Source organism: Pelobates fuscus, chromosome 6 (genome assembly GCF_036172605.1).
Source record: "Pelobates fuscus isolate aPelFus1 chromosome 6, aPelFus1.pri, whole genome shotgun sequence".
Classification (NCBI taxonomy): domain Eukaryota; kingdom Metazoa; phylum Chordata; class Amphibia; order Anura; family Pelobatidae; genus Pelobates; species Pelobates fuscus.
In genome coordinates this window covers 103,940,109-104,080,487 of record NC_086322.1, presented here as the reverse complement: position 1 = coordinate 104,080,487, position 140,379 = coordinate 103,940,109, and the positions used below count along the sequence as shown (strand labels likewise).

The window sequence follows — 140,379 nt, the reverse complement described above, 5'->3', positions numbered from 1 at the left end:
AATTAAACAACAAAAAATGCAACAATTGATTGGATGCATTATTAGATAGAACCACTTAGGGTTGCAATAACAACTATGACTGTTTTGGGGTATTTTTCTACCAAGTGTGCCCCATTGTTCTGGGCCAGATTGTGTACGCTCTGCCAGGTTGGGTGAGTACACTTGATGAACAACAATGCTCTATCGGACTGTGGTATGGGCTTTGACTGGGCTTTCTAAGATGTTTAAGATCTTGTTTTTTAAACCAAAGTCATTTATTCTGCTACACGGTGAACCTCCACTGCAGTATCATGTATCTTGCAGACTGAAGCTCTTTTATCTTTAGAATTGTTCTATATTAGGTTTATCTATATTGCCCTCAATTCTAACCAATTTCCCAATTCATGTTAATATAAAGGATGTTTTTTATGTTTAGCACTAAGAACAAAAAGTTTGATTTTGGGCTAAACGGACCAGAGGAGCTTTTTCTACATTTGTTATTCTGGTACACAATCAAGGCTGGGAAGATATTCTCTGCTGCAGTAAGTCAGCTTTATTTGAAAAAAAAAATCCAGTTTTAAAAGTCCATAAATCTGACCCATTTAGTCCAACATATTATGGAACCACCCTTAAATGCATTAAACCACTTAAATCACTTGTAAACGCATTATAAATTCCTCTGTAACCTCCTTAAACTGGGAGGGAAATACAAATGAAGAGAATACAATAAACTGTTTATCTAATAATCTATTTAAAATAAACCAGGATTTATTTAGGCTTTTTATAGAAACAGGGGTTAATATAACAAACATGATTGTTTTTTTTTTGTTTTGTTTTTTTTTGTTTTTCTTTCGTAATTATCTGTTATGTCACAATAATAAACATTTTAATTTGTAGGTGCTGTTTAGAGCAAATGGTAAAAATTCCAACAAAACTCCCTTTAATTACAAATGAAAACACTACAAAATGTGGAAGAGTTTTGCCTAAGGCTTCCAGTACCCCCTGACCACAATTTCAAAGAACTCACCTTCAAATGTGTCTTGATTTGAGTGTTAGTCTCACCCCTTATCTTCTGGTATGGTTTATTCCAGTGGCAGTCTTCTAGCTGGACACATTGATTAAATTAGATTGAACAAAGAATGTTTCCGTTAAAAAACAAGATATAGGTATTGAAAGTTGGAAAAAAAAATTTCGTCAATAAATAGTTTTATTTATTATTTTTGTCCTGACACATGTACAACTTGCATGTCTGCACACCTCTATGTACAAATTAAGTACTAATACGCCAATTGTTAATTGGGAATATTTTCTCTGGAGATCTGGAAATTTTACAGTACAGTGTGACCTCGGTTTACGAATTTAATGCGTTCTCAGGGAAGTTTCTTATTGCAAAATATTTCTAAACCGAAACGCGGTTTCCCATAGGAATGCATTGAAAACCAATTAGTCCGTTCTGGAGGTCAGAAAAAAGACAAAATAAGCTGGGATGGAAACCAACCCACAATGCAGAACACACAATAAAAGGCATGCAAACGACGAAGCTCAGCTCCCTAGCTTTCCACAGCTTGAGAAATGCACCAAAAAGTCCCAAAACAACTGCAAACAATTTCCAGAATAGCTCCAAAACTCAATGCAAAAGCCGCTCCAACACCTCCAACACCACCACACTCAACGTGGCGAGGCTCCAGCATGCAGGGGGCAGTGCTATAAACCTCCCAAGTACAATGCATCCGGGGGAAATTTGCTTTGTATTATGAAAACAAATTGTAAACCGAGGCATTATTTTCAATGTTAACCGAGTCGTTTGTAAACCGAGGTTCCACTGTATTGTATAACAATCACACAGGCAAATTATAATATTGTAAGGCATATAGTTTTATCCATATCAAGATATATAGTATAAATAAGTGTGTAATATGGATGAAAAATTAATAAAAGTATATTTTTATTTTGAAAGAGAGCAAATACATTGAAATGCTATTCACTTACACAAAATTAAAGGACCACTATAGGCACCCAGACCACTTCAGCTTAATGAAGTGGTCTGGGTGCCAGGTCCAGCTAGGATTAACCCTTTTTTTCAGAGAAACTGATATGTTTATATTTGGGTTAATCCAGCCTCTAGTGGCTGTCTCATTGACAGCCGCTAGAGGCGCTTGCGTGCTTCTCACTGTAATTTTCACAGTGAGAAGACGCCAGCGTCCATAGGAAAGCATTGAGAATGCTTTCCTATGAGACTGGCTGAATGCGCGCGCGGCTCTTGCCACGCATGCGCATTCAGCCAAGGAGGAGGAGAGGAGGAGGGGTTGAGGAGAGGAGGAGGAGTGTTCCCCGCCCGGCGCTGGAGAAAGAGGTAAGTTTAACCCCTTCCACCCCCTAGAGCCCGGCGGGAGGGGGACCCTGAGGGTGGGGGCACCCTCAGGGCACTATAGTGCCAGGAAAACGAGTATGTTTTCCTGGCACTATAGTGGTCCTGTAACGCTTTACATTCCCTAAGTAGATCTGCTTTGGAAAAAATATTGTGTCCTGACCTGCTTTTCATCTTTCACATCCAAAGAACAGATACTAGTTACAGGGTTAGAAAACTGTCTCGTGCCCCAACTTTGTATTGGTGTGATTAAATGTTTGTGTCACTCAGTACCATACATTACCCTTCTCTTTATTAAAAGTGATATTTCATATGGTCCTGTGTGTTTGTCCTGTGGCGTCTCTGGAACAAAACTCTAATATGGAAGCTGAATATGAGCTTATATTGACCAGAGTCAGGCAAAGCTACCATATCCAAAAATTATGTTAATGGCTTCTGCTGGCATTGGGCATCAAACTGTTTTTTACCACCCTTTTTTTAATTTCTACCATCTCCTTTTTTCATGTTAAATAAAACCTGTATCATCCATAGCTCAAATAATGTACATATATATACTAAGAGTAAATTAATAACCCTGTGCACTAGAGGGCCATTTTTGTTAAATAAATCTGTATAAAAAAATCCCATGTTCATACCCGCGTGTAGATACTCACACTAACGTCTCGTAGACTGGTATGCTTGTGAAGTAACCTCTGAGCATCAGATATCTGCATGGAGAAAAACATGTCCTGGAGAGATCGGGTACTTGCTTGACCACCCCAACTTCTCCTCTACAAGGCAAAAAAGTCTTTGTAAGTATACTGTGCCTAGTACAAGTAGCACAATCGTGATAACACCAGTGGATAAAGGCATTGTCACCAAATATACATAAATTATTCATACAAAAAAAAAACTGCTGTATGGCACTGTGTAATAAAGTATTTTTATAGATGTGGCATGTAACTAGCAGAGTTACTTACTAAAGTGAGAATTCATATTGTGCATGGTCTTGAAGCATATGTGATAGTTCTGACCAAACACTGAGCCAGGAGATGCTCGAAAAATGTATAGTAAGTTAAATGTTTGCATTAAAAGTTATACGCAAATGGGCTATAATACATACAATCTTTTATAGTAATTCATTACAAAATTTAAGAATGTTTTGCTTGAAGTCCACTCAGACTCTTGCCATGCCAGTCACGGCGCATCCAATAAATGTTAATGTTTGAGGGGTTCAATAAGGTAATAGTTCTTGAGGAGGTGGTTTTGATCTATCCCCTAACATTTTGACTACTAAATATGCATTAACATATAAGATTATTTTTTTTTACCATTTAAGACTGAGTGACTATTATTTTGAGTATTTGCAGTAGTTTTGCAGTGTTCCAAGGTTATTTATGAAAGTGTGAATTGTATTAAATGAAAAGTGATCCATAGCTAATTTAATATTTCAGGCTAAAGTAGTTGAACTGCAAAAAAAATCTCTAAATCATTTATGCATCCAGTTCCACTATTTTGGCCTTAAATTTGAAATGCACTTTAATGGAAAAACTGTCATCGTTTTTATCAAATGTGAATTATATGTAATTAACATGCCTCTAAATTTCAGTACACAATAAATTGTCATTTAGTGACTCACAGTATAAGTTAGGCTTAATTAACTTTAAAAATATTTTTCTTATTTAGCACTTTTTCATGCTGAATTTGAAATGTATTGGGAATTAGTTCATTTTAATTTTAAAAAAAGCAAAACAAAAATTTAAAAAAAAATTAGCTGAAATGGAAAGCCTACGTTTTTAAATTTGGTTGACAATTTACCACATTTCAGCGCCTTACATTGGGAGAATTTACAAGCAATGTTACCAAAAAACAAAAGACTAACTGGACTACTCACTTGTAAAAACATTACTGTGTGTTCATTCATCCCAGCTACATTCTGCGGTGTCGGCTAAAATGAAATCAAATAGTGGCCTGCCTCAGGCTTAGTTTGCTTATATCATTAGGAAAAGAATATGAAATTTCTATGCTAAACAAATAAATGCCACAAGACACTATCAGGATGATGCTGTAAAATATGAATTGTCGGGAATTGAAAGTGAATTCAACATGAATTTCAGAATTTCGACCGAAATTGCCAGTCTATAAAAATTCTCCAAGTCTGTTAACTAATTTGACCGAAAATATTAAATTTGAGATCCTGACAATTTGCATTTTACATGGTTATTCACTAGCGTGAGAATTTTCGAGAACTCGAGCAAATTTCAAATTTGAGGCCCAAAAGCTGAAAGCATAGTTTAATTTTTCCAGTTAGGCAATATTGGCTTTAAATTTGGAATACACTTTGAATTCCAACAACTCTTACTTTAATGAATATACCTGTTAGTAAATGAAATTGTAGATGACATTTTAGATGAATTAAGCCCAACTTATTTTACATGATTTTTCTTAACCCCTTAACCCATTAAGGACACATGACATGTGTGACATGTCATGATTCCCTTTTATTCCAGAAGTTTGGTCCTTAAGGGGTCAGTGCTAATGACTTGCTATTCATACTAAAGGTTGATGAGGCACACATTTAGATATAGTTAGTAATATTAGGGAGACAAGACCACAATTCGGAACTCACCTGATTGTACAATACAGACAGGTCTATAGGGGCAGGTGGAGCAGCACCATCCCTCCCAATACACACACAGTTTTGGGGCAACAAAAAATGTGTTGGCATAGTATGGACTAATGATTAGTGTGTGATAGAAAAAAAAATGTCGTGTTTGTCTTGATTAGTTTTGTGCCTCCCCTCACCCATTCCCGCCCTCTCTCCCCCCTCCACATATTGACGGTTGGAGATTGTGTAAAGAGACTGAGCAAGCAATCATGTCAATATCTTTTTAAATGATTTGGTTTGATTTCCTGGGTATAGACCCCATCAGACATGTTTAGACTGTTTTAACAGGACTAATGACATTGAGTCGTCAAATCATAAATATCTGAAAGACAGGTTTGCGTAATATTTTATCTTTGAGGGCGGTCATTGGATAACAGAATCAGCGGGCAAAGTATGAAATGTTTCTTGTGTCCCAAATATGTGAGACTATGAAAGGAAAGTTCATGGTGTTGAACAGGGCATTACATTGGGTCACCTGGGGTTAAGTAGACAGAGCCCAGCCAATCAGGGGGAGTGTTGAGTGGCCCACCATCTTTAAATTTCACCAGTCACCAGTGTTTGGTAGCAAGAGTGAGAGCCCTTTAAATGAATTCCCATGCTCCACCCCACAGCTATTTTGTATCATCCCATGATTTTGCTGTTCATATCCATAACCATGCTCCATGTAGTTCTCTTATCCCCACTATACAAGCTTGTGTGAATTGGTAAGTAGAAGAACAAAAAATTGAAAGGCGTTGCTTACCCTTAGCGACTGTGATCCAGTGGGAGGCAATTTGCTTATCGGTGGAAAGGCAACACTTTCCTTTTTTTCCTGTTATAAGGAAATAGTTTTGTTACAATTTCAGGACAGTGTAGTGGTTAGAAACAACCAGCACAACAATTACATATGTCTAAGTAAAAGACAAGATAAAGGATGCTAACTTTTACACCAGAATAATTAGTGAAAAATATCCTAATCAACAGTAATGTATAAAAGTGCAGCAATAAACACGTGCGTGCTACAACCTTCCTAACACACAACATAATGCTAAAGCAAACTTTGCCTAGGTTGAGAAGTACCATTGCCAATTCACAGACTGATCTTCTGGGCTTTTGCAATTGGTTCAACCAGGCTTACTTACTTCATAATTTCAGTCACCAAGATATCTGTTCTGCTAGCGTAGACAGCATTCCATGTATAGAGAGTTATGTATAAATATTGTTATAATAAAGAACAAAATGGCATATGAATATTCAAAATATGATAGCATTACTATAAAACAAGCATGTCAAACTCAAAGGCTAGCACGGGCCAAATAAACAAGGTTTAAGTTTATGTGGGCCACAAAAAAAAAAAAAAAACTTCAATTTTCATGGAAACATAGTTTTTTTTTAAAGTACAGTATAAAAAAAAAACCAGCATCCCCCTCTACTAAACTACAGCACCCCCTTACTAAATCCCAGTCCCCCTCTCTACTAAATCCCAGTCCCCCCATATACTAAATCCCAGTCCTCCCCCTATACTAAATCCCAGCACCCCCCTCTAGCCAACAAGCAGACTCCACTCACATTGCCGCTGCCAGTATGAGACTCTGGAGTCCGGCCTCTGGTATACCCCAAATGGCGTCATCCACACTCTGTGCCAAAGCGGATCCTCCAACTACTTCTTGAAACCATGTGAAGGTGGAGCACGTCGACGTCACGTCGGAATGTGACATGGCGTTGCATGCCTCCATGCACCTCCAGGTACTCCACTGTCCAGCCGCGGCCATCGCAACACAGACACACACACTCACTGTCACACACACACACGTCATATTCCTGCACCTGGCATCACTACAGACGGCGTGCGTGAGAGACCAGTGAGGAGCAGAAAGACTGAGCTCCCTCGTTATCACCAGCGTCCTGCTGCCTCTCCGGTTGGGTACATTTTAGCAGAGTAGGCACCTGCAATGTAGAGAAAGCAGTTGCCTACTCTGCTTTATCACCAAGCATGTACTCGCGGCTTGCCGGGCCGCAAAGATGTTCATTGTGGGCTGTATGGAATGGTTGGGGCGAGGGAATAACACATTCTAAAATGTTGTGTTTAAATATAAAATATGTTATTGTAGTATTGTATAAAGATTTAGGAGCCTATATCAGGATTATTCATTAAAGTCAGAATTAAAAGTTAATTCAAAGAAAATATCAAAATTTAAGGCCAAAATAGTCTAATTGGAAAAACTCTGTAAGTTATGCTTCCAGTTCAGCTAAATTTCGAAATTCACTCTGTAAGTTCTCTTTGGTCAAAAGCACTACCTCTGAACACCAGAAAACACCCTAGAGTATATTTTTGAACTGCCGGCTCTTGAACATAATGCCAGGATTCATGAAGGTGCTCTAACTCTAAATTACCTGCATTTCCTTACATTGAATAAGTGGCGCTTCTCACTAAAGAGTATATCAAAGAAGGCTTAAAGAGATCTAATGGGTCACTTTAAGTTCCATAACCACTTAATTTTACTGATGTGGTTATGGTACAAAGGCCATGTCCTTGCAGCCTTTATTTTTAAAAAATGTTTCACAGAAATTGCTGTATTGTGTTAATTGGAGAAATAAATAAGAGAATTCCCCAGCATCAGCATTTAACCCCTTAAGGACACATGACATGTGTGACATGTCATGATTCCCTTTTATTCCAGAAGTTTGGTCCTTAAGGGGTTTTAAAGGGGCATTATAGTCTCCAAAACAACTTTAGTTCAATGAAGCAGTTTTTGTGTATAGATCACTCCTCTGAAGTTCACTGCTTGATGCTCTGCCATTTAGAAATTAAATCATTTTTGATTCTGCTTATGCAGCACGAGCCACATCGCTCCTGGCTGTGACTGAGACAGCATGCATGAAAATAAAATGGTCTCATTTTAAATCAGATGTAACTTACTTTAAAAGTTTTATCTCCTGCTCTGTAAATTGAACTTTAATCACACACCGGAGGCTCCTGCAAGGTTTAGCAAGGCAGCATGAACAAAGTGATTTAACTCCTAAATGGCAGAGAATTGAGCAGTGAGACTGCAGAGGCATGTTCTATACACCAAAACTGCATCATTAAGCAGTGTTATGGTGACTATAGTGTCCCTTTAAGCTTGGTGTGGGGTTAGGGATGATGCATGTATAGGGATTAGTTGAGTTAGTGTAAGGTTAGTATTAGTGTTGGTGCTAGTATTAGTGCAGGGTTAACGACTGAAATGGAGTCAGTATAGGGTCAAGATTATGGTTGGTGCCAGGGTTAGGGTTGATGTAGGGTTAGTTGGGATTGATGTTAGGGTTTGTCAGAAAAAGGGTTAGCTAGGGTTAGTGTTAGCTAGAGTTTGGTTTAGCTAAGGCTTGGATTTGCCAAGGTTAGACTGGGTTAAATAGTGTAAAAATGTAAAGATGGCCAATACGCTGACTCAGATAGTGTCAATTCACAATATAGTATTTCTGAAGTAAGAAAAGAGGCTTGTCGAAATTAGGGTATGTCTGATATTTGACCCTTCTTGTCCTGCACACAACTGGCAAAAGTATACTTTTGTGGGGTATTGCTGTAATTGGAAAATACTGCAGAAGTCTTTAAAGAAGTAGAACACACAAAACCTATGAAACTTACTATTAAAATACAATTTGTACAAGAAAAGAAAATACAGCTAATTTTGGTGAAACTTGAAAGGGCCATGTGAAAAGTCTCAAAATGTCCCAGACTGTCTTATTTTGGACATGGTATGTCATTATGGGGGTATAGTGCAGTTGAGAGATGCCATTTTAAATGTGACAGGGGCCCAGTAAATCAGTGAATGTTGGAAATTGAAAGACTATGAAGCCTTTACTGTATAGGGACACACATGGTCTATGAAATTTCCCCCTGAAATTTAAACGTGTGTGAAAAACACACAAAAAAATGAAATATAACCAGCATTTTGGTTATTGGTCTGCTGTGTGTAATGGAAGTAGGCAGTGATGGGGCACTAATCTCTGTGTTTGTCTTTTGTCTTCTACCCTGCACACCCTACTGGAATATGATGTCACTCATGACAGGATCCCAGCAGCCACACTAGACCTCAGGGACAGGATCCACACTGGACCCCGAGGGACGGAAACCCCACTGGACTCCTCAGGAAAGGGTCCACACTGGACTCCCAGGGACAGGATCTACACTGGACTCCCAGGGACAGGATCTACACTGGACCTCCAGGGACAGGATCCACACTGGACCCCCAGGGACAGGATCCCCAGGCAGTCCTCTTGCTCCCTATCACTGTAGTACCACCCCTTCCCCCCCCCCCTCCCCAATTGTTGGTGGAATATGGGATGCCCTGATGCCAGTATGCTGGAAGTTAAGCCAGCATATTAGTGTCAGCACAGGGGATTGCCATTTAGGAAGTGACCCCAAGAAGGGACAATCACTCCACACTCACACGCAGTCAAACCCCAATATTCTATTTTAAATAATAATAACATTATAACAGTTTTCCTTTAATTGGTAAATTGGTAAAGTAATTAATTTCACAGTGACATTTAATTTACTCTCCCAAATCTCAAAACTATGCCTTGAGCTATATTGTAGTGATCCTGATGGATTCCGGTTCCTCCCAAGTTAGCTTAACTTACTATTGTTCAACACTTTCTAAATATAATATAACAATAATAAACTGCACATTTATAACAAGAAGATATGTGTAATATTAATGTATCCTTGTCAATTAATGACCTATTTCAGTGAATAATGGAATTACAATGTATATTGGTTATAGGCACCGCTCCATAATACTGATGAAACAGAAATTGGTGAACATATTCCTTTTACTTGAATTCTAATTTTTTTTTTTAACTAAGCAATACAATTTAAAATGTAATACTTTCATTTGCTGGAGATTTTGCAGACCTGGACATACTTGCTTGCATATGCAGTGTGTATACCTGTCCCATCAGTCCTCAATCTCACCATATATCTTTAAAATTCATTTTTCAATTTTAAATACCCAAATGTAGAATATGACCGTCTAAAGCTAGTGCATTACTGAACCAGAGTTTACAGAAAATTATAAAGAAAAATGTATAATTGCAGCCTTACTTTTTGGACATGTTTCCTTGGAGCAATGTCTTTCATGTACAGGGTCCACATAGTCCTCCTGAGCTTGTCTACACTCTGGAAACTGAAGAACACTCTCTTTTTTTTCCACTCGATGTTATCTTGGGTGCTTTGGCTCAAGGTAGTGTGAACTGGAGTTTTCTGGACACATACACCATGTGACTATTACAAATCAGGATCTCACTGCTCACTGTGAGAAGTTCATAGAATACAATGAAATCCCAGTTGTTCAACTTGGCAGGTAAGTCATTTCTTCCACAGAGATGATCAGTTTGGTGGTGATCAGAGTCCTACTACAGCAATATTGTGCTTATATAATATGCAATCTGGAAGAAGTAATATTCTCAAAGAATTCAAGCATAGGATTCTATGAGCAGACTCCAGAATCTATCTAGTCTTATGACAAGTCAGCACTGTCTATTGCAAAGGCTTCAATCGTGCAGATTGACATTACTCCAAAACATAATGTTCTAAATCATCCCATAGTGGTAAAATACAATAAGCAGATCTACAAGCCAAGAAGCTTCTATGATTCGTGTCCAGGTTCTAGCAAGTAATTCCAATGATTAAAAATAGATTTAAAAAAAAGAATTAAAAAAAATACTGGCTATTTAAACCAGTATAAACAGTTAACTGCAAATACATGAGAAGAATGTGCTGTGAAGTCAGCCAACAGAATAGTAAATATATAACAATAAAAATAAAAGAACAAACTGATACCAGGTGGGTTTGTAAAGTACAGCCTGATGAAGCCTAGTAGAATTCTGCCTGTATCATTAGTGCCGGTCCCATCTGTGTGTATGAGGCTTGGTTTGTGCTATAGCCTCCTGACAGCAAGCAACAGAGACAGTATCAGTGTCACCTGCTCAGTTAGTTATTGGACACGTTCCAAAGGTAAAGCTGCGGTCAGATTCAAACTAAAATCCTCATGGCAACGCACACTCTACCTGTCAGCATTCTCCCCTGGAGGGATCACTCAACCCCTCCTCTCTTTGACACACAACACACCTGTATGACAACAGACTCTATAGACTGCATTCCCATACAGTTGACTGCAGCACACACAACTGTCACTATGAAGAAATACATATGCATTTCACAACAGTTTTTCTTTATTTTAATTATTTTATCAATGACCATAAAACAGAGAAACAGTAACACTTCTCTAACTGACATCATACTATATCTTTATAGTGATGATAGTGCATTGCCAAGACATTAGCAAAGACTTTATATACAAATCAATGCAGTTGCTTGTTTTGGAGCAGTTACTGAGCAGTGGTTGACATGAATCATTGTAGTAATATGAGGGAAACAGGCTGGGTAGAGGGATTTAATGTAAAGAGATATTTGATCTTAATAGCAAGTGACTAAAATAAGGAATGAATTCAAGTCAAACAGCATTTGTCAAGCAGTAAGGTATTTAAGGTGATCTATATCACTAGAAAGAAAATAAGATATTTTTTCCTACACACCACTGCCCAAATACAAAACAAATACAAATCACTGTTTAGTGTATATGCTTCTAATTTTTCATTTTTTTCATTGGGGGTATGTCTAAAACGAGCTAGCAAAACCTGCAGTTCTCTTGTCTGCAGCCTTTGCAAATCCTCCCCTTCTAACCCTGCCCAGACTTTTGTGGCTGTCCAATCAGACTTCACACTACAGCTCAATAAGATGTCTTTGCAAGGCAGGTGCTCAGGGCAATTGCTGCCTCTTGAGTTTAGTTCCACTGAGCTAACCAAATCAAAAAGCAACAGGACCTGTTGTCTAGTAAAATGAAGACAAGAGGGTGCACTCTTCACACATAAAGCTTTTTATCAAGCTAAAGTGCTTTAGGGGTCTGTCATTAAAGGAACACTATAGTCACCTAAATTACTTTAGCTAAATAAAGCAGTTTTAGTGTATAGATCATTCCCCTGCAATTTCACTACTCGATTCACTGTCATTTAGGAGTTAAATCACTTTGTTTCTGTTTATGCAGCCCTAGCCACACCTCCCCTGGCTATGATTGACAGAGCCTGCATGAAAAATAAACTGGTTTCACTTTCAAACAGATGTAATTTACCTTAAATAATTGTATCTCAATCTCTAAATTGAACTTTAATCACATACAGGAGGCTCTTGCAGGGTCTAGCAAGCTATTAACATAGCAGGGGATAAGAAAACCTTAATTAAACAGAACTTGCAATAAAGAAAGCCTAAATAGGGCTCTCTTTACAGGAAGTGTTTATGGAAGGCTGTGCAAGTCACATGCAGGGAGGTGTGACTAGGGTTCATAAACAAAGGGATTTAACTCCTAAATGGCAGAGGATTGAGCAGTGAGGCTGCAGGGGCATGTTCTATACACCAAAACTGCTTCATTAAGCTAGGTTGTTTAGGTGACTATAGTGTCCCTTTAAGTATCCCTTTAATGTTCAATTAAAATGCAATATAATCACTATTAATATTAGTGAACAAGAGGAGGAAAGAAAAACATAGGAATTAAGTTAAATGGGAAAATACTAGGGAATTACAAATTTTAGACTGAAATACCAAAATTGAAAACATTCTCCAACTTGGCATTTTTTTCAAGGTCAGATGTATATTTCCTACATCATTTCTCCAAATAACCAGTTTAGTGAACAACTGTGGTCATTTTTTTCCATATTGTATTTTATTGTCTTTTTTTTTTTTAGCAAGGTTTGGTTGCTACAGTGTGTTGGTTTGTTTGTTTTGGAATCCAATGTTGTTTCCCAGTAGATTATCAGTACGGAATAGATCAAACGAATCATCATATTGTAATTCTTCTGTGTTCAGCCACCGAGTCACCTAATTAGTTGAATACTTTTTTTATATTCAAATGCTGCCTTTATACATCTGGTCACCAATAGTGTTTACCTTCTTTTTGCAAATGTATCTTGTTTTTTTTTTTGTTTTGTTTTTTAATTCTTTCTTTTATTGAGGCATATGTGAAGGGGTACAAAAGAAAGAGAGGGAAATGCAATAACAGTTTACAGTTGGGGGTAGGTACATTCAGCTTTAAGAGATTACATTTTCCTGAGAAGTGATGCCTCTTTTTTTTTTTCATGTCATATAACAAAAACTTGACATAACCATATGCAATGCCTGTCTAGCTAAACTATGAAAAGAGAATCATTAGGCTATGCAATATTTTAGTCACGTATTAGGTAGATAAATTGTCAGGCTGTAGTTTCAAGGTGATGGCAAGCTAGGTAACTATCTGATTATACTTCAGTAGCAATAACACAGTTATGTGCAGTCAGTCGATTGTGTAGGTATTAGGTTAGACTGACTTGGAGTTGCAAAGGGTGTATAGGCTATAAGTAATAGTGAAGCATGAGTAGGTCAGGTACAATAGGCATATTATTAATACAATTGCTGAGTGTGAGTTAAATGTCGAGGGACATATTAGCCTGGACATAGCCGTGCTTAGTAATGTATTAATCTGTGTGACAGATGGTACTATGCCTGGCTTTGAGTCTCAGTCCTTTTGGGGGGTCAGCCGATGCCTTGTTGGGGCTGTGTATGTGCCTCATGTGGTGGTCGGTGCAGCTGGTGCGGTCTCCTCGATGTGAAGGCGCTGACATCCCCTGGGCCATGTGGAGTTGCTGAAGGCACTGAGTGTAGCTCCAGCCAAGCTGTGTGTCGGGTAAGGTTCGCCTGTCTTGGGCTGGGGTAGCATTGTATGTACCTTCCTGAGGCAGTCACCTCCCCTGATCCAGCTCCCCTCCGCTTCACTTGCCTTGTCTGGGGAGGTCTTGTGCTCGGCTTCGGTGTCCCCCTCCGTGTCACTGCTTTGCATGGGGGGTGAAAGTACTTGACCCTCCACCTCCGTCCAGCTTCTGATTTTTTGGGCCTTGTAACTCGACTCTGCCCCCTCAGATTCGGGTTAGTGTCACCCTTGTGAGAGATCTGTCGTTGGGTTGCGCTGCTGTTTGTCTCCGTCTGGCCTCCTGTGAGGTGCGCTGTGGTGAAGCCTGGGGTGGGTCTTCAGACTCTGAGGCTCTCATGCGGGCTTCCAGGGAGTCCCAGAAATTAGCGAAGATGCTGTTCAGCCTCATCTCCGTTTCCCGCCATGCGTCGGAGGTGTGAGAGGCATCCGCCATATTAAAGACCGCTGGGTCGGTTGGTTTCGGGCTCCACGGAGCCGGTACTGGCCCATCGCTTTGCCAGGGAGTCGGCTGGGGGTAGACAGGGATAACCCCCACCGGTCCAGAGGGTGGGGAACGAGGGCATGCAGACAGACTCCCGGCGTGGCATTGCAGCTGGGGAGCGGCCGTCTCCCCTGCGCCCGCCATGCTTGTAGGCCCAATTGTGAGTAGTGCTCGGTTCGTCGCTGGAGAGGTATCTTTCTCTTCCCCTCGGTGTCTGCTCTCGAGTGGTAGCATTAAATTCACGATTAAGTGCCTGTGGGTCTGTGAAATTAGCGTGAAGTGCAGAGTTTAGCAGGAGCTGCTGTGGTGAGCGTCCTCACAGCTCTGCGGTCAGGCCCCGCCCCACCCACCGTATCTTGTTTTTTAAATGTCACTTTGAGAGTATATTTGGTTACACCGTGTCCTCTTTCACAGTAGCATTTATTTCCTAAACTGGAAATTGTGTAAAACTGCCAAATAAACTTGGGAATTTTAGACCAAAATAGTTGAGGGTGAAGAAGAGCTAAATTTTCCATTTCGGCTGTTTTGGAGTGAGCTTGTCAGTAATTATATTTTATTATGAAACATAATTAAATGTATCCAAAATAACTAAGGCAATAATTTCTCCTACGAACAGTGCAGGTTGGCCAAATAACCATATCCATTTAACAGAGCTATAAGATACTTACTTAAGAGGAGCATTGTGGACTGTGGTCAAACTTTTGTGGGGAGGGCCCTGTTGCAAGACTTTTTATGGCCCCCTCTAAAGCAAGGGTGGCCAAAAGGTAGTTTCTCAATTGTTCTCCAATGCTTTTCCTGTTGAGGTGCTACTATTTGCCCATTCTTGCAGGGTTCTATTTGTGGGCGATGCCTGTGTTTTTGCATGTAAGCATGTTTTTGTATGTAGTATGTGTGTGACTGTAGGTGTGTATTTGTGTGTAGTGTTAGTGTTTGAATGCAGTTGTATTTTTATCCCATAGGAAAGTGTTGAGTCGATGCTTTCCTATAGGTAAGGCCTAACGTGCGTTCCATAACATTAACAATAACATTACTAACCATAACATTGGAGGAGGTGTAGATTGAGCCAGCGCTGAGGGACCTTGGCGCTGGAATAAGGTAAGTGAAAAAAATATATGTATCCCTTTCTTTGCTGCGGCAGTGGATAAGGGAGCAGAGGGACAGTCTAGTGTTAGGAATACAGGAAACAAATGTGTTAAATACCATCAGGGTTATTTTCTGTAGTGAGAATCCAAAATGAGTTTCAAATGTAAGGCCTGAGTAGCCAAAACAAAGCGTAGCAGACTGAAAGAAAGCATCACATTTGAATATATTGACCTTAAATTTGAAATTAATGTTAAATTCTCACTGTTCTTTTGGTGGCGATAGATTGGGCACAGCCTACTGGATAGAAGGGAAAAAAATCATACCGTAATCCCTAGAATGGCAGAAAATATTGCATTTGTGGCTTGAATAAGCTCGTTCTAAACCGAACCTGTAGCTTTGAAGATAGAGACTGGTGGCATGCATGATCTTTTTATTACAGTAAATAGTGATGTCAGAATGTAAATGTAAAAACTGCACCTGGAGTTTGCCCTGATCATTTTCCAAAGGTATATCCTTTATTTAAACATTTCCAAGGTTGCAACTAGAGTTGTGCCCATTATGGTAAATATATCGCTTGAACAGTACTGAAAACATTCATTAAAAATGTGTGTGATCAGAGAGGAACATAAAGGAGTACACTCTAACATTTACACTGAGTTGCTTCCATGGTACATTCAAGCCAATTATTTGTTTACAACTAACTCAAGCCCACAAGTACATATGAATAATGATAGCTCTTAAATTGCTTTGAGGAGAAAGGGCATCAATTTCACCTTAAATTGATGACTTGAAAATGAAGGGATCAGAAAGAAATGATAGATTGGAGAATGACAATAGGTTATATGTTTGAAGAAAAGGGAGGGAGTGTATAAGAATGAAAGAAAGTGTTAAAAAAAAGTGTGTATGAAAGGAAAATGTCTTCATATGAGAAATGAGATAAAGGTAAGGATATAATTAAAGATGGAGTGAACAATGGGCAATAAGAAGGAACAAAAATATATGTAAAATGGGTTGGGTTCTTATATATGATGGCAGGAGCTGTCATAAATGTGTTGATTTAGGAACCTACTTGGTTCTAACCAAGCTCTGTTTTTAATGTGTGCAAAAATAAAGGAGGACTCGAAGAATGACTAGAGAAACCACAATCATGTGTGTTATACACTGACCAGCCACAACATTAAAACCACTAAAAGGTGAAGTTAATAACATTGATGTAAGCTCATTTGAGCAGAGCCCTCAACACCATCTGTTCCTGTGTGTCCAACTCGTCTTGTCTGTTAGTCCAAACATTGTACAGCGCTGAAAAAATTATTGGTGCTTTATAAATAATAATAATTATATTGTTACAATGGGATCTATCAAGGGGTGGAATATATTAGGCAATATGTGAACAATATGTTCTTGAAGTTTATGTGTTGGAAGCTGGAGAACATGGGAAAGTGAAACGATCTGAGTGACTTTGACAAGGGCCAAATAGTGAAAACTAGAATACAGAGTAAGAGTAACTCCAAAAAAAACATGTTTTGTGTGGTTTGTCCGGTATGCATTTTGGTTTGGTTTGGTTGGTCAGTATCTACCAAAAGTGGTGCAAGGAAGGACAACCGGTGACCGGTATCATGGTCATGGGTAGCCAAAGCTCATTGACCATATGAGTATTTGCAGTTGGTTCACTGGTCATATTGAGGTTCCTGCAGAGTTTAATGCCCAAAGCTCAGGTGGCTCAATCTGCTTTGTGTCCTCACATTGGTACATGGTACAGTTTCATTAAGCACATCTATGAGATGGAAATCCAATGTACCTTTTATTATAACTACATCAATTCAGGGCCATAACCCATTTCTCTGGATTTAGATGTTTTGAGTCTGTACTCTGTCTTTTATCTGCTGTTCTTCTATGTATCTAATTGATGCCATAAGTTTCACTGGTGTGTCTCCAAAAATATCCAGTGCCACCAAATCTAGATTATGATCTATCTGTACCCTGGAAATATTTATGTCCTCTTATTATGTTCTTATGTTCCTATGTTCCTGTCAAGCCTCTACTGTTCCATGTAACAGGTTAATTGTTTACCTCCCTTTAGTTCATCCAAGATGTCAATATTCAACGAGGTCTAACGAGAGTGGAGAGCAGACCATTCCTAGGCCATGTGCTTTTGCTTGACTGCAGCTCAGACATCGAGAGAGCGCCACCAACAACCAGCCGGACAACCATAGCCATTTATTTTGATTATCTGCACTGACACCCGCTGTACAGCTGAGCACTGAATGGCTTCTCTTTGAATTGGGGAGCACATTACTTTTCAATATGGGGGAATGGTATGTAAAGGAGATCAGCAGCAACACAGCATGCCTGCATTCACATTATACACTACACATCCTCGTTTGTGGGCACTTACACAATAAATGCTTGAATTTATGTGAAACCGTTCCTCCAGTCACACACAACATGTCTGCATTTTCCTCAACTTGGTAACATTAAAAACCAGAACTGCCAAAATAAATTTAAGAAAAAAATCCTGAATCTCCGTACAATATTAACGTGAATATATATTTTACTGCGTGCGTGTATGTGTCTCTGCATGTGCCTATGTATGTCTGATAGTGTGTGGTTGTAGATATGTGTGATAGTGTGTTTTTCAGACTGCCTCTGCCCACTAGTGATTGTTTCCTCTACTGTGCATGGCATATGCTCACTCACTCACAAGGGATCAGCATTAATAATATGTCTTTCAATACCAGAGCAAAGTATCAAGCAGTCAAACCTGCTTATCACGTAGCAAGAAAGAACACATTTGTCAAGTGTACACAAATCTTGTATAAACTCCACAGACATATATAGTTGTGTTATGCTGCCCACTTCTGACTACAGTTAGTTAAGGTTACACTAACTTTTTAGTAATGTAGCCTGAAATTTGGATATTCGCTTCCCTTAAAGCTTTAATTATATTATTTTAGGTTTTACATTTAAAATTCAATTTAAATTTTGCTTAAGTGACCAGAATGCACACAACATCTCCACTTTATATAAAAGTTATAAAAGTTTTACAAGATGCACAGAACATTTACTAAGTCAGTAGGAAAATATGGGGATTCAAGAAAAATTACATGGTCAAATCATATTTATTTCACCACCATGCCAATTCAAATTTTCAGTTTATTCATGGTATAGCAATTTTCTAATAGGCAATAAATACACTGGACTGGAGTTAATTTACCTTTTTTCATCATCATTATCCAATTTTTATTCCACCTTGAAAAATAATAATGGGACACCTGAGTCCTTAAATTACCAACTATGCATTTTGCCACTAGTTAACAAAGCCTTATCATAAGAGTGCATATTCTACTTCCATTTTAATTGGAGTGCTTCAGAAATATAAAGCAGCTACATATCTTTAGAACACTGTATTAAAAACCCTACCACCATATATACAGTCATGGGAAAAATAACGTACACCCTCTTTGAATTCTATGGTTCTACATATCACGACATAAAAACAATCATCTGTTGCTTAGCAGGTCTTAAAATTAGTTAAAAACAACGCAATGACATTGCCCCGTGTCATGATTTATTTAACATAAATAAAGACAAAATGAAGAAGCCATGCGTGAAAAACTAAGTAAACCCTTACTGCTTCCATAAAAATTAAGAGGCGGAGTATCTGCTAATCAAATGCCCTTAATTAATTGATCATTAGCAAATGTGAGCATCTCTATAGAAGCCAACGTTTTAGCACTTTGCTGGTCTGAAGCATTTACGTGTGTGTTATAATGAAGCGTTAAAAGGCCATTTCCAAACAATTTAAAGTCCATCCTTCTACTGTGAGACAGTTGCCGATTTTCCCAGGAGTGGATGTCCCATAAAATTCACCCTAAGGTCACATTCATGACAGTACAATTAGAAAAAGATTGAACAAGTATGGTTTGTTTGGTAGGGTTGCCAGAAAGAAACTTATGGCTTATGTTCGCAAAGCTTCATCTGAACAAACAATAAGGCTTCTGGAACAATGTCCTTTTAACAGACGAGACCAAAGTGGAGATGTTTGGCCATAATTCAAAACGCCACATTTGGCAAAAGCCAAACACAGCATATCACCACAAATACCACGAACTGCCAAGCACTGTGGTGGAGGGGTGATGATTTGAGCTTGTTTCAAAGCCACAGAACGTTGGTACCTTGCAGTCATTGAGTCGACCTTGAACTTCTCTGTATACCAAAGTGTAAGGAAACCAAGTATATTTAAACCTCCTTCGGTAGTTTCCTCCCGAACCGCCAGAGCCTAGTATATATAGTTTTCCGTTCCGTAGTTACAATAGACGAAATCCATACGAAAATCCAATAGCTTTACAAGATAATTCCCTTAGTAAAACATACGAATTCCAAATAACAGCCGAAGTCAAGAAGAAAGGTACAAGATGAACTGGTTTTAATTAACACACACAGGCTTTTATGCAAGTCCCCATGCAAGGGGACATCCCTCAGGGAGGGACAAAATATAACCAATCCCGTACAGTAAAAACATAAAACACATCCGGCACAAACATATAATTCCCTCCCCTAGCCCTGGAGATAATCAAGTCTGATAAAGTAATAACTTGATTATCTCCAAGCAGAAAAATCACTATTTTTCCCAATATCTGGAACACCCCTTTATACATGGGGTATCCCCACAAATAATATATCCTCTGATAGCCCCGATCTGGGTGACCAACATATTCAAATTTCACCCAGATCGGTTATGGGGTTATCAAAAATCATGGAAGTCCTTTGTGACCGGTTCACCGTGGGTGGGCTGCCCAAAATAGTTCCACAAGTTTGGGTGGTCACTTTAGAAAAAGGAGATAAATGAATAAAAGTACCGAATGGATTCCCCTGGCTCCTAGCAGCGATTGTTCCCCTCATTCGTATGCACAATCGTACCGAATAGTGCTCTTCTAGCTAATCGGTACAGATAGATCCAGCGTTCGTGTGTTTGAGACCGGTGTTCAGGAAGTCGAGTGTCCGATTTTAGTTCCAGACACTCTTGACGACCACGTCCCGCTGCCTTTGTTCGTATGAAAAAAGATGGCCGCGGTTTTCTCAGCCACGTGGCGTTCCGTAGTACGAATACTGGCCGCACATGTAGAGGGTTTAATTGACGCCGGCTTTGAAGTTAAATGAGCCAAGGGGTGGTCTTTGTTCGGTAGTTCCATCTACCGAAGGGAAAAATGAAGAAATACCGAATAAAAAGGGTAATTTCTTCACACAAAGTATTCTACAGTCAAATGTGAGGCCATATGTCTGACAGCTAAAGCTTGACTGAAATTGGCTTATACAAAAGGAAGGGTGGGGCAAATGTTTAGTCATGCCCAGGGCAGCACAAAACCAAAATACACCACTGAATGTGACTCTCCATTCTGCATCATCTTTATCAAGGAAGAGTAAGAACGGGAAACTTCAAATACACTACATACTGGGTGGATAAAGAGGTAAGGGCATCTTATGGATCTCTCTGTATGTATACCCTTCAAACAATTCAACAATAGCAGTGGAGAAAGAGGGGTTCATTGTACCATTTTGCTTAGTTGTCGGTCTTGGTTACCCCTTAAAGTTTGCCTTTTGCCCTTCTCAGGCTAAAAGGTTTATTAGGGCCTACACAATTTTACTTAACTCTCTCTTGCAGCAGTGAGCAATAATGCAAACACGGGTACACATGTAATGTTCTAAAATACCAATCATATATGGGCTGACCGGACCCCATGAAGGAAAAATAAAACAGACACCGGGCTTATAAAACTCTCCTGCCCAAAAAGGAATTACGTAAAACTAGGAGAGATAACCTATATTCTCATTTAAATAAAAATCCCGGTCACACTGAATAGAGGCAGAAGGATTTGCTATTATGTAACAAGCTGTGACAATTGTCTAGAATGTTGGGATTTTATTTTCTTTCTCGTAGAGTAGTGTTAGTATTTTATGGAGGAGGGGGTTTCTGCAGGTGTTTAGCGTTGCAGTCTCTCAGAAGTAGAATAGTATGACTGAGTGACTCAACAGCCTTTAACTTTATTATTTGTATTCATTTTTCATCGCATGATGCTTTTTGAAGGATAACTGTCAGAATATTTTCCCTTCTCGTTTGTTATTTTTCAAAACTTATGCTACAATTGCTTTATGTGCTCTGTGTAAACTTGCAGCAGCAAGCACAAACAAGTTAGATTCAGCAGCAGTTGGTCGGATAATGGTAGAGTCTTGACCAACATGTCTGCTCAGCCACATGAAAAAATAAATAAAAATAAAGTACATAATTTAAAAGGACACTATAATCACCAAAACAATTCTAGCTTAATGAAGCAGTTTTGGTGTATAGATCATTACCCTTCAGTCTCATTGCTCAATTCTCTGCCATTTAGGAGTTAATTAACTTTGTATACCGCCCTGGTCACACCTCCCTGCATATGACTTACACAGCCTTCTTAAACACTAAAAGTCATCTAATGTTTACACTTCAATTGCTTGCTAAACCTTGCAGGAGGCTCTTGTATGTAATTAAAGTTCAATTTACAGTGCAGAAGGTTATAAAATGTCTAAAGTAAGTTAACATCTGATTGAAAAAAATAAAAAAAAAATAAAAAATAAAAAAATAAAAAATAAATTCTTGCAGGCTGTGTCAGTACCAGCCAGGGGAGGTGGGGCAGGAGCTGCATTGACATAAAGCCGGGACAATCATCTGGTGTTGCTCTGTAGCTTGCACAGAGGGAGTTGGTCAGCATTTTGAAACTAAACTATCCTTTTGTGGAAGGGATCAAAGAGATATAAAAATGGTTTAGGTTCTCTCAAGCTAGGTGAGCTATTGTTTGTTCTCAGTATTCTATTGAACTCTGGTTTGGTTCAATAAGAATAAAAACATTATAATTAATAGATCTGTATGTTCCAGTACGTAGTACATGTAATTACAGACATCCATTCTTCCAATAAATTAACTTTTTTTTGTACTTTTAATTGAATAAAGTCAAATAGTCCAATATTTTAATATTAGCACATTTTCTAACAAAGCTGCAGAACGTTCTGTATAAATATATACCTGCCTTTTTGATAATTTCTATGACAATTCTTTTTTAGATACACCACATACATAGTTTATGTAATTATACAAAACCATAACATTTACCCAGCATTCTTCAACCTGCTTTTTTTTCTTTAATTAAATCTATATAGTCCTTTAAGAATTAGATTTTGCAAATACAGAACTAATAGACATAAGAGAGTGATTAAATACCCATCTACCTGAAGAAGTAGTGCTGAAGAAGGGTAGCATCTCCTTATGCCAATTATAGTATTTTCTCTGAACAGTTTTAATTTTACTTCAATTTTCTTTCTGTTTGATGGATCAGCAGTGAAGCTCCTTTGAAGGAGGGCCATTTTACGTGTTTATCAGTAATTCTTGACTTCTTCATATACTTTTTGTAGCCCAAAAAGTTATGAATCTGTAAAAAAAATAATAAAAAAAAATAACAAATTAAATATCTATTTTTTCAATAGAAACAAAAATCAAAATGTATGCTGGAAGTAGAGACATCAATTGAAGATTATACTAGCTTTAGTGTTCTTATAATCGCAATTTTAATAATGACAGGAGGCGAGTATTTTGCATTAACTCTCGTTACTAACTCCACAGCAGCAAAGAAAAAGTATAACAAGAACCAATCAAAATGCAGTAGCAGGTATAGTATCCACAGTGAATAGGTTCCTCCTCCTCTTTAAGCTAGCGACATCACAGACAGGAAAGTCCCAACAGAATGAACAAACGATGGTCCTTGGCCTCACAGATGAAAAGAATAAACAAAACGAACAAAGATAATCATTTTGTAACGTAGTTTAAACTTTGTATGGCACCTCCAGAAGAAATCAGAATCTTGCCATGAATTAAACTGAAAAGAGAATGTGACAATAGGTTAGGCACTAGTCTCGACAAGGAATTTACCCCACTATAAAGTGATGAATAACTAAGTATAGTTAAATCAATAAGTACAATAATTTATCTAGAATTACAAACTGTATTAAGCACTAAATCCCCTACTATATCCAAATCCAGACATGCATGACCCTACACCTGGTCTGAATAGTGACATAAAGAATACATCAGAGACCGTATGATGAAGAAATACAAGTGGAGACAGGGGATAGGGTATAAAGTCGAAGAAGTAATACAAAAGCAAAGCATAGAGATAGGACAGGCGAACGCAGTTCCCTAAATGACCTGCTGAGCAATCCCTAAATTCGAAGAAGGGAGGGAAAGTGTGGGAAAATACTCGCCTCCTGTCATTATTAAAATTAAGATTATAAGTACACTAAAGCTAGCATAATCTTCTATTTTATAACATGACAGGAGGCTTCCTATTTTGCATTTTTTAATGCTAATGTAAGAGGGATAAAGCCGCACCTGGACTCAGTCTAAAGTAAAAGATCCAAAATGTGTATTCACAAGACCAGTCTGCCATACGAAGCATATCCAACAGCGATGCTCCGGCCGCGATAAAGCAGCCACACTGCACACCAAATGTAGCTTCCACACCCGCTAGGGAAAATATCCATCAAACCCATCTGGCGAGAGTAGTCACTGAGACTGGGTTATGTGGTCTAACGTAGGGCACCAGTAGTTGTCCAGAAGCAGAGGTTCAGAGTTGTACCTTCCACGTAACTTCGTAAAGTCGAGAACACACAGAGTTGAGGGTCCGTGACAAAAAAGGGATAAAATATCGAAGACAAATTTGATTTGGTGCAACAGGATACCCGGAAGGTGACCCCGTCCATAGAGACTGGAAACGCATCGACCTCAAACGACCGTATGTCGGAGACCCGCAGAAAAGAGACAAGGCAAAGCAAAATCGTAATCTTGGCTGCAAGTTGTCAAAGTGAAAGCCTGTCATTGGGAGGCCAGTCTCTTAAAAAACGGAGGACGACATCGACGTCCCAGAGGTGTGTGTATTTGGGGCCCGGTGGTCACTGTAGGGGAATGCCTCTCAATAATCGACATACCATAGTGTCCTTACCCACCGGAGTCCCTTGATTCGGGACATGCCTTGCCAAAATTGCCGACCGTACAATGTTGATTGACCTATAAGATCGTCCAGAAGAAAATAGTGATGATAAGAAGTTCTGAATGGCTGATAAAGGTTCTTTAAACTGATCAAAGTTCCATTCCATGCACCAAGTGGACCAGGAGACCCATGCAGAGAGGTAGCATTGTCTCGTCCCTGGTGCCCATGAGTCACATAGGAGGTCCCTAGCAGCCTGCAATAGTTCGCCGATCTGCCAGGCGGTCCGGCAAGAGTCCAAGCCACCAGGGGTAGACGAGCATCCAGTAACAGTGGGTGAGTGTTCCCTTTCGGATCTGTGAGAAGTGTTGGGTAAGATGGTAGTAGGAGTGGGTCTGCGTAGGACAATGCCAGCAGATCCGGGAACCAAGGTTGGCTCTGCCATAGGGTATAAATATTTGGTGGACCTTCAGGTAATGAAGAGTCCTCACTATCATAGCGAATGGGGGAAATGCATACATGCCGGTGATTGGCCATGTTTGTAGGAAGGCATCCACTGCTTTGCTCTCCGGGTCTGGGAGCCAGCTGAAGAAGTCTAGAGTCTGTCTGTTGTTGCGTGATGCGAACAGATCTAGATGAAACGGTCCTCTCAGGTACTACCATTTGTACATATGTATATTTTCTAATTGTTCTTTACTTTTATTTTTGTCTAACACTGTATATATTGTGTGATTAATCACTTATAATTTAGTCAGTCTCTTTATTTATTCTAGTGCGGTTATACTGCCACCTTCTGGCCATACTATGACCAATTTTATTTACTGCCATAAGAAAAGTAAAATTTTATCGAAATATTCGGGCTAGAAACTTTGTTTCTCTTCCCTTTCAAGTCTCAGGTGCAAGAGGGCTTCGAAGCCCTGGGGGTCCAGCATCCAATCACTGCCGTCTTGCCAATGATGGGAGAACCAGTCTGCCGTGAGATTCGTCTCTCCTGGCAGTAATTCTGCCTTGAGGGAGATGTTGCGGGGAAGGCAGAAGTCGAAAATCTCCTTCGTTAGTCTTGACAGGAGTCGTGAGCGGGCTCCACCGAGGCGGTTGTTGTAGTGGACTGCTGTAGCGGAGTAGGATGCAATAATTGGACCTGTCTTTTGCAAGACTGCGAATGGTGAAAGAGCCCGCCAGGAGTTCTAGGCAGTTGATATGTAAGGTGAGTTCCAGTGAAGTCCGGGTGCCTCCTTTTGATATGCCTTCACTCGTTGCTCCCCAGCCCCATAGGCTGGCGTCCGATTCCAGTATGAAGTCCAGCGTGTCTCCAAAAATGACCTAAACGTTCCACTCCTGCATGCTGTTTAGCCACCATCTTAGTTCTTCCCTGACTTATTCTGTCACTGGTACTGGTTGGTCGTAGGTAGGGTTTTGATGAAGGAATGAGGCCTTAAGGCGTTGCATCGCCCTGTAGTGAAGCGGTCCCTGGAAGATGGCCTTGATGGATGCGGACAGGAGATCCACTATCCGAGCGAGTCTGTGGAGTGGAACTGTTTGGCAGTGGATGACTCTGCGGAGTTCCTTCCATATAGCTGAAATCTTTGATGCCGGCAGGCGAAGTGTGCTGGATTTGGAGTCGATCTCGAAGCTAGGATGGGATGGGGTCGTAGCTGACTTCAGGTGGTTTAACACAAAACCCAATGATTCTAGAAGGTCCATGGTTAATTGTGTGTGTAGTGTTAGTTGGGACTTGTCGGAGTAGAATAGCAGCAGGTCGTCCAGGTATATAATGCAGCGAATTCCTCTTGTTCGAAGATGAGCAACCACCGGCTTCAGCAGCTTGTTGAAGCACCATGGGGCCGAGCTGAGGCTGAAAGGGAGGCATGTGAATTGCCATGGTTGGTCAATCCACATGAATCTAAGGAAAAGTCTGCAGGAGGAATAGACGGGTACCAAAAGGTAAGCGTCTTGAAGATCCAACCTCGTGAACCAATCGCCATCTTGAAGGAGGTCCCATAAGAGGTGAATGCCCTCAATCTTGAAGTGGCAATACACCACGTGGGCGTTGAGCTTCTGGAGGTTTATAACGGGTTGGAAGTCCCTGGTTTTCTTTTTCACCAGGAACATGTTGCTGAAAAATCCCCCGGGTTCCGGAGCGGGTTCGATCGTGCCTTTTGTGCGGAGCTCCTGCAGTTCGATTTCGATTAGTCTTGAGTCCTCCGTGGAGCAGTTGAGAGGTCGAGGTGGAGCCGACTGGAGAGGGGTGTCAACCAGGTCTGAATCCAAGTGTCTGACAGATGGTTGTCCAAGCCTGGAAGAATAGAGAAATACAGCCTGCAGCATGTAAAGGAACTGGAGTAGAATGGTAGCTTACCTGTCAGGAAACGTGTCCTGCCTCGTTTGTGTGCGCCACGACCTCTATCCAATCCTCTGAAATATTAGAATGGTTGTCTGTAATGGTTGTCTCTGAGTAGAAAGGTTGGGGTCTTGATGAACGGGGGCCTGAAGGTCAAAATCGACTGACAACACAGCCCCTATTGGCGGTCAGCACTTCCAAAAACCCATCTTGCAGGGTTGTTCCTGAAGACCTTCCTCATAGAGGTCTGTGCTTTGTTCCATGAGGTGAAGATGTTAACATGTTTAATTCCTTGAGGAAAGCTTCCCCAAACCGTTTGTCCTGTGTCAGAGGTCCAAGCTCTTTGGTGCCCAGTTCCACAAACTTTCCATCTATGTGGAGTAGTGCTGTTTTGCGCCTCTCGGATGACTGGGCAATGTCTGCGTTTCCCAGAAAGCAGAAACCCTTTTGAGCCCATTCGCGTATATCATGCGCTCATTCCCTGACTGTGTTGGGATCAAATTGGTCAGCCGTGTGGAAGGCGTCGTCCGCCAGGTACATAATTCGAGAGAGGATTCCAGTGGCATCCAATAATTTGTCCTCAGCCCCTCTGAATCCCCTCTCCACCCCTTTATGGGGGTCAAGACTACCTCGTCATGAAGATTGTCATGACCTGGTCGAATTCAGGTGTTTGGGCAACCTTGTCCGGCAGGGAAGGGCGCGAGCATTCCGACTTCAGTTGGTTACGAACCACCTTGTCTAGCGGCTTGCGTAGCCATAGGTGCATACATTTTGCCAAGTGCTCTGGGGGAGTTAAGTCCCTTGAGTGAGGGTGTCTGATGTTCCGTGGATCAAAAGGTTTCTGGCCTATCAGGTCCAGTATGGTATCACCCTCTTCCAGTGGGGGTTCTGCATCCGAAGTCGCCTGAGTGTCATCCATGAAGGAATCTAGACCCCCTTTGCGAAGTGGTCTAGTATCCGACCCCCACGCATCGCCTTCGGAATCTGACTCGACCGCCTGCCATTCATCCAGTATGGCCATAGAACGGCCCAGCTTACCCTCCTCCTCTGAGGAGTAGTCATGTGGAGGGGCAGGGGTGGCAGTGGGTACAGAGTTACGTCTCTTAGCGGGTGCCTTTCCCTTGTGTAGGTTGGGTTATACCTTCTCACACTTCCAATGGTGTTTGCCAGGTTGGAATTCTTCTTTAGTGTGGGAGTCCGGGGCCTCGGAGTCTGACTCGTAACGTGTGCTCTGAGGTTTGGAGGATTTGGTCTGATCGGCCTTCCTCGTCATCATGCGAGATAGGGCCTTCTCCATGGACATTGCCACAGCTGCATTTATCATGGCCTGGAAGTCCACCGCGGTATTCTCTGAATCTTCCATCGTGAGTAGGGGAGGGACCTTGGCACTGAGTTGGTACAGTGCTTACGTAGGCCAGGTATCAGACTTGTAGGGCAGGATCCTACAGTGGTGATAGTACCAGCAGTACTAGTGAACACAACCCCAGCAGGGTATGATAACTCCGAGTTATAGTACCGGCAGTACTATAAAGTAGGGCCCAGCAGGGTTAGATGAAAACTCAGAATAGAGGAAGTACCAGCAGCACTAAATATAAATATAAACCCCCAGCAGGGTGTAGTAGGTCTGATTGTGATTTTATCTGGGCCTCACACAGGTATACAGAGGTGTTGCGGAGCAGAGCTCTGATCAGCAGCACAGAACAAGGGGCCTCACCCCAGAATGCACAGGGTGTTGAGCCCTATATTGCATACCACAGCAGCAAGTTATGACTGACCTGTGGAGACTCCTGCCTGGTTGATCGAAGGATCCAGAGACAGTCGCAAAACTCCTAAAATGGCGACTGTGAATCCAAGATGGCTACCATCACTGATAGATCGTGACAAAACGATCCAGTCGTCGCCGGTCGCGTGGGTGCACGCAGCTGGAAGGCTGTGAGGGAACAGTTCAAGGTAGGAACAGTAACCCCTGGCGGTAAGAAACTACCGCTGTATTCGGGATGGCGCAAGACCAGCGACAGTTGGTGAAAGAAAAAGGGGCTTGCGGCGCAATACAAAATAATACACCAATACAAAATAAGGCTAAAGAACAGTAAATTGTACTAAATAAAGTGTTAGACGGATATAGGAACAAGTAGGAAAATGAAATGAAGTAGAAAATATGGGTAAAAGACTATATGTAATAAAAACACAGAGAAGAGACAAAAACTCTAACCTGTCTGCTGATGGAGCAGCAAAGAAAGAGGAGGAGGAGGAACCTATTCGCTGTCGATACTATACCTCCTACTGCAATTTGATTGGTTCTTGTTATACTTTTTCTTTGCTGCTGTGGAGTTAGTAAAGAGAGTTAATGCAAAATAGGAAGCCTCCTGTCATGTAATAAAATTAAAGTTAGAGTGCCAGCTATTTATATTTACTTAAATGGTGAATTTATCAGAAGACTTTTCTGTCCAACAAAGCATCTTGAGAGGATGTTGTGCTATCCCCAGAGGAATAGACCAATGTCAGTGCTTTATATACAATTCTATGCTTCTTATGAGCAGGCCTGGACTTGAGATCTGTTGGATACAATGTCCATGGGCTAAGTTCCAACTGGATATTTTAACATATTAATTCCACCATCAAAAATTTACTCATTTTTACTATTAGCATTTACATAGCTCCAACATATTCCGCAGTGTTTTACAATTATAAAATAGGAATTTTTTTTAAATATATCTTTATTTTCCAGTAATTTTCTCTTTTCTTTCAGTTTAACAATTATCAATCTTTATACACAGAATATTAAACCAATAACCACACATTTATACATATTAATCATAATGAGTCATAAGTGGAGATGAAACATGATATTGTAACATTATATTCATCATATACGCATACCAGACTTTCTTTTTATTTTCTTCTTTTGTATTTAAGATTGATACCTTGCCAATGTATAGTTGTTAAAACTATTACATAAAATAAGCGCATTAATACAATGCTTCTTCTTTTCTTAGCTATAATAAAACTTAATGGGTTTAACCTTTATTTCATCATATATTTCCCTGTTTCTTCTCACCCGCTCCCTACGCCATCCCTTTCCTGATTATCCCTCTAATAACCCTATTAGTCTCACTTTCTTATCTAACCTTTCCCTATCTATGATTGGAGAGAGAGAGCCCTTTCGACTCTTTGACTGAGCTACTATCATCATCAATTTCATTATATGCCCGTTTGACCCATCCATTCCTACCATATTTAATTGCATCTTTTGTCTGACATGGAAGGAGGGTATATGGGAAAATCCATTACCACCTCATTACATAACGTTCTATGTATCTTTTTGTCCCCCTCCTTGTTTCATTACATTTAACTGGATGAGAAACCCTCTATGATAACTTTATTTTTAAAAATTCTTATTTATACAGGCGGAGCCTGACCTTCAAGCGAGCCAGACGTGGAATGCCAGAGCTCCCGACTTTATCACTAAATTAAGCACTCTAACCCGGCGGACACAGCTAACAAACAAACCCATACAGGTGACTAAGGTCAGGGGGACCCAGGGAAGCTCATAATCACCGCATCCGAGCGTCTCCACTACCGAGAACCTGGGATCCTTGTACCGGCCTGCCTGGAACGGGGCCGAGGGGAAGCAGCCGATCCCCTTGTGCCTTGAGAAGGAGTTTGGATTCGTGACACTCCTTCCCCCCCCCCCCTGCACCGGCGGGGGTCATCCTGGTTCCCCCAGAGACTATCCTATGTACCCGCATTCACCAGTAATGGCGGACATCAGACACACGCAGTGAGGGTCCAATGCGGGGCAATCGTATGACTCCACAGCAGACCCCCGGCTGGGGCTCGACAAAATCTTTCAGCGCTTCTGGCGGAAGTTGCAGCGACTATTCTCAGGGACCACAGCCAGTCCACAGCTGGGAGACGGGAGTACCCAACCTCGACAGGGGAAAGTGCCTACTCAAAGCTATGCACAAGCCGGGAAACTTGCTCGCATTATGACGTACCCAGCCTCAGAGCCGTTGCAAATTATGGGCCCCAGCAAGCGCCGCCAACCCATGACAAAAGCCATGAAGCCCTCAGAACGACAACCTCCGAAGCGCCCGAGGAGAAGCGCAAAGCGCAAAACCAGACCTAAGCGATGGACCTACAGGGCCTTTCGGCCTCTCCCACTGGGCTCAAATCGGAGCCTCATCGGATCAAGAGTCCCCGTCAGGAGGATACAGACTCTCTTAGAGGTGCACTGGTGGCTGAACGCTGCCTTCCCCCAAAGGGGCATCGGATGACTTTGCAAAGGTCCCCCATTGGAATCCACGTTGACCTACATGGGAGGCCTCCTGGGGACTACCTATTGTGAAGGATTTTCATGTATTTGCCTGTGGGCCCTCAGTTAAACCTTCTCCCTGCTGTTTAAATACCTGTATCAGTTCGGTTCAATATGTATGAAAGGAATGTATCCGTTTACCGAACGGAGACCACACACCCTGGGTAGCAATCAGCATTAGAACACAGAGAAAACCGCGACTTAACTGCTACTAGGTGGCCGCCATTCAACATACGAACGTGGCGAGAACAAAGGATGGCGGCCATCTTAGAACTCACGAGGGGCTTAGGCATGGATGCCTGGAACTAATTTCGGCACGGCAACCATGCGAACGCCCGGTCCCCATGGAAGTCCTGGATGAATGCGTTCCCCTCTATGAATCAAACTGGCGTTCGGTAGATAGAATCTACCGAATGAGGGGAATGTTTACATGTAACCAGCTGCACCATACGAACTGTGGTTTTCGTGTAGTTAGCTGTGAACGGAGACCGGCTCTTGCTACTGATTCTATGGAACTCTAGATCGGATACCTCCACATGGCAAGACGGTCAATCCTCCACACGATGCGACACAGAAACTACCGAACGGAAATTCGTGTAATTTGGATATATGACTACCAGTATCCTCAGCTACCCAGGGATGTTGAAATTATGTTTGTATGTTGTATAAAAAGTACTTTTCTGAAATTGTTAAAAAACTGTAAATGTTCTGGCCAGCAGATAATTGAGCTGTGTATATTGTTAAAACTCAATTATCTAGCCTGGCCCAGAGGATGAGTTTTGTGTTGCATAGATTGTGAGTTCTGTGTGCCAGTAAAAGAGTCTTGTTCCAGCATTAAGCTTTGGCTCATGTGTGGATTATTCGGCGATTCCAGGGATATTTCTACTCGTGGAATATTGGGTGACTTTCTTTTATGGGAAGAAGGGAGTACTTGAAGGAGTAACGGATTGCACCGTCACACCTATATTACGCAAGTTTGCCTTAAACATAGCAATTTTTATCATTTGTTTTCATAAGGGTGAGAAATTAACTTATATTAACTCTTGTAATGGTTATACTCAAGTATTTCAAACTCTTTGTATCCTTTTAACTGATCTCTTACTCATATTCTTGGCTACTGATTTGTCTAAATTTATTTTACGACCCAATACTCTAGAGCAGGGTTTCCCAATTAATTTTTCCCGTGGAAACCTTTGACATAGTGTATCAACATCGTGGATACCGGCCATTTTTTTGTATGTGCCAGTGTGTTCTGTGTGTCAAGGTGTGTGTATCTGTGTTTGTATGTGCCAGTGAGTGTGTCAATGTGTATCTGTGTGTGTGTATCTGACACACAGATACACACACACTGGCACACAGATATAAACACTGACACACAGATACAGGGCCGGATTAACATAGGGGTTGATGGAGCTGCAGCTCCGGGCCCAGGCCCATAGAATAGGCCCATTTAAAAATAAATATTTAAAAAATGGTTACTTTTTTTTTTTTACACACTATTCTTGGGTTTGCCACCTGACTGGTATTTTACCAGCACAGCCTGTATTTGAGACTGCCTGGCCGTGCCGGTAGTAATACCGGCAATACAAATGCAGATATTTTTCTCCGTATAAGCGGAGATTACTCTGCAATACCAGCACCAGCCAGTAGGGGTCACTGTGTGTGGAGAGAGACAGGGATAGGAAGTTACAGCATCTCCCTGCCTCTCTCTACTCACTGATCCACAGGGGAGCAGCTACACAGCACAGAGAGTTCAGACAGCAGCTCCCAGCCTGCAGAGACAGACTATAGCTCAAGGATGGGAGGGGGAAAGGCAGCATGGAAACATGGGGACACTTAGACACTAGGGGACACTGTGAGACATGGGGATGCTGAGACACATGGGGACGCTGTGAGGCATAGGGACATTGGGAGACGCATTGGGACACGGAGACACTAGGGACACAGTGTCTCCATGTCTCCCAGCCAGTGTCCCTAGTGTCTCAGTGTCCCCTAGTCTCCCAGTGTCTGTGTCCCCATGTCTCTCAGTGTCCCTAGTGTCTCAGTGTCCCCATGTCTCCCAGTGTCCCCGAATGTCTGAGTCCACATGTCTCCCAGCCAGTGTCCCTAGTGTCTCAGTGTCTCCATGTCTCCCAACCAGTGTCCCTAGTGTCTCAGTATCCCCATGTGTCTCAGTGTCCCTAGTGTCCCCATGTCTATGTCCACAAGTGCCCCCATGTCTCCCAGTGTCCCCAAGTGTCTGTGTCCCCATACCTCCCAGCCAGTGTCCCTAGTGTCTCAGTGTCCTCATGTCTCCCAGTGTCCCCTAGTCTCCCAGTGTCTGTGTTCTCATGTCTCTCAGTGTCCCTAGTGTCTTAATGTCCCCAAATGTCTCAGTGTCCCCATGTCTCTGTGTCTCCATTTCTCCCAGTGTCCCCAAATGTCTGTGTCCCCATGTCTCCACATGTCTGTAACCACAAGTGTCCCCATGTCTCCCAGTGTCCTCAAGTGTCTCAGTGCCCCATGTCTCCCAATGTTCCCAAGTCTCTGTGTCCTCATGTCTCTGTGTCACCTAGTATCCTAGTGACACGGGAAACACTGAGACATGGGGACACGGGGAGAAAGGAGAACACTGAGACACTGGGAGACTAGGGGACTGGGCGACATGTTGACACTGACACTGTGATACATAGGGACACTGATGCCAGGATGGCCTTCCAATTCTTTGGACAGACATGCCCCCTTTTTGGGCATGTTAGCCCCTTTTGGCAGTTCTGGTCACGTGATTCGAGTCAGTGGCCCACCCTTTTACCCCTGCCCATTGACTTCCTGCTTCACTTGACACTGCTGTTAGGGGGTATCTCCATCAGATACACAATGCTTGGGAGGTATAACTGTTTTAATGTTTCTGTCGATAAGATTCTGTAATTAGGCCCATCATAATGGTCAGCACCAGGCCCACTGGGCTCTTAATCTGGCCCTGGCCATGGGGGAATGTGGGATACAAATTGGTGTGGATCCGCAGCGGCCGGCATCCACCAACATGCTGCAGGAGTCAGACACATTGACGCATGGCTGCTGAATGGCACTATCACACTTGTTGTCAAGTCACTTACTACATATGTAATGTATATGTAATGTAATGAATATGTTACAGTTGGGGCCCAAGATAGGGGCAGCCCATCAGGAAACATCCCGGTGGGTGCCCACAGCAGGCCGGCGCCCTAGGTGAATGCCTAGTTTGCATAACGGTGATGCTGGCCCTGATTGCACCTCATATTTCCCTGTAGGAGAGGTACAATTATTTATCTTCTAAAAATGTGGCAAGGTCTACCAGGTTATTACCATGTATCTCTGGTAACGAGTTAGTATATAGAGTATCCTGATGTTGTCGTTCTGTTCAGTGTTAAACCCTTTTTGCATGGTGTGCTGTTAAACAAAAATCCCCAGTAGCCCATACTTTCTGTGCTGTTCAGGTAAATGAGTAAGTATTAGCTTAAGCAGCAATGGGCAGCGGCGATTGACCGAGAATGTGAGCTGATTATTCACAGCTGCCCACTCCAGTATGACTTGATTAATAAGAAAACACCTTTAACTTGGTCAGAGCATCCTTTCTGGCCTGCAAGTTGTTGAGTCTTATAACATACATTATCCATCAAGTTACAGTCCTTTCAGACTTACTCTTTCCCTTACTGGCACATGATGTAAACATCTCATGAGATCCAGTAAATTCAATTTCATTTTTGCCAACATTTATTGGAATCAGAGAGAATTAAATTTACAACCTCCTGGATGGAAGGGCTGAGCAATATATTAAGGGCTGAGCAATATATATTTTAGATAGTTTATGATGCTGCTCCTGCAGCCTTAGCAAATGAAGGCAAAGCTGTTTCTGAGAAATGCCACAGTTAACATTTGCCAATTTCCTTGCCTCTAGTACCAATAATCAAATCTATTTCACATCCATCATCTGCATTACCAGACTCTGTGTAAGCACCATACCCACTACAACCTGTTTACGTACAGTTTTATTGTTTACCTGGATCCCCTGGGTGGCCACACTATAGCCAGTCTTCCTCTGGAGGAGAAGACAGATAGCTCTATAGAAAGAGCATATCAGATACAATATAGCACAGAACTCAGTTGATGTTGTTAGCCACAGTACTGCCAGTCTTTGCTTTGTTCTGCGGAACAATCCAGCTTGCAGGATTGTTGCAGGAGATGAGGCTGTGAAGGCCAGCGCAGTGGTGGATCCAGGGGGGGGGGGCAACGGGGCAATTGCCCCCCCCCCCCCCCCCCCCCCCCCCGAGAAAATTGACGGTCTCCCTCTCCCCTGCCAGCACATGTAGGTGCCAGCCCTGCAATGTGCCTGCGGACCGGGGAGGGAGATCAGAGATCTCCCTCCCCGGTCCGCAGGCACTATGCTGGCAGCCAGCAGAAAAGCCCCCCTTCCCTTATCACACACACAAACACACACACTCTACACACATACACTGCCCCCCATACACACATTGCCCCCATACTGCTCTCATACACACACATTGCCCCCCATACTGCCCCCATACACACACATTGCCCCCCATACTGCCCCCATACACACATTGCCCCCATACTGCCCCCATATACATACATTGCCCCCCATACTGCCCCCCATACACGCACATTGCCCCCCATACTGCCCCCATACACACATTGCCCCCATACTGCCCCCATATACACACATTGCCCCCAATACTGCCCCATATACTGCCCCATACACACACATTGCCCCCATACTGCCCCATACACACATTGCCCCCATATACACACACTGCCCCATATACACACACTGCCCCATATACACACACTGCCCCCATACACACATACTGCCCCCCATACACACATACTGCCCCCCATACACACACACTGCCCCCATACACACACTGCCCCCATACACACATACTGCTCCCCCATACACACACACACTCTACATACATACACTACCCCCATACACACACACTGCTCCCCATACACTGCCGCCCCATACACACTCATTGCCCCACTCACACATACACTGCAATACTCACACACACACACTGCACCACACATACATTGCCGCCCTCACTCACACACACTGCTCACACACTGTCCCCCTCACACACACACTGCTTCACTCACATACACCACTGCTCCTACACCCTACTACAGCCCCAATTCCCAGCAGACCTCAGGTAAGTTGTCAAACTGTTCTTAAACGGTTTGACTACTTACTCTGGGAGGGGGTCCCGCCACTATTGACACCATAACCACTACACTGAGCTGTAGTGGTTATTGTGTTATTGTGTCTGGATTATTTCTTTAAATAATCTACAAGTGCCCCTCCCGAGATCAGGCTCTGGATCCGCCACTGGGCCAGCGAGGCTCACGTAACTTGTGAAACGATAATAAAACTGTTAGATTACTTTCTATGGGATAGCACCGGGACACTCTTGACAACATAACCCCTACAGCAGTTGTATTGGTTATGGTGCTTGGAGTGTTCATTTAATCCAAATATTTAACTTATGATTTCAAAATAAATTATTGATAGACAATTCCTTTCAAAAAAGCCCTGCCAATGCTATACACGCAAATGGCGCTATTGGCTGGAGTATCTGTCCTCCTCGGGGGCTGCCCCATACGTAACCATGCAGTGCTCCACCATACACAGACCCTATTTAAGATTGCGCAATCCATATATGTTGACAAAGACCACCAAAGCCAGCGACTCTCCATTCTGCCTTCCCCCTCCTCTTTTTTTATTTTCTCTTCTTCACACTGTCTCTCTCTTTTCCTCACTTCCCTCTTCTTTCTCTTCTTCTTAACCCTACTGGATGCTCCCATCTCTCCTATTGTCCACCATGCCACCTCCTCTCTCCCCTTCTTTTTCCTCTTTCTATGAAATCCATACTGCCATTCAGGATTACTTCACCATTTTCGTGGTACCTCTACGTCTCTACGTCTCCTGACTTAATCTGGGACCATTATATCTAAGCAACACACATAAACCTACAGAGCCCCATGGCTCATTATTTGAAAAGGCCCCGCTCCTCTTATGTTATTTCTGGGATGGGTTGGCAGAGGAAACCTTTTTTTATTTTTTTAGGCAGGGACACTTGTCTCATTCACTACGGGGAGCGTAGCTTGATAACCTATGGGGTCACGTTTGACATTCAATTGTTCTTATTGGTACTGTTAATATTTTATCCTTTTTTTTTGTTCCACTCACTATTCACTCTATCTTTATTGAGGTATTCTGTCAAGGGATGGATTTAGATTGTTATCCACCTGGGGTATCTTATTTCGTTATTATTTGTATGTGTTTGAAATGTTAGTTAATTCAGTATTTGTACAATAAGTGTTTCTATAACTGCGAATACATTTTGTTGTTGCTTGTTAACTTACTGTATTTTCTGTACAGAAGTCTCAACTACTTAATAAACTCTTATTAAAAACACAAAAAAAAGCCCTGCCAACAGGAATCACGTTTAGGATATAACTCATTAATTATTTCATTTTAAAAACCTTTGTTTTCTGAAACAAAAGTAATGCAGCTATCACCAAAGCAACCAATTAACTTGCTAACTGTTCCCCTTTTAGAACTTTCTTCTAGAATTGCACTTTATATGCAAGATTCACTGTTTCATTATTTCACACAAGTGTATTTACTAAAGTGTACATTGTCAGGAATTCAAATCAAATCTCAAAATTTAGCCCAATGTACCCAAACAAAAAAAAATTTGCTAAATTGGAGAATTTTTCTTAATCACTTATTTTGGCTTAAACTTTGATAGCGAAGGAGAAATTGTCTCCAAATTTGTTATCACCGACCGTGATTTTAATTATTTCTGTTTTTATTTTCAAATATTTTTTATTAAAAGGTTTTGTTTTTTACGTCAGTATATGCAATACTTTATAATGAATACAAATAAAATAAGTCATATATAAATGTGCATAAATCAATCAATGCTAAATTGGAGAATTTTTCTTAATCACTTATTTTGGCTTAAACTTTGATATCCAGTTTGATTTTCCTTTAAATTCCCAACAAGTCACTAGCTGTAGCGAATAACCCTGACAATGTAACATTCCAAAATCTCCGATTAATCGCAGTGATTTAATGTAACACAAAGTACTGTACCTTGCACATGAAGGCTCACTCAGTGCCGGGCCTGTAGTGATACTGTCGGAGTCTGCTTCTCAAGTAATGATGTTAAAAACAGCAGCATTAGTCCTGCCATTCAAAGTGTATTCATTCCTATGGAAACATGCATAATATTGGAATGGAGAGGCTGGGGGAGAAGGCGGGACTGGCCAGAGCTCCTTTTCACACACTGGGTTTCTTCTGTGTAGGTAAAAAGTGCTTATAAAACAAGCTAGAATTGCTGTATTAATCTCACGTACAGAGCGATGCATTGTAATATTCCAGGAATGCGTAAAAGTACCCTAGACACAAAAAAGTCATGCATAAGTATATACTTGCGTTATATATTATTTATATTTCAAGATTAACCTTTTTGAAAAAAAAGTAATTTTAAGCCACCCTCTATAGGTACTTTAAGTTTATTGTTGCCTTCACCCAGACACTTCTTGGGAAGGGTTTATATAATAGGGGGAAATGACGCCATGCAGAGAAATTACAAATGCATTGTTGCTTTCTTCTGAATTATTACATTTCCTAATACATCATTGAAAAATCCGAAATCGCATGTCAACATTTACCAAGCTAGCACGAAGATCGGGGAGTGTACGTGAAAACGCTCCCTGCCATGTTTCATATGGCAAAAAAGTGGGCACAATGTTAGCAATATTAACTGTTTTTCATTAGAAAAAAGAATCGTAGGTACTTTGACATTTCTGCAAAAAGAAATCTAATTATTTGTTTAGCATTCCACTAATTTGTTGCAAAGAAAATGTTAGATCTGGATTTTCAAGTTTGTAGTCATTTTTGCCATAAACTTACCCAAGACTGCAAAGAGCCAGCGAAATTTACAGAATGCCGAAACCATTGCACTGTCAAACAGACAATTAATTAGGGGAAAGAAGCAGGAACCAGTAGCAGAAGTCAAATCCTATATTTAACTGATAAGTGGTATCAGCATTTTTCCATGTAATAGAACATGTTAAATCTTTTTATGATAGCGAAGGAGAAATTGTCCCCAAATTTGTTATCACCAACCGTGATTTTAATTATTTCTGTTTTTATTTTCAAATACTTTTTATTAAAAGGTTTTGTTTTTTACATCAGTGTATGCAATACTTTATAATGAATACAAATAAAATAAGTCATATATAAATGTACATAAATCAATTATACACACAAAAAATAGTTTATAGTAATAACCATACAGTTATTTCATTTTATTATTATTTTTTGTATAGTTAACATTGAACATTTTTGGGGGGATAGGATAAAGAAAGAGAAAAAAAGATTGGCCACCAACCAAGTAACCAGTAAGAATACAGTTTTGATTTTGTATATCACGGTATCCCAGTACCTGCTATGATATTTTTCATACAGACATGCCTTGCAGGTAGTGCTCTTAGCGAAACAAAGATGGAAGAATGTGTTTTAAATAATTAAGCAGCTATTACCAAAGCTCGTTTGGCATTTAAACATAGGTTAGCCTGACAAACATTAGGTCTCAAGGATTTCACCATACAATTTAGCACATTGTTTAGTGACACATGCTCAAACAGCATTGTGTTTAACTTTAAGAAAAACAAAGAACTCATGTTAAACTCTGACACTCGTTTAATAATATATGTAACGTATTCTAAGGTTTTGTGTTGTATATAGCTGTAAGCTAGCACTACAGTGCTATTGATTGATAATTAGAATTCCAGTGCATCATTCTTACAAAATTCTAATAAAACCATCAGTCTTGCAACAGTAGCTTTTATCTCACAAAAGCACACAGTGTTTGGAATTTCAAATAATACCTGATACTTGGCCTGTCTTGGAAAATGTGTGCAAGCAAGTATGCTAAGCTGCTTTTTTGAAACATTTCCAAACGAAAAATCAAAACACAATTTAGAAAATGAAATAAGTAGTTGAAATGAGGTTTGGGAGTGTATTGAATGGTCAGTCTTACACAATAGGTACTTGCTTTGAGTACTATCCATCCACTCTCATTGCAGAGAGAGTCTCATAGAGACAAGAGCTTTTTTTATGTATTTATTTTAGAAAACCTGGCATGACTGCTCTCTAGATGACTGTACCACCCACCCGGTGCCCCCCTTTCCCAATGACACACAGAGACCGTATAAAGTTGGGTAAGGGCATCGGCCACAGCTTTATTTAATTTTTCCATGCCAGCAACATAAATACTGTCAGCTGTTGGGGTGATTGCCCAACAGACAGGTCTATCCCCACAAACCATGAGTCCATGAGCAGCCTGCCTCCGCCATCAGCTCCCAACAGGCTGCGACTCCCCAAGCCTCCTCGGCAACTCCATCAGTTCTGCCTGCGCTGGCCAGGACTCCCGCGTGCTGTGACAAAACAAGAAAAGACAACCAACAACAAGCACCAGAAACAAAACCCACATTCCTTCAATAACCAAATGTCCTAAGGGCAGGAGGGCGGGAAAGTCAGGATCCCTGCACTTCCAAGAGCTGACTGGTAAGTCCCCTCCCCTCACTGTCCTTATAACTGTCTTCCATCTTAGCAACTATGTATCCATATATCCCCCTCCCATCTCCTCTTCCTTTAAGACTCCTTATCCTAGCCGCAGTCATGTCCCCCCTTCCTTGTCAGTCCAGGGAGGTGTCTTGACTGCTGTCTAGATGACTGTACCACCCACCCGGTGCCCCCCTTTCCCAATGACACACAGAGACCGTATAAAGTTGGGTAAGGGCATCGGCCACAGCTTTATTTAATTTTTCCATGCCAGCAACATAAATACTGTCAGCTGTTGGGGTGATTGCCCAACAGACAGGTCTATCCCCACAAACCATGAGTCCATGAGCAGCCTGCCTCCGCCATCAGCTCCCAACAGGCTGCGACTCCCCAAGCCTCCTCGGCAACTCCATCAGTTCTGCCTGCACTGGCCAGGACTCCCGCCACCGCGATGACAACTTCCCCTCACGCCTCCTGCCGTCATCGTGCCCCCCGCAGACAGCGCAGCCTCAATCCCACTCTGCAAACCCGTGTTCAGGATGTCCAACCCTATCTCATTTAAGTGGACCCCATCCCTCCTCATTAAGTTCTGGTTTTCTCCTTCCAGCTCCATGTGTCGGACGACCACCCCACCTAGCCGCCGGACAAATTTCCCCACTGCAATATTCAGCTTGCGCCGGCTCTTCTCCAAACCGCGCGAGTGCGGCAGCGCGCGCCAGCACGGCCTGGAAACCACCTCCGACCAAACCAAGGTCATGTCCGGAAACAGCGCCATGCACCTCGCCAAGTCGTGCCAAATCGCGTGGAGAAGGTCCACAGTCCTGGATACCCCCAAGTCATTCCCGCCCGCATGGACCACCACCACCACCGGCCCTGACACAAACTTACGGAGCTAAACGAACTCAGGATATACTTGCTGCCATCGGAGGCCCCTAATGCCCTTCCACCTGACTCGGGCCAAGTCCACTGAGAACCCCAAATTTCGTCCGTAGGCCCGGTCTTCAGCTCGCCTAGCTGCCCAGTACACATAGGAATGCCCTAGTATCCACACGTACCGGGGCCGCCCACCTACAACGAGAAGAGGGTTACAGCATATGAGGTCGGACATAAGACTTAAAACGCCCCGACTCCCATCTTCCAATGCGTTGAATGCCCGCAGCCGAGTAACCCAAAACACTTGCCTGGGTAGCTGCCCCAATCCGAAAGGAATGGGCCGAAAACCCTTGACTTTCCATACCACCCGCGGCCAATGCTCTCTTCAGCATTGCCGAGAACTGATAGCGTGTTAGGGGAGACCCATCCGCGTGAGCCAACAAAGGGCCTCCCCGCTCCGGGCGCACCTCCAGAAAATCGTGAAAAGCCCCGACAGGACAGACGACATCCCTCGTGGCCCCTAAACGAACCCAGGCACCCCGGGCCGCCTGGTCCGTCTTAGAGCGCCGCACAAAAATGTCAACGGAGGAAGTAGACCACCGCACATCCGACAATGCCAAAGGCGAGGCCTTCCCCTTGCTCGGGGCTACCAACTCGCCGATGCGAAAGGCTCCAAAAAAGCAGACCGAGAAGGCTACGCGAAACAACTTCGATACATAATCCGAGCCACAGACCCGCGGCAAGACTAAAAGAATCCGCCGCAACATCTCCACCGAAATCGGCCGACGACGATCCGGGCGACGCCGCAGTCGCCACCCCTTCACCACCCTCTGGATCCCAAATTCCTTAGTAACATCCTGCCAGCCCATAAATCGAAACAAGAAAGACAGAGCAGCCAGCGCCTTCTCCGCTACTGCGCAAGACCTACCTCTCCTGACCAAGTCGTCCAGCAACACAAGAGTCGCCTCCGTACGTCCCGTTTCCGTGGATACATCCCCGTCCCGTGCTGCCGACAGCCACTGTTTCCACACTGCCCGGTATGCCTTCCAGGAAGCCACCTGCCAAGGAGTCCGATACCAAGCCCATCAGGCCTCGAAATCGAGCTTCCATAAGGAGTCCGGACACTGCAGACCGGTCCGCCGCGCCTCCGGCGCTGCCTCGCGAAACCGCTCCCACTGCAAGCGAGACAATGCATCAGCCACCACATTTTGCACACCCGGGACATGTTGCGCCCGCACCCAAACATTAAACTGAAGACTAAGGAGCACGAGGTGACGGAGAAGAGCCAAGACTGGTGGGGACGAGGAGGACAATCGGGCAATCACATGAACCACACTCATGTTGTCCGTGTGAAAGACCACCGTGTGATTTCTCAGCTCCTCACCCCACAGTTCCAGCGCGACCACTATCGGAAACAGTTCCAAAAAGGTCAAATTCCTTCGAAATGGGGAAGACTGCCATTCCTCCGGCCACTCCCCCGCGCACCACTGACCCCGAAAATACGCTCCAAAGCCAACGGACCCCGAGGCATCGGTAAAAAGATCCAATGCAGCATTGGTGGTGGCCTCCCTCAACCAGCAAGAGTGCCCGTTGTAACGTCTGAGGAAGGAGCTCCACACTGCCAGATCCGCCCGAAGGCGCCTCGTGATCCGAATGTAATGGAAAGGTTCCCTCACCCCCACCGTGGACAAGGACAATTTACGACAAAATGCCCGACCCATCGGTAACACCCGACATGCAAAAACCAAGTGCCCCAAAAGGCCCTGCATCTGTCGCAACTGAACCTTCTTGGAACCTTTGACCAAGTCCAACAGCCGAAGCAACCCCTCCAACTTCTCTTCCGGAAGCCGGAAAACCATACTCTCGGTATCAATTTCGATACCCAAGAATGAAAGGACCAACACCGGGCCAACCGTTTTTTGTTCGGACACAGGAACTCCGAACTCTGACGCCACCCGCCGGAATGCCTGAAGCAACGCTGTACAATCCTGGGAACCCGACGGACCAACAAACAAAAAATCATCCAGGTAATGTGTCAACGAACACAAACCCGCAACTCTGGACGTGACCCACTCCAAAAAAGAAGAAAACAGTTCGAAATGATAACAAGAGATAGCGCAGCCCATGGGCATGCACATATCATAATAGAAGCAACCGTTAGCGAAACACCCCAACAAGTGAAAGCAATCCGGATGAACCGGCAACAAACGAAAGGCCGATTCAATGTCCGATTTTGCTAATAACGCCCCACGACCGGCCCGCCGCAGGAGGAGCAATGCCGAGTCGAAGGACGCATAACGTACCCTGCACGCATCCCTGTCGATGTCATCATTGACCGACGCCCCCGAAGGGTAAGAGAGATGGTGAATCAATCGAAAAGCTCCCGGATCCTTTTTGGGTACCAGACCCAGCGGAGACACCCTCAGGTTGTGGAATGGGGGGGAATCAAAGGGGCCGGCCATGCGGCCCCGTTGAATCTCCGCCTCCAACTTTTCCTGTAACAAACCCTCTTTTCCCCGCGTGGACCGAAGATTGTCCGTGAACTGGCCCTCGTCCGACAGCACAAAGGGAATCCAGAAACCCGTTGTGAAACCGTCGAACAAAAGGCTAGCAACGTCCCTCTTAGGATACTGGACGAGCCATGGACGCATCTTTTCCACGCTCACTGGAGTCCTCTCTGCGAGGAACGTCGTCCCTACCAGAGCCCTTGGAGGCAGATGGTCTGCCCTTCTTGAAACAACGGAGAGCCGGGTGGGCTCCCCCACAGTGGGCACACTCGTGCCGGAATCTGCAGGAGCTAAACCACTTACAGTGGCTCTCGTTGAAGAGCCAACAGACTCCCTTCCTCTGGCCTGCCGACGTACCCGTGGGGACGCCGGACGCCCCCGAAAAGGGAGAGGGTCTACACGGGGTCATAAGTAGCAGCCACAGGCTGCCGTCCTGCACCCCAAAACCCATACCCGGACACGCCGCCATCTTCTGGCGGAATTGCTGGTCGTATTTGAACCAGCATTGCCCTCCATAAACCTTGTAGGCGCCCCAAATTAAGTCCAAATAACCAAATAAAGAGGGGGCCCTCTCAGGGAAACGGCGCACTAGCACGCTGGCAAAGATATTAAATCCTTGCAGCCAATTACCGAACGTACGCGGGATAGCCTTACCCTTTTCTCCCTCCAATTGTTCGCCACGTCGCGGTCTGTCCACGGACTCCTTGTCTGGCGGAACGAGAGAAAGGAGATCCACATACTCACCACGGATAATCTTCTCTTGCACCTCCGCTGGCACATGTAAACCTAGGGGAGCCAGTTCACACCCTGGGAGAAAGGAACCAACCCCAACCCCATGACCCCTCAAACTATCCGCACTACCTGGACCCTGAGCCCCTAGACCAGTACCCCTGGCTTGCCCCTCCACTAACATCCTCAGCAGGCGCAACACCTCGCTATCCTGACCTGAACCCCCTGCAGCACCCCAGGCGCCTGCGCATGCTGACTCACCAAATGAGGGGAGGCGCAGGGGCCGTCCTCCATCGCCTTCTCGCTCCTCCTCAGACTCCTCCTCCTCACCGGAATCCCCCTGGAGCCTCCCCGCTCCCAGAGGGGCTGCAGCCGACACGGCCTCCCGACCGCCGGCATCCTGGCAGTACTGCAACCTTGGGGCTGCCGCCTGATCCGCGGCACCCCATGAACCGGCCGGTCCTGGGGACTCCCATCTCCTTGGGGCTGCTGTCCGGCTCACAGCACCCCTATTGCTGCCTTCTTCCGCCGGCGCTTGTGGTCTCCGGGCGCCCGGCATCCTATTTCCGGCGCGGGCACCCACTTCCGGGTTTTGCCCGTCGCCGGCTGCTGTCGTCATATCCGGCGCGCCGGCCGTGCGCGACCGGCGTCGTGACGTCACTTCCGGCCGCGCCGGAAGAGAAGGTGGAGGGCTCCTGGATCTTCCCGCCGAATCGCCATCTTGGAAATGGCTGCCGGACGCAGCCGCAGCCCTCACCTGGGACCGGATCGCTCGGGGGGACGACACCAGGCTCGGCTCCATGTTCCCAGCCACTCCAGCTCGCCGGCTTCTTCGGCCTTCACGACCTCCTCTCACCGGGCTGGGAGACAGTCGCGACGGCGGCCTTGAACGCCTGGCCCGCCGCCCACCTTCCACTGGTCGTGCCTCTTCACCGGGGACGCCATCCATGCCGGCCAACACCTCTGCTAACGAGCCTGCACCATGTGCAGCTCGGTAAGCCTGCAACAGGGCCACCAACGATTCCTGGGAAACGTCCATCACTCTCGAAATTCAGGAACAGGTAAGTATAAAATTCAGAAGAATAATATCTATATATTTTTTTTTTTTTTTTTAAAGGGGTCAGCAAAGAAAGACAGATGAAAATCTGAAAGTCAGGATCCCTGCACTTCCAAGAGCTGACTAGTAAGTCCCCTCCCCTCACTGTCCTTATAACTGTCTTCCATCTTAGCAACTATGTATCCATATATCCCCCTCCCATCTCCTCTTCCTTTAAGACTCCTTATCCTAGCCGCAGTCATGTCCCCCCTTCCTTGTCAGTCCAGGGAGGTGTCTTTATACCAGGGTTGCTAGAGTCAAGTTTGTCCCTAATATGAGTGTGCAATAAGCATGGATCACATACAGTCTGCGGCTCACCTTACTATCAGGTTATTGAGTATTTCCAATCCTTCTGTGTGGTGAATGGAACTTTGGAGATGAAGTACTTGCTTTACAGAAGATTATGGGATAATCACCAGGTTCCCATCCTGGTGAGGGAAGGGTCTGTCTACAGCCATAAAAAGTGAGTTACCTTTCTTTTTCAAGTTTTTAAACCACTTTACGACATAAGGAAATGTCATTATGGCCTACAAAGCATGGGCTCTAATGACGTTAAGATGTAATGGCAATGTTTAGGTGTGATCAGGGTTAAAGGAACACTCCCACAGGAAAATAAATTTTTTTGAAAATTAAATAAATAAATAAATGTTTTTTTTAGTAATATTTAGATTAGTATCAAACCTCCCAGACTGTTTGATTGACAGCCAGGTGGTGTTTCATAATTTAATTATTATAAAAGGACTGATTTCTCATAGAAATTGGAACTTTTAAAAGCCTGGAATTGAAATAGGATAATCCTAACTCATAAAACACTTTAGCAAGCTGAAGTGCTTCACAAGTGTTTAGTGGTCCTTTAAAGGGATACTATAGGCACCCAGACCAGTTCAGCTAATTTAAGTGGGCTTGGTGCCAATAATTACTCTCCAGGGTTAACTCCATCTCTAGTGGATGTATGTCTACCAGACAGCCACTAGAGGCACTTCTGGGTCATTAGGCGACTTTTGGTTACCTAACTGACGTTGGACGTCCTCATGTTGTGCATGAGGACATCCAGCATCACCCAAAACCCCATAAGAAAGAATTATACAATGCTTTCTGATGGAGCTGGCCTAATGCACTCGCGCACATGCGCATTAAATCCCCAACGTCTGGGAAGGAGGAGCTAAGGCGGAACTTGACCCAGGGACATCGGCACTGGACTCAGATAAGTGACAAAATGGTTCTGCACTGCAGGAAGGGAGGTTGCGTGAGTGGGGGGGGGTCTGGAGGCACTATAGAGAGCTATAGTGCTAGGAATACAATGTTGTATTCTTAGCCTATAGTTAATTTTAAATCCCTGCTCAAACTTTGGGGTCCAGGTATTAAGTGATAACTGAGGCACCCCTCTGTCATCTGGGGTCATAATTACTTGCTGATAACAGTTCTGATATTAACAGAAGGAATTCATTCTAGTTAAGGGTAGGATTAGATGTAGGGTAAGGTTAAGGACTCATGGCTTATACACACATCATTAATGTTTGAGTGGCTCCAACCATTCACAGTCTTTAATGTATACCTCACATTTATTTTTATATGCTCAAGCTATGTTGGAGATGTTGTGTTGAATTTAAATTGTCAGTTTAGGGACGGAGCCTGACACCGGACCGGACCGGACGTGCGGCCGCGGAGCTCCGGCTGAAAGACCACAGCAGGGGAATACTGGCCCTGGAACCTCACAGACCTGGAGGACTGGTACCCCAGCGCACAGACCTCAGGTGAGATGGGGCTCAGGTCCCAAAAACCACCCCAAAGCACCCCGAAACCACAGCGTGACATAGGCCAAATGCTACTGGCCCCAAGCGCAGGGAAGACCCCCCACGAAGAATCCCCGCCACCCTCAGAAGAGGGGGAACCGCAGGACAGCCCACACCCCAGTCCCTATCATCCCACACAAGCAAAGAGGTCAGAAGCCACTGCACCGGCCTCAAAACAAGATATACAGGCAATGCTGACAGGCCTGCAACAGAACTTGAGACAAATGTGGGAAGCAGATCTGGCAGTCTTAAAGCTAGATGTACACGCAGTGTCCTCACGCACCCAAGCAATTGAGGAGGAGGTCAAGGGACTGAGGGAGAACTATCAAATAATGGGGGAGAAGCTGCACAACCTACAATCCACACAAGCGGCAATGACCAGACAAGTCAATCTACTAGACGACAGAGGGCACCGCAAAAACATCAAGATCAGGGGAGTACCTGAGACGGTGCCGCTGGAGGAGCTACCGCACTTTACCAGGCGCCTTGCGGCCACACTCCTCCCAGCCAAGCACGCTAAAACCTTCCACTTCGACGGGGTCTACAGGATAGCCAAATCCTCACAGGCACCCACCACAGCTCCACGAGACATAATACTAAGATGCCAATCTATGTCTGACAAACTTGGACTAATGGCAGCTATGCAAGGCAAAACCCCATTTGAGTTTGAGGACAGCAAACTATCCTTCTTTCAGGATCTAAGCAGAGCCACACTGATGTGGCGCAAGAGCATGCACCCAATCACCAAACAACTCCAAGCAGCAGGAATAGCCTACAGGTGGTCGACACCAGGGACACTCTGGATCACCAAAGATGACAAACACTACAAAGCTACTGACCACACGGAGGGACCAGCGTTGATGGCCGCCCTGGGACTCCTGAACCCTGCACAGATCCCAACAACGAGGCCTGCACGCCAACCAGGGACAACAGGCGCAGATCTACACCTGACACCTGGACCAAGCCGGGGCACTAAAACCTGAACGAACTCTATCTGCATACAGCCTTATAGGCCTTAGTTTAAACAGTTTAAAAGTTTTATGTTTCATAACTTTACAGTCTGTCATACTCCAACGGTTATTGTTACGGGCAAAATGGCCCAAGGGAGCTGACAATCACTGCCACGGTGACACCACCTCCCCCCCCAATCCCCCCCCTCCCTGGGGTTAAAGGGAAATGACTGCAGCGCACACACTTCTAGCCTCTGGCCCCACGGGCACAGTTCAACCCAGACGCAACACAGCGACTTTCACACAACTAGACCAACCTTTAATAGTAGTAAACTAGACCAGCGTAACACGCAACCACTCCTAGGACTACATAACACTCTATGACTCCCAGAATGCCGCGCACGCTGAAGTACTCTAATGACCACGATCAGATGAGACACGAGACGGGACCTAGACATGATAGGGGGCAACACAAAGTGAATACGCAACTGTCACCACAAGCCCCAACCACTCACACCGAGGCCAGGAGACACATAGCTTACCCACGGCAAGTGAGACGCGACAGGGGAACAGAATAGCTATCAGACATAGCCGCCACTACCCATCCTCCTCCACCAACGGCCCCGCAGTACTCAGGGTGATCTCTTTAGAAGGGTGTCTTTAACCCTAACAGTTCTACACCTCAATTCACTCGTTATAACATTATAACATTGAGACCGTATACAATTAGAAAAATGTGTGCCTAAAATATTGCTAACTGTTTATGATAATGTCTATCGTATGGAGGCTATTGTGGCCATGTACTCTTCATTGCACACGAAAAATAAAGAATAATAAAAAAAAAATTGGCAGTCTAATGTCTTGTATTGTACCTTATATATCTTTGTTCTATGTCCTCTATTTAGTAAACAGAGATTGTAAAATATATATATATATATATAAAAAAAAATAATGGCTTTGTGAATAAATCAAATAGTTTTCTATGTATATCACAAAATATCTGTGGAACCGGCTACACCTCTATCAAAATGAAACATTACATCGTGTAATATTGATACAAATAGTTTTGTGTACTTTAAAGAGTGAAAAGTCACAAGATGGAAAATGTCTAACAGTCTCTACCTTGCCTACACTTAATTGTAAGGGGCAACTGTAGACCCTCTTTTTAATTCCCAGGAGTAGCAGTGGAACACAACAAGGATCGCAGGAACTCCAGCAGGGTGGATAGTAGAAAGACCATCTTTATTTAAAAAAAAAGAAAGAAAGATAAAATAGATAAAAACAGGTCCTATGTGTTTCTTCCTTTGCAAGGGATGACCACATGGATCAAATCAATTTTTCTAGACAAGAAGATAAAAGCAGCAGCCATCTTTATCTTTTTTATCATTTGTAGTTTATTCAAAGAAAAAACATTTTTTTTCCCCAAAAGAAATCAATTCCAGTACATAGTTACAGTTCACAGAAGTACAGAGAAAGACAAGCTGAATTAGCACTATCCGTGCTTACATGAAACATAAAATGGAAATTGCAGTTTAACAGCGTTATATCTTAATATCTGACATGTTAAGTTCAAAACAGCATAAATATACCTTGATGTCTAGGGGGAAATTGAAGGGGAATGAAGAAAAGGTAAAACAGGAAAACAAATGGATAAAGTAAATGAAAGGGAACAATAAATAAGCTCACATTGTGGTATATCCATGGTAGAAGGGTATTAGGTGTTCAGGTGTTCATATTTAGGCGGAAGACACCTTTAGGTGAACCTGCTGTGGGTAACCCGTCCGGACATGCAGTTGTGCATGTGTGCTTTATGAGTGTGTAGATGGGCTTCATATGTAAAGAAAAATGGAGTAGGTTTTCACGTAACCTTGCCTCCCATAGCGACCCCACCCTTGGTCCAGTCCTCCCTCCATACCTGCCATATTTTCTCAAAGGCCAGTGCTTTTGTCGGCGAGTAAAGAGACATACGCTCATATACATAAAATTGTTTTATTTTGTCTTTGAGTTGTGTGAGTGAAGGGCAAATAGTTGTCTTCCAATTATTGGCAATGAGGTTTCTGGCTGCAAGCATCATCATTGCCGCCAGTTGGTGCTGCCCTTGGCTTAGGCCTCTAGGAAACAATAAGAGAAAACGTGGTCACCATAAGAGGTGTTTTTATGCTGAAGGAGGTGAGAAGGGCCTGGACATTGTCCCACACTGGACGAATGCCACTACATGACCACCAAATGTGGAGTAAGGTCCCTTCCACTGCCGCACAGCACCAGCATTGGGGGGGACAGTCGGAAACATTTTATGCAGCCGCACAGGGGTTAGATACCACCTGTAAAGCAATTTCCTATGGGCTTCTATGTGGGAGTAGCAGTTTGTTCCTTTCTTTAAGCCGTTCAGGGCCTGTAACCAGTCCTCATTCGTCAATGTTGTCTATCTGTCTCGGTCCCATTGGTTCTTGCATTCTGGGTTAGTCTGGGGTGTCAGTTCTAGCCAAGTTTTGTAACATAGCGACAGGGCTTTGGGTTTCTTAGGTGCTGTCCAACATCTGTCCAGTGTCAACTGAGGCGTTTAGGGGTTGTATCATCTACAGATGGTTTGTGTAGGACATGGGCCGTCAGGAGACTTTTAAGTTGGAGGTAAGTAAATTGGTGGCGTGCGGGGATGTTCCACATAATCTGCAAATCGTGGAATGGTCTGAAGGTATGTCTATCATATAATTGGGCAATATGGGTGACGCCCAAACGGCTCCATGTATGCATGGGAAGATCCGGAGATAGAGCTTTGAGCACTGTCAGTAGGGCTTTGGGGTGGAGATGTGATTTCCAACCTAGTAAACCCATAAATTCATCCCATACCTTTAGTACTGCTGTGGTAGTCGGGAGAAGTTTAGGTTTTAGGGTATGTAATGTTCTAGGTGTCCATATATAGTCAGTCAGGGATTGTGTGAGCAGTTGACTGCATTCCATGTCCACCCATTGGGTATCACCTTGAGGGGCATGGAGCATTATTCCTGCTGCAAGAATATTAGCTTTAAAATAAAGCTTGATATTCGGGAGGCCTATTCCTCCTCTTCTGTGAGGATTTTGGAGTAGGCTTAGGGGTAATCTGGCTTTGTTCCCATCCCAGATAAAGGAGTTACCAATAGCCTGTAATGATTTGCAATACGATAAGGGCAGAGTTATGGGTAGCATTCTAAAACAGTATAGTATGCGGGGGAGAATCAGCATTTTGAATGCATTAACTTTGCCTAGCCAGGAAAGTTTGAGTCCTGACCACTTCTGAGTTTCCATTCTGCAATTGTGTAGGAGGGGAGTGAAATTGTGTCTCATAACGCCCGCCAGGGTTGTGGGAATCCTAACCCTCAAATAAGTGACATACGAAGATCTCCAATCCATTGGATAGAGAGTGCACAGGTTTTGAGTGGTTGTTTTAGGCAATCCTACAGGAAGGGCTTGAGTTTTGTCCTGGTTTAGGCAGTAATGAGTCACCTCACCAAAGCTTTGCATAAGGGATAGTAAGTGGTCCATATATCTTGTCGGATCTGAGAGAGCTATGAATGTATCGTCTGAAAAAAGAGCTAGACAGTATTCCTTATCCATAAATTTAACGCCTGTGATATCGAGCTGATTGCAGATCTTTCAGGCTAATGGTTCCAAAGATAGTATGTATAAAAGTGGTGACAAGGGGCCCCCTTGACGGGTGCCATTCGTAATGTAGAAGGGGGAGGAAATAAATCCTCTGTTGGCAACTTTGGCTGCCAGGGCCCTATATAAGGTCATGATGCTGTTGATGACCTCTGGGTGAAAGCCAAATTTTAGTAGGACTTTGTCCATATAGAGCCAGTTAAGTCTGTCGAAGGCCTTTTCCGCATATAATGACTCCTCTCCATATTGGCTAGGATGTTTTAAACTAGCCATCTTTATCTTTTAACTGCCACAAAGATGCTCCTCCATTCTGTTCATGGTGCTGTACACTCCCCATGGAGATGCTGATTGGTCGCGTCACACATGCACAATAACCTCTCAATGCTTTCCTGTTGGAAAGCATTGCATTGGCTGAGATCATGAAGTTTGATGATCTCAGCCAAAGTGAAGAAAACACTCATAGAACTTCAAAATAAACAAGACAACGTAATGTGTTTTTTTACAGCTGTGCAACAGCATACATTCACCATTTCATCCCATTACCAAACTTTTGTTTATATGTCAAGGTAGTTGGACTGAAATGTTGGTTATATGCAAATGCACGTCTCCTTAAAATAAATTTGCTCTTTTGTTTACTTTGAAGCCCTACAAGCGTGAGAACGTCCAGTGTCAGTTAGGCAACTTTTTTTTATACTGTACTTTCAAAATAAACCCAAGTTTCAATGAAAACTGAATTTTTTTTTTGGCGGCCCACATTAACGTAAACCTTGTTTATTTGGCCTGTCTTAGCCTTTGAGTTTGACATGCTTGATGTAAACAATAGGTGTAGAATTATTTTTTGCCTTTTCAACCGACTGCATTGTGGAATACAGAACAATATTTGGAGGGATGGAGATTAATTCCAGTTGGTAACCTCTTTGAATAACAGGCAGTACCCAGTTGTATGAAGAGGTTTCCTGACAAGTTGAATAAAAATCTAGCAGTCTTCCTCCCACCGGTATGTTGTCACAATTTTAGTTCCTTTTTATCAGTGAAATTTCTATTCCCTTGGGTGTTGAAATTGAAGGTATATCTCTGGCTTCTCCTATTAGAATTCTGTCGAAAGGAAAATTACACAGGGGATTTTAGATGTTGAATCTGCCAACCAGCTCTTAAGCCAAACTGCTCGTCTAGCTACATTTGCTAGACCAATGAATTTTGCTGCCACTTTTAGCACCTCAAAGGAAGAATACGTGAGGAAATCTGAAGCCAGTTTAGTATATAGTATTCTTTAGTAGATTCACCAATGTAGACTTTTTCAAGGGTCTCTAGCCAAAAGTTACTGGGGGGAAATGGGTCTCTGTATATTCTAAAATGGTTCCGGAGCGGCTGAAGGAAGGTGTTAGTGGGTTTAGCCCCACTGACACCCTGATGGATGAAAAAGGCAGACATGTTTGCGTAAAAGGTACAATCAGAGACAAAAAATATAAATTTGCAAACATCTACCTACCGAACATGAACCCGGGCAAATTTCTGAAATCAGCCCTCCTAGGGTTTTGGGAGGGATGTCTATCTGAATTATATTGACCTCCACCAGCTATCTGTCACGACTTTCAACATCTCTGCTGGCGTGCAAACATAGCAGCCACACCGTCAGAGATGTTTTCAACTTACCTAGTGCTCGGCAGGCAGCTACCTGGTCTCCCTCTGTTCAGGTCCCCAGCGGATGCCGCTGTGGACCGGACTTTTATAAAAAACTTACCTTCGCCCACATCAAAGATGGCGACGACGTGTGTGCAGCATCACATCATAGACGTGCACGCACGTTTTGCGGTCAGAGGTAAGAGACAGCCAATTACAGCCTAAGGAGGGTTATTTAAACCCAAATTACCTTTTTCTCAGTACCCTGTCGTGGTTTCCACTAGCTGGTTATCTGAGAGTTTGTTCCTGATTGAGTTTTCTGCAATTTTACTTTGGCTTCGTTTTGACTTCCCTCATTTCTGGTATCCTAGACTTCAGCTTTCCTCATCTTCTGTCTCATTCTGTGTCCCTGACCTCGACAAGTATTTTGACTATTCTGCGGTACGTTAAGTCCGGCCATTAGACGTTATCCTTAGTCCTAGGTGTGATACAATTCTGCGTGCTGGATCAATTCTAATCCTGAATATTGAGCGAATATTGATTCCCAATATTGATTCCCAACTTCTATCCATCACTACTTTCTCCTGTCCCTTACTGGCTATCTCCTCATATAATACTACCCTCACCTCTGTCCTGGACGCTGCAGTCCCACTTCAAAAATGCACCTTGAGGAGAACACGCCCCCAACCGTGGCACACTAAATCAATAGGCTACCTGCAGAGATGCTCCCATTATGCTGAACGCTGCTGGAGGAAGTCACGCACCCAGTCTGACTTCCTCCACTACAAATTCATGTTGCGTTCATACAGCACAGCCCTTGCCCTTGCCAAACAGTCATACTTTTCCTCCCTCATTAGCTCATGCTCCCAATCCCAGGCATCTTTTTAATACCTTTAACTCCCTTTTTGTCCTGCGGTGGCCACCCCCTAAACTAACCTTACAGCCTATAGCTTTGCATGCTACTTTACCGACAAGATTGAAAAGCTAAGGAAATAATTTTCACCATCTTGCCCCTCTCTTTCTCAACCACACCTAGGTCATGCCTTTCCTACCCTTCAGACTTTCTCACAGACTACTGAACAAGAGGTGGCTGCGCTTCTCCTTTCCTCCTGACCCACCACATGCCCGCTTTATCCTGTCCCGTCTCACTTTATCAGATCTCTCTCCACTTGTCTTGTTCCTTCCTTAACTCACATCTTCAACTGCTCTCTCTTTTCTGGTGTTGACCCTGCTGCCCTTAAACATGCTACTGTAGTACCCATCTTAAAAAAAATCTCATGACCCATCTTCCCCTTTCTAACTATCGTTCCATATCCCTGCTCCCTTTTTCCTCAAAGCTTGTCAGACGGGTAAAGACTTGTCTTTACCCTTCTGAGTTGCTTCCTCAATTTCAACTCCTCCACTCTACTGATACCGCTCTTATTAAATTGCAGCTAAATCCAAAGGGCACTACTCTATACAAATTCTTCTTGACCTCTCTGCTGCCTTTGACACTGTTGACCATGTTCTCCTTCTCCAAACTCTTCAATCACTCGGTCTCTGTGACACTGTCCTCTCTTGGTTTTCCTCCTATATCTCCCAACACTCATTCAGTGTCTCCTTTTCTAATGATACCTCCTCCCTTCATCCTTTCTCTGTTGAAGTCCCCCAAGGCTCTTCCATCTCTGATTGGATGTCCTCCCGCTTTTTGAAACTCAATCTCTCTAAAACTGAACTCCTTGTCGTTCCTCCTCCTAATACTGATCCCCCTCTTTCACCCTCCCTTCAAGTAAGTAGTACCCACATCAGTGCATCGTTGCAAGCACGCTGTCTTGACGTTATACTTAATACTGGCCTAACATCCTGTCTGTTACCAAATCCTGTAGATTTCACCTTAAAAACATAGCCCGCATCCACCCCTTTCTTACGCAAGATGCTACTAAGGAACTTGTCCATGTTCTAGTAATCTTTTGCATGGATTATTGTAACTCTCTCCTAATAAGTAAAACAGAACACACAGAGAGGATAGAAAGTGAAAGAATCGTCTCCACTCCGTGGGATATTAGTGCAGCGCTAATTAAGAATAAAGTCGACTCACCCTATTGGTATTGATTGGGTGGTTCAACTAAGTTGGACATATATGGAGAAAACACAAATAGAAAATATATAGTGCAGGGTTGTTTAAACCACAAATTAGAGTTGTCTGTAAATTGGCAAACTCACATGGTAACGAGCCTTTTCAGAAACAGGCTCTAAACTTTTCAGCTGGTATGTTATAGGGTAACATACACCCCCCTTTTTGAATCTCCTCAAAGGTCGTGCTTCCAATATATATGGTGGAGAAAGGGAGAAAAGAATCTCTAAGTGAGATCTGTAGGTGTGAAACACAATTTTGAAAATTATAGAGTTTGCTCACCTGGCTCAGAGCCTTCCAAACTGGCTCTGAGTTTAAAAGCTTGCGTCAAATATAGGGTGACAACCCCCTCTGGAACCTGGGCAACACTAAAGACTGGATCCACTTTTAGTCAAAAATGCACAAAAAAGTGCTTTTTTAATGTAATTAAAATTAAATGCAATTTAAATGCAAATAAGAATACAAGTAAAATACAAATAAAAAATGTAAAATATACGTCTGGATCCTCCGAAACGCGTTTCACCTATCCTGTAGGCTTTTTCAATCGGCATCGTGTTGCTTCCTGGTTCCGGTATTTACATCATCAATCTGGTACATCCTCTTCAATTCCGATCCTATCGGAATGCGTCCTTACGTCTGGCTCCTCCCTTTCACAGCTATTTCTTCTTAACTCAATGATAGGGCTTCATTGGATCGTCAATAGGTAGACGGGACTACATTTCCCAAAATGCATTGCGGCCGCACAATGCATTTTGGGAAATGTAGTCCCGTCTACCTATTGACGATCCAATGAAGCCATATCATTGAGTTAAGAAGAAATAGCTGTGAAAGGGAGGAGCCAGACGTAAGGACGCATTCCGATAGGATCGGAATTGAAGAGGATGTAGCAGATTGATGATGTAAATACCGGAACCAGGAAGCAACGCCATGCCGATTGAAAAAGCCTACAGGATAGGTGAAACGGGTTTCGGAGGATCCAGACGTATATTTTACATTTTTTATTTGTATTTTACTTGTATTCTTATTTGCATTTAATTTTAATTACATTAAAAAAGCACTTTTTTGTGCATTTTTGACTAAAAGTGGATCCAGTCTTTAGTGTTGCCCAAGTTCCAGAGGGGGCTGTCACCCTATATTTGACACAAGCTTTTAAACTCAGAGCCAGTTTGGAAGGCTCTGAGCCAGGTGAGCAAACTCTATAATTTTCAAAATTGTGTTTCACACCTACAGATCTCACTTAGAGATTCTTTTCTCCCTTTCTCCACCATATATATTGGAAGCACGACCTTTGAGGAGATTCAAAAAGGGGGGTGTATGTTACCCTATAACATACCAGCTGAAAAGTTTAGAGCCTGTTTCTGAAAAGGCTCGTTACCATGTGAGTTTGCCAATTTACAGACAACTCTAATTTGTGGTTTAAACAACCCTGCACTATATATTTTCTATTTGTGTTTTCTCCATATATGTCCAACTTAGTTGAACCACCCAATCAATACCAATAGGGTGAGTCGACTTTATTCTTAATTAGCGCTGCACTAATATCCCACGAAGTGGAGACGATTCTTTCACTTTCTATCCTCTCTGTGTGTTCTGTTTTGCTTTCTAAATTGGTGGGTGATTTTTGGAGCATCCACAAAGTGTTCAAGCTGCTATATATTGTTTGAAATAATCACTAAGTAAATAAGCGCCTGTAATTCACACATTTGTCCCTTTTGCTCTCCTAATAAGTCTTCCCACAAGTCGTATTGCCTGGCTACAATCTGTAATGAATGCTGCAACTAGATTGCTTTTCATCTCCTGTCACCCTCTCACACCTCTCCCCTCTGTCAGTCCTTACATTGGCTTCCTGTCCTTACATTGGCTTCCTGTATCTATAAAGCACTGACAAATTCTAGCCCCTCCTATATTTCTTTACTGACCCTTCTCAATCTCTCTGCTCTGCCCATGACCTTCTCCTGTCTGCTGCTCGCACCCGTACAGCCAACTCACGCTTGCAGGACTTCTCGCGGGTGGCTACTTTCCTTTGGAATAGCCTGCCTACGAACATCAAGCTCTCCCTTAGTCTTCAATCATTTAAAAAGTGCCTCAAAACCCATCTCTTTAAGAAAGCTTATGGCCTCCCAGAGTAACCTCTACCTCACATATCGGTCCCTTGCTCTCTCCTAAAGGGCAGCACTCTATTCTATCCCCCAGATCTGCTTCACTCCACTTTGTTTGATTGCTACCTTCTGTCCTGTTGGGTTTTACACCCCACCTCCTATAGACTGTAAGCTCATTTGAGCAGGTCCATCTTCAACCTATTGTTCCTGTAAGTTTTTGTATTTGTCTAATTTATTGTTAAATCTCCATCTTTGATAATATCGTAAAACGCTATGGAAGATGCTGGCGCTATATAAATATCAGTAATAATAATTATTGTTGGGTGGCGATTTCAATGTAGCACTTGACCCCCCTAGAGATCTACCATCATACTTAGGTCCATCTCCACTACCCTACACGAACACCAGTTGGTAGACTGCTGGAAAGCCATGCATCCTGATGACAAAGACTACACATTTTACTCCATCCCCAACAGGATTTACTCCAGACTGGACTATTTTTTCCTTCCCCACTATTTCCTTCCTGACCTACGCACAGTAGACGTAGGCACAGCCACATGGTCAGATCATGCTCCAATCCTGATGACTCTGCACTCACCACTCCACAGACATACATGCAGAAATTGGCGACTCATTGAGTCCCTCCTCTCTGACCCACTGATGATGGCAGGGATACAAGACACCTCTCTCTGCACTTCCAGGAGAATGTGCCATATGACAAAATCCCTCTGATCCTTTGGGAAGCACACAAATGGTTAGGGGTCTGTTCATTGCTAAAGGGTCAGCTATGAAGAAAAATAAGGCAGCACAATTTGCGGAACTATTACGGGAGATCCAAAACCTTGAGGATACCCATAAACAAACTCAGCTACACTCAGACTGGCTTAGTTTGACCACCCTATGTAGAGACCACTCAGCTCTCTTGAACACTTCCTATCAAAAAGCGACCTCCAATCGAAAAATGTTCTTCTGATGATGCCTAACAAGGCTGAAACAATCATCTGGGGTTGCTGTATCTCTCGTGCAGAGAGAACTTGCTGGCATTTCGGATCTGGACTGCCCGTATGGGTGGGACCAGTCTGATATGCTTCAGATATGTTCTCTCTGTAATGGCACAAGATGAGCTAAAACCAGCTTGAGTTCTGAGCGGGGACCCACCGAAGGGCAGGCTATTTCAGCTGCTGTCTGTTCTCAGAATACTCTTGCGACCCATTTTTTTTTTCTCTTCTACATAAACTTCAACAAATGTGTCACCTTGTTGGCCTGCATGATTAAAAAACAAAAAAAACAAAACGGGCCCGCTCATACACACTGTGATACCACCCCAACTACAGGGCCAAACTATGGGCATACTATGTGTAACGGACCGTTTCAGCATATGAGGGGTTAAAATCTGTTTAGGCGATAATCCCCTTTTCTCAGAAAGGCACAGCTACTGCAGAACATCAGAACTCACGAACTGGATATAGGTGAATAAGGTAGCACTCCAGCTGGAACCTCACAAATAGCTGCTAGCAGATGAATAGGAAAAGCAGACATCAGCTTACACTCCTAGCAGTCAAATCTCCAACAGCATACAGTGAATCCCCCCAAGAACGAGACAAGGCTCCGTGTTGAAGGTCATGCAGTGGTCTGAGGTGCTGGGCACCCAGCCTGGTTTTTATTACATGAGTACACATACAGGCCACACCCAGGGGGAGGCATAAAATAACCAATAACATAGATGTTACCTCCCACACATCCCCTCCCCTTTGTGTGACACTTAATCCCATTATGTGTACAGTTCAAAATATACTTTTACACAACTTTCATAACTTTAAAACCATACATCACATTCACATAAAAATACATATCCACAATCAATCCATTCAGGGGAACAACATATTAAAAAATGGCATGAATCAGACCAGGGGTTCAAAAGTTAGTAAAAGTATCTTTTATTCCCCCTGGCTCAAACAGTAAAAGTAAAACATCCCCACAATGCATCCTGGCTTCCTCCCTTCTGCCCTGGAGATAATTGGAGAAGAAATCTAATTATCCAGGACTAGAGGCAGACTCCATTAACCACATGGTTGCAAAACAACATAAAACTCTTTAACCCCTTAAGGACACATGACGTGTGTGACACGTCATTATTCCATTTTATTCCAGAAGTTTGGTCCTTAAGGGGTTAAAATACATAAAGTCACATTTTATACATTAAACACAGACATTTAACATATCCCCAGATAGCTCAGGTCTGCGTGCACATTATTAGGTGAATGGCACGCAGACCACACAAATACAGTTTAATTGCCATGGAGCCAAAGTCTTTCCCATAGTCTTTCATTATATGAATAGGCTCCATGGCATAGCTATCTGGGGGGTATCACTGCTCACACAGGGCAAGTACCGAATGGCCCCACTGTATTTAAAGGGCCAGAATGAGTGACATGCACTCTGTTAGGGCCGAATACTGTTTGTAAAGGGCCCAATCTCCCAGGGCCATAGTCCAAAGGCAGCAGGCGGGCAATCAGGCTCCTCCAAAACAATGTGGCGAGATTGGTTCCGTCACATCTCTCCCCCTTTCCAAAAAGACTAACAGGGTACCTGACCTCCTGCCGGTCAGTGCCCTGGTTAGTCCAGCAACCCACCCACAAAGCAGAAAAAACAGTACAGCCCACCCACAATAAATGGTTACTACACCTGGGTAGAGGAGAAGTTGGTCCATGTCCAGGTGCCTCACCACGGCTATGTAGGGGACTGGTAGGCTGCCTTGGTGGGTTGCTGAGTGGGCAGAGACCAGCGGTACTCTGTCCTGGTGCCAGCACTACCACCGGAGTAGTCTGGTTGGAGCCTGGTTGCTGGAGACGGACTGTCTCCCCCTTGGATACACAGCTCTGTCGTGGGGGGGTAGGACCGACCGTCCCTACCCCCTGTGTGGTGAGTGCAAAGACCACGGTCCCATCTGCACCGGTGGGGGGTTTACAGTCTCCCCCTGGTACATTAAGCTGCCGCTGGGGAGAGGGGGTAACAGGCTCCTCTCCCACTAGAACACTCTGCCGCTGGGGAAAGGAGACTGGGCTCTCTATTCCCTGCACATTACGGATCCGCCGCTGGGGAGAGGTGGTAGCAAGCTCCTCTCCCATACATACTTTCCGCCTTTGTGGAGGGAGACCGACTGTCTCTCCTCCCAATACAGTGTCCTGCTGCTGGGGAAAGGAGACTGGGCTCCCAATTCCCAAAAAGTCACGCTGCTGCTGGGGGGTAGGACCAACTACCTCTGCCCCCTGTAACTCAGCCTGCCGCTGGGGAGGGAGGACGCTGCTCTCCTCTCCCTCTACTTCACACTGCCGCTGGGGAATGGAGACTGGGCTCCCAATTCCCAAAAAATCATGCTGCTGCTGGGGGGTAGGACCAACTACCTCTGCCCCCTGTAACTCAGCCTGCCGCTGGGGAGGGAGGACGCTGCTCTCCTCTCCCGGCATTTCACACTGCCTTCCCGGCATATCACTCTGCTGCTGGGGGGTAGGACCAACTACCTCTGCCCCCTGTAACTCAGCCTGCCGCTGGGGAGGGAGGACGCTGCTCTCCTCTCCCTGCATTTCACACTGCCTTCCCGGCATATCACTCTGCTGCTGGGGGGTAGGACCAACTTCCTCTGCCCCCTGTAACTCAGCCTGCTGCTGGGGAGGGAGGACGCTGCTCTCCTCTCCCTGCATTTCACACTGCCTTCCCGGCATATCACTCTGCTGCTGGGGGGTAGGACCAACTTCCTCTGCCCCCTGTAACTCAGCCTGCTGCTGGGGAGGGAGGACGCTGCTCTCCTCTCCCTGCACTTCACACTGCCTTCCCGGCATATCACTCTGCTGCTGGGGGGTGGGACCAACTACCTCTGCCCCCTGTAACTCAGCCTGCCGCTGGGGAATGGAGACTGGGCTCCCAATTCCCTGCAGGACCGGTGGAGAGACCTCGGTCCCATCTCTACAGGCCACCTGGGGTTCTTCGCAGTAAATCTCTACAATATCTTCCCAGCGGAAGGGGTCTGGATCTGGGTCTGTCACCTTACTGTCCTGCTGAGCCTTCCCAATGAAGCGGAAGAGATCTTGGTAGTTTTGCTCCAGTTCCCACTCCAGGGCTGCAAGGTGAGCCAGGTCTTGCTCTACCTCATGGGGGTCATCCCACTCATGCCTAGCCTCCCTCTCATAGAAAATGTCCTGCAGTCTGGTTTGCGCAGGGCTCCCGAAGCCAGGTTCTGCAAAGGACTCCCATAACAAGCCAGGACCATCAAACTCCTCTCCCTCTGGCTTGTCATGTTCGGCTGTCCAGGGTATATACTGTGCCATATACCACCAGAGCGCCTGGTAGGCATCCTCCAGCCATAGCTCCTGCCATACCCGGTGCTCTAGTTCCTTCACCCATTCCTCCAGGGGCTGCTCTCCCAGGAAGGGCATCCGCAGGGCCACTTGCTTCTGCAACCGCTGCTCTTCACTGGGGAGACTCTCACCCCGCTGGTATTGTACATTATCCAGGGCCTGGTACCAGATGCCTTTCCTTATTGCATCCCGGTCATCCATGTCACCCTTATTGTACTCCACTGCTGGTTCCATCCTGGTGCTGTCAGGGTCGCTGTACTCAGACATGCGTTGCCCTCAAATTGTAAATCCAAAGAAATGGTGTTCTGTAGCTGTCCTTCTGGCTGTAGGAACGATCCCACCGCTTGCCACCAATTGTAACGGACCGTTTCAGCATATGAGGGGTTAAAATCTGTTTAGGCGATAATCCCCTTTTCTCAGAAAGGCACAGCTACTGCAGAACATCAGAACTCACGAACTGGATATAGGTGAATAAGGTAGCACTCCAGCTGGAACCTCACAAATAGCTGCTAGCAGATGAATAGGAAAAGCAGACATCAGCTTACACTCCTAGCAGTCAAATCTCCAACAGCATACAGTGAATCCCCCCAAGAACGAGACAAGGCTCCGTGTTGAAGGTCAAGCAGTGGTCTGAGGTGCTGGGCACCCAGCCTGGTTTTTATTACATGAGTACACATACAGGCCACACCCAGGGGGAGGCATAAAATAACCAATAACATAGATGTTACCTCCCACACATCCCCTCCCCTTTGTGTGACACTTAATCCCATTATGTGTACAGTTCAAAATATACTTTTACACAACTTTCATAACTTTAAAACCATACATCACATTCACATAAAAATACATATCCACAATCAATCCATTCAGGGGAACAACCTATTAAAAAATGGCATGAATCAGACCAGGGGTTCAAAAGTTAGTAAAAGTATCTTTTATTCCCCCTGGCTCAAACAGTAAAAGTAAAACATCCCCACAATGCATCCTGGCTTCCTCCCTTCTGCCCTGGAGATAATTGGAGAAGAAATCTAATTATCCAGGACTAGAGGCAGACTCCATTAACCACATGGTTGCAAAACAACATAAAACTCTTTAAAATACATAAAGTCACATTTTATACATTAAACACAGACATTTAACATATCCCCAGATAGCTCAGGTCTGCGTGCACATTATTAGGTGAATGGCACGCAGACCACACAAATACAGTTTAATTGCCATGGAGCCAAAGTCTTTCCCATAGTCTTTCATTATATGAATAGGCTCCATGGCATAGCTATCTGGGGGGTATCACTGCTCACACAGGGCAAGTACCGAATGGCCCCACTGTATATAAAGGGCCAGAATGAGTGACATGCACTCTGTTAGGGCCGAATACTGTTTGTAAAGGGCCCAATCTCCCAGGGCCATAGTCCAAAGGCAGCAGGCGGGCAATCAGGCTCCTCCAAAACAATGTGGCGAGATTGGTTCCGTCACACTATGCAGACCTATACGCCATCCAGAAACCCACACCGGACCACACAGCTGAGACAGCCAAAACACAATTGTCAACCTACCTGGCGGGCTACCTGCCAAACCAACTCACGGCAGAAGTGGCACAGGAACTATAAGAACCCATCTCCTCTGAAGAATTTGAGCTGGCCTTTTAAAGCCACCAAATTAGGCAAATTCCCTGTCCCAGACGGCCTAACTGCCAGGTATTACAAGCAATGTGCAAGTACTCTGTTCCCACACCTCCTACAGGCATATACAATAAAACACCTACCCCTAGTTTGGGAGCAACAAATGTTTTTGGGTGTCCTAAAAAAGGAAAAAGATCTCTGTTGTACAGATAACTTTAAACTTATAAGACCCCTATGTGAAGTAGTGATGGTTAAACTCACATGGTTCTAAACCAGATATGACAGGCTCCCGTCTTGCAGTAGTGTACTTAGGTGACACAATCCCCTTTCCAGATTCTGTGGTACATACTCTAAAGGAGACAAAAGAGTGATAGAATAGGAGATAATACGCCTAGTGTTAATACAGTTGACTTTTAGGTGACTAGCATATACCATAAATGACTGTTCACCTTTACAAGAGCCCAAGGTACCTGCCTCTAGGTATGTTCACTTGTGTGCCGGTTAAGGAGGCAAAACCCTTCTTTGGAAGCAGACAGATGGGAGGCTTGAGGGTCCTTTGCAAAAATTAGTTGTACACTAAAAAAAAAAAAACAAATAGTAAAAAAATCTGCAAAGTGTTCAAAAGTGCTTCAAGGTCCTCCCTCTGGCTCTCCCTCTCCCAAACACTACCCTACGCCAACGACCTGATGTTCTTCACAACGAACCCTGAGACTTCCCTGCCGACGATCATGACGGTATTTCGCACATTTGGCTTCCTCTCTAATTTTAAAATAAACAACTCTAAATCAACAATCCTGAATGTCTCTATACCTAAGCCAAGAACAAGAACCCTAAAACTGCAATTTGCTTTCAAGTGGGCAGACTCCTCCCTGAAATATCTAGAGATCTGGATCACTAAGGACTTGAAGCTCCTATACCAAGCAAATTTTCTGCTGCTCCTATCTCGGCTCTGATAGGATCTAGAGGAATGGATGGTTCCACAGCTCTCCTGGTTCGGAAGGGTGGGGGTTGTGAAAATGAGCATCCTTCCACGAATCCTTTGCCTCTTCCAAACTTTACCCATCCTCATACCGTAGGCTTTTTTTTACTTCTCTCCGATCCTTGGTCCTCCGATTTGTGTGACACAAGCTCAAAGCGCGAAAAAGACATGGCAACCTCACCCTGCCAAAAGACAGGGGGAGGGTTGGCTCTACCGGACTTCAAGCTTTACCACAGGGTGACGCATATGCACCGGATCACGGAGTGGTCGAAAGACGATGTAACAAAATTGTTGAAGTCTATATAGACTTTGTATCACACAGCCTGGTTACAATGCTGCCGCCCATCCCATGTGTTCCCTAATAAGGGTTAATAAGTATATAGGGGTGTATATAAAAAATACCCATCTCTGTCTCATTAGAGATATCTTTGCCAGAAGCTCAAGGAAGCAGACTGAAGGGTCAGTGTAAGGACCCGCTTAGGGGGGTCTGCCTTGACGTTGGCAGGCGGGCATTTCCTCCAATGGCCATTGGAGCAACTAAATGACCTCCATTTGTCTAAATATACATAGGGATTAAGGAGAGAGTGCAGGTAACTTTTTCTTTTCTTTGTTTTTTTACTATATATTGGGGCTGATGTGTATTGTAGTCCTTGCTGCCGGCCCAGTAGTGATGGGAGTGAGCGCAGGACTTCTTTTTTTGTATTTGTATTTACTTTGTATCACACAGCCTGGTTACAAAGCTGCCGCCCATCCCATGTGTTCCCTATTAAGGGTTAATAAGTATATAGGGGTGTATATAAAAAATACCCCTCTCTGTCTCATTAGACAGTAGTGATGGGAGTGAGCGCAGGACTGCTTTTTTTGTATTTCTATATAGACATGACTATGATAGGCAGACCGACGAGCCTCCTCCGGTAGCTAGACCCACATCACGGTGCTCGACTTGTGGCCCCACAAGCATTGATGAAAACCACGGATGCAAACGCTGCCAAAATTGGGCTTTTAACATCCCCCTCATCATTGTACTCAGTGGTCTATAACCCCCCCCCCCCCCCCAACATAAGAAGAGTGATTGGTGAAGGGAATGTCAGACCCATTGAATCCCTGCTGAATGCACTGCTTCGACACAGACAGTTCACGAAATTCTGGAAACATATCCCCCAAAAACATTTCCTGACGAGAGACCTTACAGACTTCGAAGAGACATGTAAAGATAAAGACCCCATGGTGAGAGGTTTACCAATTCTCTGCAGCATGCTTCTTATGCTGAAACGCTCACCTCACCATCTCCCTCCCCCTAAGCTTCATGGGGAAATGGGCAGCAACATTGAACCAAACAATCACATCCAAACAGTGGTCAAAAACCTGCACACTGACCTTACATTGTGCCATTTCCAGTGGGGTATAAGAGACTGCTTACAAATTACTGACCTTCTGGAACAAGACCCCTCAACTACTACAAACATACAACTCAACTTTACATGCTGGAGATGCAAACGGGAAAAAGACTGGTGGGAATGCTCCCTTATCAGACCTTACTGGGGAACAATACACACGATCGTTAAATTACAGTCCTCGGTGTAAAAAAAAAAAAAAATCCTTGACCATACAAATCCTTAACGTGCCTAAAAGCCTTATCCCTTTTTTGAAAAACAGAGGACCCCCCTCTAACACTGTGGTTCCAATGTATGGAGGAACTCAGTCTACATGCAGAGGGAAGATCCCAAGCATACATGCTAACATGGACCCAGTGGATACTATCCACTAGATCGGCGGACTCTTAAGCCCTCTGGAAGGGACCAAAAGCGTGCACATGATAGGAGAAAGAGCACACCCAGGACATATACCTACTGATGCAGACCCCAGCACGTACGCAAAAAAACACGTGATCACTGGAAACCAAACATCTTACAGCCAGCCATACACAGGCAGTCCTTTTCACCTCTCCACTACCTACTTAGTTTCCCTCCTCAAACGGCTTGGCCCCCGCCACACCCTGTGAAAGGGAGGGGGGGTGGAGGGGGGACAGCAGAACTGACACACCCTGGAAACAAATGACCAGCTAGCCAGAGACACCAGACCCCCCAGGCCTTATGGTTAATTTCTTACTGGTTAATTGGGTACCTGTGAGTGAGAAACTATACTTCCCGAGACCTGCGAGTCTCACACTACTTTTTTGGAGACATGCGAGTCTCAACTTATCACTGTACCTCCTGACCATACTGGGTACCTGCATGTACTACTACACTGTTGATACTTCACCGTCATGATACCTGTGATAACCTGTCTTTCCTAGGTAAATCAGTAGAGAAATATATTGCCGCCATCTACTGGTTGTTTTTAGCATTACAGGGATAATGCTTAAACTCCAGCACACCAATCAATTACACTGTGATTGGTGCTGGACAGCTAGCACCTATCACAATCAGCATGGGGCCATCTGGGAAACATAAAAACATAGAATGTGACAGCGGATAAGAATCATTTGGCCCATCTAGTCTGCCCAGTTTTCAAAATACTTTCATTCGTTCCTGGCCTTTCCTTATAGCTAGGATAGCCTAATGCCTATCCCACGCATGCTTAAACTCCTTTACTGTATTAACCTCTAACACTTCAGCTGGAAGGCTATTCCATGTATCCACTACCCTCTCAGTAAAGTAATACTTCCTGATATTTTTTAACTTTTGCCCCTCTAATTTAAGACTATGTTCTGTTGTAGTGGTAGTTTTTCTTCTTTTAAATAGTCTCCTCCTCTCCGGTGTTGATTCCCTTTATGTATTTAAATGTTTCTATCATATCCCCCCTGTCTAGTCTTTCCTCCAAGCTATACATGTTAAGTTCCTTAAACCTTTCCTCGTAAATTTTATCCTGCAATCCATGAACCAGTTTAGTAGCCCTTCTCTGAACTCTCGCTAAAGTATCAATATCCTTCTGGAGATACTGCGTACAATACTCCTAGTAAAGTCTCACCAGTGCTCCGTACAATGCGGATCCAGGGAGGGGGGGGGGCGCAACGGGGCAATTGCCCCCCCCCCCCCAAGATTCCCCCCTGGCAGCTAGTGCAGGGCTGGCATTGCCCAAGCGCAAGCCCTGCAATGTGCCTGCGGACCGGGGAGGGAGATCAGTGATCTCCCTCCCGGTCCGCAGGCACGGTGCTGACAGCCGGCAGGGGAGGGAGAGGGAGGACCCAGGAGCTCAGCCCGCAGCTCCTCCGGGTCCTCCTCTTGCGAGATTTGGAGCGTTGCCACGGTTACCACGGCAACGCTCCAAATCTCGCGAGAGTGAACTCTAGCCCTGGAGCACAGGCTAGAGTTCACTGTAACCACTGGACCACCGGGGATTCCCCACTGGGACAGCCAGGAATCCAGAAATGTCCCCCCTCGTCCTCAATAAAGGTAAGAAGGGAGGGGGGACATAAATATATTTATTTCATTAAATAATTTTTATTTATTTATTAAAAAGCCTCCCTTCCCTCCTTCCCCCCACACAAACACTGCCCCCATACACTCAAACACTGCCCCCCCATATACACAAACACACTACACACACTGCCCCCATACACACTGCCCCACAAACACTGTCCCCATACACACACTGCCTCACAAACACTGTCCCCATACACACACTGACCCCATACACACTTCCCCACAAACACTGTCCCCATACACACACTGTCCCCATACACACACTGTCCCCATACACACGACCCCCCCTATACACACACACTGCTCCACACAGACATACAGTGCCCCCATACACACACTCTGACGCCCTTACGCACTCACACTCACACTGCACCTTTCACACACACTTCACCCCTAACACACACCACTTCTCCTATGCCCTATATCACAGCAGACCCCAGGTAAGTTGTCAAACTGTTCTTAAACGGTATGACTACTTACTCTGGGGTGGGATCCTGGCACTACTGGCACCATAACTACTACACTGAGCTGTAGTGGTTATTGTGCCAGGATTATTTGTTTTTTTAAAAATTTATAAGTGCCCCTCCAGAGATCAGGCTCTGGATCCGCCACTGGTACAATGGCACGAGCATTTCCCTCTTTCTACTGCTATTGTTCAGACCCTGGGAGAATCCCTTCAGCATCTTGTAGCACTAGAATTACAGCAGCTGACCATGATCGCTCAGCTAAGGCGATTTAAATGGCTATATAAAGCATAGGTCACTCTGAGGCCACTACAAATGGCCACTTCTGACAGATGCCCAGGTACCTATTCATTCCATTCCCTGGGTTCCTTTGAGTACCTGCCAGCAATTGCTTAGCTGCTATCATTTCCATGGATTTAAAGGGCTATATGCAGCATTCACTTTGAGCGCTACATACAATTTATTGGTCCGCCTGGGGCAACTAAATGTGGCCCCAGCTGACAGGGGAGCGCTAAGCATCAATGGTTACCAAAACATTAGGACTTGCCATTAAAACCCAGTATAGTTAGGACGTAATGATACATCGTAATGTTGCGAAGTGGTTTAATAATGCCACTAAAGACAAACTTTTTGGATATATTTAGTGGCTGACAGCCTTTGTGCAAGAAATTAAAGGGTATGAAAAAAAATTATTACAATTATGTCAGTGTAAATAATTGTATACATAATTGTTTAATATTTGCAAAGATGAATGTTGCCATGCACTTGTAATTTAGTACATATAGGAACATATCTAAATCTGATCATAATGTCCTTTAATATTTACAGTCAAAATTCCCTGGGAACTGGGGTATCAGCAAAATGTGAAGATATCATTTTACACCACTTGTTTATTAAACAGAAAGCCTACAAAAGGAGCATTTTTATAAAACAATTTGACCTCTTTAATAAATTACTGTTGTAAAATAAGAAGAAAGTCTACAAGACAAAAGTTATGATATATTAAAAGTGTCCGTGTTCCTCTATTCATCATCGTTGGAGGTGCCAGTTTTAGCCAGCTGTAACAAAACATAAAAGACAGAGGTTAGGAAGTTATCAACTATATCAGACATTCCAGCACACGGTGCTAGTATGCTTTCACATAATTGCACGGTTTAATTTCTAGCTAACCCATGCTTGCAGTCCATTACTGCAGTTGAAGTTTGGATAGACAATGTAGAAGTTCACAGGAAGAAATGCAGATTTTGTCAAACTGCTCGAACACCCTGTACCATAACTGTAGTGAGTTTGGTGCATAGACTACCCTGTTAAAGTAGACTGGTTGCAGTGTAATCATCAGTTGATATTCTGATTACGCACAGGGATTTGAACTTTGGCCACGGTCATATAGAATCATAATGCAGACCTGAATTCACATTGTAATTATAAGGCAGCAAATCTGTTTTTCAAACTATTCAACTAGCCCCAATAGATCATAAAATATATTTATATTAAATGTATTACTGAACCTTTAATTATCTTAAGGCAAAAATAAATATTTCTGTATTTGGTTATATGTATATAAGAAGATATTTGTATTATACCAGTAGACAATGGTCAAGGAATGTTACATAAATACACTTTAGATTAATCAAAATAAATTCTACCAATTTTCCTTTCTACCTTTACATCACATACAAATAAAGTCTTAGGTACTTATTTACAAGCTGAGTGGAGAAACAAATAAATAAATGAGTGAGGGGGGATTAAATACACACACACACACACACACACACACACAAACTCCTTTTTTCTCCTAAATCATAATACATTTTCAAAACATTTCTTGTTTTTAAACATTTGTATACTTACATGCTGGAGATCAAGAAGTCCACAATGGCAAATAGCATAAAAGAAAGAATACAAAATATTAAAATACAATCAAAAGGAAAACAAAAATGTTACTTTGAGATACAAATGTTACGTTGAAACGTCCTCATAGTAGTAAATTGTAAGTTTTTTTGGTCAGCAACTCTGAAACTGTCACAGAATGGAAGACTAAACAGAGGTAGAAGTAGGCGTTCTGGTCATCACAAGTGCAGAAAAAGGGCAGATAATGGAGAAAGCTATCCTTGCACCAGAAATTAGTTCTGTTAATGTATACTGCATTCAAGAGTAAATTTCAGTCTCAAGGAAAAACCTTCAACAATTCCAACTAAAATTACCAGTATTAAACAACCACTTTAACCTAACCACTACAACCTGCTGTAAAGCTTATGGTGTTAGTATTGCCCTAGCCCCCATTCCATGGTAAGAGGCCAAACTGTTTTAGAACACTGACAGCATACCTGGGTCCTGTTGGGTGCCAATACTACACATCTTGTCTTCTCTAGCAGAAGTCAGATTGCTTTGTAGAGCAAAAACATATCCATGCTCATTTACTTTGAGTGCTCCACTAATAATCACAGCCAATGACCACAGTCCTGCATCGACCATGCTTTGCTCTGCAGAGACATCTGGCTTCTCCTGCTGAAGCCCAGATGTTGTGCAGGTGTGCCCAGCTTGACATCTTCTGTGGGACAGTGCCTTGGTACTTTTGGCACCCAAACTACTACAGTGGGATGAGTGGTTATGGTGCTTAGGGTGTTCCTGTAATCATGCTGCTATAGGGGTGCCTAGGCAATAAGAAAGATTCACAGGCACTCCAAATGTGAAAGCCGCAGGCAGATTTATTGTCACAAGATGAGCAGCAACTTTTTGACCTAACAATAGATCTTTGTCTATTGTCAGGTCGAAACGTTGCTGCTCATCTTGTGACAATAAATCTGCCTGCGGCTTTCACATTTGGAGTGCCTGTGAATCTTTCTTATTGCCTTGTCGTATTGGGATTGCTGGTCCTGTTCCAGAGCACCTGTGGCCGCTGGGAGTGAGTGCGGTTCCTGAAACCTATTTTTGCTATAGGGTGCCTAGGCACACACTTAACTTATCTGGAGAAAACCTAACCTATGATAGGTAATCAAATAAATATTCACTTTTCAAATATTTTTATTAAACTCAAAAAATACACACTACTCTCTCTTTCTCTGGGGAGCACACCCTAAAGATATGTGCTGCACACACCTTCACAGATAAGCATTACCTTAATAACATCAACCCAGTTCCATCCACGGGGAAGTTCTCCTTTGTGATCTAGAGATTGAATAAAAAGCATTTTAAAAGAATAAATGGCACTACATATCTTGATGTACTTATATGTTTAAAGTGTCTAATGAAGTATAAATTTAAAAAACAGCAAATAATAGTTCTCTTACACAAACACATACAGTAGATAATTGTGCGTGCACTATTTCTCTTGGTCTCCAAATTCAATTGTTTATACTTTGCAGGTTTTATGAATCTGCAAAAGTATTTTCATGACTTATAAATAAAACACATTGAATAGAGACAGGAGTTATTAGGGAAACAACAATAGGAAACAACAATAGCAATCTACATATAGCAACACACAAGCGTGGAAAAGTCAACATTGAGTTACTAATTTAAATATGAGAAGTGCCGTTAAATTCTGGATTTGGTGAAGTGGGGTTTTTGAAAATGCATATAGATATATTAAACAGATTTTTTTGAGACTACAACTTGCATCTTATTGAACACACCTGTTTTGTCTGCTAATTTTTTCTTTTGGGCTTTAGTTAACTGCTCCTTTTTCTCTTTTTTCTTGCTTGATAGGTTTACATTTGCTGGCTCTGGTGTATTATCATTTCCGATTAATGTCTGAAAAAGAAATACAGTTGAACAATATTGTAATTTTGCATTAAAGGCACCACATTCAGTATAAAATCATGCAGACAAATTAGTTAATTAACTTGAATCATATGTGCCTCACAATCCAAAGCAAGGTCTGGGTGCAGTGGCCAGGTTTACATTGAGGAGTTGAGTCTAACTCTAGTAGATGTCATACGGACAGCCACTAGAAGTACTACTGCTGCACTAACAGAGTACAACTCTCGTAACGTGGAAGTCCCAACAATGAAGCTTAAATACACATGCAGTGCTTGCCGTGCATACACATTAGGAGAATTTGACGGGACCATTTAGGAGGAGGCCAGGTCTGTTCCGTGACATTGTTGGAGACCACGAGCGCCAAGAGAGTGTCTTTGCTGGAAATAGGCAAGTAAAACGTTTACTTTTTAAATTGTTATTGCAAGGGGGGCCTATATAGATAGAGGGACAAGGATACTATAGCATTATGAACACAGGTATTTAGTCAGAATGCTAGTGTTCCTTTAAAGAAGACAGTCATTACTGATATGAATAAAGTTGGTCATAACAAACACACATCATTAAGCAGGGGAACAAAAATCCCATTTGTAAATTTGGAACACTGGTAATTGGATGCCAAATCCCATAAATTACAGGAGTTAAACCAGTGAGCTATTTTATTTGAAAACAACGTTCTTCCCAGGAAAATACCTTTTAGATGTTACAACATAGTACATTTACACACTCATCTCCTGCTCTAGCAGGCAATTAACAGAGTAGCATATATGAAATTTAAAATTAAACATACTGTGCAAAAAGGGAAGCTCAAAAATATACACGCTTTTTCATGAAGTGTGTAGGGAGGCTGTGTCAGTCACAGCCGGGGGACATGTAGCTAGGGTTGCATAAACAAAGGGACTTAACTTTAAAATGGAAAACAACTGAGTACTGAGAATGCAGAGGCATTGGCTGACAAGGGAGAGCAAAGAGACCTCCCACTGGAGATCCCTCTGCTCTCCATCCATGCGCTGTGGTTGCTATGGAAACTCAATAGCCGACGCTTCTAGCACTGGCTAGGGAGTATAGGAATGGAGTGACGTCACTTCACTACAAAGTCAACAATGCCACTGTTTAGGTTTGCCATGCTTGGGGACGCGACACCAAGCAGGGCAAATCAAAGAAGAGTGTTACATAAAGAGTAACATCCATGAAGCAGCGCTGGAGTGGAGGAAAGGTGAATAAATCTCTATAAATTATACCGACCACATCATGTATCTTTGTGACATATAGTGTATTCAATGTATACAGGAGCATTTAAGGCAAGTTTAATTTTTTACTACAAGTTAACTTTAAAATAGAGTTGTTTTGATGCTTACATTGTCCCTTTAAATCTTCGTTGTTGAGACATAACACTTACCTAACTAAAGACAATGCATACAACTAACAGCTAAAAGATTTAATGAAGGAAGCTCTTGGTAAGCCAGGAGAGCTATAGCATAGCTATGGTAAGCCAGGAGATGCACTGCATTGAAGCATATGCACACTATAGAATGCTAAACATAGTGATGTATTAAAATGTAATTTTTTTCATAGTAATAATTAACAATGCTAGCTTTCCTTTAAAAATAGGGACATTGTGGATAATATAGACACACAAACATAATGCAAAGTATTAGGATAATTACTATAACATTGTTGAATGGTTGATGATTTTCCATTAATACTTCTTTGTTATCTTTGGCATATTCGAATAAAGTGTAGGTCATTGATGTACCAAGATTAGCTTCTACTTGTTCTTGTAACATTTTTAATATACTCTGTTTGACAGCAGGGGATCTGTGTGATACAGGAAAACAATATATCAAAAGCTTTAAAAAAAAAAAAAAAAAATTAAAATTACATTAAAATTGAATAGTAAAGTGTCTTTCATTATATAATGTGTTACCTTATTTATTCTATATTATTCATAAAATAACTAATTTTATTGATACAGCAAGAACAAAGTAGCAGTATTTCAACATACACCTTAGAAACAGAACGCAATGAAGTCCGGGCGCCGTCTTACCTAATAGGAATAAACCACTTGTGAATGGTTTAGCCTTGAACTTTCAAGACGGCGTCTGTTCACTCTGCCTTGCACCTTCCTCAGATGATCCTTGGCTACCATCATGAAGCCTTGGACTGGGCTTCAGAAGCCTCAGTATCACCCAATTCATAAACTCAAGTAAGAAAAGGTACTGTCACATCTGGTTAGAGTGCGCAGAGTGAAAACTGACATTTTCTCAAGACGTCTCAATATCTCGCTTTATGAATAAATTACTGAAAAATGGTATAAAGTTGTACATGAACATTGATATACAAGCTTCAACAAAGCCATGATCAGAACACCTCATGTGGGTGTTATATATAGCATGTTTTCAGCTCTCCCAATATTTGGAGGGTTGCAATCGGGACAGGTGAGTGGGTCCAAAGAGCAGGCCTGCCAACTGAAGGACAAAAAGGAGCATGTCTGGCAAGCGCAAGCCCAACAGCCTGAAAGACGTTGCAGAGACAGCAGTGCTGAAACACTCTCTGCAGGGTCCTAGTGCATAGTGGGAGCACATCTAATGCAGGACAACAGGAAACAAAATTGGAACGGTCGAGCCAAAAAACACTGGGTTGTGTTTCTGTGAAAATATACACTGAAAATATGGACTAACTCTACAAAATATTGCGACAGATCTTTCCATTTCCTTTGTGCAAACTGATTGATTTCTCAAGCCAGAGGTAGACATTCTCAATGTGTTTCTTTTTTTAACACCGCAAACGGATTCATATATAGGGAATATTTAAGATATCCCAGCATGCTTTCTATAGAATGTGACTCTTGTAAAGCAAAGATATAGTACTTACATTTGATTGTTGAAAAAGGCATTCATAGATATGTTTGGTGCAGTTTCTGGGTAGGTTTCTGGCCAGGATATTTCAATAAGGAAGGCTTTAGAATCTCCAATATCACCAACCTATAGAAAAGTCAGAACAAAAATATATATATTCAAATACACACAGAAAACACCACTAGCCGACAGATACTTGAAACCACAGCAGTCACCTGAGAATAATGTGCGGTACTAATTTTAAGTTAATGCCTTCAATATCAAGCAATTCTTGTTGTAGAAAGTATTAGCAAATGTTTTTATTTGAAACATAGCGGGAACAAAGGTAAAAAATAAATAAAAATGTGTATACATTTCCTTTTAAACGTAAATTAAAATTATGAAAGTTAACACATTGTAATTTCTTCATCCTATACAAAAATATTGAGGGGACAAAAAGCTTTAGACAGTATTACTTTTTTCGCAGGGTCTGATGCTGAAGCTTTCTTTACAGTTTGGAGAAAAAAAAAAAAGGGAAAACATTTTATTTTCTCGACATTCCATTGACAAAATGGCTCCCTGGTAGGTAAAATATTTTCTCTATAATATACATTATAGATTTAAGCTTCCTAGAGTGTGTGTAAATGAGGCTTTATGGACTCAATTCAATTTTGCAAAGCAAATTGATGCAAATGGTTTACATCCATTAACCCCTTCACGACTATGTTAGAAAATAAATTAATGGATGTAAACCACTCTTGACAATGACACATTTATGCTCTTTAATAAACCATTTGTTCCATAACCCTGATAGTGAGCCGTCTTTGGGTGTTGTGCTCTGACTTTCTGTAGACCTGATCAGTTTTACAAAAGCCTCTCTGCAGGCAACAGGATAATGTACAAGTAACCCTTCCAACTTTGGATAATGATGAAAGCCGATTGTCCTGGTCTAACTTTCCCCTAGCAGCTGCAACCTGCCACCGCAGCTTGGAATCCTTTGGACAGATACTGAGAAAGAGTAGAACAGACAATATATCTCTGCCCTGTCAATTGCATTTTAGGGTTGTTGGATGTAGGTGGGAACAGAGTACCATAGTGCACTGGTACACTGGAGGGGGTATTTGACTGTTCTTAAAGAGAGTAACCCCAACCCATCTCTAAACTTTTTTTTTTTTTTTTTTAAAAGGCCCCATAGGAAACATTTTTGGTCCCACTCAACCCTAAAATAAAATTCTAGAAATAAGCTATAACTTACATAGAATCCAGCACCAGGCAAAGCTCCACTCCCCAAATTACATCACTGGAGCCATTGAGAGGTCCGATCAAATGCTTCTCTATGATATGACCGCTTCACCAGCTCAGAGCACATGTACGTGCTCTGAGACGGTAAGGGGAAAGAGAGAGGGAGGGGCATTGGCCTTAACTGAAAGAGGCAAGGGGAATAAATGCAGGCAGACTGGAATGGAGTTCCGGGCTGCCTTAGTCACGTGTGCTGGGGGTGTAACTAGCCCCCGGGAAAAAAAATAAAAATCAACATATCTCTGTATGTGCAGCGTTTCAAGCAGACACTCAGCACATACAGACCTCTACCACCAGGACTACTTTTAAAAGCAGAAGTGGTAATAATGGTGATTGAAGTAACTCTGTAAGCATTAAAATATATAATTCATCAGTATGATAAATTATATATTTGTTCCCCAAGAAGATGTCACAGCTGAAACAGAACCTTTTCTAATACATTAATTTAATAAGTTCTTATGTTTGGAGCTCTGCATTTGCGTCAGCAATATTTAGCATGGCGGAGCATGTTACAGCAATAAACAAGTTATTACTTACCCTGTATTGGAAAGAGCAAGGCCCTAATTCCTTAAAACAGTCATCTCCTTCATAAATGGACTGGAGAGCTTCTAGCTCCATCTGGAAGATAAAACCGAATAGACTTGGAATTGTACATAAAACATTTTTTTGAATGATGAAATTCCAGTTGTACTGTACAAAGTCAGCTACTGTTGAGAAGCTTCATTTATTTAGTTGCTTTGCAGGTTACATTTCTAAGACACCAATATAATAATACGTAACATGAACTCACAATTTAAAGGGCACTTCGAGCACCTTAACTTATTTTCATTGCACCCATTATGATGCAAGTAGAAATTGTAACAGTGTCTTTGTACACAACTGCTTGTTTAGCAGCTCCTGTGAAAATTGCTGTAGCATAAACCTGTCCCTTTTTTCCTACACTTTTGTGAATGGGGAGTCACTGATTGGTTGAGAGCATCAGCTGACGGCTTTAATCTAATCAGCGGCATCCCTCCATTTCCTGAAACGGAGAGTGCAGAAGCCGAATACCGCCTGGGGGCACTGGAGTCTCACTTTGGCTATAAACCGTTTGCGAACGTTGTGGGTTGTTTTTTTTTGTAGGGATTCTATATTGGAATTAAAAATGATCCTTTGTGAACCTAAAACAAAATCTATTTATTTTTTAGATTAGCATATATGCGATGTATGAATGTTTTCAAAGGTATTTTTCTTAAAGGACCACTACAGTGCCAGGAAAACAAATTGTTTTCCTGGCACTATAGGGTCTAAGTCCCCCCCCCCCCCCACCATCAGGGGCCCCCTCCCGCCAGGCTCTAGGCGGCTGAAGGGGTTAATCACTTACCTTTCTCCATCACCGGGCTCCCTCGGCGCTGGGGAACTCTCCTACCTCTGACGACGTCAGCATCTTCTCACTGTGATTTTCACAGTGAGAAGCACGGAAGAGCCTCTAGCGGCTGTCAACGAGACAGCCACTAGAGGCTGGATTAACCCTATTGTAAACATAGCAGTTTGTTTACAGCTGCAGGGTTAACCCTAAATGGACCTGGCACCCAGACCACTTCAATGAGCTGAAGTGGTCTGGGTGCCTATAGTGGTACTTTAATGGGAGGCCAAGGATAAGCTTAGAATATCAGCTGACCATGGGTCTATTCAGGAGCGGCGCTACCATAAGGCGGGACAAGGATATCCGAGAGAGTGTGTCAAATCCATTGAGTGTGTGTATGAGCCAGTGAGAGAGGGTTTGTGTCAGCAAGTATGTGTGAGTCAGCGTCTGTGTCTATGACCCTGTGTGCTTGTATATGCATATGTATGTGCCTGTGAGTGCATGTGTGTACAGATTAGGAAAAACTTTGCCATTGAGAGAGAGTATGGCTTTGTGAGCATTAGTATGTGTCAGAGTTAGAGAGAGATAAGAAAGTCAGAGGAGAGAGAAGACATGAAGGTGGGTAAGAGACATTAAAGGACCACTATAGGCACTCAGCCCACTTCAGCTTAATGAAGTGGTCTGGGTGCCAGGTCCAGCTAGGTTTAACCCTTTTTGCTGCAAACATAGCAGTTTCAGAGAAACCGATATGTTTACATTAGGGTTAATCCTGCCTCTAGTGACTGTCTCACTGACAGGCGCTTCCGCGCTTCTCACTGTGATTTTCACAGTGAGAAGACGCCAGCGTCCATAGGAAAGCATTGAGAATGCTTTCCTATGGACTGGCTGAATGCGCACGCGGCTCTTGCCACGCATGCGCATTCAGCCAGGGACATCAGAAGAGGGAGGATAGTCCCCAGCGCCGAGGGACCAGCAAAATGCATCTTCGCCGGTGTATACAAAACTCCTTGCACCGGCGTCTATTACCAGAACACAATGAAAGGCTTCCATACTGAAATTTGCTCCAGAAGAGGTAGATGAGCCGGTTAAACAGGGGGCATCTGGAAGACTTTGAGGGTTCAATCTTTCGTAAAGCGTTTAACCTTTTAAAGGAGGAACCCCCACACACACACCAAAAGAAACTTAAGAAAAAAAAAATTTGGCACCCAGAATGTTCCTTTAACCCCTTAAGGACACATGACATGTGTGACATGTCATGATTCCCTTTTATTTCAGAGGTTTGGTCCTTAAGGGGTTAAAATCACTTTGCAATACAGCCTCATTAGACTCAGTGTTAGGCACCGGGGAGGATAAACACACAGCAGTAAATAGTTTATTCTGGGCAGTAAAGGATGGTGGGTGTACTGTACCTGATCCAACACTAAGGACCCACTGACACAGCATGGGGAGCACAATCTGCATGGCTACCAAGGGGTTAATAAGCCCAGACACTGAGGGTAGGTGTACATTACTAGTTGGACACTTACCTCCTGGTCCTCGTTAGCCATTCTGGGAATGTAATGGCCGCTCGCTGCTCTAGCTCATGTATGGGCGAGATGGGTCACCGTGCCAGAGATAAGCACCCTCCGCCACACACTAAACTCTACCAGCAACCACTCTAGCCACACGCTACGCCACGTCATCACGCTACAGCGGCAATGCACGCACACGTTAGAAGTACGCCGCCATATTTATTAAGGGCAAACTGGTGTTCGCCTGCGTCTGTTTTATATGTATATGTATTATTTATGTGTTGCAAATAAAGGGGCAACAAATGTTATTTTAGGTGCTGTGTTTGTTTCCCCAGTTCTTTACTACAGATATCTTAATAAAACTCTTACCGCAGTGGTTATGGTACCTGAATGACAGAGCCAGGCCAATGAGCAGCATCAAAAAAATGCCTGACTGCTACATATCACTTGTTCTTATTATAAAGGGCCTTGCTGAGAATAGAAAATAAGGACATCATTACTGACGGGAGGCATGAACTGATGATAAATAAAATGTATTTTTTTGTTTTTTGTTTATTTTTATTTCTATTACTTTAGTGATCCTCAGATCGCTTGCCCACTTCAAACATGGCGGCTTGTGTTTCCCCGACTGTGTAAGGCAGTCAGCTGACATTCCACACTGAGTGGAGGTTCTGTGCTGGGGCTGTGTTCCGGGGTGAGTGACAGCAGCCTTGGAGTCCCTGTAAGTTGGTGTATGAGGGCAGGACTGGCACCATGTACTGGCACTGAGGACAAGGCTTTTCCTGGCTGACTGGGCTCTCTATATTATTGGTACACCCTGTATACAGGTAATATATATGTTAATAATGTGTGTTACCCACCTGAAAGGAAGGTTGCTTTCCTGCTTCCTGAAAATAAAGGTTGGCTGCATAGATTACGTTGACAAGATTTTTTGGGGAGCTTATATACAATAAAAGTAAAACCATGCAGTCTGTAGGGTATTTAATCCATTCCCGTAGGGTATTATCACATCTTGGTGCAGGGTTGCAGTAAGTGATTCACTGTCTACATATGATAGAATGCATTAAACAATTCCCATCTTTTTGCAGGTGAATTCCCATTTTATTCTCTGTAATAATGAATAGGTTCGTAGTTCTGGTAAATAATTAATTTAGAATGCTGGATAATGCATAGGGAACACACAATGTAATGTGTGTTTCTCATATCCGTTACTCTTAAAACAGAACATCTTTGCACCCTGTATTTAAATTAAAACAATCAGCTACTATTAATTGGGATAAATTATTGAGTAGACCATGTAACAGTTTTACTGTCTTGTGATATTATACACGTAGACAAATGTGGCTAAGCTATTTTTTGGTTTATCTTATGGACAAGAAATTCCAGTTTCCAGGATTCCTGATGAATCTGTTATATGCACACAGAATGCACGCTGCCAATCTGGGAATTCTACAATATTTTCCTTTTGTGAAAGTGGTGCACAGCTAGAGAATTTCTATGATCTTTATTTTATATCTTATTTTCATTTGATAAAACCAAAGAAAGATCCTTCTTTTTCTTCCTGCTCCATTCTTTGTCCTCCTCTCTTTATGCAGAGGTACTCTGTAAACAGCATCAAAAGCCACATGTCAAAATAACTGATATGGAACAACAATTATAACCTGAATTCTGAAATTTGTTTTTTAATTCACCACATTTGCAGTGCAGTTAATAAACACACACACATAAATACATAAATATATACTCCCATATTTTTCACTTTGTTTGCTTTGATATTTTGCTATATTTGTTATGTGAATGTGTATACAGTACAGGGCTTAAAAGGTTGTATTCCTATGCTGCTAAAGTTATTCACCATAGCATATCTTCAACAAGTGAATTTCTATTTTGCCAGGGCTAAAGTGTCACTTACCATCGGCAACTATACAGAGTGTGCTTACAACAGAAACCTGGCTCTCCCCCTCTGACACTGCCACCCCTGCATCTTTGTCCTTCGGTGGTCTCCAACTTACCCACAACCCAAGAAACTCTGAATGTAAAGGTGGTGGTGTTGGGTTTCTCCTCTCCCCTCACTGCTCTTTTAAACCTCTTCCCACCCCCCCTTCCCTCTCTTTCCCGTCATTTGAAATACATTCAATTCGCCTTTTCAAACCCTTCTCTGCTAACATTGCTGTCATTTACCGTCCCCCTGGATCCCCTCTTCTCTTCCTTGACCACTTTGCTGCCTGGCTACCCTATTTCCTCTCTTCTAACGTTCCATCCCTAATTCTCGGGGACTTCAATATTCCTATAAACCCACCTTGGACCTCTGCAGCCACTAAACTACTTTCAATTACTTCCTCCCTCGGGCTATCGCAGTGGGCAAATTCTCCCACCCATGTAGCTGGCAATACCCTTGACCTAATCTTCACTTATGCATGTACAGTATCCAATATCTGCAACACTCAATATCCACTCTCTGATCACCACCTCTTATCATTTGCTCTCGCGTACCCCCTCACCCAACAACCTCAGCCTAACCCCCCTCAACTCAGGAGGGACCTTAATTCTCTTGATCTCCAGCAGCTGTCAGCTGACATTGATTCAAGACTGCTGTCCATCCCTTCCCTCTCCTGTCCTTCACTGGCCATCTCCACATATAACTCTACTCTTGCATCTGCCTTGAACGCTGCAGCGCCACTCCAAACAAGTACCTCAAGGTGGACCCGCCCCCAACCATGGCATACTAAACCAACGCGCTACCTGCAAAGATGCTCCCGTTGTGCTGAATGCTCCTGGAGGAAGTCTCGCACCCAATCTGACTTTCTCCATTATAGATTCATATTGTGTTCATACAATGCAGCCCTTGCCCTTGCCAAACAGTCCTATTTTTCCTCTCTCATTAGTTCATGTTCCCGCAACCCCAGGCGTCTCTTTGACACCTTTAAATCTCTTCTTCGCCCTGCTGTGGCCACCTCCCAAACTAACCTTACTGCTGATAACTTTGCATGTTACTTTACTGACAAGATTGAACAGCTAAGGAAAGAATTCTCCCCTCCTTGCCTTTCTGTTTCTCAAACACACATGGATCATGCCTTTCCTACCCTTCAGACATTCTCCCCAGTTACTGACCAAGAGGTGGCTGCTCTTCTTTGCTCCTCTCGCCCCACCACTTGCCCACTCGATCCTGTCCCATCTCACCTTATCAGATCTCTCTCCACTTGTCTCATGCCTTCTTTAACACACAGCTTCAACTGCTCGCTCTCTTCTGGCATCGTCCCTGCTGACCCTAAACATGCCACTGTAGTACCTATACTAAAAAAACCTTTTCCTTCGACCCGTCCACCCCCTCTAACTACCGTCCCATATCCCTGCTCCCTTTTTCCTCAAAGCTTCTAGAAAGACTTGTCTTTACCCGTGTGTCTCATTTCCTCAATTCCAACTCTCTCCTTGACCCCCTTCAATCTGGCTCCGCCCTCTCCACTCTACAGAGACTGCCCTTATCAAAGTTACTAACGACCTAATCGCAGCTAAATCCAAAGGCCACTACTCCATACTAATTCTTCTTGACCTCTCAGCGGCCTTTGACACCGTTGATCATGCTCTCCTTCTTCAAACTCTTCAATCGCTTGGTCTCTGTGACTCTGTCCTCTCGTGGTTTTCCTCTTATCTCTCCCAATGCTCATTCAGTGTCTCTTTTTCTAATGATACCTCCTCCCCTCATCCTGTCTCGGTTGGAGTCCCCCAAGGCTCCGTCCTTGGTCCCCTTCTATTTTCTCTTTATACTGCCTCTCTTGGCAAACTTATTACCTCATTTGGATTCCACTACCACCTGTACACTGATGACACCCAGCTATATCTCTCCTCCCCGGACCTCTCCCCTGCCGTCCTGCAACGTGTCACTGCTTGCCTTTCTTCCATCTCTGACTGGATGTCCTCCCGCTTTCTGAAACTCAATCTCTCAAAAACTGAGCTCCTTGTCTTTCCTCCTCCTAATACTGATCCTCCTCTTTCGCTCTCCCTTCAAGTTTCTGGTACTAACATCAGTCCATCCTTGCAAGCGCGCTGTCTTGGCGTCATACTTGACTCTGGTCTCACCTTTGAGCCTCACATCAAGCATGTTGCCAAATCCTGTAGATTCCATCTTAAAAACATAGCCCGCATCCGCCCCTTTCTTGCACCAGATACTACCAAGGAGCTTGTCCATGCTCTAATAATTTCCCGCATGGATTATTGTAACCCTCTCCTGATTGGTCTTCCCAAAAGCCGTACTGCACCCCTACAGTCCGTAATGAACGCTGCTGCTAGACTGATCTTCCTCTCTAGTCGTTTCTCTCACACCTCACCCCTCTGCCAGTCCTTACATTGGCTTCCTGTATGCTATAGGAGTCAATTCAAGGTACTAACTCACACCAATAAAGCACTGAACAACTCTAGCCCCTCTTATATCTCCTCACAGATCCATACATATGTCCCTTCTCGGTCTCTCCGCTCTGCCCGTGACCACCTCCTGTCTGTTGTCCGCACCCGTACGACCAACTCGCGCTTGCAGGACTTCTCGCGGGCGGCTCCCTTCCTATGGAATAGCCTGCCTACCGCCATCAGACTCTCCCCTAGTCTTGCATCTTTTAAGAAGTGCCTTAAAACCCATCTCTTTAGGAAAGCTTATGACCTTCAAGACTAACCCTTACCTCACATACCTGTCTCTTGCCCTCTCCTAAAGGGCAGCCCACTTTATTTGATTGCAAATTCCTGTCCTAATGTGTTGTACACCCCACCTCCTACAGAATTTAAGCTCGATTGAGCAGGGTCCTCTTCAACCTATTGTTCCTGTAAGTTTATTTGTAATTGTCCTATTTATAGTTAAATCCCCTCTCATAATATTGTAAAGCGCTACGGAATCTGTTGGCGCTATGTAAATGGCAATAATAATAATAATAATACACTAAAGGATTGCTAAGTCCCTTGGTAATGTTAGCAAAGTTTTGAAAAGTCTCAGTAGTGATTCTATTTGATGCACATATTTCTTCGTGTAGGATTGTGACTCTTGTTGAAGATGAGTCCCACACAATGGGATTTCCCTGTAGAGCTATGTTGTCGTCCTATGGCCTTTGTGACCCTGACTGGTTTAGATGTCACCTTTAACGCTATTCATCGTGCAATTTGGGATGCATTTTGCGCTAACAGACGGGCAGACAGAGTACCCATCTCATTTAAGGTTCTTCCTGGTGACCATGAGTATCCAAAATGCAGAACAAAGGTATATTTCTTTTGGTGTTATTACAATCATATACATTAATGCTCACTCACAGCACAGACATTCATAGTCGTGGTGCTCAACCTTGCTATAATATTCTATGATTTATAGACTAATCTGTATCTTGTAAAACCTGAAAAGGGAATTTGCCAAAGTGTCTGACATGGAAACCCAGGAGAGATTGAGATTCTTTCCAGTTCATCTATTTTTAACTAGAATTTTGTAATTCCATTATTAATTTTTCCACCATGGTTCGTTTAAGTGCAGTTCAAAGTTTAGTGAATAAAAACCACTTTGCCTACAATTCCATATCCATTGTACAGCACTACAGAATTTACTGATGCTATATAAATAATAATAATTCAAACATTAGTGATTAACCCTATATGTGTTTGTTTTCGATCCACTACTGTTTGTTGATAAGTGAATAAACTCTTATGTGTTTGAATCCATGCAGTCTTTATTTCCCGTGACTTTCTTAACAGAGAACATCCTATGAGTGGTACATCCCAAAAGGAATTCTGAAAACCAGCTGGATGAACAAACACCTTAATCTGGTGCCCGCCCTTGTAGTGGTGTTTTATGAGTTGGACTGGGATGAAGCCCAATGGAAAGAGAAGCAGTCAGAGTGTGCCACCAGGGTGGAAATTGTTAGGTGAAGAGCTTTTAAACATTTTTAAGTGTTTTTTTTTTTTTTTTGTTAAATGTAGGGTCTTTGTTAAAATGTAATTTTGTAATTTTAAGCTAAAATAGCTGTGCTGAAACTATTGCTGAATTTTGCAGTATTTCGGCCTGTTTTTTTAAATACACTCTGAATTCCTTTACAACTCATATTTTAATTAATAACCCTGATTCTGTTGGGTGTATTTACACATGTAACCCTTTTAATTCCTTTTGATTTCTAAACCAACAATGCACCAATTTGTATATTGTGGAAAAGATGCTTGCTAAGCAAAATAAGCCAGATGTATGGTGGGGGAAATGTTAGGTCAGAAATATACTTACAATAACTATGTGAATTACAAAAAAAAACAAAACACTATGGCATTAGGAATAAAAAACTTTATTTCTAACGCTAGTGTGTCCCTCTGCCTCCACGGCACCTGCACATGGTAATTAAAGGGTTAAAAAAACAAAACGTCTTTCCAATACTGAGGATCCTCGACGCTGGAACTGTCTCTTACTCTAGCAATGTCAAGTACTGCGTGCGCATTAGACATTTTGTTTACCATAGGAAAGCCTTGAATCACTGCTTTCCTACTGGGATTTTGAAAACGGTTGAGGTCCTCATGCAAAGCCCTGAGGATGTCCAATGTCGCTCCTTGAGATTAAACTCCATTAGAGTGCAGGAAGTGTCTATATTGACAGCCACTGGAGGTTGTCTTAACCCTGCAATGTAAACATTGCAGTTTCTCTGAAAGTTTTAGGGGGGGGGGGACATGGACACTGCACCTATACCACTTCAATGAGATGAAGTGGTGTGGGTGCCTATAGTGTCAATGTTTAAGGCCAGAGTAGCCAAACTGAAAGTATTAATGACAGAGAATTTTCCCAGTTCAACTATTTTGACCTTAAATTTGAAATTCCCTTTGAAGTCTCACTTTAGTGTACAAAACCTGCTAGTGTTTTTGTTTAGGATAGGTTTTGAGGTTTGGCCATTTATGGTCTACGATGTTTTTTATTTGTTGTCACATTAATTATGTTCCTTTTACAGACAGAGCTTGCAAGGAAGGAACACAAAGGTAGCTGTGGTTTTAATACAGAAGAAGACCCCTTTACCTCCAGGTACTATAATTATTTCTCCTTTGCTTATGCTAAAGTGAGAGAATAGGTTTTGAAAAAATATGTAAACACTGAATCGCTCATTAGCATGAATTACCTTATTCATTCACGAGTCAAATGAGCCAGACATTTTCCCTTGGTTGTATGAATCCTGCAGAGTTCAGTGGCTAATTAGCAGGTGAATTACGTGTGGACTTAATAACGAACAAAAAGGCACACTATTCACCGTGAAAGTCATGTACTGCCTGGAAATAACAGTACCAAATAGATGTTACAAATAAATCTAAACCATGAGAATGTAGCAAACAAATAACAAAGACAGATCCTCATGTGATAGTGTGTTTGAACCAGCCTTATAAGGCTACTCCTATGCCCAAGTAAAGCTAACAACTAGCAAAATAAGTGACAGAGGGCAGAGCCACGAAGCACTTATGATAAAAATGTATAGATATAAAAGCAGCCTTTATTATAAATGGCCTATCCACATAGTGTAATAAATATCAAGGTCTTGGTAGTGTCCCCTGACGTTAGAGAGGGTAGTAATGTTCAGGGCTTGTAATCCAGCTATAAAGGAAAAAAATAATTAAATTACCATTACCTAAGCGTAAACGGTAAAAGCCTATTGGAAGCAGCCTCTCTCCGTTCAAATCTAACTAGACAAGCATAGGAGAATAGTAAAGATAAAGTGAGATAGTTACATCAACATGATGTCAAACTAGTGAAATAAACAAAAGTTAAAGTGCCCAAAAACAAAAACCCAAACCCAGCAGCCCGACGTGCGTTTCGGTGCAGAACTATATGCACCTTAGTCAGGGGTCAAAGATCACTCTTATATCGGTATATCCCACGTGGGTTCGAATAGTATAAACCAATAGTAAGGTTACACGTCATCCGAGAGGCGTGGCTATATATGATGCAGTATCATATTACAAGGACGCCCACAAATCCATATACAGTTGCAAGAAAAAGTATGTGAACCCTTTGGAATGATATGGATTTCTGCACAAATTGGTAATAAAATGTGATCTGATCATCATCTAAGTCACAACAATAGACAATCACAGTCTGCTTAAACTAATAACACACAAAGAATGAAATGGTGCCATGTTTTTATTGAACACACCATGTAAACATTCACAGTGCAGGTGGAAAAAGTATGTGAACCCTTGGATTTAATAACTGGTTGAACCTCCTTTGGCAGCAATAACTTCAACCAAACGTTTCCTGTAGTTGCAGATCAGACGTGCACAACGGTCAGGAGTAATTCTTGACCATTCCTCTTTACAGAACTGTTTCAGTTCAGCAATATTCTTAGGATGTCTGGTGTGAATTGCTTTCTTGAGATCATGCCCTAGCATCTCAATCGGGTTGAGGTCAGGACTCTGACTGGGCCACTTAAGAAGGCGTATTTTCTTCTGTTAAAGGCATTCTGTTGTTGATTTACTTCTATGCTTTGGGTCATTGTCCTGTTGCAACACCCATCTTCTGTTGAGCTTCAGCTGGTAGACAGATGGCTTTAAGTTCTCCCGCAAAATGTCTTGATAAACTTGGGAATTCATTTTTCCTTCAATGATAGAAATCCGTCCAGGCCCTGACGCAGCAAAGCAGCCCCAAACCATGATGCCCCCACCACCATACTTCACAGTTGGGATGAGGTTTTGATGTTGGTGTGCTGTGCCTCTTTTTCGCCACACATAGTGTTGTGTGTTTCTTCCAAACAACTCAACTTTGGTTTCATCTGTCCACAGAATATTTTGCCAGTACTGCTGTGGAACATCCAGGTGCTCTCGTGCAAACTGTAAATGTGCAGCAATGTTTTGTTTGGACAGTAGTGGCTTCCTCAGTGGTATCCTCCCATGAAATCCATTCTTGTTTAGTGTTTTACGTATTGTAGATTCGCTAACAGGGATGTTAGCATTTGCCAGTGTTTTTTGTAAGTCTTTAGCTGACACTCTAGGATTCTTCTTCACCTCATTGAGCAGTCTGTGCTGAGCTCTTGCAGTCATCTTTACAGGACAGCCACTCCTAGGGAGAGTAGCAGCAGTGCTGAACTTTCTCAATTTTTAGACAATTTGTCTTACCGTGGACTGATGAACAGCAAGGCTTTTGGAGATCCTTTTATAACCCTTTCCAGCTTTATGCAAGTCAACAATTCTTAATCGTAGGTCTTCTCAGAGCTCTTTTGTGCGAGGCATCATTCACATCAGGCAATGCTTTTTGTGAAAAGCAAACCCAGAACTGGTGTGTGTTATTTATAGGGCAGGACAGCTGTAACCAACACCTTCAATCTCATCTCATTGATTGGACTCCAGTTGGCTGACATCTCACTCCAATTAGCTCTTGGAGATGTCACTAGTCTAGGGGTTCACATACTTTTTCCTCCTGCACTGTGAATGTTTACATACTTTTTCCTCCTGCACTGTGAATGTTTACATGGTGTGTTCAATAAAAACATGACAACATTTCATTCTTTGTGTGTTATTAGTTTAAGCAGACTGTGATTGTCTATTGTTGTGACTTAGATGATGATCAGATCACATTTTATGACCAATTTGTGCAGAAATCCATATCATTCCAAAGGGTTCACATACTTTTTCTTGCAACTGTAGTCCAATGGTAGGGTGGCAGGGTGAGTGTCTAAGTCTGCTGATATGTTGAATCGGCTACCCTTAAAGGGAATCTCCAGTGCCAGGAAAACAATCCGTTTTCCTGGCACTGCAGGTCCCCTCTCCCTCCCACCCCCCAATCCCCGGTTGCTGAAGGGGTGAAAACCACTTCAGTAACTTATCAGAGGCAGTGACGATGTCCCTCGTCGCTGCTTCTTCCTCCACTGCCGCTCCTCTCAGTGATTACGTCAGCCGGTGGGTGAGACTGATCCCGCCCACCGACCAGGGAGACCTAATGCGCATGCGCGGCAATGCCGCGCATGCGCAGTAGAGCTCCCCATAGGAAAGCATTGAAAATGCTTTTCAATGCTTTCCTATGGGGAAATGAGCGACGCTGGAGGTCCTCACACAGCGTGAGGACGTCCAGCGACGCTCTATTACAGGTTTCCTATGCCCTCTAGTGGCTGTGTACTGGTGGAGTTAAGCCTGCAAGGTAATTATTGCAGTTTATAAAAAACTGCAATAATTACACTTGCAGGGTTAAGAGTAGTGGGAGTTGGCAACCCAGACCACTCCAATGGGCAGAAGTGGTCTGGGTGCCTGGAGTGTCCCTTTAAGTGTCACTTCCAATAGCGATACGGTATGATAGCCATGGATCCATAAGTGTGCCAGTTTGGTCCGTTCTTCAGCCGATGTATATATTTTGAGAGCAATCTAAAATCTCATGTAATCCATATCTTTACCGGTATAATCCAATCCCAAGTGTGGACCTGTGGATGTGTGGACTTAAGCCTTGTATAATTAAGATTGAACAATTTATATCACAATTCAGGTAAAAAAATCATGGAAAGAGATATCCCCTTTAAAGTTCGATTGCAGAAACTGCTGAATGCATGTCTTTAGATCCGGGTATTCCAGTGTCCTCTAAACAATATTGTGTGAAACTTCAAATCAGATAACTAAGTAAATTATTTTGTATCTGCAGTTTTGTTGCTATCCTTTTTCTAGTTTTCATGTGAAGAAACCGTAATATTATCATTCACAACATATATTTGTAATTCTGTTTTTGTGTCCCGTCCTGTTTCCAGGTGAAGATATGATTGCTTCTGAAAGGGCTGCTGCCTTGTGCAATGCCTGTGACCTGTCTGGCAAATCTCTTTTTGTGCTGCCGCACACAGACCATCTTGTGGGTTACATAATTAGGTACATTAATTAACAAATGCACTTTCATGCTCAACTTCTGAAATCTGACTGTCAAATATTCTATGTAGTTACATTGTCAGAAAAATCATCAAATTATTTTCGTGTTAAAACTATAGGCGTAGAGCTCATTAACTCTGCTAAGAAAATCTTCTTGAAATGTAATGTTATTGCTTGTCAGAAAAACATCTATTATATTCAATACGAGATGTAGATTGATTTTTACAACATATTTAAACAGTAATATAGTATTAAAAAAAAAGGTTCTTGCAATGTGGATTAATCTGGAGATCATGGCAAATACAAAGTCAGGCTAATAATTTAAAGGGACAGCCCTGCCATATACACTTGAAATGACATGATAAGAAAAACATTTAGGTTACCCAAGCCACTTCATCTCAATTAAATGGCCTGGCTGTAGTGGTCCGGTAGTTTTGACATTGCAATGTAGAACATTGCAGTATTTTAGGTGGTCAAACTGACAGCATTTTAGAGGTGCTTGCTGCTTCAGCAACCAAGGAGAAGATGTGAGTGAAAAAACGATTTTCATTCACTTACAAGCCAATCTGGGGGTACACCAGGTTATTGGGAACAGGGACACTATAGCGTTAGGGATACACTTTTGTATTCCAAATGCCTTTGTGCTCCTTTAGGGTAAATCACACAATATACTTATAAACCCTAACAGTTTATTGGCCTCTATACAGAAGACAAAGTGAACTCATCCCAAAGTATGATGTTGTAAGAATTAAGACGATCGAAAAAGGCATATTTTACAAAAAAATGTTGCAACCTAAGTCCTCAGTTTGTAGACAGAGCCACATATTCCACTGTAGGTGGCAGGACATCAGATGATGGTGTAGAACTGCTGTTGTCAAGCTTCCTTCTAAATGCAGTAAGGGTATAGAAAATGATTATTAATTGTTTATTTTTTGTGCAGTCAAGGAAAATACAAGGGTATTTAAGTTGGCCCAAGTGTTGTCTGCCTTGCTCGATAGATTAGATATGGGAACAGTGAGTAGATCTGTTATGTAGGTCCTATATTATTCTCTTTAATGCTTTTGTTCTTTCAGATTAGAGAATGCATTTTATGAACACGCACAGACCTATTACTACACTGAAATTCGAAGAGTAAAATCTCACAAAGAGTTCCTGAATAAAACCACCCATCAGGTAATATTAACTAGTGTACCTCCCACCCCCGCCTCCCCCCAAGTAAGATAAATTTTTTTTTTTTTTTTACCTTATTCACCATTATTCTTGCTGCAGCCTCCATGTCCCTTTTGACTGAGGTCATCAATATTGATTATTCTTAGCCCATCCAATGTAGGGAAGCAATGGGGGGCTAGTGTGCATGTACTGCAATTAGTGCGGTGCTCCAATCCACATCTTCTCATAGAAATGCATTGACTCAATACATCTCTATGGGGAGCGTTCAGCATCTCTATGCTGAGTGTGGAGACATTAAACGTTGGACCTGCAATCTTTACAGGACCTCATTCAGAAAGTCTTTCTAGTGGCTGTCCGAGTGACAGCTACTAGAGGTAGTATTAGGCAGCAATGTAAACATTCTTTTTTTCATTCTTTACACTGCTCAACCTGTAGGGACAATCTCTTAATCTGTAGTGGTTATGGTGCCTAGAGTTTCTCTTTAAGTGTTTGCATAGAGAAATGCAAACGTTGCACGGTGCCTAAACCAACCACATTAGAGTATTTCAGCTTACTTTGAATAGATCTGTCTAATGAATAGGGGCAGAGAAAGGTACAACAAGGATACTAGTGTTTGTAAGCAGAGATTGCCTGAAGTGAGAGCTAGTATAGTTAATATTTTATTGCACAATTTGAAAGCAGTAGGTGGTACTAAGATGATATGTCGCACTGAGCATGTGTAGCAACTGTGACAATTGTTTGTATTTATAAATGTTCCAGTCTTCTCATACTGCTGAATTGCCTTTGTTTTACAGTTACTGTTTGTAAGGCATCAGTTCAAGATTGCATTTTTCAGTGAGCTCAAGCAAGATACCCAGAATGCCCTAAAGTAAGATTTTACCATACATACCAAAGCTTTCGAAAAATGTTTATGTTCTGCATTATAAAATGTAACCATTCGTAAATGTATAGATAAGCAGTTATTGAAATATTTATTATTGTAAACAATTCTGGTTTTGCTTATAGACCTTTGCTTTATAGATGACTCCGGTGTTAGTCTTTGTGATGGCTGCAGTCAGCCCTATTTACAATTTAGTAGTGTGTGTGGAACTGCACTCACTCCCATAAATCTGAGCCAGGGTGCTTGCTGAACCGGAATCAAACACCAGATTTCCAAAAATTAATAAAGTAATAGAGGTTCAGGCACTCCTTGGTTCAAGACAGGTACTTTATTAGGAACCACAACAGCAATGTTTCGACCCCAAGAGGTTCATGCACAAGGAGTGCCTGGACCTCTATTACTTTAGCCCTATTTACAAGACATTCTGGGACAGAAAGCAAATTAAGACTGGTCTGTCGCATACACACAGCACTTCAGTGCTGCAAAAGCTGCAGCCAGACCCTGATGTGATAGGATGTGTTTTAATAAGTGTTGACAATTCTGTGCCTCTATACATTTGCTAATTAGTTTGGCTAGTTTAATGTATAGATACAATACGGAGAGAATGTGAACTATCTTATAATGGTGCATGGGAAAATCATTTAAAATGCCTTTAATACTCAGTTTGCAGAATTTATTATGATGCAACGTGGTTTGGTTGGGGGAAAAAAAATAGTATTCAGTATTTTTAAAAAGGTTTGCAAGGAGTTAAGCTGGAGTCATCTGCCCGTGGCATACAGCAGAATAAATGTGTGTATTCAATTATATTCAAAATATATATTGCATTTTTTAAAACTCAAAGCCTTTTTATGTGTAGGGAAGTGACTTGTGGTGGTCTGGGTTTGCAGGCATGCAATATGTCACAGACCATGCTCCAAGCTCCAATGTCTGTCAAAACATCTACTGTATGCAATGCTAAGCTAACAGTCCATTGAGAGCTCATTAAAGGTTAAGTTATCATTGCATGGCACCAATTCCAGATCCATTTTGTGATCATCCAAAAATAACATTCTAGAACGTTGAGTGAAAGGAAGATTTGGCAATATTAAAGGTTAATGATTTGGGCAAGTAAAGTTGATTTCCTAATAGTGCGTTATTGAAATCCAGAGCTTGCAAGCAAATTAAAACAATTGATGTGTGCCCTTCATTTTATATTTTTATTGCTTTATATCAATGTCAAGTTCTGTTCAGAGCCATTTTGTAACTGGCCCTTACCACTTTTGCTAAAAGGCTGACACACGTGTACATCAAAGTGTTTAATTAGTTTTTCTAATGGTTTCCCTAGGAATTACAGGACGGCTTATAACTTGGTTCATGAGCTGAGGTCACATGAAACAAACATGCTGGAGATAAAGACCATGGCTGGCTTTATTAACTATAAGGTAAGAGAAGTGCTGCTAATAGTGGTTTTGGAGCATAAACCTTTTTCTGTGGCAATGTAAAAACATTGCTGTTTCTAAGAAACAAATGTGACTTTCAGAGAGACAACTAGTGGGGGCACTTATTTCTAAAAGAAACACTATAGTGGCAGGAACCGAAACGTATTAATGGCACTATAGTTTTAGAATAGTTATTTAGGTGACCATCCCCACTCTGTGTAGTAAAAAGGTGTTTAAACTCACATTTTTTCCCACACCAATCTTGACATGGCTGTCCCCCTTGTGCATCAGCCAATCCACAGCTTTCCCATAGAAAAGCATCGGGAGGCAATCAGCATCTCCTCATAGAGATGCATTGATTCAATGCATTTCTATGAGGCAGGTTTAGCACCTTCATGCAGTGCGTGAAGACTCTGAATGCGTGTGCAGCACTGGACTGGACTGGACTAGGAAGCAACTCTAGTAGCCATTTAATTAGCTGCCAGTGAACTGATGAAATGTATAGTTGAATGCAAAATATTTTGTTTCTATTTTAAAGTATTGAAAAAGAACTGTAGATTCACATCTGTCTAGGTCAATAGACCCAAAGTGTAGCACACAACACAAAGTGCGTATAAGTGAACCTTGTGTTTTTGTTCTTTAGATTTGCCGTCTGTGCTTCCAGCATAACACTCCTCTAGATGCCATTGCACAATTCAGGAAACACATTGATCTGTGTAAGAAGAAGATTGGAAGTGCGGAGCTGTCTTTCGAGCATGCCGCTTGGATGTCTAAACAGTACGTGTTGTCAGACCACATATATAGTAAATGCTTTTTTTAGTTTGTTCTTCACATGAACACTCAAACATGCAGTCTATGAAAACCTGATGTTTACATTGAAAGGACTCATAATCACTATTTAGTAGCACAACCCCAAAATAAAAAACATGCATTTAATTATGCATGTTAGCACTTCTCATTGGGAAGTCTCTTGATTCTCAGCTGCACATGTGGCAATGGGAGAGCTTAGGATGCTAGTGATGCAGGAGCTGTGGTCCCCAAGGTACATTGAGGTACATTGTGACTGATGCTTTAAGGGGGCCATATAAGCACCCAGACCACTTTAGCTCATTAAAGTGGTATGGGTGCAGTGTCCCTGTCCATCTTAGTCCTGCAATGTAAATCATTGCAGTTTTTGAGAAACTGTGGTTAAGAGACTTTTGGTCACCTAACTGACACTGGACATCCTCGTGCTATGCTTGAGGACATCCAGCATCAGTAACACCTATATAGGAAAGCATTGAAGCAATGGCGCTCAACGCACGTTTTCAACCTAGGAAATGATGTTGGAGGAGATGGAGCGCTGACTCGGATAAATGTTAAAGTTTTGGGGGGGGGGGGGGAAGAGGTGGTTAAACCTTTCTGTGCCAGGGGGTGAACAACTTTGTAATCCTTACACTATAGAATCCCTTTAAGAATGTGTGAGACATGAAATATTGTAATGCAGTTTTGTAACCTAATAAGTGACACACAAAAAAAAAAAAAAAAAAATGTTTTATATGATTTTGGCATGTATGCAATTGACAGACTAATGTGTGTTTTCCTAATCAACCTGGACCCTAGTTCTTTAAGTTTTCTTGTAAATTTTTCATTGGTTGTCTATATTCTTTCCCCATTATGAAAATTACTACTCTCACTGGGTTAGCATCAAATCTGCAAATTGGGTTCATTGTGAGAAGCATTGCCTTTTGAGGATGCCTTTCTTAAGTGATTTTGTGACTGAAGTATTTGTAATTCACTATCTAAGGACTTTGCAGTAATGCAGAGTCTTCTTTCTTGAGGCTTGTGGTTACCGTGTGTTCTAATTCCACATGTACCCTCAAAAGAACACCCACGCATTTGCTGAGGTGCTTCAGAGAAATCTGAACTTTTAGAAAGTAATTTTAATGCTTCTTAGTGAGAGTCTTTCTGTTGACCAGGCGATCATTCATACCAATGACCTCCCAACAGGAGATTACAGCATTATTTCACTTGAAAGGGTGAAGGGCCCAGGAATCTAAAATGGCATTACAAATCTCCAATATCATGCATAAAAGTGTTTATGTATAACGTTAGAGTGTTCCTTTAACCTACAGCAGATTTCTTAGTTATTTTTAATGACTAATATAGATATGTAAAGTAGGCAAATAACATTCAGTTTGTAATATTTATATGTCATTCCATCTAAAGGTTCCAGGCATTTGGTGATCTGTTTGATGAAGCTATTAAACTGGGGCTGACAGCCATTCAGACACAAAATCCTGGCTTCTACTATCAACAGGCTGCATACTATGCACAGGAGCGCAAGCATCTTGCTGCTGTTCTGTGTAACCATGATGTAAGTTTATTTTACTAACACATTTTGCCGTTTTAGTGGTACATGTTATTTTTGGAAAGAGTATTGGTAATTTTCTTCCTGCTTTTTATTTGCACCTTGGTTGGTTCAAAAGACAAAGGTAAAGCGAAATGCCTTTCTTCCCAGGTAGAGCATCTGTTGCTTGATGAGATAAAGAGATTTTTTTGTACTCATGCCCTGATCTGTGTTAAATGGCATTAAAGTCTCCAGTTAAGCAAATTATTAAAGGGATACTCTATGCAATTTATTGTAATGAAGCAGTTTTGGTGTATATAAATCATGCACGTTCAGTATCACTATTCACTCGGTTCTCTGCTGTTTGGTCTTAAAGTAAAGCATTAGGCAAGGGATATAATCCTGTCATCATGCAACTAAATGGAAATTATGAAATTACCTGCAGATGACTTTCTTCACCAAGAGTTCATGTCTGATCCAATCCTCAAGGCACAACAACAATCCTTAGTTTATTAGTATCTGTATACTGAACTGTTGGTGTGTCTTGAGAGCCGGTTTGGAGCCATTGCTCTACACTATTATAGTTAAACATGTGTTGGTTGTGGAGAAAATACCCTACAAAAAACTTGGGAGATTCAGAAAACAAAAAGAAAAAACGTGACCGCAATCTATCGACCCTACTTTCCGTAGCCATGTTCTAAACTCCCTAATGGTTAAGTGAAATAAAACCGCTATTTTCTTGATTTTACTCCATTCATGTACATGAAAACAAATTAACTTTAATAACTACATGTGATCTAAAACAAAGTATAGAGTAACCCCACATAACCGAAGGAGCTCTTGAAAAATAAAATAGATGTAAAACAAATTGTTCACTGTATCTGGACTTTAAATATGAAAGTTGAACATTTCATTCTTTGATCATGGCCAAATGCAAATTGAAGCTCTGAGTTTACTTAGTTATTGAGGTTTGTTCTTTGGTGCTGCAATAAACAGACTTCCTTGTTTTCCCTTCTTCTAGTCTTCTGTGTCATATCCTACTCCTGATCCTCTTGAGACTCCTAATGGGGTGCTTGATTTCTATGGACAAAGGGCTTGGCGCCAAGGGATATTAAGTAAGTCACTGATCTTTGCATGTAGTTAAGTACTTTATCTCATTAATGGTTATAGTGCTTTATGATACTATATCACATTTATGTGCAATTTTCAGTATATTTTGTTGATACCATGGGATGCTCATTTTAAATCTTGCATGTCATTCTACTGATCCCAACAGTCTTAATATATACAATCCAGGCAACAAATTGCCTAGTTTCACCTACAGTATGGCACTGCTACACACCCATGTTCCTATTCACAGAGTTCTCAAAACCTGCTGTTTTTTTAGTTTCCTTGTGTCTTCTGCCTAGGTTTTACATTTTCAGTTAAGTTGCTTTTTGTTTGTTATTCAGACATTTTGCTATAGTCAACAGATTTCTATATTTAAGCCATCAACATTTCTTGCACATTTTTATTTTCAGTGCCTTCTTTCTGTGCATGGTGTGTGCTGTAAAATTTACTTTACTGTCTTCCAATTACACCTAAGGTCACAGGGTTACTACAACAAAAAATTGTGTTTTCATAAAATACAGTTTTTTTTGTTAGACTAATCCTTGGTGTGGTGGTAAACTCTCCCTCTCACTCCAAATAAATAAAATAAAGCTAAAACGTACCTCTGTTCCAGTGCCATGCCAAGATTCGCCTTTGCTGATGTCACTCCCCCTCACTGGAGGGAGATGGATGTCGGGGAGTTCGGGATGATGGGAGAACATGCCATTGGACACCTGTCACCAGCATGCTCTGCATGTTGATGTCAGACATCCAATATGAACATAATTCACTTCAGCCACCAGGAACTCTCGTTCCAGGCTGGCTAATAATGCCACCGTGACGCTGCTGCAAGTGAAATCACACCTCTGGCAGCAGAAAGGTTAAACTCTGTATGTGACACTGCTCCTACAGACTTAAAGCAGCATGACCACCGCTTCATATCAAGTGATCATGGTGCTTGGAGTAACCCTTTAAAGAGTTTTGTGTCAAATATAATCATCCAAGCAAAAAAAATAACATTTTCACTTCATTTCTACCCTGTTGTTTCTCACGTTTCAGATGAAAATGGAAGACTAAAAATACAAAAAATAGGGCTCTGCTATTCTCATATATCTCTGCTTCACACTGGTTTATATGATTCATACTATTCTCTGATTGTTTTCTGAAAGCTGTACAGCAGGCACTCTAATCCACATTTTCTCTGATATAGAATTTTTCATATATATAAAAAAATAAAAATAAAACCAGACTTCTTGGTGCAAATAAAAATAACCTGCTGAACTGTTTATTTTAACATTATTTTTTTTGTTTACATGAATCTAAGTATCATACCATATCTACCGAGTATGAGATATCATGCCCATTTCCTGGTCTGACATTGTTTCAGAAGCTGCAGATCCAGGAGATTTGCTACAAATATGGACATTCTGGGCTGTTCTTTTTAATTCATTGCAAAACACATTAGGAGTGTGGACCATGATGAGTTCATACAGGGTTATTCAAAGAGAATTTCACATTTTAGGCCAAAGTAGCTGAACTGAAAGCATAGCTGACTTAGAGAATGTTTACAATTCAGCTATTTTGGCCTTAAATGTAAAATTCACTTTGAAATCTCACATTAGTGAATAACCCTCACACCATGTCTCTTTAGTATATGGATCTGCCACGAGGAATTTCACTATAAATCATTAAACGCTCAAATTTAGTTGATCCAAAGAAAAATGAATTGAATTAGGGTTTGTTTGTTTGTTTGTTTTCTTCTCCTGTGAAATCCTTGTCTCAGGCGAATAGAATTCTAGAATCTTTGCACATGCAATATTCTTACTCTCATTGTTGAGTTGTTTGTGTATGCCAAGCTCATAAGGACATTGATTACCAGAGTACTTTTTATAGTATGGATCTATGTTAAATAATATATTGTGCCCACATGTAATGGATAATTATTTCCTGTCATATGCAGGTTTCGATCTTACAGATCCGGAGAAAGAGAAGGCAGGAATTCTTGCTTTGCAACAGAAAGAGCGGGATGTCATTCACTCAGTAAGTCCCTGAAAAACTGTCAGAGTTTATTGTTGCCTCTGTCTCTGGGTTAGCTATGCATGATAGCAGCTCTAGTCCACTGCACATTGGGTGCCAGAGATGGGACAACCATGGGATGGGAAAATGGTAGATCCTCAGCTATTGGAAAACTGCAGTGTGTTGTGGCTGCCTAAGTGTCATTAAATTTGTTGGCATACAACAGCTGGGGATGTTCCTCTTGGTCACCACAGATCTGTACAAACGTGCTCTCATGCCTTTTTGTGCTTTTTCTTTCACAGGAACTTATCATTAGCCTTCTGAGTAGCGCTGTTGCACAGTTTAAGAAGTACAAATGTCCGAGAATGAAAAGTCACCTAAGTAAGTACTGTAGCGATAATAATAATGCAATGGCACCAAAACATTGTGAAACATTAGAGAAACTGCAGTGTTAACAGTGCAGCACTAAGACAGCATCTAGTGGCTGTCTAATAGCCATCAGGACACTGTGCAGCACTGGACTACGATACACTTCTAGTGGCCATCTGAGTGACTGCCACTGGAGGTGTTAATAGCCAGTAATGTAAACACTGCCTTTTCTCAGAAAAGGTAATGTTTACAGTGCTAATACTGTAGAGGGACAGGCTATATAGACACTAGAACCACTACATTAAGCTGTAGTGGTTCTGATGACTATAGTGTCCTTTTAAGCTGGATAATAGCAATCCGTTGCTAGTTTTATTTAAACACTAGTAAAAAAAAAAAAAAAAAAGCACTACTAAAAATAAAATGGAAATTATTTAAATACAAGTAAAAATCATCATGATCCTATTAACAATCATTCACTCAATGGTTACAATTGTCATTTTCAGTGGTTCAGATGGGAGAGGAGTATTACTACGCAAAAGACTACAATAAAGCACTCAAGTAGGTTCATTAGAAAGGTAGTATATGTTTTGGTTGATCTGTGTGCCGTGGTGGAAGAATAGAGTAGACAACTTGCAACTCTTCACTTTTAAGTCCCTTAATATATGGCAGATGAGAATCAAGAAACCTGCAATTCATGAAAAGCCAACGCTGCTGTAGATGGATGAATGAAATCTTAGATACTCACATGCATTGCAACAATATATTATGTTTAGTTACCCTTAAGGAAAACAGTTTTTTGAGGTGTTCATTATTATTATTATTATATTATTTATTGTACCTTGAATGCAGCCATGCAATATAACATAATTCATATGTTACCATGAAAACAAAGCATGCTTGTCACTAGCACGCTGCCGTGGTTCTTGTGAAATATGTGTTATTGTTTTGGTGTTTTGTTTGGTGGGGGGGGGCTTCTTTTCTTAATTTTGTCCATTAAGAAGCAGCACCAAATTGTTTAACTCTGCCTTTCGTTGAAACCCAGAAAAATGAATTCTAGAGTAATTAAGGTCACGGGGGAGATACAATTATTGCAAATATATCTTCTACACTACTTAAGACTTGCATCGCTTAGCCTGTCAGTAGTGGCTGAGGTGTATAATTTTTGTAGATATTTGCAACAAAGTCATACACATATTTATGGAACTCCTGAACATGTTTGGTAATGCTAAAAGGGTTAGTGACAACGTGGTACTTTTTTTTAAATTTTATTTTTTATACAGGTTGCTGGACTATGTCATGTGTGACTATCGAACTGAGCGGTGGTGGACCCTTCTGACATCTATACTGACTACAGCTCTCAAATGTGCCTATCTCATGGCACAGCTGAAAGACTACATCACTTATTCATTGGAACTCCTTGGCAGAGGTACACGTACGTTTTGCGCATATAAAAGCTGTGACTGGCCAAGAACTACAGTATAACTGATATGGTCTTCTACATGAAGAAAGACCGCTTTGTATATAATCAAATGTATTAATGACTAAAGTATTGGTCTAGGGGAATGGCACATCATGGCACAAATGGGAAAGTATAAATACATACAGTGACATGGAATAGGGTTATAGCCTCAAGGCGCTTTAAAAATCAGTCTTCAGATTCAGTAAGCTGCTCAAACACTGATCCTTTAGTACACCTGCAAAGTGATGTGTAAATTTTTAATAGTGGAGCACTTAGCAAAAACCAATCAAAGTGTGGTTTACTATAAAATTGCTTAAAACTATCAATAAAGTGCTTGCTGCAAAATATGTGCAAATTATCTTACTTTTACTGTCAAAGTGCCATACAGTAAGGTATAAACAAAAACACTCCAGAGTAAATTAAAAAAAAATTATATATATATATTTTCTCTTATTTCCACAGTTGATAAAGTGCATCTTAAAAAGTTGTATATAACCAGGATAATGTTAAACTAGTAAAAAATATGCTCCACATTGCATCACACACAGTAATACTTAGCTACAGGTTTAATCTTCCTTAGAGTGTTGGAAAGCCATTATCCTCTGGAATAATCCAGTTATTTATATATAATTGGGCTATATATTTGTTTCATATTTCCATTTACACTCGAGTGGTTTTGTTTATATGCTGTTTACTGTATAGTACTGTAACTATGAATGTACTTTATTAATAGTTTTAAAATGATGGTTATTTAATACAATTTTATAGTAAACCACACTTTGATTTTCGCTAAATGCCCCACTGTTAGAAACATATCGAGTGAAGTATTCACGTCTTCTATCGACACTAAGAATATGATAATATACACACTCAGAATCTAGTGATGATATGAACCACTTGAGCCAAGATATAACATGCTCACACTGTTCAAATGCTTGTGTGGGTGAATGGGAACACTAGATATCACCAGATAACATTAGTCGGAAGCTTGTGTCCTGGAGAATAACTAGAAAATGGGAGTAATTTAAAATGTAAGTTTGTGTGGTCAGCTTCCTATCACCATAACCACTATAATAAGTGCTAGTAGTTATAGTGCATTTATTGTTCCTTACATTTTGTAACCTGTAATTCTAAGCAATGCTTGGCATCATAAAAACCATACATCTGAAAGGGCATTAGCAAACTGTATTGTCATTTGTGAATATGTAAGTAAAATCCATGATACTCTTTGAAGAGACAAATCACGTTAGAGACAAGAATGTCTGGGGACAAGCATATCCAAACTTATAAATGCAATGATTAAATCCGTACATTCAACTTAATGTAATTAAGTGCTGTTGTGTTGCTCTGACACTAGTAATTAATGACATTTACAATTATTCTTCATATACTTCCAACAACAGCATCAACCTTAAAAGAAGATCAAAAGTCCAGAATTGAGAAAAACCTTATTAAAGTGTTAATGGTATGTAAAAAACAAAAACAAAAAAAATACTGCATTCAAATTCTTTCTTAGATGAAGTGGGTTTACTGTGTTCTTAATGTTCTTGTAAATTTGTGTTCCTCTATTCAGAATGAGAGCCCAGAGCCAGAGCCAGAATGTGATGACTCCATGGTGAAAACGGCTCAGAGGCTGTGGACAGACCGGGTCTCCCTGGCTGGAAGCAACCTGTTTACTGTTGAAGTTCAAGATTTTGTACCATTTGGTAAGTGTCTGACAACTATAACATGTTATTTTTGTTTTTATATAGTCTGTGTGTATGTGTATACACACATTTGTACATGGCTTAACATTTTAAGTCCCACTTGCCACTGAAGACCTAGATATTCCATGGCACATTCACCAAGGGTGACTTCCTACTCGCATGGCCAAATTGTCACTTGTAATTGGTTCTAGTTCTCCTGTGAGCTCTGTGCAGTAGAAAACTGACAACCAAACTACTGCAATAAACAAACAAGCAAAAAACCTTGTTGTCTCCATAAAGCACAGTTTATGGGACAGGCTTATGGGACAATTGATGGGATAGGCTCAGCACTACCATATTAAGTGGAGTAATCCTCATGCTTAACTGAGTTACTTCCAAATCTAAAGCTGTATATTCTTAGCACAAGGATTTCAAGCCAATGCAGGAATGCAAATTGTGTGTCTTAAAAACAATGGGTTAGCTCCAGCCTGGAGTGTCCTTTTAATATTTTTTTTATTTATGACACTTGGTGCAGATGTGTGTGCAGCTGTATATCTTATTAATATTAACATGTTAATTTTCGTTACAGTGCAATGCAAAGCCAAGTTCATCTGTCCAAGTTTTCATGTGGACACGCCAGTTGAGTTGTATGTGTATCTGAAAACTGACTGCCCCCATCCAATCCGCTTCTCCAAACTTTGCATTGGATTTAGTAACCAGGTAATATTTTCTGTGCCAGTGTTATCATGTTGTAGTTTTCTCAGACATGAGATATGGAAGTAATTTGCAGATTAAGATAAAGCGAACATGACCATGCACTAATGAATAAAGGGACACTATAGTCACCAGAACAACTACAGCTTATTGAATTTGTTCTGGTGAGTAGAATCATTACCTTCAGGCTTTTTGCTGTAAACACTGTCTTTTCAGAGAAAATGCAGTGTTTACATTACAGCCTAGTGATAACTTCACTGGCCACTCCTTAGATAGCTGTTAGAGATCATTCCTGGGTCATGGCTGCCTAAAATGCATCCAAACATTCAGCAGACACTGAACTTTCCTCATAGAGATTCATCTCTGTGAGGAGATGCTGATTGGCCAGGGCTGTGTTTGAATTGTGCTGGCTCTGTCCCTGATCTGCCTCTTTGTCAGTCTCAGCCAATCTTATGGGGAAGCACTGTGATTGGATCAGGCTACCACTTCTGATGATGTCAGAGGAAGTTCACAGGCAGAGGCAGCAGCTTCAGACTTGAATACAAGTAAGATTTTACTATCTTTAGGGAGGCAAAGGGGGCCAAGATAGTGGTTTTAACACTATAGGGTCAGGAATACATGTTTGTGTTCCTGACCTTATAGTGCTCCTTTAATTTGGGCACAATTTAACCTTTAACATATAATCGGTTATACAAATTAGTAAATGATATCCCCTCCAATTTTGGCTATGTGGTGTATTATGATGGATCCTTTCACTAGCCTTATTTTTCTGTAACACACTGTTCACCATTATTTGTGTGTGTGTGTGTGTGTGTGTGTGTGTGTGTGTATTGTTTGAATTTGAAAATATATTCAAATCCACTCAAAAGATAAAAAGACATGCAGATGTATTAGTGCTTACTGTGTAGGATCTCAAACAACATGCTCTATACAATATAAATACATATTCCATTAGTAATAAAAAAACGAAATTATACAAATCCTTTGTCAACTCAACCAATCTTCCAAGTTCGGCTCCTGAAGACTACATAACTATATATATTTTGGCTCTTGGAACACAATAATCTAAATTTCAGCCTTTCCATTCTTTGATGCACCACATAATCCTACATTTACATGTCATTATTTAATATGACAACTGTTTGTCCATCATGTTTTTATATCCTTTATTTAACTATCTCCATTGTCTGTGGGTGAATGAGCTACAGATGTATGGTAACATTCTACACAGCGAATAGGCAGGCCTACATGCGTGGTTGATTTGCTGCTATATGTCTCTATGTTTATCCTATGTAATTTGTTATTATATTCATGGATTTATTTATTTTTTTATACAGTGTATGTAATGCTTTGTAAAAAGTAAATTAATGGGAAATATCTAAGAAATGAATGTAAGCGATTACTATTCTCCTAACTAGCATTGCAAGCAGTACGGTAATATATTGTGGGCATTTTGCAGGAATACAATCAGTTCTGTGTGGTGGAAGAGCAGTATGAAAGTAGTGATATTCTGGAACAATCTGCTCAGGGGACCATGTGTCTGGTGCCTGGGAAAACACGAAAATTCACCTTCAAGTTTGTTGCAAAAACAGAAGATGTTGGGAAGAAAATTGAGGTGAGTCATTTGGGCATATGTTTTTTTGCACGTACAGAGGATGTTTAAGAAATTGTAAGTAGTGCAAGGGTTTGCATATCCACGTATGTATAGTGTTCTTTTAACACAGATTCTGACCACATCTGTAGTTTAGGCACCAGATATGTACACATCAGTGGGCGTTCTAGAGATATGGTTGTATTTGACCAAATTAGATTAGATTGATATCTCCCCTTTCTCCTCCTACTTGAAGCATCTAATTATTAATCCAATCCTTAAAAAAAGCCATCTCTTGGGGGGCGTGGCCTGGCAGCTCGAGGAAATGGTCGTGTGAGCCGTCAGCTCCAACGAGGGAAAGCAGATTGTAGCGATTAGCAGAGCATCTACTACTACACCCATCACACAAAGGTACCCATACGACACCCAGCAAAGCCATGGCACATAGGGCAGCAAAAAAAACGAAAATGCGCCCAGCAGCGATGCAAATCGCGGCTTTAACGCCTCCGTGATGGAGCTCGCAAAATGGCGCCGACGGCACAACATCACCCGCGGTATGCTCTGACAGGAGCGATAGTACCTCCATCTCGTTGGGGAATACAGCCCCAGCGTCAGAAACAGCACTCCAGAGAATGCTACAAGAATTGCAGCATACACTTCAAGCGGAGTTCTCCAAACTGGCCCGTGATGTCAGGGCTGATATTAAAGCCATAGGAGAGTGCACCTCCTTATTGGAAGACAAAACAGAGGAAATCATAGAAGCCCATAATAATCTAACTGGACTATATGAATCCTTTGAAGACAGACTCACATATCTCACAGAAAAAATTGCCGATCGCGATAGGCGCAACAATATCCGCTTATGCGGAATATCAGAGGACATCAAACCCTCTGAATTAAGAGAATATGCAACGACCCTGTTCAAAACATTATGCCCTGGTCTCTTGGACCGAGATCTCTGCCTGGACCGCATACACCGATTACCAAAACCAAGATTTATTGCGGCTTCCATACCTAGAGATGTACTTACCCGAGTGCATCACTTTACCTCAAAAGAAACCATTATGCGTACTGCGAGAGAGCTTAACACTATGCCGACTGAATACGCCGGGATCAAGCTGTTTACGGATTTATCGGCAGCCACGTTAGCAAAACGCAGAGAACTTGCGCCAGTCACCAAAGCACTGCGAGACGCCGACATTCTTTATAAATGGGGATACCCTACACGTCTCATACTTAAGAAGAACGCCGCAGAACACCAGATAAGATCCATCTCAGAAGGAACCAAGCTGTTAAAAGAATGGAACTTAACCATTGACCATCAAGAAGACACCAATCAATTAAAAGACACCCGCAAATCACCTACTAAGATATCCAAGGACTGGATCAATGTGGTAAAACACAAATGAGAGACTAACAGGATACTAACCGGCTGGTTAGATACAACCTTGATACACCAGTACGACGATACGTGAGCATGTATACAAGATCATACTGGTTTCCTTTTTTATTATTTTATTCATTTATTTTTTTACTTTTCTATTAGTTGTTTGGTACTATTTTATATATATGTTTGATATAGATGACTGGTTAGAGATATAAGAAACACAGGTACAAGTTGTTCCTGAATGATACTCTCCTAGAGGCTAACAACTGCCACGCAAAAGTTCTCAATTATCTCTAAGGACAGCTATACTTACCAACACTCGAAAGGGTAAAAGTAGTTAATTTTAACTGGAATTCACCCTCCCCCCACTTTGGCTCAATAAGGCCGTTTTTCCACCAACTGGCACCGGACACCAAACTCCGGTACACACCTCTGTATATAGTTGCCTTAGGGCTACATACTTTCTATCTGTTATTCCCCTGTTCCCCCTCCTCAACACAGACCAAAGATACACGTAAAAAATATCAGGGCATACACCCTTATCCCGACACGGTATGGAGCATAGAGACCTGCACAAAAATAGGGCCCAATGAGTCCGGCCACACACCCCCACCTAGGTCTACAATGCTTGTCGTGAAGCGGGGCGAACATACACCAACCAGACATAAGGCAAGCAAATGCCAACGACCCTTAAAGGGTAGGGCCTTAGAAGCCAGGGACCCCAGGACCTCCCTCTACAAAAAGCCTTACTCGCCAACACAAAAACATACATCCAATCTGACACATGGCTTTGACAATAATGTCCCTTAATACTAAAGGCTTGAACTCCCCTCACAAGAGGAGAATGGCTCTGGCAGAAGCTAAGAAGCTGAAAGCCAATATAGCCTTTTTTCAGGAGACACATTTTGTGAAAAACAAAATGCCAAAATTCTCTTCCAAACACTTCCCTATAGGGTTCCACACTGGCTATGATAAAAAGAAAAGAGGAGTCTCAATTCTAATAAATAAAGATGTGGCATTTTCACTTCACAAAAAAATAAGTGATAAAGAGGGCCGCTTCCTAATGATACAATGAACCCTACACTCTATTGAATTTATAAGGACCTCACGAGAATCAAATAGCATACACAAATAAGATAATGTCTTTAATCCAATCCCATAAATTCGGAAGTTTATTACTAGGAGGCGATACAAATTTTGTTCTAGATAGTGCTTTAGACACATCCTCTGACACCACAGTATCACGAGCAACTGCTTACAAACGCTCCAACACAGCGACACATATCAGGAAAATTATACACGACGCGGGGTTGCTGGAGAGTATATGGAGAGTATTACATCCCTCTGAGAGGGATTACTCTTTTCACTCCCACATATATAATTCATACTCGAGAATAGACAGGTTTCTGATTCCCACTTCGATGATACCAAAAGTACAAACTGCACATATTGGAATTATAACGTGGTCCGACCATGCCCCCATCACTATAACACTACAAGAAAAATTCCCCACAAAGGGATGGGGAGCATGGAGACTTAATGAAACCCTATTGAAGGACCCCCAAATTATAACCCAAATTAAAGAAGATCTAAAATCGTATTTTGAAATCAATACCACGCAAGACTCCTCCATAGACACGATATGGCAAGCCCACAAAGCAGTGGTCAGGGGTTTATTTATGAAATATGCCAGCTACGCTAAGAAACAGAGGGAAAATACATATAACACCCTTATTAAGCAAATAACAAACCTCACACGCCAATAAAGCAAGCCCCTCCACAGCGCAATGCGAGGAACTTAGAAAACTACAATCTAAACTAAACGAAATTCAACTAGACAGGACCAATTATATCTTGCATAGATATAAAAACAAATTCTTTGCACACGGGAACAAATCAGGCTCCATACTAGCGTCCAAACTGAAAGCGAGAATGGCCAACTCTCGGGTAGCGTGGATCTTCTCCTCTGACAACCGAAAACTAATAAATCCACAAGACATTGTGGAAGAATTTGCTCAATATTATAGTACATTGTATAATCTTAAAGATGATGCCAACACCCAAACCCCATCGCTCTCCCACATACAAGACTTCTTAGCCACAGTAAACCTCCCAACACTACAGGAAGATGAAATTGATCTGATCACCCAACCAATCACAGGTACGGAGCTACTCCAAATCATAAATAAATTACCCCTACATAAATCCCCAGGCCCAGATGGCCTTACTAACCTCTATTACCAAACTTTTTCCGAAACTTTGTCGTCCCCTCTCACAACATTCCTGAACCACTGTTTTAACACCGGTACTATGCAGCCTGAGATGTTACAGGCACATGTGTCGACACCACCGAAACCAGGCAAACAAACTACACTTTGCCAGAACTTTAGACCCATATCTCTCCTTAATTGTGACACAAAAATATACGCTAAAGTCCTGGCAGAAAGGCTGAAACCCATATTGACACGTATAGTACATAATGATCAATCGGGATTTGTAAAAAAACAGGCAAGGGTCGGATAATACAAGGAAAATATTAAATATCCTTGCCATATGGACTCAAAGAACATGGAGGGCCTTCTCTTAGCACTGGACGGGGAGAAGGCCTTCGATAGGTTAAATTGGCAATATATGGAACAAGTCTTATTAAAATATGGCTTTCCGGGATATCATACGACCCGATCGGGGTCAGTTGAACCCACGACCGAAAATGCGGCCTGGTATGCCGAGGGCGGGGGAGGCGGCTGCTCCCCTGACCCGGAGGCACATTGAAGCGGCTCACCGCACAAACAAGCCCTATCCCCCCCCCCTCGGACCGGCGGGGGTGATCCCGGTCCACCCTGGGGTGGCGACCTCAAGACTGCGGAGAAAAGGAATACCGCCAACAAAAGCTACCAGAGACCTACCTAAAATGGCGGACACATGTGCCGACAATGCAAGCGACGCCTCGCACGATATCCTTGTGCGAATACAAGGCCACTTCGATGCATTCTGGAGGAAGCTGGAGGGTAAGCTGCTTCAAACTGCTTCACCAAGGCCTCCCACTCCTGCAAAGCGCACATCACCCACCTACTCCTATCAAGCGAAGCGACATCCGCACAGCCGCCCAGCACCCACAACCACCCGAGCAGGACGCCGTTGCACACCTGCCGCCCGATCCCGCTACACTGCACAACGATCCGGCAGGGAACGACCCCACGCTCCCAAACCACACCGTCAGACTAGCCACACACCGCAGCACCACTCACCGACACAGAGAAGACCCGGTGGACCAGGTCCGGTTCCAGGGCTATACTACTCGACGGCAGATAAGGCGAAAGTGAGTGGACGACCTGGGAGCAGGGGGAGACAGACAGACATGCAGAAGAGCGCGACTCCAAGTTTCACCCACAAGTTCCCGAGCCTAGGAGTAGGCTAAAGCTGGACACTGTCCTCTAGATCCAGGACTTGAGACACACGGTTTGAATCTGGCCCCCAGTATATAACCATTATGCCCTATGTTTAGTTTAAATCTTGTTGGTTGTTTTATGCTCTGCCTGATGCCTATCACATTGCTGCGATTACCCAGAGAGATGGCCTTATAGGGCCCTACAGAAGCGCCTGTCAAATCCGTACTGAACCCACTATAAAGACCCTTGACCATCGCACTTAATGGGCTACCCTGGGCACTCTAAGCAGATCTCTGCAATTTGCCCACTATTATAAATGTATGGGACCCAAACAGTCCACATTTCCAGCGACCCCAACTAAAACTCTAGCAACAACTCTCGGAGCACACAGCCACCCCATATACCCAGCTTGGTCTCACAACTGCCATACACCTGTCTAACTCTGTACCTCACCGTTTTAGACAAACGGAACAGGAGACACCTCTAGACAAACGACACTTAGACATGTTAATTCTACTTACTTAAATTACTTAAACCACTTAAAGAGAATCTTGTTTAGACTTAGCATGTATACACAATATGCACCCTAGCATAGCAATTTACTCCGCTCTAAGCATATACCCAGAGGTGCACTTAAACGACTGAACAGCGACACCCAGCATGATGTTACCTAAGCTTGCTTTCTACCATGTCCATACTCTACTACTACTTAATTATAAAATTTGTGCTAGCTATCTCATGTACCTCTTGTTCAACTGTCTATAATAAGTTGGAGGAATGCCTTTGGGGTACCTCACAACCGTCTGTTAAAAGCTTCTGCACTACAAAAATAAAGAATAAAAAAAAAAAATATGGCTTTCCAAGAACGTTTATAAAAGGGATACTATCCTTATACTCTAACCCCTCAGCCAAGGTCACCAATGGAGGCTTCTTATCAAACTCCTTCCCGATCAGAAACGGCACCCGCCAAGGCTGTCCACTCTTGCCCTTATTGTTTGTGCTATCACTCGAACCCTTGGCATATAAAATTCGGAACAGTATGGAAATAACAGGAATACCTATATCCACTATGGAATGCAAATTGTCAATGTTTGCAGATGATGTCCTTGTCTCTCTATCCAACCCAACACAATCATTACCCTGCGTCTTAAACACACTAAATGAATATAGTGCAATATCATATTATAAGTTAAACCAAACCAAAACTCAAGCATAACCCATAAGACTAGCATCTTCTACAGTACAAACGTTGAAAGACAAATTCTCCTTTGATTGGAGACACACCCACATCACTTACCTTGGTATAAAAATAACGGCAACATTCAGAGGTATATCCCAGCATAATCTATCCACCCTCCCACAAGTATGTGCACAACTCTTACACAAATGGAAAGATGTTCTGTTATCATGGCTGGGTAGAATAAATGCAATTAAGATGGTTATCCTTCCGAAACTATTATATGTATTTCGCATGATACCAAGTCCGCTATCGCCCTCACTGGGCAAACACATTCAATGGCTAATATCAATGTATATATCGGAGCAAAAGAAACCACGTTTACCTTTTGCCCTTCTTCAAACTTCGGTGAAAATGGGTGGACTCGGGGTCCCGAACATATTTAATTACCAGAAAGCTGCTGTTTTAGAAACTGCGGTTAAACTTCATGCTCCCAAGTCCACATTGCAATGGGCTGACTTAGAAAACAACTATAGTGTTAAGGGTTCAGCAGTAGACTACATGTGGACCCCCAAACATTTGAGGGACAACACTCGCACCTTATTACCCCTCACCAGATTCTCTATACAAGCCTGGGACCATCTACACCGCACTCATACAACTGATCACAAATTCCTACCATGGGCACCACTAACGGCGCTCAAAGCGGTGTTCCCTTGGCTGTCCAAATGGAGAGATGTAGGGATTTTCCGCATTATTGATCTATGTAAACAGGGCAAGATCATTCCTTTCCCAGATTTGCAAACCATCTATAATCTACCCCACTCCTTTATATTTCCCTACATCCAACTAAAGAGCATAATCGCAGATAAGGTACTAAAGATTGTAAATGAACCACACCACTTTGGCATAAACTTGCTCACATTATATGAAAGATGCAGCAGATCTCCGGTTAGAGCCAAAACTCTTTCCCTGGGATATGCGGCACTAAACGCGCAACTACCCACCCCGGAATTGAAATATAGAACCCAATGGGATAGAGAAACCTCCCAAACCTTCACTAATAAGCAATGATTAGACTCACTCTTAGCACTGAAGGGAATAACATTCTGCTATTCTCATAGAAGCCCACAAGAAACTCATCTACAGATGGTACCTTACACCCGACAGGCTTAATAGAATCTACCCACATACCTCAGATGCATGTTGGAGATGCAACAAATGCAAAGGCACGATGACCCATATCTGGTGGGAGTGTTTGGTCATTATCCCCCTATGGGAGGAAATTCAGAACATATGGGACAAAGTCAGCGGCCAACAGCTACAACTCAAACCTGTAACCGCTCTCTTTCTTTCATTACCTGACCATGTCCCCCACTCCGACAAACACTTGTTACTAATAATGATTCTAGCAGCACGCAACCTCATTGCCACCCATTGGAAACAGACGATTTGCCCTCCCCTAATGTTGCTGCACTATAAAGTAAGGCTATACCTAAAATATGAAATGCTTACAGCACATACAACTAGACAAATAACCACATCTCGCCACAGCTGGCATCAATGGAACAGCCACACTTCATAAAGAGTAACCCCTTTATAGATATAGCCTATAAAATAGGGTAAAACCAAGGCTAGAATGAAGCACATTATAACTCTCATGATCAAAACACGGAACTAAATGTAAACTAAGGGCGACGTGGCTGGTGCTGGAGTATACCTATACCTAAACCACAACGTACACTATTGGAAATAAATGCTATACTATGCCCAATGTAATGTTGTGTAATATTGTATGAAGTTCTAACGACATGTACAAATGTACAATTGTATGACAACCCTTTGGATCTGTGATTGTTCCCTTTGTTTCCCCCCCCCATTCTTTTCTGTACCCCACAGCTTGTTACAAATCTTTCAATAAAATACAAATTAGAAAAAAGAAAAAAAAAAAAGCCATCTCTTGGCCCTACCTTTCCTTTTAACTATCATCTTATGTACTTATTCTCCACCACTTATAAGTTTCTAGAGCGGCCTCTATGCCCCATGTAACTACGTTTCTCAATTCCGACACCCTCACTGACACTCTTATATTTGATTTCCACTCTCTGCACTCTGCTGCAGGGTTCACAAACTACCAGCATGGGTGCTAAGTTGCCAGCACTTCAATTTCCACACTAGGTAATAGTTGGTAATTGAGCTGATGGCTGCTTTCCCACTAATGCAGCATGGCTGAGTAGTGTCCTGAGGGGGAGAACACTTTCTCCTGACAGGACTCTGAGGAGTCAAGTCACGGTGCTGTTTATAGTGTGTGAACTGGAAGCTCCTTGTATACACTCTGCTTGCTAATGCTGCTACTCACGCACTTATTATTACATGCCATGACTAATGCAACTCACGACGCGTGTACACTACTGAACCTGCATGATCAATCTCTGTAAATTACTTGCTGTTTTCTATGCCTACTGTATGAGTGTAAAGTGTTATGCAATATGATTGCACTATATTCTTGCTAAAAATAATATGAATTCATATATGTATGGTAAAATGACACATTGGACATAACTGATGATGCTTTTCAGATCACCTCTGTAGATCTAATCCTGGGCAGTGAGACAGGCCGATGCGTGATCTTGAACTGGAGAGGAGGTGGAGGAGATGCAGCTTCTGCCCAAGAGGCTATACAGGCAGCTCGCTCCTTCAGACGTCGCCCTAAACTACCTGACAACGATGTTCACTGGGACAGCATCACAATCCAGGCGAACACCATGTGAGTTACGTGTTGTATGATTACAATAGAAAAGTAAAGGTTATTACTTTACTTTCTACAGGCGGTGTGAAGAACTGTGCCTATAAATGTAAGGCTTAATTAGAAAATGCAAAAACAAAACAGAGTATTCACTAAGCAGTGAATTGAAACTAAAATGCTACATTTAGATCAAAATAACCGATTTTGTAAAATTACTAACTTAAAGGGATACTTCCCAGTCCCCCTCCCCCTCCCCTATTAAAACTACTATTTAGTGATTATGCATTTTTTTCATTGGGATATATCTAAAAACTGTTTGCAAAAGCTGCATATCTCTTGTCTGCAGCCTTTGCAAGCCCCCCCTGCTTCCCCAGCCAAGTACAGTCTTCCCAATGAAGCTCAATGAGAATTTTGCAAGACAGGTGCTCAGGTCAATTGGTGCCTCTTGAGTTTAACTCCACTGAGCTAAGAAAACCAGAAATAACTGAACCAGTTGTCTGATTGGTAATATATTGTGTGAATATTTTCTACTCTGGTTATATCAAAAGTCTTTTAAAAACTCAAGGTAAGTAACGGGAATATATGATTTGTCAATTAAAGGGACACTATAGTCACCAAAACAGCTTTGGCTTAATGAAGCAGTTTTGGTGTATACACTATGCCCCTGCAGTCTCACTGCTCAATTATCTGCCATTTAGGAGTTAAATCACTTTTGTTTCTATTTATGCAGCCCTAGCCACACTTCCCCTGGCTGTGACTGACACAGCTGGCATGAAAGCAAAATGTTTAAATTTTTTGAATCAGATATAACTTACTTTAAAAGTTTTTATCTGCTGATCTGTAAATTGAACTTAATTACAAACCAGAAGCTCCTGCAGGGTCTATTAACAGTGCAGGGGATAATACATTCTAAATTAATCAGAATTTGCAATAAAGGAAGTGTAAACATTAGATTACTCTTTACAGGAAGTGTTTAGGAAGGCTAAGTCTTCCTAAACACTGTAAGTCACATGCAGGGTGGTGTGACTTGGGCTACATAAACAAAGTTATATAATTACAGAATTGGCAGCAAGACTGCAGGGGCATGACCAATATACCAAAACTGCTTTATTAAGCTAAAGTTGTTTTTGAGACTATAATGTCCCTTTAAAGTAAGACTGGAAGCAAATATCTGGGAAGGACAAAGACCAAGTTAGTGGAATGGCATCAATTAATTTAGAGAAAGTTTTAAAACATACCAAATTACATGTAAACCTGGATCAAATTCTTAAATTAATTGTGGTGTTAGATGAAAAGCACTTTTGTTTTACAAACAAAAAAAAATAATAGATTAACACATCACATTGAATCCTGTCTCAAACATATGGTTCTCAGGTTTTTCAGCCCTGTGGAGTCTTTAAGACAATTCAGACTTTGAGTACTAAAGTAGTAGTCTATGGGAACTCAACTCATGGAAAGAATTTAATTGGGGAGGAGAGCTTTTTAAAAACTGTTTTGGATAATTTAATGATACTGCAAATATAAACGACACAGCAGTTAAAATAAAGCAGAAATAAATATAATTCAGATTGTGTCTGTGCCTATCATGATACATAGAATGTTAAACAAATACATATACCGTATATACTCGAGTATAAGTCGAGTTTTTCAGCACATTTTTTGTGCTGAAAACCCTCCACTCGACTTATACTCGAGTCACTTACATTGCCATAATACAGACCAGGACCGCCGGGCTCATTACAAGCCCAGCGGTCCTGTTGGGGGCTGGCAGGAAGCTGTTACTTACCTTTACAGCAGCTCCTGTCAGCTCCCTTTCTTACCATGGCAACACTCCGCGCGGCCGCGAGACTTACAGTGGGAGCTGACCGGACCGGAGGAGAGAGAAGGGAGCTGACAGGAGCTGCTGTAAAGTTAAGTTACAGCTCTCTGCCAGCCCCCCTCCTACACAGCCCATCCACTGGACCACCAGGGAATGAGAGCCCCCCTCCCTGGCCAGCTAACAAACAGGGAGGGGGGACGAATAAAAATGTAAATAATAATAAAATAAAATATTAATAATATTAAAAAAAATTTTTTTTTTTAAATATTAATAATATAACAATTTTTTTTAATATTAAAATAATAATAATTAAAAAATAAAAATAAAAATGCCCACCCCCCACCAAGGCTCTGCATCACATACACAAACACACTCTGCATCACACACACACACTGCATTCACACACACACACACACACACACACACTGTAAATACATATTCAGTATATTTTGGGATATAATTTTATTTAGAAATTTATCAGTAGCTGCTGCATTTCCCACCCTAGTCTTATACTCGAGTCAATACGTTTTCCCAGTTTTTTGGGGTAAAATTAGGGGTCTCGACTTATATTCGGGTCGACTTATACTCGAGTATATATGGTATGTTTATCCTCGTCTGTTATAGTCAGTAGCAGCCCTCACTTTTTCTTTCCCCACTTTACTAGGATCATTTCTAGAGTTCCGAAGATTTCTGTCCAACTGCGTCATGAGCCGCCTGCCCTCTGCAATGAAATGTATTGCCTAATGATTAGAATACAGTCTCAGGAGAACACGGTTATTAAGGATGTGAAGCTCACTGCAGGCCTAAAGCCAGGTATGTGTCCCATGTAACATCTCACCTTCTCACCTTCTTTTTGCACACAGGAGAAAAGTGTTTGAACTTATCGCATTAAATTGCTAGGGATCTTTTTCATCCTGGTGGCTGAGCGTGGGAGAAGGCAGGTGCCCATACAGGCAGATATGGGATCAGTCAATCCTTGTGAAACAGGCAGCATGTAGTGAACTATATTTACATTCAGAGGTCTGCCCCAACTATTTACAGAATTCTGCTTTAAAATTAAATAGATTAATTCTGTAAGATCACTCCCATTTGCTGCAGTCTTGGCTGTGGGATATGAGTTTGAGCTCCTGCAATTAAAGGGATACTGTAGGCACCCAGACCACTTCAGCTCATTGAAGTGGTTTGGGTGCAATCTCCCATCACCCTTAACCCTGCAGTGATTATTATTGAATTTTTTTTATAAACTGCAATAATTACCTCTGAAGGCTAACTAGAGGGAATTGAAACAAACTTTTGGTCTGTTATCTGACGCTGGACATCCTCACGCTCTGCATGAGGACCTCCAGCTTCAGACTTTCCCAAAAGGAAAGCATTGAATGTGCATTAGGTCTCTCATGTCGGCGGGGGAAGATCGTGGGCGAAGGTAAGTGACCCAGGTAAGTGACTGAAGGGGTTATTTACTCCTTCAGCGCCGCGGGAGGGGGCCTTGACAGAGGGCAAATCAAACGAGTTTGTTTTCCTGGCAGTATAGTTTCCCTTTAACAAAGTTTGGTGGTGTTGTTAATTTTATCGGCTTATTTACCCCCAAACTTGTGCAAAAAATGGTTTGGGGAGAAAACATGAGGTATAGCAGAAATAATTCAAATGTAGTGTTATTACATATAGATTAGCATAGTTTATAGACTTGTGCAAAAATTCATTTTCCCAGATAGATCGAGTCATTCAGGTGTGGACGAACTGCTCCAAACTATTTCTTTTGCACAAGTCTATTAACCTCTTTATGACAACAGGTTTGGTAAATCCCTTGATGTGACATTTGTTGCAAACTCAGCCACTTAAAATGGTTGTTCTTAGAAATGGAACAGAAATGTTATTTTAATCAGGGTGCAAAATTTTACCATAAGTCTTAACCTATTAACCAGGGTTGAAAATTAATTTAATCACCACAAAAATGTAATCAATCTGCATTTTCATTCAAGTTTTTTTGCAGGGTATGTGGAAGGTGTGTGAAAGCAGGCGTGTATTTTTCTGGAGGGTTTGTGATTGCAGGGGCATATGTGAAGAGTGCCTTTGTGTTTGTGTGAATGCAATTGTGTATGTGTGCAATGTACGGTTGTCCATAAAATATATAATAATCCACATTCACCTCAAGTAGTGATGTTGCATTGTTATTTGAACAGAGAGGACATTGACCTTTTGACTTGCCTTCCACCTGGTCCCTATTTATCTGCTGAGATATGGTTTTGTCTGCCTATATGCTTATTATTTTCTATGCTGTTCCATACACTGTACCATCACCTATAATATTGTGCATGTTTGTTTTTATATTTTGGCATTTTGAGTTTTAGAACTCTTTATTAAGTACACTAGATAATTGGAAATCATTTGAAATTTCTCCTGGAAACAGAAAGTGGGTTAATAGTAATGGAATTGCTATTTATAATTAAAGTGTAGTGTACACGTTGGTTTTCAGAAAACATGTTTATTCTTTTTTGTTTTTGTTTTTTATAGAATATTCATCGGACATGTTGATATAACTGTTGGCTTGCAACACTGAGCCTCTTTAGATTTTGTTGCTGCTATTGTATGAATACGATAAATCAGAATTATGTGCTTACTTGCTTTACTTGGGTTGGGGTATTTGTTGATAACCTCAGATGACTCTGCACCATGGCATGCATTGTGCTCTAACCCAAGAGAACAATGTCTCACACAGGGCAAGACGCCAACCTGACACAGAAGACTCTGGTTACACTCCATGGGGGAGAAGTGTGTGATGACTCCAGTCCAGCTCTGCTTACCGACATCCCCATGAAAGACCTGCAGCCAGGAGAACAGGTGAATTAATAACCTTTCACAGTGGGCTTCTTCCTAAAAATGTGTTTCAGGGAGGAAATTAGCGTTTACCTTCGACTAAACAGTGCAACTTGGTATTTTTACAAATGCAATCATCATAAACACTTTCATCTATACCAGACATTATTTTTAAAACTCCTGTGAATTTATAAAAAACCTGTCCCCTCATCAAGGGATTAATCAGCAGTTACATTGAGAAAACCCACACATGTAGACTGTGAGGAAAACAGTATAGCTTTGATGATAGAATGAAAGGCTGCTCACAGCCACCCAACTAGTTCGTTCCTACCATTTATCACATCTAACTGGACCATACAAGACAGCCCTGGGTATCAGATGGGGTCATATCTGATTTTCAATATATCTCTTGTGCAGAACAAGTTAGTTCATCACTGACTTAGTCACTTTGATCTATTTGTGAAGAGTATCTTTAAAATCATAGCCAGAAGGCTGTGCTTTCTTATCCCTAAACTACAACATATGATTGTGTTCTAGAACTGGTTAAGTGTTAAACACTCCTAGCAGAAACAGTTTCAGCACATCCCAACATGTAATGTTGTCCCATGCCAGTTTCCTGACAAGTTCACATCAGTTATTGATATTATTATGAGTCGTGCATTGTTGGGAATTAACTAGAGAATTTATCATTTCAGCTCAAAATATAATTGTTAGCATTTTTATTTTTTATTTTGCCTTTTTTGGGGCTATAATGAGTCATTTCTTGATTAATTCCTGGTAAATAATCCGTTCAGTGATTTAAGACAAAAAATACGTCATGTACCCCTTGTGTTCTACTGTCATCAAAAAAATTGGACTGTGAGTGAAAATGACAGAATATGCATAGATTTAGTCATTGGGAGATAGATTTGCTGCTCTCCATATCCTGTTGACTACACCACATTCATATGTTGCAGTATTGTAATACCATGGAGATTCCAACTCTCTTTAATATATTAATATCACTAAATCTGGCTTCCTTTTTGGCTTTAATTACCGATCCCTCTGAGGGGAACTCTCCATCCCCTATATACTCTTCCCTTGCTCTACATTTCCAGGCAATCTTAAAACTTTCCATTCAATCTATAAACCCCCTATCCATTTTAAACCTGTACAGGTAATTGGATATTTGCATAAATTATTGTTGCAGGCCACACCGTTTAATTGTGTACTTGCATACTATATTGCCATTGGTTAGCTTGCTCTGTATGTCTCAGTTTCTGATTGTATGGCAACAGATTTTATTTACCACAGTTTTTTTTTTTGTTTTTTTTGTCATTTTTCTAAGCACACACATTCACAAAAAAATATGAAATTCCAGGAACTCCTTTTGTGTAACTGCAGCAATTAATAGGTTTCAGTATATATTCTTGTGGATATTATTTTATATGTCCAATAAGAACAACTCCTGTAGATTACACACTCAATATGTGTGTATGGAGCAAAAATGTGTATATTTATATAAAGATTGAACATTAGGAGACATCCAATCCAAGGCCAACAGGCAGCAACAATCATAGCCAAGATAACAGAAAATACAAATGTTTTTAAGAGTTCAACACTGTGGTTGGCTCGACAACCTTTTACCTTTATTTATTTATTTATTTTTATTTTAATAAATAGAATTGCATATGCTAGCGTACTGAACTAAATTATTTCACAACCAACATGGAGGCATCATCATAATAGAATAACCACAAACTGCTAGCTCTATTTTAATCCATATAGTAATCCTCATACTTAGCTGCCAATATGATATGATTCTAATCTTTGAAAAGGTGTTATTTACGGGATGCAAGCACTCATTGTACTTGATACACAGTTTAGATTATCCTTGTTATCTTTTGCAGCTGGACATGCCCCTGTACTTTCGTTGTGGAAGTGTTGGCACACGTGTGTTCTTGGTCTACGTTTCATATCTGATAGACACAACAGTGGAAGACAAACAGATTGTGTGCAAATGTCACAGAGTAAGTTGACATTCTCTGTAGCTGCCAAGTCCCGAATGAACCTTTCCTAACAGTAGTTGAAACAGTCTTCTTGCCGCAGAGCTGGCTTATGTGTAGGTATGCTGACATACAAGTTTCTCAGTATAAAGGCAGGGAAAGAAATTCCTACGAACACTATAGGGTCAGGATCACAAACATGTATTCCTGACCCTATAGTGTTAAAACCACCATCTAGCCCCCTCCCCCTTGCATCCGTAAATATAGTAAAATCTTACTTGTATTCAAGTCTGCAGCTGCTGACTCTGCCCCTGAACTGCCTCTGCCTGTTGATATCATCAGAAGTGGTAGTCTGAGCCAATCACAATGAATCCCAATAGGATTGGCTGAGACTGACAAGGAGGCATATCAGAGGTAGAGCCAGCAAAAGTCAAACACAGCCCTGGCCAATCAGCATCTCCTCTTAGAGCTGAATTGAATCAATGCATCTCTATAAGGAAAGTTCAGTGTCTGCATGCAGAGGGTGGAGACACTGAATGGCACTGCTGCTTACTCTGCAGCACTGCCCAAGGAAGCAGCTTTAGCAGCCATCTCAGGAGTGGCCATTGGAGTTATCACTAGGCTGTAATGTAAACACTGTATTTTATCTGAAAACACAGTGTTTACAGAAAAAAAGCCTGGAGGGAGTGATTCTACTCACCAGAACAAATGCAATAAACTGTAGTTCTGGTGACTATAGTGTCCCTTTAACCCCTTAAGGACACATGACGTGTCTGACACGTCATGATTCCCTTTTATTCCAGAAGTTTGGTCCTTAAGGGGTTAAATATATTTTTTTGCTTACTCTGCAGTTTGCAATTCAAAAGAAACTATAACTACTGGAAAAAGTAACATGTAATCACTAACAGGCTGATTGTTTTTATTTATTTATTATTGTCATGTACATTAACCCCTTAAGTACCAAGGACGTGCTAGGTATGTCCAGCAAAAAATGGTCCTTAACGACCACGGACGTACCTAGTACGTCCTCAAAGTCCTTAGTACTTACCCGATTGCCGCCGTTCCCCTACCGGCGATCTGTGTTGCTTCCGATCTGGGGGGACTGCCTGACAGCCCAGATAGTCGTGCCCGTCCCCTCCCCCTCTGTAAATTAGGCCCCCACAGGCCATGTGATCGCTCTGAAATATAAGGCTTGATTTTCCGTTTTTTCACATTGAAATTTGCTAGATTGGTTATGTTGCCTTTGAGATCATATGTTCAGTCTTTTTTAGTAGCCACTTAGTCACAAACACTGGCCAAAGTTAGCGTTCATAATTGTTTTTTTGCATTTTTAACACACAAACAAATATAAATGTCACAGTGATTGTGACTAAGTGGCTACTAAAAAGACTGGACATACCCCATAGTGAATACCCTGGATTGTCAACTTTAAAAAAAATATGTACATGTAAGGTGTGATTCAGATATTTATGACCGATAACAGTGTTACAAGGTCACTATTGATACATTTAAAAATATATATTTTGAAACAGCAATGTCCTACTTGTACTTATAGCCCTATAACTTGCAAAAAAAAAAAAAAAAAGCTAAGAACATGTTAACATTGGTTATTTCTAAACTCAGGACAAATTTTAGAAACTATTAAGCACCGGTGTTTTTTGGCGGTTGTAGATGCGTAACAGATTTTGGGGGTCAAAGTTAGAAAATGTGTGTTTTATTTTCTTTCATCACATTTTATTATTATTTTTATAGTAAATTATGATATGATGAAAATAATGGTATCTTTAGAAAGACCATTTAATGGTGAGAAAAACTGTATATAATATGTGTGGGTACAGTAAATGAGTAAGAGGAAAATTACAGCTAAACACAAACACCGCTGAAATGTAAAAACAGCCCTGGTCCTTAATGGTAAGAAAATTCAAAACCAGTCTTTTTACTTAGGGGTTAAATGCAATGCATTTCTTGTCCAGCCTGAAATTTCCTGCAAATGTAAAATCTCCCATGATTCTAAAAATTAGAGAAAAATGATTGCCAGCGGGCATATTTCATATGCACACAATTTCTCATCCCTGAAACCTGCAGTGGAGGTAAGCATGTTTGCAAGGCTAACACTTCAGTAGCATTTGCAAACAACATATTCTTATTTAGTGTGTTTTGGGGATTTTTATTTTTGTGAAATCCAAATAACTATATTTGATAAGTGCGGTTGTTCCTTGTCAAAATCAATTTTTTTTTTATAATTGGTGCCAAGTCTGACAGTGATCGGTGATCATATAGTCTAAAGACCAGTATCCAAACAAGAGCTCTAATCCTAGCAGAGAACATATTCCTTGTCAGTCAGCAATGAGCCATGCCATGGGTGGCCTCAAAGTTGTCCCCTATCTGTTTTAGAATGAGAACTCCCATGATGCTTTGCCAGCCTAAAGACTGAAAATGCATCATGGGAGGTGTAGTTCTGCAACAACTAGAGGCTGCCTATTACCAACCTAGTGGCAAGTATTAAAAGTAAACATAAACAGGTCTCCTACCTGAAATTCTGTGTCTCTTTTATAATACAATAATCTAAAAGGCCTTTGTAAATAATGCTAATTTTACCATTTTATCAAGACTGTGCAGAAAACAGTGTTAGAAGTGTTAGTCGTTCTCACATCTGCTATCTTTATTTTAACTCAGGATGAGACTGTCACCATTGAAACCATGTATCCATTTGATGTTACTGTGAAATTTGTATCTATAAAGGTCAGTATTAAAAGGGCACTAAATTAAAATACGATTTGGTAGATTAATATTGCATGCAATTATTTTTACATTTTATGGGGTTGATTTAATCCAAGCATACATTTACTGTAGAGCTACCATATACACCTGATGTAAGCGCTCCTCTTTCTGTCCAGTGCTGATATCTCAGTGATGAAAAGTGTCCAATCACAGGCTTCTCGACGAGAAGCCTTGCAGACCCCAGAATCAAAGTGCATATAGTTCAGGCTCAGCATGCTGTGTCCAGCACATTTAGACTGTCAGCTTGTTAAACAGAAGCTTGGTCTAATGCGCCAGCAAGGCCAATTGGCATCTCCTCATAGAGATGCATTGAATCAATGTATCTCTATGAGGAAAGTTCAGCATCTTCATGCAGAGCGTGGAGACACTTAATGGCAGTGCAGCACTGTCCCAGGAAGCACCTCTAGTAGCTATCTGAGGAGTGACCACTAGAGGTGTCCCTAGGCTTTAATGTAAACACTGCATTTTCTCTGAAAAGACCGTGTTTACCGCAAAAAGCCTGCAGGGACTGTCTATACTCACCGGAATAACTACAATGAGCTATAGTTTTTCTGGTGACTCTAGTGTCCCTTTAATTAGCATATTCAAACGTTTTTATCAATATGTTTATGATTTCATGTAATACCAATGCATTTATTTGTCACATTTCTCATTCTATCAGTTTGAGCATTTAGATAAAGTGTATGGAGACATCCCATTCTTACTAATGACCGATATCCTGAGCGCATCACCATGGGCGCTTACCATTAACTCCAGCCAACTTCAACTGGCGCAATCTATCATTTCTGTGGATGAAGTGGAGTCACAAGTAGAAAATGGTGAGTAATTAAATTATCATTTTGAGTGAGACTTCATCCTTTAAAGGAGCACTATAGCACTAGCCTTCTTTCTCGCTTTTATATTAGTTAAAAAAATACTAAAAAATAAATATGAGTGCTTTTAATCATGTAAACTTACCTCCGTTCCAGCGCCGAGATCCTCTATAGCAGTGCTCCCCAACCTTTTTATCGCCGCGGACCGGTAAACGTTTGATAATTTTTCCGTGGCCCGCTTGTTTTGATTTAATAAGACAAAAAAAAAAAAAAAAAAAAACAGTCACATATATTAAAAAAAACACGCAGACACATACATAGTCAGAAAATCACAAACACAGTCACATAAAGACATAGACTCAAAATTGTGTGTATGTGTGTGTGAGCGGTGCAGTGTGTATGTGAGGGTGGCAGTGTGTGTGAGAGTTGCAGTGTGTGTGGGGGGGCAGTGTTTGTGGGGCAGTGTGTGTAGTGTGTGTATGGGGGCAATGTTTGTGGGGCAGTGTGTGCAGTGTGTCTATGGGGGCAGTGTTTGCAGGGCAGTGTGTGTAGTGTGTGTATGGGGACAGTGTTTGTGGGGCAGTGTGTGTAGTGTGTGTATGGGGCAATGTGTGTAGTGTGTGTATGGGGCAGTGTTTGTGGGGCAGTGTGTGTATGGGGCAGTGTGTGTAGTGTGTTTATGCAGTGTGTGTAGTGTGTGTATGGGGCAGTGCTTGTGGGGCAGTGTGTTTATGGGGCAATGTGTGTAGTGTGTGTATGGGGCAGTGTGTGTAGTGTGTGCATGGGGGCAGTGTTTGTGGGGCAGTGTGTGTAGTCTGTGTATGGGGCAGTGTTTGTGGGGCAGTGTGTGTATGGGGGGTAAGGAGGGTAGGGAGGCTTTTTTTAAATTTATTTAATTAAAATTAATATATTCATGTCCCCCCTCCCTTCTTACCTTTACTGGGAGGAGGGGGGACATTTCTTAGTCCCTGGTGGTCCGGTGGGGATTCCCTGGTGGTCCGGTGGTGGTGAGGTGAACTCTAGCCCAGTTACAGGGCTAGAGTTCAATCTCGCGAGATTTGGAGCGTTGCCGTGGTTACCGCGGCAACGCTCCAAATCTCGCGAGAGGAGGACCCGGAGGAGCTGCAGGTAAGAGCTCCTGGGTCCTCTCTCACTCCCTCCCCTGCCGGCTGTCAGCACAGTGCTTGCAGACCGGGGAGGGAGGTCTCTGATCTCCCCTCCGGTCCGCAGGCACCTTGCAGGGCTGGCACTTGGGCAATGCCAGCCCTGCATTAGCCGGCAGGCTCGCACACCCCACACCCCTGGGCGGCCCGGTACCGTTTGATCCACGGACCGGTACCGGTCCGCGGCCCGGGGGTTGGGGAACACTGCTCTATAGGGATGGAAGGATAGAGAGGGAGGGATGGATGGATGGAGAGGGATGGATGGAGAGGGATGGATGGATGGAGAGGGATGGAGGGATGGAGAGGGATGGAGGGATGGAGAGAGAGGGATGGATGGATGGATGGATGGAGAGAAATGGATGAATCCATCCATCCCTCTCTATCACTCACTCTCTCTCACTCACCTACTCTCTCATTTTCTCACTCACTCACACTCACTCACACACTCACTCTCACTCATTTTTAAAATAAGTTTACTTACTGTTTTAAATCAGGAGATCCTCCTGCTTGGTCTCATGCCTTCTGCTGTCAGCCTGTGAGCCTGAGCCAACGCTGTGTGTGCAGGAGATCCTTCTCTCCCACACTGTCAGCTCTGATTGCTGACAGGCTCCGGGTTACTACAGGACACAGGAGGCACATTCACAGTGGACGTCAAAGGTGATTCCTGCACATCATGCAGGACTAGACTCGGAAGTCCCTCTGGTGCCCGTCTGAGTGACTGCCACTGGAGGTGTTCCTAGATTCTAAGGTAAACACTGTATTTTCTCAGAAAATACAGTGTTTACATGAAAGAGCCTGCAGGGAGCTATTGTACTCATCTGAACAACCCCATTAAGCTGAAGTTGTTCAGGTGACTATAGTGTCCCTTGAAAAAAAAAACAAAAAAAAAACACTACTTTGAGTCAAGTTAAAAAGAATGATAATACAATGCCTCAGACTGTTTGTTTAGTTTGTTTTTGATCAATATAAAATTGTTTCAGAAAATTGCTACTTTGTTGGACATGTTTGTGTTGATTGTATATTGATCCCTTTCAGTTTAAGAATCTGAGAATCTTTTTACCAATAATCTGTATGCCATAGAAGTAAACAAATAAACTTTGCCAATTGGTGATGCCACACAAAATGTGTTTATTTCCTAGTGTAATGTTATAATAAAGACACATGTTTCATCTAAAAGAATGTCAGTGTATCATGCAAGACATTATAAAACACAAATTAATACAACTATTTCATTTCATAAACACATATATAGTTTAAATCCTTGTTACCATAACTACTGCCACCTTACTAGAGTGTCACTTTAAACTTTATTATTGATGGCATATTAAAAAAATATGTTCTAATTACAAAACATTCACCCCAACACTGTTCCCACAATGATGCAATCTTTTTAACGCCATATTAACAGGAGAAGCATTACCGAAGGAAATGCTCCAGGCAAACATATGCCTTCTCCCCAAACCTAACAAAACCCACTTAGATCCTGGACATTTCCGACCGATATCACTGCTAAATGTTGACGTTAAACTGTTCACAAAACTCCTAGCAGAGTGCCTCTGCCCCTATCTTCCAAAGCTAATACACCAGGACCAAGTGGGATTCATCCCCACCAGACAAGCCAGTGACAACACGAGACGGACGTACGACCTCATTTGGACCGCACACGCCAACCCTACAAAAATTTGGATTCCCCAACACTCTTAAAAGACTAACTGCAAACACTATACTCTTCTCCGACTGCCAACCTCCTCATCCCGCTCACCCACCCACCTTCTCAATAAGGAACCGCAGGAGGCAAGGGTGTGTCCCCTCTCACCCATTCTGTTTGCCTCTTCCTTAGAACCGCTCCTCCAAACCCTTAGAGGTGACGCAAACATAAAAGGACTCAAAATACGCGGGGAAGAATACAAAACAGCAGCGTATGCGGATGACTTGCTAGTAACTATAACAGATCCTCAACACTCATTGCCCCCACTACTTTCCGCGTTAGAGACTTATGCTGTAGTCTCTGGGTACAAACTAAACATCGACAAAACAGAAGCCCCACCGATACATATCGCCCCACCACCCCTTGAAGTCCTACAACGATGCTACCCCTTTAATCTACAATCCACTCACATACAATACTTAGGCGTCTACCTACCGGCAGAACTGTTGCGATGTTACCTACTAAATTATACCCCTATCCTACAAAAATTTCACAAGATATACTCACATGGAAAGACATGTCTATATCTATTCCAAGCTCTTCCGATTCGAATCACAGGGCTAGATTTCAAAAGGCTACAAACGACCATTGTCAAGTTAATCTGGGCTGATAAATGGGCCAGGATCAAAAGACAGACTCTGTACGTCCCCAATAAGGCAGGAGGCCTAGGCCTACCACACCTAACACATTACTTTTAGGCAGCGCAATTGGCACAAGCCCAAAACTTGCTTGCCCCTTACAGGGTTAAGGGGTGGGTAGACCTGGAACATGATATTTTTGACAGAGACTTTCCTTCCCTCTATATTTGGCTACCAAAACAAGCCAAACCACCCTACCCCCGATGACCCTTGCATTACTCACCACCATCAAAATCTGGGACAAACTGACACTTAAATGCAGATTAATCTTGGACCCATCGCCACTCACACCAATACTCCGCATTACACAATTTGCCCCGGGCATGAACACCAAAGACTTCATGCACTTCGAAGATCATAACCTCACCCATCTGCACCACTTTTTCACCAACCAACAAAAATAACTCCATCCACAGATCTACCGCAAACCACCCCCTTCCAGATCTTTGACTTTTTCGGACATATGCAGATCAAGAGCTTCCTTGAAATATCAGCTAACAAACAAGCAGGCACCACGGTCCTGAAACCCTTTGAAAAATTATGCATGCAGGCTCCGGTCCAAAAGGGTCAGATCGGGGGGGGGGGCCGGGCCGCAGAGCTGAGAGGCAGCAGAACACTATGCCTCCCGGCCTGAGCCTGGAAAAACTGCTGAAACTCAGCATATAGACGGACTCAATAGAGAAATGACCGACACATACCTAACAAGCAGCATCCAAGCTTCATGGAGATCCCAAACAGGGACAGGTACCGAGTCGGGAACACCGCAAATACAAAAGCGGGCCTACTCGCCATCACAAGCATGGACAATGGCGGCTCCCAACGACACATAGATCACTGACCGGCAGCCAGGAGACAGCGGTATGCCAGCTACGCTAACTACATGGAAGGCTACACCGTTGCAAGGGGCGGTCCGGCCCCGCTCCCCCCCAACCGGCCGGGGGGGAGACAGACCCGTCCACATGGCGGTGGCGCGCCCCGGACAAAAGATACCGCGAGGGGTCCAAGCCGACCGCCTGAACGGGTAAAGGCTACTGGAATGGAGCCCGCCCAAAGATTTATTTCAGACAGAGAGGCAACGGGGGGACAGCCATGGGCAGCTTGCACGGGCCCTGGTAGAACCGAGCGCTAGACAGATCCCCCGTGCTGTGTCTCTGACCGCCGGAGTAGTGGGTACCCGGGCCTCTGGGTTTTAACAATGCCTTCATAAGAAAGACGACAAAAACACGTCTAAATGTGATATTATATTAAACGCTGTAGAACATGACAGGGGGAACACAGGGGCATTTGGCAAAAAATGCCGCCCCTGAGTGCCTGCAGGACCACAAACAGGAACGGCGTTCCTGCTCTAAAAAAAGTGCAGGAACGCCGTTCCCACGCGTTCCGGCAGGACTCGAGCCCTGACCTTACCCCACTCAAACTGATACAGATGGGCAGACCAGACACAGACTTATGCTGGAAGGGATGCGGTCACAAATGAACATACCTCCACTTATGGTGGGAATGCACCCCAATCACCTAACTTTGGCGACAGGCCGCCTCCATGGTGTCAAAGATCCTACACTCGGACATCCCACTGGACCCATAGATTTGGCTTGTATCAAAACCACACACTAACACACCCAGAGCACAAAACAAATTGATCGCCAGAGTCGCTAAAGAAAGAAATTGACAAGACGAAAAGTGGGGATGCCTGGACACTCCCTCCATAGACACATTGCGACACAAAGTTATGGATACCATAAAAATGGACGAAATGTCCGCAATAATACACAACACAACTAAACACTTCCACAAAATCTGGGACCCTTGCTTTTACAAATTCCCCATCCCCGCTTAATATTTAATTGTAACTCTCAGATACTGTCACACAGAAAGGGAAAATCCAACCAAGACCATTTGAACCACATCATGACACCCCCCTCCCTCCCTAACTCCTGCCCCTCATTCCCCCCCCCCTTTTTTTCTCTCTCTCTCTCTCTCTCTCTCTCCCTGCCCCCTCTTTTTCCACACTCCCACTCGCTATCAGCCCCTCTCCTTGGTCCTGCCTCCTATGGCCCACTCTAAAAGGACTCCCAATCCATACCAACACATTTTATTACCTTGTCTATGCAGACTATCCCTACCTCCTACGGGAGTCCAAGAAGACTGACACCCCAAAAGCATAAGGAATACAGCATGACCAGTACGCAGGTCAAACACCTCTCTTCTTACCCATCACACCTGCTCCACAACAAACCATAATCAAACAAACCAAGCCCCACTGGACAATAGGCAAGACTCCACCACGGAGGCACTATGACTGAACATACCCTCACCTAAGCCGCAGGGACTTTAACCACACCTCTCCCTACTCCCTTCCCTCTACATTCGGTACATGCCTTGTACCGAACCTAACACACTATGTAAACATGCCTCTCTACTCTCTTGTGAAGACTACCTCTGTAACATGCCAATTAATTTCCATTGTTAATTGTTTGTTGAACAAATGTTATGAAAACATTGTAACTTCGCTTTATATCTCCAATTCTGTAAAATTTGAAACTTACAAATAAAGACTTATTTTTTTTTTTTTTTAAAAAGTGTTCTTCTGGACAGATAAAACAGAAAATTATAATTCTGTATACTAATGAATGGATTTGAGTCCTAGCCGTGTGCTGTTTTCAATCTGAATCTAGCTAGATGTAAGCGGAAAATGTTGTGGATTTTGCCCAACCATGCTGTAAAGGAGTAAAAAATATATATATTGGTTTGATAGACTGTGACGGCAGTTGGAGCTGAGGGAGACAGGCCTGAAGGAGAACATATTTCATTTTGACTTTGCAACGTTTTGACCTGGGAAGATGTTTGTCAAGTTCACTTGAATAATTGAATAGAAATATCACGAAAGTGGCACACCTCTGAGTTATTGTTCCTATGAATTAGTACTATGGGAAAGATAATGAAAATGCATTAAACTAGACAGAAGCTAGAAAATTGAGGTGTTTTATTTTTTTTTTTTTATTTTAATACTGTGATTTTCTTTCTTTTTTTTTTTTTTTTTTTAAACCCCGTCTCCCTCCCCCCAACAGTTGTTTTGCAAACAGGTGAAAGTGCTAGTGAATGCTTTTGTCTCCGATGTCCTCCAACAGCAAACAGTCAGAATGGAGTGGCCACTGGAAGCTATGTTATATCTTGGAAAAGGTAGGTCTGATTAATTAGTGCCCAGTAATAAATGTTATGTCCAATTCAGCTCACAATGTTAAGGGATATCAACAGTGTAAAGCTTCATGTTTCCTCACTTTGTGAAAGATATTGCAAAAGCTCTGTATCCAGTATAGCAAAACTGTTTTCTAACATTACTACTTACTACAGTACAAGCAGTACTGTGAATGAAAATGAATAGTCACAGATTTCCATGATGCCTGTGAGGACCAACCTTGCTGATTTTTCTTTTTGTACAGTCTGTGTAGTAGTGTGGGTTTTAATGTTAAAGTCACTAAACAATTACATATCAAACAGCACTTAGTCTGTCAATCCTTGTAGCGCACAGGGACTACAGTTTTGGTATCCCTTCACAAATAAATACTTTTACTTTTAATCCATTGCATTCACACATAATGCAATTTTCTAGGCCTGAATCTTTAAGATTTACTATTGATCGTGCGATCGTTAACCATCATGCCTTTAGTACACTATACAATATGCTAAGCAACTGATGATTTTTCGTTGGTCCAATTAGCAAGCACATTTTTGTGTTCAATGTGTTTTTCATTTTTACTGGCTTGAAACATTCTAGATTAAAATATTTGACATGTATTTCATTTTGTTTTGTTTTTTTCTTCCTTCAAAGGAGTTCTGCAGGAGAAGATGTGCCAGTCGTGAGCACTGTTATTACTTTGCCCTACGTGGTGATTGAAAGTATCCCTCTCCATGTTCATGCAGGTAACTATAAACGTGAGCGTGAACCAATTGTTGTTCCAGCTGACAGAGGGAAACTTTAGGTATCAAATGATAGTTGGGATTCCCTGGTACAAGCAGGGATTCATTCTGGAACTTTAAGTGCATGTGGTCTGTGCCATCACCAGGTGCTACAACCTGCACTGCTTGATTGCATAGACCAGGGGCAGGCATCTGTGACACCCCAGATATTGTGGACTACAGCTCACATGATGCTTTGCCAGCATTTTGGCTGTTAGAGCATTATGGGAGATGTAGTCAACAACATCTGGAGGGCAAAAGGTTGCTTACCCCTGGCATAGACCGTCATGCTGTCCTTAAGTGGTTAATGCACCAAGGGAAAGACCGCAATGGTTTGACTCTTGTTCCAGTATTGCCTCTCCCACAGCTATTGAAAGGTATAAGATATATTTTGATGCAGCAAGCAAATGCATAAAATAATCCCACAGCAATAATATTTTTTTTTTCCTTATCATGTGAAAAGATCTTCCATCATTTGGACGAGTAAGAGAATCTCTCCCCGTCACGTATCATCTACAGAACAAAACCAATTTAGTGCAAGACATAGAAATCTCCGTAGAGCCAAGTGATGCTTTCATGTTTTCAGGACTCAAACAGGTAAATATAGTGTTATATAAATGAATCTTTCCCCTGATTATTTTATTTCCAGCCCCTTCCAGAATATTGATATGAACGTTAGACATATTCCATAACATTGTGCCATTTCTGCACATCTCTAAATGATATCCTGTGACACTGTTATAAAAGCCAATAGTTCTTCTTGTAAAATGGCTTCAACAGGAGTTTATGGAATTACATTATATCGATAGATTGATATGTATTTATTGATGAGGCCAGTGAGAGAGTTCAGTGGGCTAATGCATTATCAGTAGAATCTATTCATCCCTTGGGGTTGAACTCGGCAGGGTGGACTCAGCCCTTCATCCTTCCGAGGTAGATAAAATCAGTACCATTAAATTGGGTAATCGTAACAACCCCTGGATGTTGGGCAAGAAGTATGATCCCCAGGACGTACTTGGAAACCAGAGTAATTTGAATGTACCTTTCCTGGTTAAATGCAATGTTATTATTATATAGATACGGGGTAGATAATTAGCCAGTCACTACATTGTGCCTTGTGTTAAGATATGCTACATTCTTTCCACCTCAGATAAGATTACAGATACTCCCAGGCACTGAGCAGGACATGCTGTATAATTTCTATCCTCTAATGGCCGGATATCAGCACTTACCATCACTCAACATCAACTTACTGCGATTCCCCAACTATACCAGTCATCTGCTGAAACAATTTCTGCCCACTCATGTGTTTGTAAAGGTGAGCTCTCGTGTTTTCAATTCATTTAACACCCATACATTAACGATTACAGGATTTTTATTTTTTAATTTGTTTTCCGTGCTGAACTACTATGAATAACCATATTAATCCAGTGATGAAGACGTAATATAGAGAGAGAGAAAGGTATTGCTGCAGTGTGCATTGTCTGTCTATTATTTGAATAGACAGATCATATTTATAAACCCATGTTCTAAAATATGATGTCATATTGTTCATTAGAAACATGTATTGAAGAATGTGACTCTTTTTTTTTTACTAAAGTGAAAATTGCTGAGTTATCGAGATATGAAGGTTGAAGCTGAACTTAAAGAATAACTGCTGGCTTCTGCGTAAGCCCTAAAGTTGATGTGTACTTGCTATATCCATTGAGTGAAAAATAAAGAATTAAAAAATAAATAAAAAAAAAGAATAACTGCTACTTTGGTTTTAAACTTAAAATTCTCTTTGTTCGTGAATAACCCTGTGTGAATTGCAGGGTCCATTAGTCTTGGGGCCGCAACAGACACCATCATCAAAACTGACAATAGTGAGATTTACATACAGACGAATAAACAAAAAATACCTCACTATGTTCTGTTTTTTGCACTTATTTATTTATAATTTACATTACCTACCAGGCATGACATTTAAATAAAATTATCTATAGAATATAGAATGCACACTATAACAATCTCAAAAAACTTAACTTTATTATGTACAAAAAGTACCAAAGTGAAAACATACAAGAAAAATAAACACAATGACAGAAGCAAGGGCAAATACAATAAAGTAATGGTAAAATACCAAAAAGATTCTTACAAGCCACAAGACAGAAACACGAGTCACCAAACCCCCGACGTTTCGGCACCAACTGGCTGTCTTTATCAAGGGTACTTGAAATTAACCTTTGCAATGCCATTCACATAACGTACTTAAAGCAGTACTGAAGGTACAAACAAAAAATGTACATTGTTTCTCTGTAGACTCCCAAGCTCACATGAGTGCCCCCAAGGCATCAACACAGAAGCACAGTTGTGTTAGGCTTGTCTGTTTGTTTCTTCGCTGTGCTTCTGTGTGTTTCTTTGTTGAGGGATTAATTACCTCAGTAAATACTATTTCTAAATAATTCTGGATACATCCATAAATCATCATCAGTTGTGTAGTTTATGGTCATGGATATATTTAAATCTAAGCTAGGACTGCACTCAGGGCAGCAGGCAAGAATAAAGATTCTAGTTTGTTTGTATATATTATTTTTACATTGTGCTTCTCTGGGCCACTGTACTTCGTTTTTATTTATTTATTAAATCTGAAGTCACCAATTATCTGTCAATAATTTCACAAACTCTTTAACTGCCCACACCTGAAACACCTTTCTCTATTATTCCTGCTATATTGTTTCTCTCTCCTGCTTTTATTGTGTCATTGTATATTTTTCTTTAGAATGTAAGCTTCCAGGTTGGTCGTGCTACAAATGTTAGGTGAAGTACATAGATGGGGCTCTCTACTCGTTTTAGTGTCAGTATGTCTCAATACATATCTCTCTGTCTGTAAGAATACTTATGATCAATCATTAAAACTTTTTAAATCTCTCTGTATAAGAATTTATATGGCGCTCTTATATAGCACTCTCTAATAAGAACTGGAGCTGTGATAACAAAGCTGTGACTACACCCAGAGAAATCAGTGCAACAGCAATGTTACTATCCTTTAACCCCTTGGTATCCATCCATGCAGGCAGTGGATGGTAGGATTTAAGGTTATTTTACAGAGGAATGTGTGTGGCTGATGTGGTTAAAGGATTACAGCAAGAAAACACTTGCTGTACTGGTCCCCCTGGTCAAAGTTTAGGGTGTACACAAGGCATAACTAGTCAACTAACCTTGATTCCAGTGCTAAGGCCAAGTTCTCTTCTCAGCCTACTCTTCTACCACTGACATCACGTCCTGTAGCTGCCAGGGGAGGGATGTAAATGGATGATGGGCTGTGCGGTGCATGTTGACTTCAGATATCTAATATGAACATAATTCACATCAGCTGCCAGGAACTCTTGTTACGGCCTGGTTAATGATATCCCACTGATGCTGCTGGAGGTGGTTAAACTCATAGTGAAATACGTACTACATATACAGGCTCAGGCACCATCACCACTTCAAATCACTGAAGTGATCATGGTGATTTGAGCAATCATTTAAAGACGAGTTTGTAGGGTTTATGAAATTAACAAAACCCTTAGATGAAAGGACATAATAAAATAAATGGCAAATCCTGGTTAAAAGGAATTAAGGAACTACTTAACGCATGACTGCATTTACATTGTTGCTTTAAGAGGGTCAACATGCCAGTTCTTAACTAATAACTCATCTCATAAAACATACACTAATCCATGACACTAGTTGCAGACCTTTCCAGAGTTTATAACTAACTATATACCCCAAAGCGACATATTACACGCTCCATTCATGTCTTGTTAGTATGTTTAAAACAAACAGCTAGAAAATAAGGGTGATGATATGTTTTTTCTTGTTTTTGTAAATGTTGGAATGTTTTTACTTAAAGAACAAGTTCCAACGACACACTGATAATGGCAAAATTATTTGACTGGCAGGTAAGACCTTCTTCCATCCGGAGGTCATCACAAAATATAGTGAGGTTTATTCACTAACCTAGGAATTGCAAAGAATTGAGTAGATAATTGCATATTTTAGGCCAATTATCAGAAATAGAATTAAAATTGTAATTCCCTTCTAAAATCTCTAAAATTTCACTTTTAGTGAAACATTTCTTGTGAATTGCCTAATAAGTAATAATCTCCTTGCTTTTTGTTCAGTTAAATAAATATTCCAAGCACCATAACCACCAAAGCCCGCTGTAGTGCTGTGGTTATGGTACCAGGAGTGTCCTGTAGCTGTCCCATGTTAACATGCAAACCGTTTAGTAGGTTTTGACAACTTACCTGAGTCTCACCATGCACCCCGGCCATATCCTCTGGATTCCAGATTGCTTTATTATTATTGCCATTTATATAGCGCCAACAGATTCCGTAGCGCTTTACAATATTATAAAGGGGGGATTTAACTATAAATAGGACAATTACAAGAAAACTTACAGGAACGATAGGTTACAGTCTATAGAATAGAGCAAAGCGAGTCAATGCAGGGCTGCACTCATTGGCTGAGGACAGTCCGTTGATTCTCTCTGCTAACGGTTGCAATCCTGCTTTGCGTTAAGCAGATTTTCATACTGGAGAAGACCGGATGTAGGTATTCAACAGCAAAAATTGTATTGACCAACTGAGAGATTTTAGTTTCCTCGCGCAATTTCAATACATATATTATTATTTTTGAGAACTTTCCAGTTTAAATCGCTAAATAGAGCAATATACTGAATTGAAAACCACATTGCAAATATATCTATTCAGGAAAAAGATCTCCAACTGTGTAGTCAGTTTGACTATTCACCACAATTCACTGTTTATTGAAGAAACTTTCCTTCCACCAGTCTGAGTGTTGGAGGGAGGAATAATCATTTTTATTGCCCACCCACGTGATACACAAAGGGTTAGAGTGTGCAAAATGTGTCTGTTTATTCCTTACAACTGTGATAACTAACCTTTGACATTCCCCGTGTTGTGAAAAGTGTTACTTCTAATGTTCACAACAGCTGGAGTGCTAAAGGTTAACTGTGTCTTGTTCATTAAACATCAGCCCACATTCAGAGTGTTATTCACCAACGTGTGAATTTTCGGGAATTCAACATGAATTTAAACTGAATATTAGATTTTAGGCCACAATAGCCAAACCTGAAAACCGCTCACATGGAGATTTTTTCTAAATCAGCTACTAAAAATTGAATTTGAATTATTACTCACTGTAGCGAACTATCCTGGCAGTGATGGAAAGTTCTTGTGTTATAACCAATACCCATTTTTATTTGAAGACTTTGGTAAAACCAGTGACAGGGGTATTTTAAAGATTTAAAAGATTGCTGGGTGGGAATTGTAACAAGGAGCATGCTTGAATCTGTTCCTCTTCTATGTTGCTGCATAACATTACTGGTCTGCAGGAAATATGGTTCCTTTTTGTTTTGAATCCGAGTTGTAATCCACAATTATTCTCTTTTGTTCTAGCCGCAGGGACGCCAAGTCGACGAAGATTCCATCGAAGCAGCATGAAATTACGCTCCCAAATATAAATAAATGTCTTGCGCTCCCGCTTATCAGGTTTTATTGGTAGCCTATTTATTTTTTCACTGACCTGCATGACATGTGTTTAGAGGTTTTAAACCTGGTAAAAGCCACATGATGAGAAAGGATGAAGCAGAATATTTTCGAGTGACGTCTAAGTCCATTTTTCTTGCATTCCACATTTGTTTTGCAACTTTTAATTAACTGTCCCCCCAACCAAGATAGTTCACAATTTAACATGTCTCCTTGAGCCAACATCATTATACACAGTAACCTCTCGAAATACAATGGCTCTAGTAACTCTTATTCTCCATATTTGTTTTTTTTTGTTTTTTTTTTATAATCATCCTCTTGTATTTCTGATTCATACAACATACATGTATAAAAGGTCTTCTGTATCTCCCAAAATGTATGATATAAAACACTTTGCACCATTGTAATATTTTTAGTTTGAATAATTGAATCATACTATATGAATTATGTCTATATGGCTTTGAACTATTATTGCATTAAATATATTGGACTTTAATATCCAATGATTGTGAAGGGAATAGTCATAATCTCATGCAACAGTGTCTGTTCATCTGCTAAGTCAAAAACTTGTGGATTACTAATATGATGGCTGAATAAAACTCCACAAACCCATTTTTCTTTCTCTCAGTGTGGACTTGTACATTAGAGCCTGTAGCCACCCATGTACAGGAATCCAGCATTCATTGAATCCATGACATCAATGGGAAATGCACAAATGAGCATTGATTAAACCATTTCTTATGTGTTGTGTTTCCATCAATTAACAGTGTGCATTGTTTTGACATTTTCTTAATGTACATATCAACAAGATACTAATAAAAAATACTATGTAACAAGTACCCCTAATTTTACTGCCTTAAAGGGACAATCCGGGCACCAATACAACATTAATGCATTTGTTCGGTTTTGACTTCATTCGTACGCGGTATTTTTCATGTTCAAATCTGTCTAGCTTTTGCAGAAAAAAAGTGTGTTGCAGAATGATGCTACATCATAATCCTGCCCCCTTCGTCTTGCACTCTTCACTTTAGAAAAAAAAAAATGTCTGTGTCAAATGCATGTACACAGCTCAGCCACTGACAGCACTGAGTGAGCTGAACTACAAAAGCAACATGCGTTTAAAGAAGAAGGGGACACCCAAGGAGATGACTAGTAAGGATATCACTACCGGTTTGTAGCTTCTGTGACTGTCAGCAGCCAGGTTGTATATTAAAAGCCACTTATTCAATGTTATTAGGGACCAAGCAGTGTGAATACATTTAATAAAAGAGTCTTTCTGGCTTAAGCGGGCAAGGCTATGGAGAAATGATTTGGTACAGCATTCTAGGAAATGTATTTTGAGCAAAAACTATAAAGGTTATGTTGCAAAAAATACAACATGTTCATGAGTTCAAATCCTATGAAATGCATTAAAGTTGTATAGGTGCAGGAGAGTTTGAATGGTACCATAAACAGATCACTGTGATCCTGTCACTGATAATAGAATGCAATAAAATAGTTTTTAAAAGATTTTAAACAGGATAAGACAATATGATTGCTCTATCCAGTCCGTCTTGGTCCAGTGCTGTGCTCTAGCTGTAGGTAGATCAACCTGTTCATTTTATGCTCTTTAATTTAGTAATGTGGTTTGGATAATTATTTTTGACTTCTGTAGTGTTTTTTTTTTTTTTTTTTTAAGATTAAACATAAACTAGATACAAGATCAATACATTTCTCCCTAAACATTATGTGTGCCCTGAACTCCACATATATTTCAGAAGTACATTGAAGATATAATAATAAAGTAAAATGATACATACTATATTGCATGTTATTAATTCTCTTGCCTATGCATTAAACATATAATGTAGCAGATTTAATTTTTAATTTACAGTAGTTTTACACTATCCCTCATCAAAAGATATAATTTGGCAAATCAGTTTTTACAGAACTAAAACTTCCATTTAAGAAATGGGAGGGGGGGAGGAGGCAGGTTGTAGTCTGACTAATCTCCTCAAGAGAAAAGCAAGACAAAGCATATATTTGGAGATTTCACGTTATATACCACTATCTATTCAACTCTATTGCCTGGGGACACTCTAGTTTGTGATTAGACCGGGTGTCTACAAGTCCCCAGTCCCCTTTTCCAGCTTAGTCATACTAGCCGGTTACACAGAGGAATACAACAGATTTATCACCCGTAGACAGCCTACATCGACAGAAGCCATGTTTCACCCCTCTGTACCAGTTCGGGGTATCTCAGTCCCTACTGGAGACAAGCCTGTTCACAGAGAAACGTGGACAGGCAATAACAATATTTTGTGAATTAGACTATACTTAAAGTGGCTGACATACCTCTTATCCAGCTACCATCTCCACTGCAATCCACTTTGATGAAGGTCTTACATCAGGCATTTGATAACCTATACACCCGTATTTGGACACAGCTGGTTCGGCATTCCCACAACTCGCCAGCAGACCAGCCAATAGTCCAGATCTTCTCCCTGATATACAGAAAGTAGAAGCTCAGACGTTGCTTACCTAGATTGCTAGCCTTGGAGAGAGGGTCACTCCGATACCGCTCACATTCCAGGAGGGTTGGCCCTTGTAGACCCTTCAAAGATACAGATTTGCACACCAAGAGTGGACAGATCTATGGTCATTGTGTGCTGGCTCGTATTGCAGGGAGCACCTCTGCTTGTGAGTGTTTCCGAGTGATTGTAGCGGAATCAGGATAGTACAAAGGAGCAGATTGCCGTCATCAGGAGTTGGGCCAATTGGGGTTCATAGGAGCTTGTGTGGAATGAGTCTACCTACCAACTGGCGTGGTGTATTTTCGTTAGTATCTTACTCTTGCATTTCTTAACTAAAATATCCAGACCAATCCTTATGAAGTTGCAGACTGGTTGCTCCAGTGGTTTCATACGTGTGCATTTAAGCAGTAAAATCTCAAACATTTACTATGTCTAGCAATTGGTTAATCAACTAACATAATTAAAAAACAATAAAAACCGGGGGGGCGGAGCCAGCACCCGAGCGAGCTAGACGCGTCCTGCTGCAGCTCCTCCGGGAATCTCGCCAAAACTCCACATAACGACGAAAACAGCAACTCTACAAAGCCACAAAACGCCTCCGGTGTGCCCCTCAACATGGGCAAGAAAACGAAAAAGTATAAGGCTGATCCCGGCTCGGGCTCCCGAGATATCGGAGCTTTTCTGCGCCCGACCATGCGGCTCGACCCGAGCAAGATGGCGCCGGCCGAGGCCTATACCTCGCCCTCGTCGGACGACCAGAGCCAGACGGCTTCCCACTCACCTCCACCTAAGGT

The 140,379-nt window shown here is 42.0% G+C and overlaps 2 protein-coding genes and 1 long non-coding RNA gene across 3 annotated transcripts; 1 reads left to right on the top strand and 2 right to left on the bottom strand.

The window, feature by feature from the left end:
* Positions 1-69,664: 69,664 nt before the first annotated feature.
* On the bottom strand, positions 69,665-70,807 carry LOC134615478 (uncharacterized). The gene is made up of 2 exons (XR_010091295.1): positions 70,716-70,807; positions 69,665-69,922 (listed from the first exon to the last, which is right to left on the bottom strand). It is a non-coding gene; the product is annotated as an uncharacterized LOC134615478 (long non-coding RNA).
* Positions 70,808-71,821: 1,014 nt separating this feature from the next.
* Positions 71,822-79,738, bottom strand: RWDD4 (RWD domain containing 4). Its single transcript, XM_063460002.1, has 6 exons — positions 79,631-79,738; positions 77,297-77,377; positions 75,498-75,607; positions 74,291-74,441; positions 72,500-72,617; positions 71,822-72,032 (listed from the first exon to the last, which is right to left on the bottom strand). Exons 1-6 carry the CDS (start codon positions 79,649-79,651, stop codon positions 71,941-71,943), a joined length of 573 nt encoding a protein of 190 aa, XP_063316072.1. The 5' UTR covers positions 79,652-79,738; the 3' UTR covers positions 71,822-71,940.
* A 511-nt stretch (positions 79,739-80,249) lies between these two features.
* Positions 80,250-137,908, top strand: TRAPPC11 (trafficking protein particle complex subunit 11). Its single transcript, XM_063458142.1, has 30 exons — positions 80,250-80,442; positions 84,631-84,854; positions 85,337-85,506; positions 86,566-86,636; positions 90,328-90,442; positions 91,513-91,612; positions 92,404-92,477; positions 93,814-93,910; positions 94,551-94,684; positions 96,116-96,263; positions 97,258-97,351; positions 99,286-99,365; positions 99,644-99,722; positions 100,214-100,268; positions 100,991-101,136; positions 102,573-102,634; positions 102,743-102,875; positions 103,444-103,574; positions 105,028-105,183; positions 113,692-113,879; positions 116,342-116,490; positions 118,394-118,515; positions 120,381-120,500; positions 123,153-123,218; positions 123,919-124,075; positions 130,647-130,758; positions 131,408-131,499; positions 131,999-132,132; positions 132,686-132,853; positions 136,983-137,908. Exons 2-30 carry the CDS (start codon positions 84,651-84,653, stop codon positions 137,025-137,027), a joined length of 3,402 nt encoding a protein of 1,133 aa, XP_063314212.1. The 5' UTR covers positions 80,250-80,442; positions 84,631-84,650; the 3' UTR covers positions 137,028-137,908.
* The last annotated feature ends 2,471 nt before the right edge of the window (positions 137,909-140,379 follow it).

What these genes read in the sequence shown, in the direction of transcription:
- RWDD4 (XM_063460002.1), bottom strand. Translation starts at nt 79,651, where the DNA reads ATGGCTAACGAGGACCAGGAG. An exon ending in TGGCTAACGAGGACCAGGAG is followed by an intron (nt 77,378 to 79,630) that starts GTAAGTGTCCAA and finishes TTTATCTTCCAG; the next exon opens with ATGGAGCTAGAAGCTCTCCA. An exon ending in GCCTTTTTCAACAATCAAAT is followed by an intron (nt 74,442 to 75,497) that starts GTAAGTACTATA and finishes TGTATCACACAG; the next exon opens with ATCCCCTGCTGTCAAACAGA.
- TRAPPC11 (XM_063458142.1), top strand. Translation starts at nt 84,651, where the DNA reads ATGAGTCCCACACAATGGGATTTCCCTGTAGAGCTATGTTGTCGTCCT. An exon ending in GGAGTCACAAGTAGAAAATG is followed by an intron (nt 124,076 to 130,646) that starts GTGAGTAATTAA and finishes TCCCCCCAACAG; the next exon opens with TTGTTTTGCAAACAGGTGAA. An exon ending in CCCTCTCCATGTTCATGCAG is followed by an intron (nt 131,500 to 131,998) that starts GTAACTATAAAC and finishes TCATGTGAAAAG; the next exon opens with ATCTTCCATCATTTGGACGA.